General features: G+C 49.7%; 2 protein-coding genes and 2 non-coding genes across 5 annotated transcripts in view; 2 read left to right on the forward strand and 2 right to left on the reverse strand.

The window, feature by feature from the left end:
- Window positions 1-20,764: 20,764 nt before the first annotated feature.
- Window positions 20,765-20,837, reverse strand: TRNAR-ACG (transfer RNA arginine (anticodon ACG)). Its single transcript has one exon. It is a non-coding gene; the product is annotated as a tRNA-Arg (tRNA).
- A 9-nt stretch (window positions 20,838-20,846) lies between these two features.
- LOC137454913 (U6 spliceosomal RNA) lies at window positions 20,847-20,948 on the reverse strand. The gene has a single exon (XR_010990715.1). It is a non-coding gene; the product is annotated as a U6 spliceosomal RNA (small nuclear RNA).
- A 19,661-nt stretch (window positions 20,949-40,609) lies between these two features.
- Window positions 40,610-81,859, forward strand: RUBCNL (rubicon like autophagy enhancer). Its single transcript, XM_068165267.1, has 16 exons — window positions 40,610-40,726; window positions 41,302-41,410; window positions 44,595-44,703; window positions 51,609-52,274; window positions 62,940-63,025; window positions 64,496-64,703; window positions 66,659-66,763; window positions 69,078-69,120; window positions 69,488-69,620; window positions 70,355-70,500; window positions 71,763-71,827; window positions 73,626-73,864; window positions 77,086-77,147; window positions 78,134-78,287; window positions 78,384-78,474; window positions 81,412-81,859. Exons 2-16 carry the CDS (start codon window positions 41,339-41,341, stop codon window positions 81,546-81,548), a joined length of 2,316 nt encoding a protein of 771 aa, XP_068021368.1. The 5' UTR covers window positions 40,610-40,726; window positions 41,302-41,338; the 3' UTR covers window positions 81,549-81,859.
- A 39,197-nt stretch (window positions 81,860-121,056) lies between these two features.
- LCP1 (lymphocyte cytosolic protein 1) overlaps window positions 121,057-141,657 on the forward strand; it is a 49,422-nt gene continuing 28,821 nt past the window's right edge. Inside the window, exons 1-4 of one of the 2 annotated variants that reach the window (XM_068165213.1) lie at window positions 121,057-121,343; window positions 134,827-134,917; window positions 138,510-138,661; window positions 140,807-140,936. In XM_068165213.1, coding sequence (XP_068021314.1) covers window positions 134,851-134,917; window positions 138,510-138,661; window positions 140,807-140,936 — 349 coding nt within the window. In that variant the 5' untranslated portion in view covers window positions 121,057-121,343; window positions 134,827-134,850. The remainder of the gene's footprint in view (window positions 121,344-134,826; window positions 134,918-138,509; window positions 138,662-140,806; window positions 140,937-141,657) is intronic. The other variant, XM_068165212.1, reaches the window with a different exon arrangement.

Here is a 141,657-nt window from a genome sequence, read left to right on the forward strand (position 1 = left end):
CCAGCAGGGCAAGGGAGGTGATTCTCCCCCTCTGCTCAGCCCTGGGGAGACCCCACCTAGAGTCCTGCCTCCAGTTCTGGATCCTCTATTCCAAGAGGGATGTGGAGGTGCTGGAAGGTGTCCAGAGAAGGGGCACGAGGATGTGCAGAGGGCTGGAGCACTTCTGCTGTGAGGACAGACTGAAGGAGTTGGGGCTGTTGAGTCTGGAGAAGAGAAGACTCCCAGGTGACCTCATTGTGGCCTTCCAGTATCCGAAGGAGGCTACAGGAAGGCTGGGGAGGGACTGCTCAGGATCTCAGGGAGTGATAGGACTAGGGAGAATGGACTGAAGCTGGAGATGGGGAGATTGAGGCTGGAGGTGAGGAGGAAGTTCTTCCCCATGAGAGTGGTGAAGCCCTGGAATGGGTTGTCCAGGGAGGTGGTTGAGGCCCTGTCCCTGGAGGTGTTTAAGCCCAGGCTGGATGAGGCTCTGGCCAGGCTGATGTAGTGTGGGGTGTCCCTGCCCATGGCAGGGGGGTTGGAATTAGATGCTCTTTGTGGTCCTTTCCAACCCTGCCTGATTCTATGATACTATGAGAAGTCTGGCAATAATCCAGTAACTGCAAACATGGTTTGCCAAGGGTGGGAGCCACTGACCTAGTTTTATGTATGTCCAGGAAATTGCCCACAGGACAAATTCACTCTGAGAACAAGCACTTTCTTTTTCTTTTTTTTTTTTTTGTCTTTAAACTTGAGTTACTCTGCAAGACAATTTAAAAAAGGGGAAAAGAAGGTGGGGGTGGAGTGGAGCAGGAGTTCTTTTCCTGACACCCTCAACAACAATCATTGTTTTCCCTCTTCCTGCGCTGCTCCGTCCCGTTGCGAGTCTTATCACACTTTGGCTTGGCTGGACAGGTCACATGCCAGCATCAAGACAAAGTCATTCTGAAAACAGCACAGTACAGCCCAGCCCTTGCCTGTAGCAGGGCCTGGCCCTGTGGCAGTGCCAACAACCCGCAGCCTCTGCTCAGATGTTCGCTGCTTCCTGCCGCCACGAAGCGAAGCGCGTGCCCTAAGCCAGGAGAGCAGGTAAATAAGTCCTCTGTGAATCACAAAACGGCCTTTCAAGTGGTAAAAGAGAGGTAAGTGAGCCTGCAAACCTCCCTTCTTGTCTTCAAACTGAAGAAAAACCAAAACAAACCCAAAAACAAATGAAAAAGGAAAGGATGTTTTGGTTGTTCCTCCGGAGCCGCTAAGCGTGATTCAAGGGTCATTAGCTTCGGATCCAGTCTTGTGGAAAAGAGATTAAGTGAGGCACTGTACCTTGCCCTGAATCCCCTGCCAAGCTTTGTTTAGAAATAGCATTTGGCTGAGATCTTTTTTGTTTGGTTTTGTTTCCCTTCCCCCCCCCCCCCCCATATTAGAAACATTTGCTCACACAGGGCATAAGCTTAGATCATAGTATCAGGCAGGGTTGGAAGGGACCACAAGGATCACCTAGTTCCAACCCCCCTGATGTGGGCAGGCACACCCCACACTACATCAGCCTGGCCACAGCCTCATCCAGCCTGCTCTTAAACACCTCCAGGGACAGGGCCCCAACCACCTCCCTGGACAACCCATTCCAGGGTTTCACCACTCTCATGGGGAAGAACTTCCTCCTCACATCCAGCCTCAATCTTCCCACCTCCAGCTTCATTCCATTCCCCCTAGTCCTAGCACTACCTGACACCCTAAAAAGTCCCTCCCCAGCCTTCTTGGAGGCCCCCTTCAGATACTGGAAGGCCACAATGAGGTCACCTGGGAGCCTTCTCTTCTCCAGACTGAACAGCCCCAACTCCTTCAGTCTGTCCTCACAGGAGAGCTGCTCCAGCCCTCTGATCATCCTCCTGGCCCTTCTCTGGACACATTCCAGCACCCATTGGAGATCCCTCTTGGAATAGGGGCTCCAGAACTGGAGGCAGTACTCCAGGTGGGGTCCAACACCCATTGGAGAGCTCAGCTGCATATCAAGTGCCACCCTTCACTGCCCAAGGACACTAGAAGAGGCTCACTTCTCTCTTTATTTTAGGATCTGGTCTGGAAGCAGCAAGCAGCTGAATCACTGCAGCTCAGCACACAGAGCAGCATAGGAAGTGAGCCTGTGCTCCTGGCAGCCACTTCGAGGTCCCACATCAGTGTCTGGTGGCTTTGGGCCACACACATCCTGTCAGAGAGGTTCACGCAACCCTTGCTGCAACCTTTCTCCTCCTTTAACCCCTTCTGATGAGAAATGACTGTGCAAGTGAGCAGAGAGCAGGGATTAGGGTTTTGCAAGAGACAGGCAAGGGAATGGGGCCATGGTGGGGCAAGACATCTGGGGCAGAGCTCACTGTAAGAGTGGATGAGTGCAGGTTTTTCATGGGGGTCACTTCTTGTTAGCATGAGGGTGACATCACGGGATCACAGGATGTTAGGGTTGGAAGGGACCTCCAGAGAACTTTGAGTCCAAACCCCCTGCTAGAGCAGGACCATAGAATCTAGCCCAGGTGGCACAGGAATGCATCCAGATGGGTCTTGAAAGTCCCCAGAGAAGGAGACTCCACAACCTCTCTGGGCAGCCTGCTCCAGGGCTCTGTGACCCTCACAGTGAAGAAGTTCCTCCTTATGCCAAGGTGGAACCTCCTGTGCTGTAGTTTATATCCATTGCCCCTTGTCCCATCACAGGGCACAAGTGAGCAGAGCCTGTCCCCTCCTTCTTGGCCCCCAGCCCTCAGATATTTATAAACACTTATTAAGTCCCCTCTCAGTCTTCTCTTCTCCAGACTAAAAAGCCCCAGGGCTCTCAGCCTCTCCTCACAGGCCACATGCTCCAGTCCCTTAATCATCCTCTCCAGCAGATCCCTGTCCCTCTTGAATTGGGGAGCCCAAAACTGGATGCAATATTCCAGGTGAGGTCTCACCAGGGCAGAGTAAAGGGGGAGGAGGACCTCCCTTGGTCTGCTGGACACATTCCTCTTAATGCACTCCAGGATCCCATTGGCATTCTTGGCCACAAGGGCACATTGCTGACCCATGGAGAACTTGCTGTCCACCAGGACCCCCAGGACATGTTCATAGTATCATAGTATCATAGTATCATAGTATCATAGTATCATAGTATCATTCAGGGTTGGAAGGGACCACAAGGATCATCTAGTTCCAACCCCCCTGCCATGGGCAGGGACACCCCACACTACATCAGCCTGGCCACAGCCTCATCCAGCCTGGCCTTAAACACCTCCAGGGACGGGGCCTTGACCACCTCCCTGGACAACCCATTCCAGGGCTTCACCAGTCTCATGGGGAAGAACTTCCTCCCCACCTCCAGCTTCATTCCATTCCCCCTAGTCCTAGCACTACCTGAGATCCTGAAAAGTCCTTCCCCAGCCTTCTTGTAGCCCCCTTCAGATACTGGAAGGCCACAATGAGGTCACCTGGGAGCCTTCTCTTCTCCAGACTGAACAGCCCCAACTCCTTCAGTCTGTCCTCATAGGAGAGGTGCTCCAGCCCTCTGCTCATCCTCCTGGCCCTTCTCTGGACACCTTCCAGCACCTCCACATCCCTCTTTTAATAGAGGCCCCAGAACCGGACACAGTACTCCAGGTGGGGTCTCACCAGGGCTGAGTAGAGGGGGAGGATCACCTCCCTCGACCTGCTAGCTGTTGTGCTATGACTTACTTAAGGGAGATGATCTTTTCTACTTAAGGGAGATGATCTTTCCCCTTTAACCATAGCTGTTCCTCAGCATTCATTTCAAATACCCTCCAATACCCAACTAAATGATCACGAGCTTCATTATTATCCAAACAACCTCTTTTGAGACTTTCCAACTTATCCTCTGGGTCCTAAAATCAGTTAAGGCAATTGCTCACAGAAAACCAGACATTATTTGAGTTTGAAGCCTTATGTTTATAAAGCTTTTAACAGCTTCCCTTGTGAAAAATACTCAGCATACCTCTGCATCCGAAGTAGGATGGCGTCAGGAGTCCTGAGAGGTTTAAGCTCATGAAAGGAGCAGGATTTGACTGTTTCCTAAGACAAGCTTCCTGAATCATATTCAAATATGCCATATCATAGAATAGAATCAATAAGGTTGGAAGAGACCTCAGAGATCATCAAGTCCAACCTGTCACCCAACACCTCAGGACTAACTAAACCATGGCACCAAGTGCCACATCCAATCCCCTCTTGAACACCTCCAGGGATGGTGACTCCACCACCTCCCTGAGCAGCACATTCCAATGGCTAACAACTCTCTCAGTCAAGAATTTTCTCCTCACCTCCAGCCTAAACTTCTTCTGGTGCAGCTTGAGACTGTGTCCTCTTGTTCTGGTGCTGGTTGCCTGGGAGAAGAGACCAACCCCCACCTGGCTACAACCTCCCTTCACGGAGTTGTACACAGCAAGAAGGTCACCCCTGAATCTCCTCTTCTCCAGGCTAAGCAACCCCAGCTCCCTCAGCCTCTCCTCACAGGGCTGTGTTCCAAACCTCTCCCCAGCCTCATTGCCCTTCTCTGGACATCTTCCAGCAAGTCCACATCTTTCCTCACAGATCCCTGGGTAACTGCACACTAACACACAAAACCACAAAACACAAAAGACTTCTTGTTTGAAGCCATTTTAAGCTTCATGCCTGAAATACCAGCAAGTGTTTTATGTAACACAAGCCACAAACAATTCATATTTTAGACTTTGCTTCAAGGCCCCAGCAAAGAGGCATCAATCCCTTGCCTTCATGTCTCATTGCAGCAGTGACATGTGCAAGTAAAACATTTTGGCCTCATTTTTAAACTTTATTTATTGGTTTAAATGAGTTGATTGCCAGCAATTTGCTTCTGTTAAGCCTTGTCTTCCTAAAGAGATCTGTGTTTTCTCTCAGTCAAAGAAGCACAGAATCACCAAGGTTGGAAGAGACCTCAAAGATCAAGTCCAACCTGTCACCACAGACCTCATGACTAAACCATGGAACCAAGTGCCACATCCAATCCCCTCTTGAACACCTCCAGGGACAGGGACTCCACCACCTCCATGGGCAGCACATTCCAAGGGGTAACATCTCTCTCAGTCAAGAACTTTCTCTTCACCTTGAGCCTAAACTTCCCCTGGTGCAGCCTGAGACTGTGTCCTCTTATTCTGCTGCTGTTTGCCTCGGAGAAAAGACCAACCCCCACCTGGCTACAACCTCCTTTCAGGTAGTTGTAGAGAGCAAGAAGGTCTCCCCTGAGCCTCCTCTTCTCCAGGCTAAGCAATCCCAGCTCCCTCAGCCTCTCCTCACAGGGCTGTGCTCCAAACCCCTCCCCAGCTTTGTTGCCCTTCTCTGGACACCTTCCAGCATCTCAACATCTTTCCTAACCTGAGGGGCCCAGAACTGGACACAGTACTCAAGGTGTGGCCTAACCAGTGCTGAGTACAGCTTGCACAGTGCTTTCACCTCACCTCTTATTTTTGAGATACTAAACAAAAACAAAAAAGGAAGGTCTCTGTTTGCCTTTTTTTCATGTATTTTTTTCCCCAGTTCTTTCATTTTTTTCCAGCTCTTCTCTGCAGTTTTTAACAATTAACCAGGTTGGAAAAGACCTTCGAGATCACCAAGTCCAACCTATCACCCAACATTATTTAATCAACTACACCATGGCACCAAGTGCCTCATCCAGTCTCTTCCTAAACACCTCCAGTGATGGTGACTCCACCACCTCCCTGGGCAGCACATTTCAATGGCAAATCTCTCTTTCTATGAAGAACTCCTTCCTAAAAGACCCATGCAAATCAGATACCAGACTGGTTTACTGGAGCCCTCAGCTCTAGATCCCAGATGACCCTAACTAGCTGACTCGGTCCTTGGCCTTAGCCTATACTCTTTGTTCTTACTTGGATGTCCTTTCATGTGGCTGGGTCAAAGCAGGTGCAGACAGGTGAGGGTTGGTCTCTTCTCCCAGGCAACCAGCACCAGAACAAGAGGACACAGTCTCAAGCTGTGCCAGGGGAGGTTTAGGCTGGAGGTGAGGAGAAAGTTCTTGCCAGCAAGAGAGATTGGCCATTGGAATGTGCTGCCCAGGGAGGTGGTGGAGTCACCATCACTGGAGGTGTTCAAGAGGGGATTGGATGTGGCACTTGGTGCCATGGTTTAGTTAGTCCTGAGGTGTTGGGTGCTAGGTTGGACTTGATGATCTCTGAAGTCTTTTCCAACCTCATTGATTCTATGATTAACCCTTCCTAAGCTGTGCTCAGCTGCAGCTAAGGTTGGAACACCTGAATTTCCATATTTCCAGTGGCTTTGTGCTTTGTGGCTTTAGTTTTTCAATCTGCAAAAGATGAAGATCTTTTTGAACTGTACTTCAAGTGGAAATTAGCTGGATTCTTTAGCAAATGAAGTGGGCTCCTGCATCACTGTGTGTTTTGGGGATCAATTCAGCAAAGACAGAAGATAAGGATGCCAACCCCCCTGGAGCAAGAATCACAATAGCCCTTGGGTACCCTGACCTTCAGTGCTTCAATTCTGTGTGTATAGGACCCTTAGCCTTGGAGAAGAAAGAACAGATCTGAACCTGGAGCCTAATTTCAGAGAGTAGAGTAGAGTAGGGTAGGGTAGGGTAGGGTAGGATGGGATGGGATGGGATGGGATGGGATGGGATGGGATGGGATGGGATGGGATGGGATGGGATGGGATGGGATGGGATGGGATGGAATAGAATAGAATAGAATAGAATAGAATAGAATAGAATAGAATAGAATAGAATAGAATAGAATAGAATAGAATAGAATAGAATAGAATAGACCAGGTTGGAAGAGACCTTCAAGATCATCGAGTCCAACCTATCAACCAATCCAACCCACCTAATCAATTAAACCATGGCACTAAGCGCCCCAGCAAGTCTCCTCCTGAACACCTCCAGTGATGGTGACTCCACCACCTCCCCAGGCAGCACAGTCCAATGGGCAATCACTCTCTCTGTGTAGAACTTCTTCCTAACATCCAGCCTAAACCTCCCCTGGTGCAGCCTGAGACTGTGTCCTCTTGTTCTGGTGCTGGCTGCCTTTCTTTCCAACAAGAGCAGAGCCAGAGGGTTCAGATTCACATCTCCCCACCCACCTAGTGGGAACACCTTGCTTTGCCCTGTGAAGCTGTCCTGCTTTGCTATAAAGACTAAAGCTTGAAGGAGATGGCAGCAGAGAATGCACAAGAACTACCATAACTGTAGTGCAAGGATTAAGGAACTCACCCAGAAGGAAGGAAAGCTGGTTTCTTTCCTACTTCAATAATTGTTTATGCAAATGAATGCAAAACAGGTCAGCTGCCTGTGGAAAAAAAACCCAGACAGACATGAGTTAACATCTTTATTGATGATCTGGATGAGGGCATTGAGTCCATCATCAGTAAATTTGCTGACGACACCAAGCTGGGGGCAGGAGTTGATCTGCTGGAGGGTTGGAGAGGCTCTGCAGAGGGACCTGGACAGGCTGGACAGATGGGCAGAGTCCAAGGGCAGGAGATTGAACACATCCAAGTGCCAGGTTCTGCACATTGGCCACAGCAACCCCATGCAGTGCTACAGGCTGGGGTCAGAGTGGCTGGAGAGCAGCCAGGCAGAGAGGGACCTGGGGGTGCTGGTTGATGGTAGGCTGAACATGAGCCTGCAGTGTGCCCAGGCAGCCAAGAGGGCCAATGGCATCCTGGCCTGCATCAGGAAGAGTGTGGCCAGCAGGAGCAGGGAGGTCATTGTGCCCCTGTACACTGCACTGGTTAGGCCACACCTTGAGTCCTGTGTCCAGTTCTGGGGCCCCTCAGTTTAGGAAGGAGGTTGACTTGCTGGAACAAGTCCAGAGAAGGGCAACAAAGTTGGTGAGGGGTTTGGAACACAGCCCTGTGAGGAGAGGCTGAGGGAGCTGGGGGCTGCTTAGCCTGGAGAAGAGGAGACTCAGGGGTGACCTTATTGCTCTCTACAACTACCTGAAGGGAGGTTGTAGACAGGCTGATGATGGTCTCTTCTCCTAGGCACCCAGTACCAGAACAAGAGGACACAGTCTCAGGCTGCGCCAGGGGAGGTTCAGGTTGGATGTTAGGAAGAAGTTCTATACAGAGAGAGTGATTGCCCATTGGAATGGGTTGCCTGGGGACGTGGTGGAGTCGCCGTCATTGAAGGTGTTCAGAAGGAGACTTGATGGGGTGCTTGGTGCCATGGGTTAGCTGTTTGGGTGGGTTGGATTGGTTGATGGGTTGGACACGATGATCTTGAAGGTCTCTTCCAACCTGGTTTGGTTTATTCTAAAGGTTTATTCTAATAAAGAGTGTACCACTTTTCACTGAGACATGAGCTCTGATGGGGCTAGGGAAGTGAAGATCCCTGAGGGGAGGGCTCTTTGGTGATGCAGGGCAGCATTAGGACTCTTTGCAAGGCTTGAAGGACAGGCAGTTATAATTTCAGCACTGTTTGCAATAGCAACAAACCTGACTCTGGGGATTTTGAAGTGTTTCAGGATGAAAGCTACCATGCACAGTCAAACTAATGTGCAATAAGGCATCACTTTAATCCATTAACTCTCCATTATGGGCTGAGTATGTTTCTTAATTACTGAGGGTGACTTTGAAGAGTGGCTTAACCACATGACTCTCACTAACATGAATGAGAAGCCATTGTTGCCTCCCAGACTTGGCCTAACATCTTAATTTCACCCTCAGAGCTGCAGGCAGCAAAGTCAGATGAGCTCCATTTAAGGACAAATGTGGTTAGTGTCAGCATTCAGGATTTAGTGCACAGAGCTCAGTCCTCTCTTTATTTGCAATTCCCTGTTCAGTCATCTCCTTTCTGTGCTGTGAGAGCTTCTGGTAGTGCTCTGGAAAGGCCAAGCTAAGGGATAACAACATGTGGTGTAATTGCAGCAGAGATGGAATGGAATGGAATGGAATGGAATGGAATGGAATGGAATGGAATGGAATGGAATGGAATAGAATAGAATAGAATAGAATAGAATAGAATAGAATAGAATAGAATAGAATAGAATAGAATAGAATAGAATAGAATGGAATAGACCAGGTTGGAAGAGACCTTCAAGATCATCGCATCCAACCTATCATCCAACACCACCTAATCAACTAACCCATGGCACCAAGCACCCCATCAAGTCTCCTCCTGAACACCTCCAGTGATGGCGACTCCACCACCACCCCAGGCAGCCCATTCCAGGGCCACACTGTTCCTAATGCAGGCCAGGATGCCATTGGCCTTCCTGGCTGCCTAGGCACACTGCAGGCTCATGTTCAACCTACCATCAACCAGCACCCCCAGGTCCCTCTCCACCTGGCTGCTCTCAGCCACTCTGGCCCCAGCCTGTAGCACTGCATGGGGTTGTTGTGGCCAATGTGTAGAACCTGGCACTTGGATGTGTTCAATCTCCTGCCCTTGGACTCTGCCCATCTGTCCAGCCTGTCGAGGTCCCTCTGCAGAGCCCCTCTACCCTCCAGCAGATCAACTCCTGCCCCCAGCTTGGTGTCATCTGCAAATTTACTGATGATGGACTCAATGCCCTCATCCAGATCATCAATAAAGATGTTAAAGAGGATGGGGCCCAGCACTGATCCCTGGGGCACACCACTGGTGCCTGGCTGCCAGCTGGCTGTGGCACCATTCACCACCACTCTCTGGGCTCAGCCTCCAGCCAGTTCCTAACCCAGCTCAGAGTGCTGCTGTCCAAGCCATGGGCTGACAGCTTGGCCAGAAGAAAAGCCATCAAGCCATCCTTCCAGTACCAGTAGCCTGTTGTTCTTTCTTGTCCTGAAACCTTCCATAGATGTTTTCTGCTTTGCTACAGCAAAGAGCAGACAGAACTTTAAGAGTGTCATCAGTGCACAAGCTGCTATCCCAGCTCTCCAACAACTCCTGCTCAGCTGCAGGGAGCCAGCACATCCCCATTTCCCTGCAGGCCAAGGGCACTGCAACAGCTGAGAATAACAGGAATGCAGTGGCTCAGGTCACTTTTCCCCACCACCCATCCCCCTTCAAAACACTGCTCTTCAGAAAGGAAAGCAGCAGCTCCTTCTGGTCGCTCTTCAACATTCAGCAAGCCTCCAGAGACTCACAGCCATCAGAATTGTGGGGGGAGAGTTTAAAGGTGTCAGTGGAGAGCAGACAATTGATCTCTTAGAATCTGAGTGCCTTGACCTGGGAAGCTGCCTTGGTGGAAGCTGGTTGATAATTTGCTCCTCTCTCCATTCCCACATGCTGCAGCAGGCACTCTCCTCAGCTGAGCCAAGGAATCTGCTTTGGGGACTGTGTTGCATACAGGATCAGTTACATGATTTTGGTTTAAAAATAAGCCATTATTTTATTATTAGTAGTATTATTAGTAGTACTAGTAGTAGCAGTATTAGTATTAGTATTATTTACTACTGCTACTACTACTGCTTAGCTTATTATGCTGGGCCCCTCAATTTAAGAAGGACATTGAGACTCTTGAATGTGTCCAGAGAAGGGCAATGAGGCTGGGGAGAGGTCTCAAGCACAAGCCCTATGAGGAGAGGCTGAGGGAGCTGGGGTTGCTTAGCCTGGAGAAGAGGAGGCTCAGGGGAGACCTTCTTGCTCTCTCCAACTCCCTGAAGGGAGGTTGTAGCCAGGTGGGGGTTGGTCTCTTCTCCCAGGCAACCAGCACCAGAACAAAGGGACACAGTCTCAAGCTGTGCCAGGGGAAGAAGTTTAGGCTCAAGGTGAGGAGAAAGTTCTTCACAGAGAGAGTCATTAGCTGTTGGAATGTGCTGCCCAGGGAGACGGTGGAGCCCTGGAGGTGTTCAAGAGGGGATTGGATGTGGCACTTGAAGCCAGGGTTTAGTTAGTCCTGAGGTGTTGGGTGCTAGGTTGGACTTGATGATCTCTGAGGTCTTTTCCAACCTTGTTGATTCTATGATTCTATGATTAGCTTAAATCCTGTCAATAATCAGTCCTCAGTCCAGCCACACAAGCCATTGCATTGCTCAGTGGAGAGATGAGGGTGTTAGGAAGAGAAGTTGTGACTGAGGAATTGTTTTATTGTAATTCTGCCTGGGAGGGAAAGAGAGAGGGAGAGGGAGAGGGAGAGGGAGAGGGAGAGGGAGAGGGAGAGGGAGAGGGAGAGGGAGAGGGAGAGGGAGAGGGAGAGGGAGAGGGAGAGGGAGAGGGAGAGGGAGAGGGAGAGGGAGAGGGAGCTCTCAGCCAGAGCTCCTCTATGTAATACCACATTCAGAAGTACTAAAACAAGACTGATCTCAGATGTTTGGGACACAGGCAGGAAGAGCAGGGAGAGGCAGGACCTGCTTGACTACTGAAAGAATAGAAGAGTTCACTCAGGTCACAACTGGAAGGAAATGGTCAAGGACCTGGTGGACACACTGGTTAAACAGTGTATGGTGCAGAAGTCATTGGTGGAGATGAAAGCTTGCCTATGAAAACAAGCTTGAACTACATAAGTGCATATTTAGCTGTTAGTCTTAACACTAGAAGTCCTCATCTGTTGTGCACCCTGGGGTGATTTATCTGGTTCAAGGATTAAATGCACCTGACTGCACTGACAGCTCAGGTACAGTCACTTCTACTGGTTCAGATGCACAATAACACTTGCAAGTGGAAGACATACAGCTGCTTTAGGGTAAAGCTGAGCTGATCAACCATGCTGGACTAAGGCTAGCTCTGTGAGAAAGGAGCTTGGCCATCTTAGTATGACACTGTGGAGAGCATGTTCAGTCCAGTTCATAAACCCCTGCACTGCAAGGACTAACTAGTCCTGCTGCTTCCCAGTTCCTGCCCAATCATTCTCACTCCTCAGCTTCAGCTGTGAAAACCAAATAAATGTACCTCAACTGGGACTCCTCACACAGCTGGGCCTTCCACAGACATCAGCACACCCATCCAAAGGGTAGTCAAGAGATGGACACCTGAACATGGAATGGTGCCACATCCAGCTGGCAGCCAGTCACTAGTGGTGTCCCCCAGAGATCAGTGTTGGGCCCCATCCTGCTCAATATCTTTATTGATGGTCTGTATGAGGGGATTGAGTCCATCATCAGTAAACAGATGACACCAAGCTGGGGGCAGGAGTTGATGTGTTAGAGGGCTGAAGAGCTCTGCAATGGGACCTTGCCAGGCTGGACAGATGGGCAGAATCCAAGGGCATGAGATTGAATACATCCAAGTGCCAGGTTCTACACATTGGCCACAACAACCCCATGCAGTGCTACAGGCTGGGGACAGGGTGGCTGGAGAGCAACCAGGCAAAAAAGGGACCTGGAGGTAGTGGTTGATAGTAGGATGAACATGAGCCAGCAGTGTGCCCAGGTGGCCAAGAAGGCCAATGGCATCCTGGCATGGATCAGGAATAGTGTGGCCAGAGGAGCAGGGAAGTCATTGTGCCCCTGGACTCAGCACTGGTTAGGCCACACCTTGAGTCCTGTATCCAGTTCTGGGCCCCTCAGTTTAGGAAAGATGTTGAGTTGCTGGAAGGTGTCCAGAGAAGGGCAACAAAGCTGGGGAGGGGTTTGGAGCACAGCCCTGTGAGGAGAGGCTGAGGGAGCTGGGGTTGCTTAGCCTGGAGAAGAGGAGGCTCGGGGAGACCTTCTTGCTCTCCACAGCAACCTGAAGGGAGGTTGTAGCCAGGTGGCTACATTGCAGAAAGGTGATGTGATGAGTGTTTCCCACCAGCCATTCTTTCAATTTGGGTCCTCCTTGCACACCAACATCATAGATACTGCTTCAGAGGTATTTAGGATAGGATAGGATAGGATAGGATAGGATAGGATAGGATAGGATAGGATAGGATAGGATAGGATGGGATGGGATGGGATGGGATGGGATGGGATGGGATAGAATAGAATAGAATAGAATAGAATAGAATAGAATAGAATAGAATAGAATAGAATAGAATAGAATAGAATAGAATAGAATAGAATAGAATAGAATAGAATCAACAGAATAGAATAGAATGAACCAGGTTGGAAGAGACCTTCAAGATCATCATGTCCAACCTATCATCCAACACCACCTAATCAACTAACCCATGGCACCAAGCACCCTATCAAGTCTCCTCCTGTAAAGGGGAACCCAGAAGTCTAAATTCTGTTGCCTCTGCTGGGGCCAGATGCATTGTTTCTCAGCCTTGAGCTGAATGCTGGCAACAGACTTGGAAGATCTGAATGCTGCTTCTTAAGTTTGTCCTTATAACTCCATAGAATCATAGAATCACTAAGGTTGGAAAAGACCTCAGAGACCATCAAGTCCAACCTAGCACCCAACACCTCAGGACTAAACCATGGCTCAAGTGCCACGTCCAATCCCCTCTTGAACACCTCCAGGTGTCTCTGCTCCCTGTGTCTCTGTTCTGGGGAAGATTGTTTTATCCCTGCCTCTGTTGCCTATGTCTCTGTTTACCTCCCCACAACACAGGGAAATAATCTCCTCAGTTGACAAGGCTTTTTTATTACACCATTGGCAGCTCAGAAGAAAAACATTTGCCTGATATTTACATATTTATCTGATATTTGGCTGTGGATATTCTGCTTTATTCCATCTAAGTTCTGCTTGAGCTTTCTATTTCCCCTCCTGAAATTCACTATTGGCAGGGCTGACATCATGAGGTAGTTTAGCACTCTTGCACCCCAAACAATATTTCCCACACATTTTGCTAAGACAATGAGTCCACATTTCGAGGCAGTGGCATTTTCTGCAAGCACCCCACTTTTATGTGTGAACAGCAGCTTGAACTGAGGACAGGCAATGATGGCAGCAAGCTGTGCCAGGGCAGGTGAGGTAAGAGAAACGTGTGACCTAATTGCTTCCTTGCCTGCCAGTAATATCAACACAATGGTTCATTATTCCTCTGTTTACTCATGGGGTTCTGTTTATTCACTCTTGCAGCAGCAGACCATACTAGTACTGAATCTCCATCCTCAGAGAATAGAATGGAATGGAATGGAATGGAATGGAATGGAATGGAATGGAATGGAATGGAATGGAATGGAATGGAATGGAATGGAATGGAATGGAATAGAATGGAATAGAATAGACCAGTTTGGAAGACTACTTCAAGATCATCGTGTCCAACCTATCAACCAACACCACCTAAACAACTAACCCATGGCACCAAGCACCCCATCAAGTCTCCTCCTGAACACCTCCAGTGATGGTGACTCCACCACCTCCCCAGGCAGCCCATTCCGATAGGCAATCAATCTCTCTGTGTAGAACTTTCTCCTGACCTCCAGCCTGAACCTCCCCTGGCGCTGCCTGAGACTGTGTCCTCTTGTTCTGGTGCTGGCTGCCTGGGAGAAGAGACCAACCTCTGCCTGCCTACAGCCTCCCTTCAGGTAGTTGTAGAGAGCAATAAGGTCTCCCCTGAGTCTCCTTTTCTCCAGGCTAAGCAACCCCAGCTCCCTCAGCCTCTCCTCACAGGGCTGTGCTCCAAACCCCTCACCAACTTCGTTGCCCTTCTCTGGACACCTTCCAGCAAGTCAACCTCCTTCCTAAACTGAGGGGCCCAGAACTGGACGCAGGACTCAAGGTGCAGCCTAACCAGTGCAGTGTACAGGGGCAGAATGACCTCCCTGCTCCTGCTGGCCACACTGTTCTTGATGCAGGCCACAATGCCGTTGGCCCTCCTGGCTGCCTGGGCACACTGCTGGCTCATGTTCAGCCTACCATCAACCAGCATCCCCAGGTCCCTCTCTGCCTGGCTGCTCTCCAGCCACTCTGACCCCAGCCTGTAGCACTGCATAGCTCCTCCTCCTCTCTAAAGTGGGAAAAGGCTATTAGCTGGCCTTAAAAGAGAGCAGGTATTACAAGTTTCCCTTAATTTGATGGCAGTACTCAGATTCAAAACTTCTGAAGACTGTTCTTCATGCACAGAGTGGCTGGAGAGCAGCCAGGCAGAAAGAGACCTGGGGGCATTGGTTGACAGCTGGCTGAACATGGGCCAGCAGTGTGCTCAGGTGGTCTACAAGGCCAATGGCATCCTGGCCTGCTTCAGGAATAGTGTGGCCAGCAGGAGCAGGGAAGTCACTGGGCCCCTGGACTCAGCACTGGTCACTTTGAGTCCTGTGTCCAGTTGTGGGATCCTCAATTTAAGAAGGATATTGAGACACTTGAACATGTCCAAAGTAGGGCAAGGAGGCTGGCAATCAACACCTGAACAAGAGGACACAGTCTCAAACTGTGCCAGGGGAAGTTTAGGCTGGAGGTGAGGAAAAAGTTCTTCATAGAGTGATTGGCCATTGGAATGTGCTGCCCAGGGAGGTGGTGGAGTCACCATCACTGGAGGTATTCAAGAAGGCATTGGATGTGGTACTTGGTTTAGTAGCCATGAGGTGTTGGGTGACAGGTTGAACTTGATGATCTTTGAGGTCTTTTCCAACTTTATTGATTCTATGGTTTCCTGGGAGAAGAGACCAACCCCCACCTGGCTACAACCTCCCTTCAGGTAGTCACAGGGAGCAAGGAGGTCTCCTCTGAGCCTCCTGTTCTCCAGGCTAAACAACCCCAGCTCCCTCAGCCTCTCCTCATAGGTCTTGTGCTCCAGACCTCTCCTCAGCCTCACTGCCCTTCACTGGAAATGTTCAAGAGTCTCAATCAACAGAACAAGAGGACACAGTCTCAAGCTGCACCAGGGGAAGTTTAGGTTCAAGGTAAGCAAAATATTATTCAGAGAGAGAGTCATTCGTCATTGGAATGTGCTGCCCAGGGAGGTGGTGAAGTCCCTGTCCCTGGAGGTGTTCAAGAGGGGCCTGGATGCAGCACTTGAAGCCATGGTTTAGTTAGCCGTGAGGTGCTGGGTGACAGGTTGGACTTGGTGATCTCTGAGGTCTTTTTCAACCTTATTGATTCTATGATTCTGTGATCTTTGTATGTAATGAAATGAGGTAAACTGGCGAGAGACAACATGGTCTGAGTACGATGGGCAAAACGGGGCTGTGTTAAACACGTCCTTCTTCCTCACAACCAGGTCCCCACAACAGTTTCAATAGACTCAAGAGTCTTGGCTCGCAGCGGAAGGAGGCTGATTCGAAGCCCTGACTTTTGAGGACCGGCTGGCTTGCAAGCCGCAATGCAAGATCACCAACCCAAGACACTTCCACGCACTTCTTTCACCTAGATTCATAGTATCATAGTATCATAGTATCAGTCAGGGTTGGAAGGGACCACAAGGATCATCTAGTTCCAACGCCCCTGCCATGGGCAGGGACACCCCACACTAGATCTGCCTGGCCAGAGCCTCATCCAGCCTGGGCTTAAACACCTCCAGGGACAGGGCCTCAACCACCTCCCTGGACAACCCATTCCAGGGCTTCACCACTCTCATGGGGAAGAACTTCCTCCTCACCTCCAGCCTCAGTCTCCCCACCTCCAGCTTCATTCCATTCCCCCTAGTCCTAGCACTCCCTGTGAGCCTGAGAAGTCCTTCCCCAGCCTTCCTATAGCCCCCTTCAGATACTGGAAGGCCACAATGAGGTCACCTGGGAGCCTTCTCTTCTGCAGATTGAACAGCCCCAACTCCTTCAGTCTGTCCTCATAGGAGAGGTGCTCCAGCCCTCTGATCATCCTCATGGCCCTGCTCTGGATATGTTCCAGCACCTCCAGATCCCTCTTGGAATAGGGGCTCCAGAGCTGGAGGCAGTACTCCAGGTGGGGTCTCCCCAGGGCTGAGTAGAGGGGGAGAATCACCTCCCTTGCCCTGCTGGCCACACTTCTCCTGATGCAGCCCAGGATCTGATTGGCTTTGTGGGCTGCAAGTGCACACTGAGAGCTCCTGTTGAGCTTTTTGTCCCCCAGCACCCCCAAGTCTCTCTCCTCAGGGCTGCTTTCCAGCCAGTCACTGCCCAGCCTGTATTTGTGCCTGGGATTGCCTCCACCCAGATGCAGGACCCTGCCCTTGGTCTTGTTGAACCTCCTGAGGTTGGCTTGTGCCCACCTCTCCAGCCTGTCCAGGTCCCTCTGGATTATCCGTGGGAGGGAAGGATCTGCCTTAAAATGCTGGAGTCGACGGAGACAGAGTTACTGGGAGAGCTCTGAGAGACCGAAACTCCCCACCGGAGGGCGCTGAAGCGCACCCGTGGCCGGCCAGGGAGGGCAGCGGCAGCGATGGGGGCGCGCAGGGGCGGCCTCTGCCTCCCTCTGCTGGGCGCTCTCCCCACCGCCAGCCCGGCGCTGGCCAAGCCCAGCCCAAACCGGCTTCCATCGCCCCCGCCTGTCGACTTGCGGGTTAGTAACTACCCCACGGCTTTCAGTGCCCGGTGGCAGGGACTTGCTAAAGCTTTTATGCTGCCACCCAGCGCGGGGTAGGCGGTAGTTAAGCTCTGTTGTGTGTGTTCCTGGGTGTTTCACAGGATGTGGTGGAAACACGATGCAAATCTCCTCACGTCTAACACAGGCAGTGATGCCTTAAGCACTTGAGAAAGAAAAGACTTCTTCCAATGGCACTGCACTGACTCTGGTTCTTCTCTGTAGCATAGACCTAATGCTCAGCTGCAGCATCCAGCATCCTACCCAGCACAGGTTCCTTTGTGTGCTTGCCTCTCACGAGTGGCTACACAATAACAGCTCAAGTACCACCAGGATCTGAATTCCAGTGGTCACTACAGGGAAAATGAATATCAAATGTCCATTTTTTGGTAAAGCAGAGACTGAACTGTGTCCAGTTCTGGGCCCCTCAGTTTAAGAAGGACATTGAGACACTTGAGCCTGTCCAGAGAAAGGGAATGAGGCTCGGGAGAGGTTTGGAGCACAGCCCTGTGAGGAGAGGCTGAGGGAGCTGGGGTTGCTTAGCCTGGAGAAGAGGAGGCTCAGGGGAGACCTTCTTGCTGTCTCCAACTACCTGAAGGGAGGTTGTAGCCAGGTGAGGGTTGGTCTCTTCTCCCAGGCAACCACCAACAGAACAAGAGGACACAGTCTCACCTGCACCAGGGGAGGTTTAGTCTGGAGGTGAGGAGAAAGTTCTTCCCAGAAACAGTAATTGGCCATTGGAATGTGCTGCCCAGGGAGGTGGTGGAGTCACCATCCCTGGAGGTGTTCAAGAAAAGGATTGGGCATGGCACTTGAAGCCATGGTTTAGTTAGTCCTGAGGTGCTGGGTGCTAGGTTGGACTTGATGATCTCTGAGGTCTTTTCCAACCTTATTGATTCTACGATTCTATGAAATATTTTTGATCAAAAGTGTTTCTCCTAAAAGGTAAGGTATGCAATTTAGTCCAACAAACAAACTGCTGTGAAGTGCCAGACAGCAAGACCTGCAGACTCAGAAAGCTATTTAACAACCTAGAAACACAGATGTTTGTATGAGGATCCCTCCATAGACATTTCCTCTTTCTCAGCCTTGAAAACTCCAAGTTTGGGAAGTCTGAGCACAAAGATGACATGGGGCCAGATTCCACAGCTGTGCATTCCCAGCCCTGCACCCACCATGGGGAGTGAGCACAGAGTGAGAGAAAAAGTGGCCATTCTGTGATGCCTTCATGTCTCATCTGAGACTACCATGGTCATCCCCCTGTTTTCCTTCCCTCTCCTTCCAGAAGCTGACAGCTGTCCACCAGCTGAGCCTGAGGAGTGTGTCAGTTTGGAGATGGCCTGGAAACAGCTTTGGAGCATACTGACTGTTAACCACCACTGCACCTCCTGCCTTCTGATGACAAACTGAAGTTATTTCAGCCAGCCTGTTAAACTGGGGGAACTGTAGCAAAAGCAGAGGTGTTCTGTGAGATACAGAAATGATGGCATGAATTACATGAGGTTTTGCTGATTATTATTATTTTTCAGGAGCTAGAAACTGTTGGTCTTGCTAACACTGAATGAAATCCCATGCAGTGATACAGGCTGGGGTCAGAGTGGCTGAGAGCAGACAGGCAGAAAGGGATCTGGGGGTGCTGGTTGATAGGAGGCTGAACATGAGCCTGCAGTGTGCCCAGGTGGCCAAGAAGGCCAATGGCATCCTGGCCTGCATCAGGAATAGTGGGGCCAGCAGGAGCAGGGAGGTCATTGTGCCCCTGGACTCAGCAGTGGTTAGGCCACACCTTGAGTCCTGTGTCCAGTTCTGGGTCCCTCAGTTTAGGAAAGATGTTGAGTTGCTGGAAGGTGTCCAGAGAAGGGCAACAAAGCTGGGGAGGGGTTTGGAGCACAGCCCTGTGAGGAGAGGCACTTGAACGTGTCCAGAGAAGGGCAATGAGGCTGGGGAGAGGCTGAGGGAGAGCTGGGGTTGCTTAGCCTGGGGAAGGGGAAGCTCAGGGGAGACCTCATTGCTCTCTACAACTCCCTGAAGGGAGGTTGTAGCCACGTGGGGGTTGGTCTCTTCTCCCAGGCAAGAAGCACCAGAACAAGAGGACATAGTCTCAGGCTGTGCCAGGAGAGGTTTGGGCTGGAGGTGAGGAGAAAGTTCTTCACAGAGAGAGTAATTTGCCATTGGAATGTGCTGCCCAGGGAGGTGGTGGAGTCACCATCCCTGGAGGTATCATAGTATCATAGTGTCATTCAGGGTTGGAAGGGACCACAAGGATCATCTAGTTCCAACCCCCCTGCCATGGGCAGGGACACCCCACACTACATCAGGCTGGCCAGAGCCTCATCCAGCCTGGGCTTAAACACCCCCAGGGACAAGGCCTCAACCACCTCCCTGGACAACCCATTCCAGGGCTTCACCACTCTCATAGTGAAGAACCTCCTCCTCACATCTAGCCTGAATCTCCCCACCTCCAGCTTCATTCCATTCCCCCTAGTCCTACCACTACCTGAGATCCTGAGAAGTTGTGACCGTTTGAGGCTGTCCCCTTAAGAAAGAGAATATGGTAGTAGGATGTTTGTAAATGAAAAGATGGATCTGAACTAATTTCATTGGTAGATTGGGAGGAAGCACCTTCTGAACTGGGAGTGCAGCAGAGTATCATGGGCATTCCTGCACTTTTCTGGTCAGTCTGTCTTCCCTCCTTTGGTGGCTTTGCAGCTCACAGCGTTCTGGGCTTTCGGCCAAGGCTTGACCTTGAAACTGATAAGCTGCAAGGCCTGTACTAACTGCTTTCCAATTAACACATAACTGCTTCTAATTTTTTTCTCTTTTCTCTCTTTCTAACCCTCTGTGGGGAAAGGGGGAGAGAGGGGGGAGCAGAGGTGGGGAACCCCCTCAGCAGAGGGGGGGAACTCTCATTTCTGTGCTACTTTATTGTATATCTTTGTATATATTGTAAATATTGTAAATCCTGTATATTCCCCTGCATATCCTATGTTGCTTTGTAAATATACAGCACCCACTGCTTTGCTAATTCAGCTGTGAGTTGTTTTTTTTCTTTCCCTTCAATTTTCTTCCCTCTACTCACAGTGGGGGGGGGGGAAGGCCTGGACTTTCCCCCAACCCTACAACAGAAGTCCTTCCCCAGCCTTCCTGTAGGCCCTCTTCAGATACTGGAAGGCCACAATGAGGTCACCTCAGAGCCTTCTCTTCTCCAGACTGAACAGCCCCAACTCCTTCAGTCTGTCCTCATAGGAGAAGTGCTCCAGCCCTCTGATCATCCTCCTGGCCCTTCTCTGCACACCTTCCAGCACCTCCACATCCCTCTTGGAATAGGGGCTCCAGAACTGGACACAGTACTCCAGGTGGGGTCTCCCCAGGGCTGAGTAGAGGGGGAGGATCACCTCCCTTGCCCTGCTGGCCACACTTCTCCTGATGCAGCCCAGGAGCTGATTGGCTTTGCAGGCTGCAAGTGCACACTGAGAGCTCCTGTTGAGCTTTTTGTCCCCCAGCACCCCCAAGTCTCTCTCCTCAGGGCCAAAATGTCGAGCCAGGCAGGAGTTGAACCTGCAATCTCCTGATCCGTAGTCAGGCGCGTTATCCATTGCGCCACTGGCCCCTACCCCTAAAAAGTGTGGAACACTTCATGAATTTGCGTGTCATCCCTGCGCAGGGCCATGCTAATCTTCTCTCTCTCGCTCCAGTTTTAGTATATGTGCTGCCGAAGCGAGTGTTCAATGAGGGATTGGACGTGGCACTTGAAGCCATGGTTTAGTTAGTCCTGAGGTGTTGGGCGCTAGGTCAGACTTGATGATCTCAGAGGTCTTTTCCAACCTGATTGATTCTATGATTCTGATTCTGTGAGTCTGATTCTATGATCACCTGAATCAACTGACCTGTACAAAGTGGGACTTGTCACAAAAGAGAGCAGAGAGCCTTCTGGAGAACTCATTACTCTTTTTCTAGGAAAGCAGTGACTGGAAAGCCTACTTTAAATAGCTGTCTAGTTTGTTTTAATATTCAGAGATTAATGTCTCCTTTTGCTGGTATAGATGCCTAAACCCCCTAATTATCAGCTTCTTAAATTTAGCACATTCCTTCTCAGCTATTAGCAAGTACCTCATGGCTGCTAAGCAATGCTGAAACTGATGGGAGGACTCTGCACTCTGTTGCCTCCACAGTAAGAAGCAGCTCACACTTATGCCAGTGCCTCTGTTAATTATTCATCTCAGTGGTCTCCTTCATTCGGGGCCTCAGTTGATATTGTGAACCATTTGGTATTGCAGGATGGCTTCTGCTTTCATGACAAGACTGTAAGCCTTTCACCCTTTGGTAATCAGTGACAACTGCTGGGACAGCAAAGGGCCTCAGAGATGCCAGCAGACTTTGAGGCGGCCTGAGGTACCTGTCATGGTACCACAAGAGTGGGTTCTTACTACAGGGTATGAGGTAGGAGCAAGGGGTGACATTTGCATGGACAGGGCAGCCACAGGAATGTCTTTTGTCTCGTAGAATCATAGAATAGAATCATAGAATCAATAAGGTTGGAAAAGACCTTAGAGATCAGCAAGTCCAACCTAGCACCCAACACCTCAGGACTAACTAAACCATGGCACCAAGTGCCACGTCCAATCCTTTTTTGAACACCTCCAGGTGTCTCTGTTCCTTGTGTCTCTGTTCTGGGGAAGATTGTTTTATCCATGTCTCTGTTGCCTGTGTCTCTGTTTGGGGAAAAATGTGTATCCATAGAATCAATAAGGTTGGAAAAGACCTCAGAGATCATCAAGTCCAACCTAGCACCCAACACCTCAGGACTAACTAAACCATGGCACCAAGTGCCACATCCAATCCCCTCTTGAACACCCCCAGGGACAGTGACTCCACCACCTCCCTGGGCAGCACATTCCAATGGCCAGTCTCTCTTTCTGGGAAGAACTTCTTCCTAACATCCAGCCTGAACCTCCCCTGGCACAGCCTCAGACTGTGTCCTCATGTTCTGGTGCTGGGTGCCTGGTCAATAACTCTTTCTGGGAAGAACTTTCTCCTTACCTTGGGCCTAAACCTACCCTGATGGGCTGCCCAGGGAGGTGGTGGAGTCACCATCCCTGGAGGTGTTCAAGAAAGGATGGGATGTGGCACTTGGTGCCATGGTTTAGTAGTCATGAGGTCTTGGGTGACAGGTTGGACTTGATGATCTTTGAGGTCTCTTCCAAGCTTATTGATTCTATGGATACACATTTTTCCCCAAACAGAGACACAGGCAACAGAGACATGGATAAAACAATCTCAATCTGATGCAGCTTGAGACTGTGTCCTCTTGTTCTGTTGCTGCTTGCCTGGGAGAAGAGACCAACCCCCACCTGGTTACAACTCCCTTCTGGTAGCTGTAGAGAGCAATGAGGTCTCCCCTGAGTCTTCTCTTCTCCAGGCTAAGCAGCCCCAGCTCCCTCAGCCTCTCCTCACAGGGCTGTGCTCCAGACCTCTCCCCAGCCATTCTCTGAACACATTCAAGTGTCTCAATATCCTTCTTGAATTGAGGGGCCCAGAACTGGACACAGGACTCAAGGTGTGGCTGAGTACAGCTTTAGAATAGAATAGAATAGAATAGAATAGAATAGAATAGAATAGAATAGAATAGAATAGAATAGAATAGAATGGAATAGAATGGAATAGAATGGAATAGACCAGACCAGGTTGGAAGAGACCTTCAAGATCATCGTGTCCAACCCATCAACCAATCCAACCCACCTAAACAACTAAACCATGGCACCAAGCACCCCATCAAGTCTCCTCCTGAACACCTCCAATGATGGTGACTCCACCACCTCCCCAGGCAGCCCATTCCAATGGGCAATCACTCTCTCTGTATAGAACTTCTTCCTAACATCTAGGCTAAACCTTCCCTAGTGCAGCTTGAGACTGTGTCCTCTTGTTCTGGTGCTGGCTGCCTGGGAGAAGAGACCAACCTCTGCCTGGCTACAACCTCCCTTCAGGTAGTTGTAGAGAGCAATAAGGCCACCCCTGAGTCTCCTCCTCTCCAGGCTAAGCAATCCCAGCTCCTTCAGTCTTTCCTCATAGGGCTGCTGCCCAGCCCCTGCCAGATGAGACTCTTTGCCAGCCTGACTGATGGATGACTCTGCAAAATGCAGAGCTGATTTGGTTTGGCTTTTGGCCATTCACACAGGTCTTAATCCTGGGGGTTTAGACCCATTTCAATTCTCTTTCCAGCAGTCTTCAGAGCCAGGATAAAGTCTGTACTTGTGTGCACACAGTGAAGTTCAGTGGCAAGTCTGTACTTGAAAAGAACTTCAAATCTAAACCCTTTCTGGCAGCCTGGGCACAGCTGGTATCCTGCTCTTCCAGCTTCTGCCACCCACTGCCCACTGTGCTATACCAAGTGGTGCCTAATTGGCACATAGCTAAGCAGAAATCTGGATCCTTTTGTTTCTGTGTTGTGAAAGAAGCTGCCTCTTTGTTAAAATCAGCTGCCCTGCATCTTGGAGGCACTTCAGATTTTATCTGGACCACAGGATTTTGCCAGCTGAAGTCCTGCTAGCACAGGTTGCTGCTGGTGGTTTTGAAAAGCTGCCCAGAAGGATACCTTGAAGCAGCCATGGGGAGTGGTAGGAGATATTGCAATGGTACCAAGCAAGACTCCCACTGTTTAATGCACAAAGTGAAAACATGCATATGGTGGGCTGGTCTGAAATCTTATTGATTAAATAGTATCAGAGTATCATAGTTTCACCACTCTTATGGTGAAGAACCTCCTCCTCACATCTAGCCTCAATCTCCCCACCTCCAGCTTCATTCCATTCCCCCTAGTGCTAGCACTACCTGAGATCCTGAGCAGTCCCTCCCCAGCCTTCCTTCAGCCCCCTTCAGATACTGGAAGGCCACAGTGAGGTCGCCTGGGAGCCTTCTCTTCTCCAGACTGAACAGCCCCAACTCCTTCAGTCTGTCCTCACAGGAGAGGTGCTCCAGCCCTCTGATCATCCTCCTGGCCCTTCTCTGGACACCTTCCAGCACCTCCACATCCCTCTTGGAATAGGGGCTCCAGAACTGGAGGCAGGACTCCAGGTGGGGTCTCAGCAGAGCTGAGCAGAGGGGGAGAATCACCTCCCTTGCCCTGCTGGCCACACTTCTCCTGATGCAGCCCAGGATCTGATTGGCTTTGCAGGCTGCAAGTGCACACTGAGAGCTCAATCCTTACATTCAGTTTGTTTCAGATCAGATCTGTAATTTTTAGGGTCTGGAATAGGTGGTATATGCTAGGATTGACAGGCTGGAGGCGTGGGCCCATGACAGCTTCATGAGGTTCAAACAAGACCAAGTGCAAGGTCTAGAATAGAATAGAATAGAATAGAATAGACCAGGTTGGAAGAGACCTTCAAGATCATCGTGTCCAACCTATCATCCAACACCACGCAACCAACTAAACCATGCAACCAAGCACCCTATGAAGTTGCCTCCTGAACACCTCCAGTGATGGTGACTCCACCACCTCCCCAGGCAGCCCTTTCCAATGGGCAATCACTCTCTCTGTGTAGAACTTCTTCCTAACCTCCAGCCTAAACCTCCCCTGGTGCAGCCTGAGACTGTGTCCTTGTGTTCTGGTGCTGGCTGCCTGGGAGAAGAGACCAACCTCTGCCTGCCTGCAACCCCCCTTCAGGTAGTTGTAGAGAGCAATAAGGTCACCCCTGAGTCTCCTCTTCTCCAGGCTAAGCAACCCCAGCTCCCTCAGCCTCTCCTCACAGGGCTGTGTTCCAAACCCCTCCCCAGCTTTGTTGCCCTTCTCTGAACATGCTCTGAACATCCTCCTTCCTAAACTGAGGGGCCCAGAACTGGACACAGGACTCAAGCTGTGGCCTAACCAGTGCAGTGTACAGGGGCAGAATGACCTCCCTGCTCCTCCTGGCCACACTGTTCCTGATGCAGGCCAGGATGCCATTTGCCCTCCTGGCTGCCTGGGCACACTGCAGGCTCATGTTCAGCCTACCATCAACCAGCACCCCCGGGTCCCTCTCTGCCTGGCTGCTCTCAGCCACTCTGACCCTAGCCTGTAGCTCTGCATGGGGTTGTTGTGGCCAATGTGCAGAACCTGGCACTTGGATGTGTTCAATCTCCTGCCCTTGGACTCTGCCCATCTGTCCAGCCTGTTGAGGTCTCTCTGCAGAGCCTCTCTACCCTGCAGCAGAGGGTCAGGGCAATCCCAAGCACTGATACAGGCTGGGCAGTGACTGGCTTGAGAGCAGCCCTGAAGAAAAGGACCTGGGGGTGCTGGTGGATGAGAAGCTCAACATGAGCCAGCAGTGAGCACTTGCAGCCCAGAAAGCCAATCACATCCTGGGCTGCATCAAGAGAAGCATAGCCAGCAGGGTGAGGGAGGTGATTCTCCCCCTCTACTCTGCCCTGGTGAACAGGGGATGTGAGGGATTTGAGTTCCAGCTCAGATGTCCAATGGAGTTAAACAACATAAATGCTGAGGCAAATGTTATCAACTGTGTCTTGGAAGAAGCAGTTAAAGAATGAATGCTCAGGCACTTATTTAAGCAGGTAAGTAGCTGCTGCAAAGGATACATGCAAATGATGCATGATCTGAGGAGGCTCAGGGGAGAGCTTATTGTTGTCTACAACTACCTGAAGGGAGGTTGTAGCCAGGTGGGGATTGGTCTCTTCTCCCAGGCAACCAGCACCAGAACAAGAGGACACAGTCTCAAGCTGTGCCAAGGGAGGTTTAGGCTGGAGGTTAGGAAGAAGTTCTTTATAGAAAGAGAGATTGGCCATTGGAATGTGCTGCCCAGGGAGGTGGTGGAGTCACCATCACTGGAGGTGTTTAGGAGGAGACTGGATGAGGCACTTGGTGCCATGGTTTAGTTGATTAGATGGTGTTGGGTGATAGGTTGGACTTGATGATCTCAAAGGTCTTTTCCAACCTGGTTAATTCTATCCTATCCTATCCTATCCTATCCTATCCTATCCTATCCTATCCTATCCTATCCTATCCTATCCTATCCTATCCCACTACATCCTTTTTCCAGAGCAGAAGAACTGAGTTTGCACCATGGAACCCACCAGCTGTGTGCTCCCAGGAATTACTTTATCACCTGAGCCCTGAGAAGGCAGTCACCATCTGTCAAGGACTGCAAAATCTCAGTTCCTCCTGAAAGAAGCAGGACTGAGAAGCCCAAGACCTGTCCAGGGCCAGGCCTCCCCAGGGGCCCTCCCAAATATTCAGGAGTTGAAAAATGCTGTGCAGCTCTCTGCTGGAGCTTCAGTAACAGCTATGCAGCACTAAGATATCTGCCTGGCAAGATTTTCTCATTCATCTAAGCCAATGTAGTGCCTCAGAGGACATGGTTATGCAGACATTGTTTTGAATGGCAGCAGTGCCTGATGGAGCTCCCATTCCCCTTGCAAATTCCCATGCCTCTATTTTCCCTTTAGCAAGGCAAATCAGATGTGTGCATGCAGCCACGTGGTAAACTTATCTGGGTGGAACACAGCCTCTTCTTTTTCCCCTGAATCATTCCAGGCTGTCTGCATTCTACTGCTGGGTTCACCACTTAGCTGTGCAAGCTGCTGCAGGGGTGGGTCCGGGAGGTGATGCAGATAAGTAGGGGTGAATGGGGAGGCAAGAACTGAGTTGATAAAGCAGTTTAGGCATCGTTATCACCCAATGTGAAACTAGAGTCTGATTCAGTAGGAGTTACAAGGAAATGAAGAGAGCCTCAACAACACTCAAAGGAGTGCTGGGTTACAGACCTCTGGCTCAGACTCAGCCGTGGTCAGGACACTTCAAGGACAAGCCCTAGATCCCTCACACAGCTGTTACAGAAGTCCTTGGGACACACATCAAGAAGCAGGGAGAAATCAGAACTGTAACCAAATTTAGTGAAGTTATGTCACCATATCAGTGATTCAGGGAAGGCAATTTCTCATGAACAGGGTAGATTTAGGATGGACATTAGAAGGAAGTTCTTTACAATCAGGGTGGTAAAATACTGGGGCAGGTTACCCAGGGATGTACAGTGACAGTATCACAGTATCACAGTTTCACCAAGGTGGGAAGAGACCTCAAAGATCATTGAGTCCAACCTGTCACCACAGACCTCATGACTAAACCATGGCACCAAGTGCCACATCCAATCCCCTCTTGAACACCTCCAGAGATGGTGACTCCACCACCCCCCTGGGCAGCACATTCCAATGGTGAATGACTCGCTCGGTGAAGAACTTTCTCCTCACCTCCAGCCTAAACTTCCCCTGGCACAGCTTGAGACTGTGTCCTCTTGTTCTGGTGCTGGTTGCTAGAGAGAAGAAACCAACCCCCACCTGGCTACAACCTCCCTTCAGGGAGTTGTAGAGAGCAATGAGGTCGCCCCTGAGCTTCCTCTTCTCCAAGCTAAACAGCCCCAGCTCCCTCAGCCTCTCCTCACAGGGCTGTGCTCAAGGCCTAGCCTCAGCCTTGTTGCCCTTCTCTGGACACCTTCAAGTCTCTCAATGTCCTTCTTAAACTGAGGGGCCCAGAACTGGACACAGGACTCAATGTGTGGCCTAACCAGTGGAGAGTCCAGGGGCAGAATGACCTCCCTGCTCCTGCTGGCCACACTATTCCTAATGCAGGCCGGGATGCCATTGGCCTTCTTGGCCACCTGGGCACACTGCTGGCTCATGTTTAGGCAGCTGTCAATCAGTACCCCCAGGTCCCTCTCTGTCTGGCAGCTCTCAGCCACTCTGACCCCAGCCTGTAGCTCTGCATGGGGTTGCTGTGGCCAAAGTGCAGCCCCTGGCACTTGGACTTGTTGAATGCCATCCCATTGGACTCTGCCCATCTGTCCAGTCGGTCGAGGTCCCTCTGCAGAGCCTTTCTTCCCTCTAACTGACTAACATCTGCTCCTAACTTGGTGTCATCTGCAAATTTACTGATGACTGACTCAATCCCCTCATCCAGATAATCAATGAAGATATTAAAGAGGATGGAGCTCAGCAGTTGAGGAGACATTCAAGATCAGACTTGATGGATGCAGTTGAGGAGACAGTCAAGATCAGACTCTATGTGAGCCTGTGCAGCTTGATCTAGCTGGAGGTGTCCCTGCTCACTGCCAGGGGGATTGGGCATGATGACCTTTGAGGGTCCTTTCCAAGCTGATGCAATCTGTGGATCTGTGAATCTGTGTTGTAGTAAGGGAGAGACAGCATAAAATCTGCAGCTCACATGTTCCTTGCAGTTAGCTATATCTGTGCACAACAAGCCAGGGCAGCTTCATTCCTGATTCCTCATGTAGTGAAATGTGTTAAACAAAGTATTCACCCTTTAAAGGCTGGAGCTGGGGCCATGGTTTAGATGTCTACTGTGTAGGTTCCTGCACTCTTTAGCTGTTTCCTCTTAGGAGGAGCTGAATCATGTTCTAGACAAGCACAAGTGTGCTGGCTGAAGATGACCAGCTCAGAAGTAGGGCTGGAGGTGTTGGATAAACATGTGGCTCCTCATGTGGGACACGGGATCAATGTACAGAGCCCCCACCTTGCTGCTGTAGGGTGAGTAACAGATGCTTATGTGATAGGATGTGAGTAGGAAAAGTGAGTGAACAGACTCCCCAAAACTGCCTGCAAAGTCATGTGTCCTAAAGCTTACCTTGAGTCCTGTGTCCAGTTCTGGGCCCCTCAGTTTAGGAAAGATGTTGAGTTGCTGGAATGTGTCCAGAGAAGGGCAACAAAGCTGGGGAGGGGTCTGGAGCACAGCCCTGTGAGGAGAGGCTGAGGGAGCTGGGGTTGCTTAGCCTGGAGAAGAGGAGGCTCAGGGGAGACCTTCTTGCTGTCTACAACTCCCTGAAGGGAGGTTGTAGCCAGGTGGGGGTTGGTCTCTTCTCCCAAGCAACCAGCACCAGAACAAGAGGACACAGTCTCAAGATGTGCCAGGGGAGGTTTAGGTGGAGGTGAGAAAGAAATTCTTCCCAGAAAGAGAGATTGGCCATTGGAATGTGCTGCCCAGGGAGGTGGTGGAGTCACCATCACTGGAGGAGACTGGCAGGGGTGCTTGCTGCCATGGTTTAGTTGATTAGATGGTGTTGGGTGCTAGGTTGGACTCAGTGATCTCAAAGGTCTATTCCAACCTGGTTAATTCTATTCTATTCTAAAGCAGGCCATGAGAAGGAGGAAAACAACCATACTGAAGTTTGCTGAAGAGATGGCCATCAGACAGATTAAACAGTAACCAGGAAATCACTGAGAGCCTCCTGGGAGGAAACTATTTTCAAGCAAAGTCTAAACAAAGCATACAAGTCTGCAGTGAGGGAACAGAAACCTAGTCTGACAACACAAGACACCACCCCTTTGGCCTGTAGTTCTGTGCCTGTGTGTGTTAAGATGTGGGGGATCATTCACAGAAGTGTGTTCAGGTGTTTGTGAGTGCTTGCTAATAATCTCTCAACACTACCTGTTGTAGAGATGGTACTGATCCTGCATCTGTGGCACACTGGTGACTGTGTGACATTCATAAATCAAAGGCATATTACTAATGAATCACTCTGACTTGAAACCGTGTGGGCAGAGCAGTCTTAACCTGTGACGGGAAGTAGCAAATTACACCTGTCTCCCCCTAGCAAAAATACAAACTGGGGTGGAAGGAAAGCTGAAAAATCTTAAGTGTATATTCATAGGACCATAGAATCAACCAGGTTGGAAAAGACCTCAGAGATTATCAAGTCCAACCTATCCCCCAACACCTCAGGAATAACTAAACCATGGCACCAAGTGCCACATCCAAGCCCTTTTTGAACACCTACAGTGATAGTGACTCCACCACCTCCCCAGGCAGCACATTCCAATGGCCAATCTCTCTTTCTGGGAAGAATTTCTTCCTAACATCCAGCCTAAACCTCCCCTGGCACAGCTTGAGACTGTGTCCTCTTGTTCTGCTGCTGGTTGCCTGGAAGAAGAGACCAACCCCCACCTGGCTACAACCTCCCTTCAGGGAGTTGTAGAGAGCAAGAAGGTCTCCCCTGAGCCTCCTCTTCTCCAGGCTAAACAACCCCAGCTCCCTCAGCCTCTCCTCACAGGTCTGTGCTCCAAACCCCTCCCCAGCTTTGTTGCCCTCCTCTGGACACCTTCCAGCAACTCAACATCTTTCCTAAACTGAGGGGCCCAGAACTGGACAAAGGACTCAAGGTGTGGCCTAACCTGTGTTGAGTCCCAGGGCACAATGACTTCCCTGCTCCTGCTGGCCACACTGTTCCTCATGCAGGCCAGGATGCCATTGGCCTTCTTGGCCACCTGGGCACACTGCTGGCTCATGTTCAGCCTACTATCAACCAGTAGCCCCAGGTCCCTCTCTGCCTGGCTGCTCTCCAGCCACTCTGACCCCAGCCTGTAGCACTGCATGGGGTTGCTGTGGCCAATGCGCAGAACCTGGCACTTGGATGCATTCAATCTCCTGCCCTTGGACTCTGCCCATCTGTCCAGCCTGTCGAGGTCCCTCTGCAGAGATCTATAATATCTTCTTGAACAAAATTGTCTCTGCAGAGTGTATATTGCACTGCAGCTGACACTACCAGTCTGTACCACTTTGTGACAAGTAAATGCTGCGGTTTTGATCCAGTGCTTTGTGCTTTAGGACACAGTTTCTCATCTTGTAGAACCAAGGCCTTGAATCAAGTGCAGGCTCTGTGACTGGGCCACCACACTCTGTAAGATGAAAGGTTTCTTGTCTTCATGAAAGCTAGCCTGTTCTTCATCAATGCATCCTCTGGCCTAGTAAAAGATATTACCTCTCACTGTAGGCATTGCCTCTATTTTTAAGCTCTTGACAGTTCAAAAGTCCTTCTTTGTGAAAGAGCATCTTGGCATTTCTATGTTCTCTATCACCAGAATAGTTTGTGAGCAGAATATACCCATTATATGAATAAGGCTGTTCTATCATGAAGAGCTGGTGAAAGGCTATTCACAGGTACCTAGGTCTCTTCTCCCAGGCAGCCAGCACCAGAACAAGAGGACACAGTCTCAAGCTGCACCAGGGGAGGGTGAGGCTGGATGTTAGGAAGAAATCCTTCCCAGAAAGAGTGATTGGCCATTGGAAGGTGCTGCCCAGGGAGGTGGTGGAGTCACCATAGTATCATAGAATCAATAAGGTTGGAAAAGATCACAAAAATCATCAAGTCAAACCTGTCACCCCAGACCTCATGACTACTAAACCATGGCTTCAAGTGCCACATCCAATAATTTTTGAACACCTCCAGGGACAGTGACTCCACCACCTCCCTGGGCAGCACATTCCAATGGCTAACAACTCTCTCTGTGAAGGACTTTCTCCTCACCTTGAGCCTAGACAGGTGGGGGTTGGTCTCTTTTCTCAGGCAACCAGCACCAGAACAAGAGGACACAGTCTCAAGCTGTGCCAGGGGAAGTTTAGATTTGAGGTGAGGAGAAAGTTCTTCCCAGAAAGAGAGATTGGCCATTGGAATGTGCTGCCCAGGGAAGTGCTGGAGTCACCATCCCTGGAGGTGTTCAAAAATTATTGGATGTGGCACTTGAAGCCATGGTTTAGTTAGTCCTGAGGTGTTGGGTGCTAGGTTGGACTTGATGATCTCTGAGGTCTTTCCCAACTTCATTGACTCTATGATTCTATGATCACAATGAGAAAACTTCTCTGGGAAGAAGGCTGCAACTGGATTGTTCCCTCTGGGTTTCCCTGCATGGAAAGCCCTGTCTCTGTACACTCCTCAGAGTGTCCTGTGTGCATGAACAATATGCCAAAAATGAGGCTTTTGTCTTCACCTTCAGTACAAACAGTCTGTAAGTCACCATCCCTGGAGGTGTTCAAGAGGGGATTGGATGTGGCACTTGGTGCCATGGTTTACTTAGTCCTGAGGTGTTGGGTACTAGGTTGAATTTGATGATCTCTGAGGTCTTTTCCAACCTTATTGATTCTTTGATTCTATGGTTCTAATTAAACAGATCCAAGCCTGTCTTGGAGATGGAGTTTAACTGCGTTTGCAAGGTTCAGTTAAACCATTTACTGTTGCAGGGAGCCAAAAGCAGAAGTCAGTAAAACAACCTTGGCATGGGGGTTGGTTCATGTTACAGTTGAAAGGAGAGTGGATGTCTAAATAGCAGAACTCCTGTTTAAAAAAAGAAGGCAGAAGTAAGCAAATGACTTGCCATGTATTTCAAAGATGCTGAGCTGCAGAGAGCTACAAGCACAGTGACAAAAGAGCTCCCAAAGCATGCAGAATCCCCTTACAGCATACCCAAGAGAGACCTCCCAACATGTCCCTTCTCCCCACCTGATGGTACACCCAAAACCCTCAGGGCTCTTTCTTCCCTCCCCACTTGTAGGCTGGTCTCAAGACTGGCCAGGTCTGAGACTGCCTCCCCCTTGTCCTCCTGGCATTAGGATACTCCCTCACCATTACCAGAGAGGGAAGCATCTCTCGTGGGGGTAGGGAGGGAAGAAAAGAAAGAGTGAGAGACTTTGCAGATAGATTTATAGGGAGCAGGATATTATGGGTATGAAACACACAGCTTCCTGTGTCCACCCACTAGGCTGGACACTCAGGTCACCAGAGGTGTTACTTATGTGGCAGCAGCAGGAGGCACCCAGCCTAAACTGCCCCAATCTGCATTTGCATCAACACTGATAACCACCACGGGAGGTGCTAACTACCACCTGCTGTGAAGACAAAATGCTTGGAGGAAAACAGAACTTAGTGGTGGTTGTTGTTGAGCTGTGAACATTTTGTGTGCTTTTCTGTGTGGATAATGACTTAGAAGCTTGAGGACAGAGGCAACAGCAAGTAGCTGGAAGCAACTGAAAATGGTTTAACATTGATGCCACTTTTTGTGCTTCTGCTACTCAGTCATTTAGTATTTTTTTTTCTTTTTCATGATGCTTTAATGCTTTTTATTCCCCCCATAACAAAGAGTAGATGTCACCAGTATTTGTCCCAGAAATGGATCTTTTAAGCAGCAGGCCTGCAGGCTCAGGAAATGGCACGAAAGGACACTACAGAACACTCTCCAACGTTATGACCATGTAACATATGAGACCAGGCTGGATGAGGCTGTGGCCAGGCTGATCTAGTGTGGGGTGTCCCTGCCCATGGCAGGGGGGTTGGAACTAGATGCTCCTTGTGCTCCCTTCCAACCCTGACGGATACTATGAGACTATTATGATAAAGAAACTTCGTGGGGTCTGCCTCTGACAAGTGGACCTCTCTCAGCAGTTGCTCTTTTGCAGCATAAGACATCTTGTGAAAATGCTCAATTCTTCCACCACAGGGTCTGGGAACTGAAACATCACTTCCTCACCATGCAGCTCTCCTGTGCCCCAGGCTGCGGACAGATTGGTTGTAGAGCAGCCAGGCAGAAATGGACCTGGGGGTACTGGTTGACAGCTGGCTGAACATGAGCTAGCAGTGTGCCCAGGTGGCCAAGAAGGCCAGTGGCATCCTGGCCTGGATCAGGAATAGTGTGGCTAGCAGGAGCAGGGAAGTCATTGTGGCCCTGGACTCAGCACTGGTCAGGCCACACCTTGAGTCCTGTGTCCAGTTCTGGGCCCCTCAGTTTAAGAAGGACATTGATACACTTGAATAAGTCCAGAGAAGGGCAACAAGGCTGGGGAGAGGCCTTGAGCACAGCCCTGTGAGGAGAGGCTGAGGGAGCTGGGGTTGCTTAGCCTGGAGAAGAGGAGGCTCAGGGGAGACTTTCTTGCTCTCTACAACTCCCTGAAGAGAGGCTGTGGCCAGGTGGGGGTTGATCTCTTCTCCCAGGCAGCCAGCACCAGAATAAGAGGACACAGTCTCAAGCTGTGCCAGGGGAGGTTTAGGCTGGAAGTTAGGAAGAAATTCTTCCCAGAAAGAGAGATTGGCCATTGGGATGTGCTGCCCAGGGAGGTGGTGGAGTCACTGTCCTTGGAGGCGTTCAACAGGGGACTGGACGTGGCACTTGAAGCCATGGTTTAGTTAGTCCTGAGGTGTTGGGTGCTAGGTTGGACTTGATGATCTCTGAGGTCTTTTCCAACCTTATTGATTCTATGATTCTATGTGCATGTTTTGAAGCAGTTTAGTGTGACTTGGTATAAAGAAGTATAAAGACACAAAACACTAGAGTGTGAAGTGAATTTTAGAGTCCCAGATTTCATCCCAAATTTGGGAAGACAAGCTACAGCTGCCTCCAAACATAAGGTTGGACTTGATGACCTCTGAAGTCTTTTCCAACCTTATTGATTCTATGATTCTATGACTCTATGATAAGTAGAGAGCTCTAAAAAGTGCTATGTTAAGAAATCATTAAGAGATCATCAAGTCCAACCTATCACCCAACACCTCATGACTAACTAAACCATGGCACCAAGTGTCACGACCCATCCCCTCTTGAACACCTCCAGGGATGGTGACTCCACCACCTCCCTGGGCAGCACATTCCAACGGCCAACAACTCTCTCTGTGAAGAACTTTCTCCTCATCTCTAGCCTAAACTTCCCCTTTTATATGTGTTTCCTTGTAATGTTTAGTCTGAATTACAGTGGCACTGGCAACTGAGGAACAAAAAGCAGCAGAGTAAATGTGGGACACATAGCTGTGAGACAAGGTAGCTGTCGGCAAGGTCAAGAGCTTCTTAAGGCAGTTTTGCCATCTGGGAAAATACATGATGTATCTATGCAGATGGGATCTGGAGAAGTATGGCCTACATTATCAGTATCTGTTCTCTCTCTGTCACCCATTCATGCCAAGAAACTACGTCACCATGGCATCAGTGTGTGAGCTCAGAGCTTTACCCCACGCGAAGAGCTGCGAACGCAGCTGAGAATGAGTTCTTCAGTGTCTCAATTTCCTGTGTCTTTAACCTCCGGTGTGATTCAGCCAGCTCCCTTTTTCTGCTCAATCTACCCTGCCCCACATGCTTTGCTGCAGGAACTGCCATGCAAATGATGCTACTGGGTGGTTTTAGTTGCACTCCCAAGCAATAGCTGCACCCTGAGCTACGTAAGAGGTGAAGACCAGAAGTTACTTAAATATCTATGCACATAGGATCTTTTGCTGACTGCACTGCATAACCCTTGACTCAGAAACTGTACTGGTACAGAGTTTACAATCAAAACCATCCAAAAGTGCTGCTTTTTGGACTGTTTCTGATGTTTAGTTCATAGCTCCAAGGATTTGCCTTTTCCCAAGATGCCAATTTTGCCCATTTGCCTTGAAATGGACAATAGCAGGGAGGTCATTGTGCCCCTGGACTCACCTTGAGTCCTGTGTCCAGTTCTGGGGCCCTCAGTTTAGGAAAGATATTGAGATGCTGGAAGGTGTCCAGAGAAGGGCAACAAAGCTGGGGAGGGGTTTGGAGCACAGCCCTGTGAGGAGAGGCTGAGGAAGCTGAGATTGCTTAGCCTGGAGAGGAGGAGGCTCAGGGGAGACCTTCTTGCTGTCTACAACTCCCTGAAGAGAGGCTGTGGCCAGGTGGGAGTTGATCTCTTCTCCCAGGCAACCAGCACCAGAACAAGAGGACAGGCTCAAGCTGTGCCAGGGGAAGTTTAGACTGGAGGTGAGGAGAAAGTTCTTTCCAGAAAGAGAGATTGGCCATTGGAATGTGCTGCCCAGGGAGGTGGTGGAGTCATCACGCCTGGAGGTGTTCAAGAGGGGATTGGACATGGCACTTGGTGCCATGGTTCAGTTTTCAACAAGACCAAGTGCAGGGTCCTGCATCTGGGTGGAGGCAATCCCAGGCACAAATCCAGGCTGGGCAGGGACTGGCTGGAAAGCAGCCCTGAGGAGAGAGACTTGGGGGTGCTGGGGAAGGAGAAGCTCAACAGGAGCTCTCAGTGTGCACTTGCAGCCCACAAAGCCAATCAGATCCTGGGCTGCATCAGGAGAAGTGTGGCCAGCAGGGCAAGGGAGGTGATTCTCCCCCTCTGCTCAGCTCTGCTGAGACCCCACCTGGAGTCCTGCCTCCAGTTCTGGAGCCCCTATTCCAAGAAGGATCTGGAGGTGCTGGAAGGTGTCCAGAGAAGGGCCAGGAGGATGAGCAGAGGGCTGGAGCACCTCTCCTGTGAGGACAGACTGAAGGAGTTGGGGCTGTTCAGTCTGCAGAAGAGAAGGCTCCCAGGTGACCTCATTGTGGTCTTCCAGGATCTGAAGGGGGCTCCAAGAAGGCTGGGGAGGGACTGCTCAGGCTCTCATGTAGTGCTAGGACTAGGGGGAATGGAATGAAGCTGGAGGTGGGGAGATTGAGGCTGGATGTGAGGAGGAAGTTCTTGCCCATGAGAGTGGTGAAGCCCTGGAATGGGTTGTCCAGGGAGGTGGTTGAGGCCCTGTCCCTGGAGGTGTTTAAGCCCAGGCTGGCTGAGGCTGTGGCCAGGCTGATGTAGTGTGGGGTGTCCCTGCCCATGGCAGGGGGGTTGGAACGAGATGATCCTTGTGGTCCCTTCCAACCCTGACTGATACTGTGATACTATGATAGTAATCATGAGGTCTTGGGTGCTAGGTTGGACTTGATGATCTTTGAGGTCTTTTCCAACCTTATTGATTCTATGATTCTAAGGTCTACCACCAAATGGAAGTTATGGTAGCTCCCTCAGGTGCTGGGAAGAAAGCAGAGGACACAGTTGCAAGCTGTCACCCTCTGCCAGGGTACCAACATCCTCAGATGTGTTTTGTATTTTGACTGGAAGCCTACAAATCAGCATGTCTGGGATTCTTTAGAGGACCAGCTGACAAGCAGTTCCATTTCCTGTTTGTATGTTTGGCTTGGGATAGTTATCCTTCCCTTGTAATTATTTTGGTTTTACATGCAATTATTTCTGTACTTCCTTATTTTAGCACATTGCTGATACTTTTAACTTCAAGCCTGCTCTAGGTAGCTCTTTCCTGGAGAATCTGGAATCAAAAAGGGGTTGGACGTGGCACTTGGTGCCATGGTTTAGTAGTCATGAGGTGTTGGGTGACAGGTTGGACTTGATGATCTCTGAGGTCTCTTCCAGCCTTATTGATTCTATGATAATGATTCTTTACAAAAGACAGAATTCACTCATTCTAGGACATTAGCCTTGCAATGCTTTATCTTTTTAGTTAAATAAACAAACCAAAAAAGCCTTTCATAGTATCATAGTATCACAGTATCAGTCAGGGTTGGAAGGGACCACAAGGATCAGCTAGTTCCAACCCCCCTGCCATGGGCAGGGACACCCCACACTACATCAGCCTGGCCACAGCCTCATCCAGCCTGGGCTTAAACACCCCCAGGGACGGGGCCCCAACCACCTCCCTGGACAACCCATTCCAGGGCTTCACCACTCTCATAGGGAAGAACCTCTTCCTCACCTCCAGCCTCAATCTCCACACCTCCAGCTTCATTCCATTCCCCCTAGTCCTATCACTACCTGAGATCCTGAGAAGTCCTTCCCCAGCCTTCCTGTAGGCCCCCTTCAGATACTGGAAGGCCACAATGAGGTCACCTGGGAGCCTTCTCTTCTCCAGACTGAACAGCCCCAACTCCTTCAGTCTGTCCTCACAGGAGAGGTGCTCCAGCCCTCTGATCATCCTCCTGGCCCTTCTCTGGACACCTTCCAGCACCTCCACATCCCTCTTGCCTTAGGGGCTCCAGAACTGGAGACAGGACTCCAGGTGGGGTCTCAGCAGAGCTGAGCAGAGGGGGAGGATCACCTCCCTTGCCCTGCTGGCCACACTTCTCCCGATGCAGCCCAGGATCTGATTGGCTTTGTGGGCTGCAAGTGCACACTGAGAGCTCATGTTGAGCTTCTTGTCCACCAGCATCCCCAAGTCTCTCTCCTCAGGGCTGCTTTCCAGCCAGTCCCTGCCCAGCCTGGATTTGTGCCTGGGATTGCCTCGACCCAGATGCAGGACCCTGCACTTGCTCTTATTGAACTTTGAGGGTCTTCTGCAGAAGTCTTCTAAATAATTGCCAAATAATTTTAGTCCTGTGATTAAAAACACCCCCTTCCCTCATTTAAAAAGACAGGTTTATTTCTTTCACACAATTTGATGCAAACATTACAGAGTATTTTGGGTGCTTCTCAAAAGCAACTCCTTGAATGGGTTTAATCGGTTGTACCAGAGAGAGCAGGGATATCTGCTTTGGGTTCTCCCCAGGGCCCTCTTTTAAAGCTCTAAGACCTCACTATAGCATATATCTTGGCTACTGCTGGACATGAGGAGGAAGTTCTTCCCCATGAGAGTGGTGAAGCCCTGGAATGGGTTGTCCAGGGAGGTGGTTGGGGCACCGTCCCTGGAGGTGTTTAAGCCCAGGCTGGATGAGGCTGTGGCCAGCCTGATGTAGTGTGGGGTGTCCCTGCCCACGGCAGGGGGGTTGGAACTAGCTGATCCTTGTGGTCCCTTCCAACCCTGACTGATACTGTGATTTACTTTCATGTGGAAAGTAGGAAGATTCCTCCATTTACTTTCACATGGAAAGTAGGAAGATTCCTCTACAGAAGCCCAGTGATGAGAGCTCTTAATAACAGCGTTTCTGCTTCCAGCCTCATTCCTCTGTTATCTGATATTCTGCTGGAAGGGTTTGGGCAGGAATTTGCTCATACTTTTCTTTTTGGCATATACTCTAGATGAAATAGCTTGGGGCTTTTTTTCCCCCCCTCTTCTAAGCCAAGGCAAGTCATGCTGGCATTAGGGCAAGATGCCAGTTCGGTGCTCTCCAGTGTTGTTGAATTTCCACCTTGTAAGCTTTAAAAACAGTTGAGTATTTCCTTCCTCTTTTTGTTTTTCCTTGTGGCTTTCAGTTTTCTGGTATTTCTGTGGGTGACATGTGCTTTTAATCACATCTCAGGCAAAGGGTGTGACACAATACAAAGGTTCCTGATGATCCACCTAGCCATAAAAGAGAGCAGCGTGCTCTTCTGATGCAGCACTGCTTTCTGACCTTTTTAGTGTTTTGCCCTTGTGTGATTCTTGTCCTCCTGAGAATCTGGGGAAAATAATGGCATGAAGCACAGATTTCCCTGCCTGGATTTCTGTCAGCCTTCAGTAAGAAATGCAGCAGAACGGTGAATGGGAAGTTTCTCAACAGCAGAACTGATTTTCACCCACAGCTCTATGTGAGACAAGCAACTTCTCTCTGGAAATTTGGAACACACACACACACAATAGGATAAGATCCAGACCAAGTGCAGGGAACTGTGCAGTTTGACCAGTGGCAACCCCTAAGTTTCCACAGCCCAAACCTACCATTCAATTTACTGGCCAGGCCATCATCTGTCCTTAAAAGGGAGGCAATCACTTCAGAACATCTCTAACCCACATTTTCAGATGCAGCTCTGGTTTGTGTTCTGTTCACTGTTCCTACTTATTTCTGCATGCTACCATCTGGATTCTACTTCCTTTCTACTTCCTCATGGTGTACAGTTTCCTAAGTTCCTCTACGTATTTTTTGCATTATGAGCAATCAGCATTTTTGGGTTTTTTTAGCTGCAGGAATAGAGCTCAGCACTTTTTCACTTTATTTTTAGTCCAAACCATCTACTAGAGAACTTCGGTTTGCTAGCGTCGAGCCTTCCGAGGCGGCTGACTCTGAGACCTGCCTGGCTGATGGCTCAATCCCTTTCTGAAAGCTGAGTGAGAATGGCTCTTTGTTTCTCAAAGACCAGCTGATTGCAGATGCTCCAATACAGCTGATACGTGAAGGTGTGCCTGCAAGTGTTGCCCGCGGGCCTGAGCATTTCCCATGCTAATCAAGCAAAGACACTCCATTCGCTCCCAGTTGGCTTATCTTGGGTTTGTTCGGCAATACAATAGAATATCTCAATTTGAAAGGACCTAGACCATCATCTAGTCTAACTGACGGAACAATTAAAGGCAGATACGAAGTTAAAGCATGTTGCTAACGCCATTGTTCAAATGCTTCTTAAATACAGACCGGCTTGGGGCATCTACCATTTCTCTAGGAAGACTGTCGCAGTGTTTGTTCACCCCTTCGGTGAAGAAATGCTTCCTAACTCCCATTCTAAACCCCCTTCGGTGCAGCTTTGAACCATTCCCACGCGTCTTATCACTGGATTCTAGGAGGAAGAGACCAGCAATTCTCAATCCGCTTTTCCTCCTCAAGAATCTGTAGGAAGTCGTCCCTGGGCTTCTGTCTCTGCAAACCGGACAAACTCGGAATCCAGAGTCTCTCCTCCACAGGTGGTTCTTGTTGCCGGTTGGATTTGTTTGTGTTGCATTCGGTGAGTTTTGTTTTCTCCAAGTTACGATTTAGCTGTTTGCTTTTGCGGGGTTCATGCTTGTGCCGCGGCTGCCCTTCGTTTCCCGGGGAGGCGGGGTGCGGGACTCAGCCCGGCCCCTAGCCGCGGCTGTGGGCGGAACCTCCCGCCGCTGGGCAGCGCCTCCCTCCCGCGGGCGGAACTCCGCTCCCCAGCGCTGGGAGAGCGGGCGGGCGGCCGGCTGGCCGGCGCTGCTGCTGCTGTTGCTGCTGCTGCTTCAGCGGCGGGAGCCGCGGTGAACCCCAGCGGGCAGGCGTGCGCGGAGCTGGGTGCTGCGGGTGCCGGTAGGTCCGGGGGGTCGGGGCGCCGGGGCCGGGCGAGAGGTCGGTCTGTCGGTCGGTCAGTCGGCTGGCGTCTCTCGGGGCGCACGGTGCGCGTTCCTGGCCCGGCAGGCGTTCGGGCGGCGGAGTGTCTCTCTGCCTCGCTCCGCGTTAAAGGCTTCCCCGAGCTGTGTGTGAAAGGGAGGCGGCTGCCCAGCGCCGAGCCGGGAGGACAACGCCAGGTTTTGTCCATCGCCTGTGCCTTTCCCTGGCTGGCACCCGTGGGGAGAGCAGCCGGGCTGCGATGGAGCCGGGGCGCGGGGGCTTCATTGCTGCCGACTCCTCGGTGTCTCTTTCCTTTACAACAAACTGGAGTACAGGAGGTCAATATCTTCCTTTTCTGCCTTTCTTAAGCATTCCTCTTGAGTTGTATGTGTTTAAAATAAAAACTCTAGGCTCTGTCTAACACAGATTTCCATTCCTGCTGACCTCTGCTCTTGGTAAGCTCATCAGCCGACTCAAGACAGTCCCAGAGTATTAAGTGCAGAGTCTGCAAAACACATGATGTGCTGATGATTGTAATTCTTCGCTGCTTCCAGGTACTTAATAACAACAAAGCATGATCGTTTCCCCACCATGTCTCTCCGGGCAGTAACTCTAGCCAGCTACAGCGGGACAGAAGACTTCAAGCGCCCCTGCTCCAAAGAGGTAAGGCGAGGAGGGCATCTAAAAGGTTGTGTCAGCGTTTTCGTTTAGCTGGGCAACGAGTGGGGGAGGTGTCAGGGGTATGACTTCTTTCCAAAATATAGCTTTGAGTTATTAGTGGTTGCAGTAAATATTTTTAAGTGCTGACGGTTTCATTGCAGAGTTAACTTTTGTAGTGCAGCCCCAGCGCTGGGGGGGGGTGGGGGGGGTGGGGGTGGGGCTGACTCATTTATGCTATGAAGGATGTCAGAGTGGTTTTTATTGGCTATGACAACATGCTTTGGTACCTTCATGCATCTCTTTCCTGTCGTATTTGCTTCTAAGTGCTCTTTAATTGCATGCTATATATACATATAATTTATTTGTTTGTTTTAGTGGATGAGGGCATTGAGTCCATCAGCAGTAAATTTGCTGATGACACCAAGCTGGGGCAGGAGTTGATGTGCTGGAGGGTAGAGAGGCTCTGCAGAAGGACCTCGACAGGCTGGACAGATGGGCAGAGGCCAAGGGCAGGAGATTGAACACATCCAAGTGCCAGGTTCTGCACATTGGCCACAACAACCCCATGCAGAGCTACAGGCTGGGGTCAGAGTGGCTGAGAGCAGCCAGGTAGAGAGGGACCTGGGGGTGCTGGTTGATGGTAGGCTGAACATGAGCCTGCAGTGTGCCCAGGTGGCCAGGAGGGCCAATGGCATCCTGGCCTGCGTCAGGAGCAGTGTGGCCAGCAGGAGCAGGGAGGTCATTCTGCTCCTGTACTCAGCACTGGTTAGGCCACACCTTGAGTCCTGTGTCCAGTTCTGGGCCCCTCAGTTTAGGAAGGAGGTTGACTTGCTGGAACGAGTCCAGAGAAGGGCAACAAAATTGGTGAGGGGTTTGGAGCACAGCCCTATGAGGAGAGGCTGAGGGAGCTGGGGTTGCTCAGCCTGGAGAAGAGGAGACTCAGGGGTGACCTTCTTGCTCTCTACAACTACCTGAAGGGAGGTTGTAGACAGGCAGAGGTTGGTCTCTTCTCCTAGGCAGGCAGTACCAGAACAAGAGGACACAGTCTCAGGCTGTGCCAGGGGAGGTTTAGGCTGGAGGTTAGGAGGAAGTTTTAGACAGAGTGATTGCCCATTGGAATGGGCTGCCCAGGGAGGTGGTGGAGTCACCATCACTGGAGGTGTTCAGGGGGAGACTTGATGGGGTGCTTGGTGCCATGGGTTAGTTGTTTAGGTGGTGTTGGGTGATAGGTTGTACTTGATGATCTTGAAGGTATCTTCCGGTCTGGCCTGGCCTGGCCTGGTCTGGTCTATTCTATTCTATTCTATTCTATTCTATTCTATTCTATTCTATTCTATTCTATTCTATTCTATCTCTTTTCCCAGTCTGTGATATAGCTGAAATTGTAATATCTGGAAGGTAAATGGAACTATTTTATCCGAATTCTCAGAGCCCCAGGCTGCTTCTGCTAAGAGACAGGAGAGTTCTTTGAGAAAGAGATTAAATCTGAGCACTTAGCCCTCAGTATTTACTCCTGTGTTCCCCCCAGCATCAGGCAGCTGTGGTGCTTGCAGGCTAGGATGCAGATCTGAAATGTTACTCTTCAGTGAAAAGGGAAATTCTTTCTGGGTTTTAATTTCTTCTGCTTTCCGTAAGTCTGAAGCGTATCTGGTCTAGATCTGTTCTGAGTCACCTTGTTCTCCCATGGGACCATGTGGGGAACATAGAAGTCAGCACAGGGGGTCTGCCACACCTTTTAACTCTCTTCTCTTTGTATGGGATCACAGAGTGCAGGGGAGGGCAAGAGGCATGCAGAGGATGCTTCTGTGTGGAGACATCAAGTTGATGTCTTGTGACTGGGGGAAAAGACAAGAGAGATGCCTTGGTTAAGTGCAGTTTCATGATGCATCTGTTGGAGCTGGGCACCCCTTGGCTTTCACTGGTCTGCAGGTCCAAGACATATGTGAAGCAGTGGAGAGGGAGCAGGAGACAAATATATGTGACCCTTGCAAGTGGTTTTTGAGTGTGGGGAGGAGACCTGTTGCTTTGCCAGCCTTAGTGTATCATAGTATCAGTCAGGGTTGGAAGGGACCACGAGGATCATGTAGTTCCAATCCCCCTGCCATGGGCAGGGACACCCCACACTAGATCAGGCTGGCCAGTGCCTCGTCCAGCCTGGGCTTAAACAGCTCCAGGGATGGGGCTCCAACCACCTCCCTGGACAACCCATTCCAGGGCTTCGCCACTCTCATGGGGAAGAACTTCCTCCTCACCTCCAGCCTGAATCTCCCCACCTCCAGCTTCACTCCATATCTTACTGCCTAGCTGGAATTCACCCTTTGGTATCCCTGCTAAACTGCTTGCCCTGGTTCAGCTGACACTGGTCTGACAATATGGTAAATCCAGCTTTGGGGTTAGAAATTCCAAAGCAAAAGTTATCATGGTCCCACAAAACAAAATGCTGGTCTGGGACAAACCTGCTTGGTCAGTTCAAAATGCATTCAGAATATTGGGCAGCTTGTGTCTGACCTGTATGCCAGGTTAAGTGTTCTCTCTCTCACCTCTTGCTGATGTGAGCTGTGTGTCCCATGCTCTATCAAATTAGATGTGATTATGGGACCATATTTGCTCCCAGTTGATATGGCTGGGAGGTCAAGCAGCACGTGTGTCAGGTACCTGTGGAGTCAGGGTCTCACAGACTTAGCTCACAGACTGTATACATCTGAACAAGCTCATGCTGGAAGTCTTTCCTACTCCATTGCTGCTGTTCTGGCAGGTCTAGCTATCTGATTTAACGTTTTCTCCTCTATATGCCTTATGCACATGTTTAATTCTCCTCCTGTGGAGAGTTTCTTTTGGTCAGCTACCTTCCAGAGTGAAATGTGAGAGGCAGAATGGAGAAGCCAGAGCTCTCCAGACACTGCATGATTCTGCAGAGATTTGCAGACAACCAGAAATACAGGCAGTGCTTAGGTGACTGTCTTAGCACAGTATTCTTCCTGCTGGTGTGACTGTGAGACTGGGGCTATTATTACCAGAGTGCTGTTGTCTTATAACCAAATCAGCTGCCTGTAAGTGTTTAGGAAGAGACTGGGGCACTTGGGTGCCATGGTTTAGTTGATTAGATGGTGTTGGGTGATAGGTTGGACTGGATGATCTCAAAGGTCTTTTCCAACCTGGTTAATTCTATTCTGTGTTCTTGTTCCAGTTAAACCACAAAGGCCTGAAGGTGGCATTCATGGAATCAACCTATTCTTCAAATCCTTCAGTGAGGATTAGCTGCCTTGCTCCGACACCTCAGATCTCCATTCTGTCAGGTATGCCGATTTGTTCTCACTTGTGCCCCTCTGGGGAGCTTTGCTGATGCTAATACTGCTGGCAGAAGCTATTGATGTTTATGTGTACTAAAGAAGCATGATCAGGATGGAGAGAAAAATCTTGCTTATTGGCTTTGAAGGTGGGAATACTTCCCTCAGTTTAGGAAAGATGTTGAGTTGCTGGAATGTGTCCAGAGAAGGGCAACAAAGCTGGGGAGGGGTTTGGAGCACAGCCCTGTGAGGAGAGGCTGAGGGAGCTGGGGTTGCTTAGCCTGCAGAAGAGGAGGCTCAGGGGAGACCTTCTTGCTGTCCACAACTGCCTGAAGGGAGGTTGCATTCAGGTGGTGGTTGGTCTCTTCTCCCAGGCAACCAGCACCAGAACAAGAGGACACAGTCTCAAGCTGCGCCGGGGTGGTTTAGACTCGAGGTGAGGAGAAAGTTCTCCCCAGAAAGAGAGATTGGCCATTGGGATGTGCTGCCCAGGGAGGTGGTGGAGTCACCATCCCTGGAAGTGTTTAGGAATCATAGAATCAATAAGGTTGGAAAACACCTCAAAATCATCAAGTCCAACCTGTCACCCAAGAGACTGGATGAGTCCCTTAGTGCCATGCATGGTTTAGTTGATTAGATGGTGTTGGGTGATAGGTTGGACTCAATGATCTTGAAGGTCTTTTCCAACCTGGTTAATTCTAATTCAAAGTACATTATACAACTTCAAGTATGGGGTTTCTTCCTTTTGAAAATGGTACTTCAGGCATTTTAGTTAAACTGGCATTTTGAGTGCTCAACTGTTCAGCTGATTCTTGGCAGGTTAACTCTTATGTTCATTCAAGAAAGAGCTTCTCAGGTATTAACAGATTACCATAATTACTCACAGGATTATTGATTACAAAACTGAACTTGAGTGCTGTTCTTGCTTGGTTCTTGTTTGGGTTTTGGCTGCTGTTAGTTGTTTGCTTGTTTGTTTGTTGTTGTTTTTTCATGGTTTGTTTTTGTGGTTGGTTGGTTTGTTTTTATTGGAACTAACTTATTTCTGGAGTAGCAAGTTAATGTTTTTTTTCTAAACTAAGAACATCACTAAAACCAAGTATTTAGCTGCATGGTTATATGATTATCAAGGGCAACAAGGCTGGGGAGAGGCCTTGAACACAAGCCCTATGAGGAGAGGCTGAGGGAGCTGGGATTGTTTAGCCTGAAGAAGAGGAGGCTCAGGGGAGACCTTCTTGCTCTCTACAACTACCTGAAGGGAGGTTGTAGCCAGGTAGGGGTTGGTCTCTTCCCCCAGGCAACCAGCACCAGAACAAGAGGACACAGTCTCAAGCTGCGCCAGGGGAGGTTTAGACTCAAGGTGAGGAGAAAGCTCTTCACAGAAAGAGAGATTGGCCATTGGAATGTGCTGCCCAGGGAGGTGGTGGAGTCACCATCCCTGGAGGTGTTCAAGAGGGGATTGGATGTGGCACTTGGTGCCATGGTCTAGTCATGAGGTCTGTGGTGACAGGTTGGACTCGATGATCCTCGAGGTCTCTTCCAACCTTAGTGTGACCATTTGGGGCTGTGCCTTTAAGAAAGAGATGCTGTGACTGAATGTTTTATGAACAAAGGACAGGTCTAAACTAATTTAATTGGTGGATTGGTAGATTTCATAGTATCACAGTATCAGTCAGGGTTGGAAGGGACCACAAGGATCATCTAGTTCCAACCCCCCTGCCATGGACAGGGACACCCCACACTAGATCAGGCTGCCCAGAGCCTCATCCAGCCTGGGCTTAAATTTTGGCTTTGAACTCTGAGTCCAGCAGAGACTAGTCTCAGTCTTGCACTTCTTCCCCCTCCTTTCTCAGCTTACAGCTTCTGGGCTTTTGGCCAGACTGACCTTGGACAGATAAGGCCTCTACTAACACATTTGCTCTAATTATAACTGCTTTTAATTAACAATTATTCATTTTCTCTCTTTCTAACCTTCTCTGGGGATAAGGGGGAGAGAAGGGGGTACAGGGGGGAAAACCTTTCCTCCTGGTGGGGGAGGGGAATCTCATTCCTGTGTTACTTTGTTGTATATTTCTGTATATATATTGTAAATACTGTAAATTGTGTCTATATTCCCCTGCATATCCTAAACTGCTTTGTAAATATAGCTCATTCTCTTGCTCATCCAGCTGTGCTTAGCTGTGGTGTTTTTCCCTTTACTTACAGGGGGGGGAGAAGGCTGGGGCCTTCCCCTCAACCCTCAACACTTAGTTATACTGTGATTAGTGCTGGAGATGCTTCCTGAATAGAATAGAATAGAATTAACCAGGTTGGAAAAGAACTTCGAGGTCATCAAGTCCAACCTACCACCCAACACCATCTAATCAACTAAACCATGGCACCAAGCACCCCATCCAGTCTGTTCCTAAACACTTCCAGTGATGGAGTAGTGGAGTTGATGAATGTTGAGAGGGGATGGAAAGGCAATGGGACTTCACAATGGAAGGGCAGAGCAGAAGAGCTGAAGGTGACAAAACTGAATGTTTGTCTTGCACAGCAAAGATGCCATTTGCAGCCCAAGTTAAGCTATTGCTGTACAATGAAATATCAGTAGTTAGCAAAACTGCTTTCTTTTCCTGAAAAGATCAAGATATGTTTCTTTGGAAATCAGGTATCTTTTGTTTTGCTGTACTTTCCAAAGATGACACACCCTCTTTTTTTCCCCTTAATTCACCCAGAAGTTTGTTGCCCATCCAGGCTGGCTGTCTGCCCCGGCGGCTCATCTTCCAGCACATTGGCACAGCCTGTTCCTGTGCCTTCAAGAACTCTTTCTTGAAGTAGGCCCAGCCCTCCTGGGCTGTTTTTAAGTGCTGTTTTCCAAGCTACCTTCTGAGTTAGTTCCTTAAGTAACCTGAAGTCTGCCCTCCAGAAGTCCAGAGTGGAGGTTTTGTTGCTGCCCCTCCTAGCTTGACTGCATATGTTTAAGTCCAGGCTGGACAAGGCTCTGGCCAGCCTGATCTAGTGCAGAGTGTCCCTGCCCATGGCAGGGGGGTCAGAACTAGATGATCCTTGTGGTGCCTTCCAACCCTGACTGATACTATGATACTGAAACCATATTGAAAACTCAATTATCTCATGGTCACTGGACCCCAGACAGCCTCCAACCACCACATCTCCCACCAGCCCTTCTCTGTTTGTAAAAAGAAGGTCAAGCAGAGCCTTACCTCCAGTAGGCTCACTCAGCAGCTGGGATAAGAACCTATTCTCCATACTCTCTATAAGAACCTTCTAGACTGCCTCCTCTCTGCTGTGTTGAGTTCCCAGCAGGTATCAGGCAGGTTAAAGTCACTCATGAGAACAAGGTCTAGCAATCTTGAAACAGCCTCTAGCTGCCTATAGAATAATTCATCAACCTCTACATCCTGGTTGGGTGGCCTATAACAGACTGCAACCAGGATGACTAGCTGGAAAGTAGCCCTGAGGAGAGAGACTTGGGGGTGCTGGGGGAGGAGAAGCTCAACAGGAGCTCTCAGTGTGCACTTGCAGCCCACAAAGCCAATCAGATCCTGGGCTGCATCAGGAGAAGTGTGGCCAGCTGGGCAAGGGAGGTGATTCTCCCCCTCTGCTCAGCTCTGGGGAGACCCCACCTGGAGTCCTGCCTCCAGTTCTGGAGCCCCTATTCCAAGAGGGATCTGGAGGTGCTGGAATGTGTCCAGAGAAGGGCCAGGAGGATGATCAGAGGGCTGGAGCACCTCTCCTGTGAGGACAGACTGAAGGAGTTGGGGCTGTTCAGTCTGGAGAAGAGAAGGCTCCCAGGTGACCTCATTGTGGCCTTCCAGGATCTGAAGGGGGCTCCAAGAAGGCTGGGGAGGGACTTCTCAGGCTGTCAGGTAGTGATAGGACTAGGGGGAATGGAATGAAGCTGGAGGTGGGGAGATTGAGGCTGGAGGTGAGGAGGAAGTTCTTCCCCATGAGAGTGGTGAAGCCCTGGAATGGGTTGTCCAGGGAGGTGGTTGGAGCCCCATCCCTGGAGGTGTGTAAGCCCAGGCTGGACAAGGCACTGGCCAGCCTGACGTAGTGTGGGGTGTCCCTGCCCATGGCAGGGGGGTTGGAACTAGATGATCCTTGTGGTCCCTTCCAACCCTGAATGAAACTATGAAACTATGTCTGCCCTGCCCTTACACTGCCATGGCTGGCTACGTTGGCAAGGTGTAGTTTTGCTGCTAATTCTTCAAGAGCTTTGTCTTTGTAAGCGGCAGATGGCTAATTGTAGTTATTGATGAACTCTTCAGCTAGCTTTGGCCTGGCTTTGCTTGTGAGGGTTCCTCTTTGTTTAGACTTGCTTTCCAAAGGGTGTGTGTGTGGGGGGGTGTTGCATTTGTTTTGACCTCTTCATTAGCAAACTTTCTTATCATGCAGTTTGAATGCATGCTGGCTTCCAGGTGAGTGTCTTGTGGAGGTGTTTAGTGTGTTGCTTTGAGATATGCCCAAGGAGAATGGGATGGAATGGAATAGAATTAACCAGGTTGGAAGAGACCTTTGAGATCATTGAGTCCAACCTATCACCCAACACTCTCTCTGAAAGACTTGCTTTTTATTTTGTTTGGTTTGGTTTTTTTTACTAGCAGTGCTCATGGTTGTAACTAAGAGTTCTTTGCCCTGGAAATGAATCTTGATTGTATCAATTATTAGACTGTTACAACAGACTAATCTTCCCCAAAGGAGCCAGGTGTTAACTTAATTGTGATGTGGTCAACAGTTTCTTCTTGAGCAGGCTTTGTGTCTAATTTCTTCATTGCCTGGCTATTCCTCTGAGGCTTTTTGCTCAAGAATAAATTGAAGTCCCATACCTTGAATAGCTGCCTGTAGCAGTGCACACTTCTATATCAAGCTAATGTGAATGTGCTGCCCAGGGAGGTCGTGGAGTCACCGTCCGTGGAGGTGTTCAAAAAGGGATTGAACGTGGCCCTTGAAGCCATGGTTGAGTTAGCCATGAGGTGTTGAGTGACAGGTTGGACTTGATGATCACAGTATCACCAAGGCTGGAAGAGACCTCAAAGTTCATCAAGTCCACCCTGTCACCACAGACCTCATGACTAGACCATGGCACCGAGTGCCATGTTCAATCCCCTTAAGTCTTTTCCAACCTTATTGATTCTATGATTCTATGTTGCCATGTTTGCCACTAAAAGCAGGTTTTCCATTTTCCTGTTGAGCTACATTCCAATGGGCAATCACTCTCTGTATAGAACTTCTTCCTAACATCCAGCCTAAACCTCCCCTGGTGCAGCCTGAGACTGTGTCCTCTTGTTCTGGTGCTGGCTGCCTGGGAGAAGAGACCAACCTCTGCCTGTCTACAACCTCCCTTCAGGGAGTTGTAGACAACAAGAAGGTCACCCCTGAGTCTCCTCCTCTCCAGGCTAAACAACCCCAGCTCCCTCAGCCTCTCCTCACAGGGCTGTGCTCCAAACCCCTCACCAACTTTGTTGCCCTTCTCTGGACTCGTTTCAGCAAGTCAACCTCCTTCCTAAACTGAGTGGCCCAGAACTGGACACAGGACTCAAGGTGTGGCCTAACCAGTGCAGTGTACAGGGGCAGAATGACCTCCCTGCTCCTGCTGGCCACACTGTTCTTGATGCAGGCCAGGATGCCATTGGCCCTCTTGGATGCCTGGGCACACTGCAGGCCTCTCTACCCTCCAGCAGATCAACTCCTGCCCCCAGCTTGGTGTCATCAGCAAACTGACTGATATAGGGCCTTGTCACAAAGTACTTCGATCCCTTCAGAGGCTTGATGGTGAATTCGCCGCGACACAGCTAATTTTCTTTACGGGTTCACGTAGCTGTTGCCGCCTCTATGAGTAATAGGCTGAAGGTTATTTCAGCCAATGCCACATGGGGAGTGTCTCAGAGAAGGTCAAGTGCTTATGTGTTTCAGTTCAATTACTGTGTATTTTTTTCCCTCTTCCTGGTCTAGGGATACCTGCTGTAATGTGACCTATTTTTATGACAACAGCGCCAGCAGCTGTACTGGTAACTCTATCTCATCCAGTTTTATAGAACAGTGATGTTGCTGAGCATGCTGACAAGTTGTTGCTATTGAAGCCCTAACAAGCAGCAACAGTATTTTACTGCTGTTTTATTACCTAGCCTGATCAATGACAGAAATACTTTCTAACTATAGATAGCAAAAGCTGTTATTGCAGGAAGAGACAGCAGAGTGTGGTGTGTGAATTCAGTGCTTCGTTCTTCTCACCCATCTTAAGAAGCACATGTGTGTTATTCATGTTGGATATTACATTTTTTTTTCCTAAGGATTGTCTAGGATAGGATAGAATAGGATAGAAGAGAATAGAATAGAATTAACCAGGTTGGAAAAAACCTTTGAGATCATTGAGTCCAACCTAGCACCCAACACCATCTCATCAACTAAACCATGGCATCAAGTGCCTCATCCAGTCTCTCTTTAAACACTTCCATTGATGGTGACTCCACCACCTCCCTGGGCAGCACATTCCAATGGCCAGCCTCTCTTTCTGGGAAGAACTTCTTCCTAATCATCCAGCCTAAACCTCCTCTGGTGCAGCTTGAGACTGTGTCCTGTTGCTCTCTCATAGGTTGCCTGGGAGAAGAGACCAACCACCACCTGGCTACAACCTCCCTTCAGGTAGTTGTAGACAGCAAGAAGGTCTCCCCTGAGCCTCCTCTTCTTCAGGCTAAGCAACCCCAGCTCCCTCAGCCTCTCCTCACAGGGCTGTGCTCCAAACCCCCCCCCAGCTTTGTTGTCCTTCTGTGGACACCTTCCAGCAACTCAACATCTTTCCTAAACAGAGGGGCTCAGAACTGGACACAGGACTCGAGGTGTGACCTAACCAATGCTGAGTACAAGGGCAGAACGATTGCTTTCTAATCTCTTGATTTCCTCCCTTTTTTGAACAGAAGAGTACTCGAGGCCCGCAGTGATTGGACATGCCGGAAGCTTGGGATCATACCCAGGCAGTGCTGAAGCTATTAAAGACATTCTTGTATCAGTTTTAAATGCATCTGGTTTGAAGCCCTCTGTGGTGCCGGTGCAGACCACAATGCAGGAAACTGAGCATCTGGACAGTGACATGGAAGGGTGGGAAGAGAGCAGCGATGGGGATAGCCCTGATGACAGCGATTCCGCACGGCACAGCGTCGCCTGTACGCAGACAGACATTCGGTTCACAAGGCACCGGGCGTGTTGGGACAACACCGACTTGGATTCCTCTAAACCTTCGCTGGACACTTACTTTTGTCCCCCTTACTCAGATGGAGATCCTGCTACTTCCTCCTGCCATGGTTTCGCTGTTTCAGACATGTCCCCTCTGAAGCAGGACTGCTTTACCCAGGTGACGCTAACGGGAGGCACTGTCACAGCAGCTGTCGTGCATTCTGGAGAACAACATTGCACCCCCGCCCAGCAGGGCTCGACTGTCACAACATTTCTGTCCAGTTCCAATGAATTGCACAGAGCAGAAGATGTACTGAAATACCCTGATGCTTTGGAGCCTGCACCCATCAGCAACAGGGAGAGTAATTCTCCCAATGGACTTTCCCAGGCAGAGGCAGTCAATCGAACAGGTAATTTTACAGGTCTGTTTTGGTGCACTAGGTGTTGTGGTTTGAGCCTTATAATGCTGGGCTCTGTGCTCTTTAACATCTTTATTGATCTGGATGAGAGCATTGAGTCCATCATCAGTAAATTTGCAGATGACACCAAGCTGGGGGCAGGAGTTGATCTGCTGGAGGGTAGAGAGGCTCTGCAGAGGGACCTCGACAGGCTGGACAGATGGGCAGAGGCCAAGGGCAGGAGACTGAACACATCCAAGTGCCAGGTTCTGCACATTGGCCACAACAACCCCATGCAGTGCTACAGGCTGGGGTCAGAGTGGCTGGAGAGCAGCCAGGCAGAGAGGGACCTGGGGGTGCTGGTCGATGGTAGGCTGAACGTGAGCCTGCAGTGTGCCCAGGCAGCCAGGAGGGCCAATGGCATCCTGGCCTGCATCAGGAACAGTGTGGCCAGGAGGAGCAGGGAGGTCAATGTGCCCCTGTACACTGCACTGGTTAGGCCACACCTTGAGTCCTGTGTCCAGTTCTGGGCCCCTCAGTTTAGGAAGGAGGTTGACTTGCTGGAACGAGTCCAGAGAAGGCCAACAAAGTTGGTGAGAGGTCTCAAGAACCCTATAAGGAGAGGCTGAGGGAGCTGGGGTTGCTTAGCCTGGAGAGGAGGAGACTCAGGGGTGACCTTCTTGCTCTCTACAACTCCCTGAAGGGAGGTTGTAGACAGGCAGAGGTTGGTCTCTTCTCCCAGGCAGCCAGCACCAGAACAAGAGGACACAGTCTCAGGCTGTGCCAGGGGAGGTATAGGCTGGATGCTAGGAAGAAGTTCTACACAGAGAGAGTGATTGCCCATTGGAATGGGCTGCCTGGGGAGGTGGTGGAGTCACCATCATTGGAGGTGTTCAGGAGGAGACTTGATGGGGTGCTTAGTGCCGTGGTTTAGTTGTTTAGGTGGGTTGGATTGGTTGATGGGTTAGATGTGATGATCTTGAAGATCTCTTCCAACCTGGTTTATTATTCTATTCCATTATTATTTCCTGGTGTTTAAGAGCTTAGATGGTGGCAAGACTGAGAACTCCTCCCCTGCTCCCCCTTCCTCTTTCTTGATACAGGGAAGGGGAAAGAATAGGGGAAAATAGGGGAAGGTAAAAGGGAAAGAGGGGGGGGGGTAAGGAAAAAAGGGAGGAGGCAAATCTACTGAGAGATAATTTGGAGTGGGTTTGGAAGTAGAGAAGTAAATTTTTTTTCCTTTAAACAATATCTATCTATCTATCTCTGTGTTTGTGCATATATAACAATGGCAGGAAGGGTTCACAAGGGTAAGGAACAAGGATGGATAGGGAGATACACAAAACCAGCAGTCCTTTGGGGAAACGTGGATGCGGCAGGGAGAAAGACCAGGCCTGACCACGAGAACCAGGAAGCCAGCAGCGGCTCTTGGTCCTCTTGCCCAGGCAAGGCAGGAGCAAAAGAGAGGGGAAAATGGTTGCTGTACCCTCCCCTTTATAGTTTTGCTAGGCAGGGAGGGGGAGTAGAACAAACTAACTCAGTTTCCTGGGGTGGGGAACCCCCTCCAGGAGGGGAGAAGGGAGGAACTAAGTCCACCCGGATCAGGTTGCATTAATCCCAGGGGGAGAGCAGGGCTCTTGCAACCCTCCCCCTCCCAGGACAGGTGTCAACCCCAGCACACTAGGAAAGCCAACAGAAACAGAAATGGGCCTTGGTTATGGTGATTGTGAATTACAGACATACATAGAACTGCTGAGACCATCTAATCCAACCACCCGCCTAGAGTTCACAATCCCACCACTGCTAAGCTACTGCCACTAAACCACTTCTCTCAGCACCACATCCATGCATCCTTTAAATGCCTCCAGGGGTAGTGACTCCACCACCACCCTAGGTAGCTCATTTCAATGTCAGATAACCCTATCTGTGAGGAAACTTTTCCTAGCATCCAACCCAAACCTCCCTTGGCACAACTCAAGCCTGTGTCCTCTTGTCCCATTGCTTGTTGCATGTGAGAAGAGACCACCCCTCACCTTGCTCCAGCCTTTTCTGAGGTACTTGTGGAGAGCAATAAGGTCTCCCCTCAGCTTCCTCTTACAAAGGCTAAACAACTCCAGCACCAGAACAAGAGGACACAGTCTCAAGCTGCGCCAGGGGAGGTTTAGGCTGGATGTTAGGGAGAAATTCTTCATAGAGAGAGAGAGATTGGCCATTGGAATGTGCTGCCCAGGGAGGTGGTGGAGGCACCATCACTGGAGGTGTTTAGGAAGAGACTGGATGGGGTGCTTGGTGCCATAGTTTAGTTGATTAGATGGTGTTGGGTGATAGGTTGGATAATCTCAAAGGTCTTTTCCAAACTGGTCTGTTCTATTCTGTTCTATTCTGTTCCTGTTCCCTCAGCCATTCCTCATAATACTTGAGTCCTTCACCACCTTAGTTGCTCTTTGACACTCTCTGGCACCTGAATGCCCTTCTTGTTCTTGCCCTTGAACACAGTATTGATGGTGTGGCCTCACCAGTGCCACGTAGAGGGGAGCAGTCACCTCCCTACACTTTTGGCCACGCTCTTCCTGATGGATGCCATTGGCTGTTTTGCCCCCCTGAGTGTGCTGCTGGCTCCTATTAAGGTGGCCATCATTCAGCACCCCCAGGTCCTCCTCTGCTGAGATGCTCTCCAGCCACTCTTCCCCAAGCCTGTCTCTACAACTACCTGAAGGGAGGTTGTAGACAGGCAGATGTTGGTCTCTTCTCCCAGGCAGCCAGTACCAGAACAAGAGGACACAGTCTCAGGCTGCGCCAGGGGAGGTTTAGGCTGGATGTTAGGAAGAAGTTCTACACAGAGAGAGTGATTGCCCATTGGAATGGGCTGCCTGGGGAGGTGGTGGAGTCACCATCACTGGAGGTGTTCAGGAGGAGACTTGATGGGGTGCTTGGTGCCATGGGTTAGCTGTTTGGGTGGGTTGGATTGGTTGATGGATTGGACACTATGATCTTGAAGGTCTCTTCCAACCTGGTTTGGTTTATTCTAAATAAATTCTAAACATTTCATGGGGTTGTTGTGGCCCAAGTGTAGCACCCAGCACGTGACCTTGTTGAATCTCATGCTGTTGGCTTCAGCCCATCTAGCCAGTCTGTACAGATCTCTTGGCAGAGCTTTCCTGCCTCCTGCCCTCTGCAGATTGACATGGCCACCCAACTTGGTGTCATCTGCACTGAATTGGATCAATGCTGTCATTCAAAATAGCAAAGAGGGTAGAAAGAGAAAGATTACCAGCAGAGGAGGACCACAGTGTTGGACTGAGTAAAACAGCAGGCACTCCTGCTTGCACTAGTTGTCTGTCTTGTGATGCAGAAGTGCTTCCATACCTCTGAGCTGTGAGCAGTGTAGGACATCTGCTTGATGTGGCTTCCACCAGCTTCATTTTGTCTTTGCTGTTACTCTTCTCCTGAAGTGTTTGGTAGTGATTCATTGGTGTGTGTGTGTGTGTGGGCTCCCTGGGACATCCTGTGCTTGACCTGAGTAGGAGGTGAGAGAGTCCTTTGATTCTGGAATTTTGAAGGCAGGGTATTAATATCTGTTCCCATCATGTCTGAACGAGCTTGTGCCAGAGCAGTGTGTTTATTTTTCTTCTTCCTGTTCACAAGTGCATCCACTGTCTCTGAGAGCCCTCTGATGGGGATCAGGATCTTTATACCCTTCCCCAGTTTCTGACTATATGGATATCTTGCCTATTGTCTGTGAAGAGACATAGATTTGAGGACTGCCAGCAAAGGCTGCCTTCTGTTGCTGCAGTGGCAGGGGGCTCAGGGCAGGGCAGGCCCTTAGGCAAGGACCTCTTCAGTGGGGACACTTAGTGCAGTCCCCCCAGGATTGCTGATGGAGCAGCTGGGTTGGTCTCAGGGCTGTGCCTCCATGAGGCAAACTGGCCTGCCTGGGCTGCTGTCCCTGCTGTGCCCTCTCAGCAGGGACAGCAGAGCAATCCCCTTGTGTTTAATACCTAATAGTGATATGAGCAGCCTTGGCTACTGCAAGGTGAAGCATCTTTATTGATAAAGAATGAGATCAGTAGCTAAGGGGGTATTCTTAGTAGAGACTCAGCTTTGAAAGATGGAGTTGCTGAGGTCTAATTCACTACTGGAATGGAGCAAAAAGCAGGGAACAGTCACTCTGCCATTTTGTATTTTGGGTTTGGGTTGTTTGGTTCCTTCTGCACATGAGCCAGCAGTGTGCCCAGGTGGCCAAAAAGGCCAATGGCATCCTGGCCTGCGTCAGGAGTAGTGTGGCCAGCAGGAGCAGGGAGGTCATTGTGCCCCTGGACTCAGCACTGGTTAGGCCACACCTTGAGTCCTGTGTCCAGTTCTGGGCCCCTCAGTTTAAGGATATTGAGTTACTGGAAGGTGTCCAGAGAAGGGCAACAAAGCTGGGGAGGGGTTTGGAGCACAGCCCTATGAGGAGAGGCTGAGGGAGCTGGGGTTGCTTACCCTGGAGAAGAGGAGGCTCAGGGGAGACCTCATTGCTATCTACAACTCCCTGAAGGGAAGTTGTATCCAGGTGGGGGTTGGTCTCTTCCCCCAGGCAACCAGCACCAGAATAAGAGGACACAGTCTCAAGCTGTGCCAGGGGAGGTTTAGGCTGGATGTTAGGAAGAAGTTCTTCAGAGATAGAGTGATTGGCCATTGGAATGTGCTGCCCAGGGAGGTGGTGGAGTCACCATCACTGGAAGTGTTTAAGAAGAGACTGGATGTGGCACTTGGTGCCATGGTTTAGTTGATTAGATGGTGTTGAGTGAGAGGTTGGACTGGATGATCTTTGAGGTCTGTCCTATCCTATCCTATCCTATCCTATCCTATCCTATCCTATCCTATCCTATCCTATCCTATCCTATCCTATCCTATCCTATCCTATCCTATCCTATCCTATCCTATCCTATCCTATCCTATCCTATCCTATCCTATCCTATCCTATCCTATCCTATCCTATCCTATCCTATCCTATCCTATCCTATCCTATCCTATCCTATCCTATCCTATCCTATCCTATCCTATCCTACTTATGGTCAGTTTTAGTCACAGTGATGATGCTCTGTTTAGCTCCGCTTCCAAGCTCTGGTCCTTTCTAACTATTCACTCAGAGCTCTTCCAAGACCTGAAGCTGGCAGCAAGGCATGTGTCATTGCAGGACTGGGATCTCTTAATAACACCTTTGTCATCCTGGATAGGCTGTCGTCAACAGCTAATACGGTGACGATTATGCTTGCTTCCTTCTGCTGGGTGTTGGCTCCATGCATGTGAGGAGGAAACCACACCCCATGGTAGGAGCTGGCTGAGACCAGTTGTGCAGGTCGGGGTAGCCAGGTCTGGAAAATGCAGTCCAGGTTCTCTGTGTCACTGGGGACTGAGAGGCACACGTGGAACAACAAATGAGTCCTGCATGACTTGGTCTTTTGGCATGAGCTGAGGAATACAGCAGCCAGGTGACTGAAGAAGTAGTGTTCTGGATTTGACAATCAATTACTCATCATGGGACTCATGATCCTGTTAAACACTGCACAGTGTGGTGGGCTCTGTCTCTCTTCTCCCAGGCAACAAGCACCAGAACAAGAGGACACAGTCTCAAGCTGTTCCAGGGGAGGTTTAGGCTGGATGTTAGGAAGAAGTTCTTCCCAGAAAGAGAGATTGGCCTTTGGAATGTGCTGCCCAGGGAGGTGGTGGAGTCACCATCACTGGAGGTGTTCAAGAAGAGACTGGATGGGGTGCTTGGTGCCATGGTTTAGTTGATTAGATGGTGTTGGGTGATAGGTTGGACTCAATGATCTCAAAGGTCTCTTCCAACCTGGTCTATCCTATCCTATCCTATCCTATCCTATCCTATCCTATCCTATCCTATCCTATCCTATCCTATCCTATCCTATCCTATCCTATCCTATCCTATCCTATCCTATCCTATCCTATCCTATCCTATCCTATCCTATCCTATCCTATCCTATCCTATCCTATCCTATCCTATCCTATCCTATCCTATCCTATCCTATCCTATCCTATCCTATCCCTTGGCTCTGTTCTATAGAAACTGCAAACTTCTGTGTTTCACTGTTCCTTGTTGCCTCCAGCCATTTAACTCACAGATGGGTAGCCCAGGTCTGGAGGAGTGAATTCTCATGCTTCCCAGAGTTGTGCAGGGTTATAAGAATGAGGAATAGCAAATGGCCAAAAGAAGAAATAAAATGAGTACTCAGGAATTACACAAGAGCATCTCCTGACTTGTCATCCTTCCCTTCCCATTTCTGTCCCCAAGGTGGTGGTTTCTCACTTTTGTTTCTTTCAGGAGAATTGGTGATTCACAAGATGCATGAAAATGACAGGCTCCAATCAGAATCAATAACATTCTGTCTTTTTTCATCAGAATTTTCTGCTGGTCCTGTGAGACTGTCCTGTAGGCTTTTTGCTCATACTTTTAAGGACCATTCTCCTGTGGCCTCATGTAACCTTCTGAGCAGGCTCTGGCATTTTTTACTTGAAGAGAATAGAATAGAATAGACCAGGTTGGAAGAGACCTGTAAGATCATCATTGAATCCAACCTATCCCCAACACCATCTAATCAACTAAACCATGGCACCAAGTGCCTCATCCAGTCTCTTTTTAAACACTTCCAGGGATGGTGACTCCACCACCTCCCTGGGCAGCCCATTCCAATGGCTAATCTCTCTTTCTGGGAAGAACTTCTTCCTAACATCCAACCTAAACCTCCCCTGGCACAGCTTGAGACTGCGTCCTCCTGCTCTGGTGCTGCTTGCCTGGGAGAAGAGACCAACCCCCACCTGGCTACAACCTCCCTTCAGGGAGTTGGAGACAGCAAGAAGGTCTCCCCTGAGCCTCCTCTTCTCCAGGCTAAGCAACCCCAGCTCCCTCAGCCTCTCCTCACAGGGCTGTGCTCCAAACCCCTCCCCAGCTTTGTTAGAATAGAATAGAATTAACCAGGTTGGAAAAGACCTTTAAGATCACCGAGTCCAACCTATCACCCAACACCATCTCATCAACTAAACCACGGCACCAAGTGCCTCATCCAGCCCTTCTCTGGACACCTTCCAGCAGGTGAACATCCTTCCTAAACTAAGGGGCCCAGAACTAGACACAGGACTCAAGGTGTGGCCTAACCAGTGCTGAGTCCAGGGGCACAATGACTTCCCTGCTCCTGCTGGCCACACTATTCCTGATCCAGGCCAGGTTGCCATTGGCCCTCTTGGCCGCCTGGGAGCATGGTGTTTTCTGGTGGCTTTGTTGTGGCTGCTGTGTCACTGGCAGTTCACAGCTCCTGTTTGTGCCTTTAACCTCTGTGGGCACGAAGGTCACTTTTTTTTCTTTTCTTTTTGTGATTTCTGGGGCTGTGTCCTCAGCCCCAGCTGCCTGCAGGCAACAGTGCTCAGGAGCAGAAGGGCAGCCTGGAGGTGTTGAAGAGGGGATTGGATGCGGCACTTGGTGCCATGGTTTAGTAGTCCTGAGGTGTTGGGTGATAGGTTGGACTTGATGATCTCTGAGGTCTCTTCCAACCTTATTGATTCTGTGATTCTGATTATTTTTTGTGGCAGATCCAGAGCTGCCTCCCACTGCTGGATGCTCTGGTCTGCTTCCCCATGTTCCTTCCCTGCCATCCTGGCTTGGATCAGAAATAGTGTAGCCTGCAGGAGCAGGGAAGTCATTCTGTCCCTGTACTCAGCAGTGGTTAGGCCACACCTTGAGTCCTTGTATCACAGTATAACTTAGGTTGGGAAGGACCTCAAGGATCATCGAGTCTTGGTCCAGAGAGGGAGAGAGACTCAGTTCTTTTGAATGTTCCTGGGTGCTGCAGCTTTGGCTGTAGAGCAGAGGTCATTGCTGTCCTCTGAGCAGCCTCTTCACCTCCCTGAGTTGTATCAGGCAGAACTTGGGACACAGAGAGAGGGTTCCTCTTGGTCTGCTTCTTGCAGGCTCCATGGTGATTGTCATTTTTTCCTCTCCTGGTATTCTCTCTGTTTTTCTTCAGAGCAGCATTGCCTTGGGCTTTTCCTTCTCTCCTGTTCTCAGCAGTATTGTCCAGGGCTTTCCCTTCTTTTGTATTTTCCTCCTTCTGAGCCAGTAGTTGCTCAGGTTTTTATACAGTGTTTAGGTATGTATATGCCAGAGAGTATCCATTGGCCTCTGCCCATTTCCAAGACAGCTGCAGTCTCCTGAGCAATCCTTATCTGTGCACCTTCCAGGGAGTCCTCTGCCCAATACACATCAGCTACTGTCTGGGCAAGCAACAAAGGTGATCTTTATCTTTTTTGAGTCACATCAAGAGAGACAAGATTTAGCCTCTCACAGTCCTGTGTCCAGTTCTGGACCCCACAATTGAAGAAGGAAACTGAGACTCTTGAACATGTCCAGAGAAGGGCAACGAGGCTGGGGAGAGGTCTCAAGCACAAGCTCTATGAGGAGAGGCTGAGGGAGCTGGGGTTGCTTAGCTTGGAGAAGAGGAGGCTCAGGGGAGACCTTCTTGCTGTCTCCAACTCCCTGAAGGGAGGTTGTAGCCAGGTGGGGGTTGGTCTCTTCTCCCAGACAACCAGCACCAGAACAAGAGGACACAGTCTCAAGCTGTGACAGGGGAAGTTTAGGCTGGAGGTGAGGAGAAAGTTCTTCCCAGCAAGAGAGATTGGCCACTGGAATGTGCTGCCCAGGGAGGTGGTGGAGTTACTGCCCCTGCAGGTGTTCAAGAGGGGATTTGATGTGGCACTTGAAGCCATGGTTTAGTTGATGATGATGAGATGTTGGGTTCTAGGTTGGACTTGATGTTCTCTGAGGTCTTTTCCACCCTTATTGATTCTATGATTCTATGATTCATGTTAGTGTGTATATATATATATAAATATATATATATATGTATATAAAACCCCATGGTATATCTAAAGAAAACCAGATGTGTGCTCTGATGCACAGTGAAAAGTTCTTAGCAGGGGAACAAGAGGTGAATTATCTTTCATGTGGTTCACATACTCAGTCGCAACTGCCAGGAAAATAAAACTGCTGTTCTGGGAAGCAGTGAGGGCTGTGGCTCATGCATCCACCCCAGCTGAGCACATTACCATGCAGTCTGGGTTGCATTTGGAAGTAAGAGGCAGATTTCCTTGAGGTATGGAAACCTACCAGCAAATTTTTTTCCAGACTTGCTGTAGGCACAAGATACAGGTTGATGGATCTCTCTGCATGGCCAGACAGCAGGGGCATTGCTGTTTTCTTCCAGCTGTTGTGTACACTGCACTGGTTAGGCCACACCTTGAGTCCTGTGTCCAGTTCTGGGCCCCTCAGTTTAGGAAAGATGTTGAGTTGCTGGAAGGTGTCCAGAGAAGGGCAACAAAGCTGGGGAGGGGTTTGGAGCACAGCCCTGTGAGGAGATGCTGAGGGAGCTGGGGTTGCTTAGCCTGGAGAAGAGGAGGCTCAGGGGAGACCTTCTTGCTGTCTCCAACTCCCTGAAGGGAGGTTGTAGGCAGGTGGGGGTTGGTCTCTTCTCCCAGGCAAGCAGCACCAGAATAAGAGGACACAGTCTCAAGCTGCACCAGGGGAAGTTTGGGCTGGAGGTTAAAGTTCTTCCCAGCAAGAGAGATTGGCCCCTGGAATGTGCTGCCCAGGGAGGTGGTGGAGTCACCATCCCTGGAGGTGTTCAAGAGGGGACTGGTCATGGCACTTGGTGCCAAGCTTTAGTAGTCATGAGGTCTTGGGGGGTGACAGGTTGGACTATTGCATCCAGTCTTGAGCTCCCCAGTTTTAGAGGGACAGGGATCTACTTGAGAGACTCCAGTGGAGGGCTACAAGAATGATTAAGAGACTGGAGCACAGTCTCAAGCTGTGCCAGGGGAGGTTTAGACTTGATGTTAGGAAGAAATTCTTCATAGAGAGAGTGATTTGCCATTGGAATGTGCTGCCCAGGGAGGTGGTGGAGTCTCCATCACTGGGGGTGTTTAGGAGGAGACTTGATAGGGTGCTTGGTGCCATGGTTTAGTTGATTAGATGGTGTTGGATGCTGGGTTGGACACAAGGATCTCAAAAGTCTCTTCTGGTTTATTCTATTCTACTCTAAGCAGAGAGCAGTGTTACCTGGCTGTGTTGCAAACTGCAGAGCATGACTGTAATCCCAGCCAGAGGTTCTGGCTGTGGTTGTCCCAGCATCTCAAGGTGTAGCTGGGCGAGAGGGATCATGTTTGGTCTGCAAAGCTGCTGTCACCACCCACTTTTAAACTGTTTCCCTGGTAGTTGGTACTCATGCTTCAGGTTGCCAGCGTAGTGCAAATGCCAGCTTGTTCTTCACATTTCTCTCTCCTCTTTCTTAACTTCACCACAACATCCAGATCCAACAGAGTCTGGTTTTCTCATAGTGTCATAGTATCATTCAGGGTTGGAAGGGAGCACAAGGATCATCTAGTTCCAACCCCCCTGCCATGGGCAGGGACACCCCACACTAGATCAGGCTGGCCAGAACCTCATCCAGCCTGGTCTTAAAACACCTCCAGGGACAGGGCCTCGACCACCTCCCTGAACAACCCATTCCAGGGTTTCACCAAGTTTTGGGAAAGAATGTTTGCTTTGCTTTCTGGATATCACCCTGCACACACCCTGGGAGCTGCAGAGGAAGAAACAACTAATAAGAGCTCTTGTTGCATCCTCAGGTTCTACCTATTCTTTGAACATCAGTGCTCTCCCCTTGAATCGCTCGTCGCAGGACATCTGCGTGCTTCCGGAAGATGTAGAGAAGGTGAGGTCAAGAAAGACTCCTGCAGCAATGTGGTTTTATGTTTCTATTTTAATAGTGGCAAACCCAAATGGCAGAAATGTTTAAACAATAGCAGAGCTTTCTGATAGACAGCAGTGTGCCCAGGTGGCCAAGAAGGCCAATGGCTTCCTGGCTTGCATCAAGAATAGTGTGGCCAGCATGGGCAGGGAAGTCATTGTGCCCCTGGACTCAGCACTGGTTAGGCCACACCTTGAGTCCTGTGTCCAGTTCTGGGCCCCTCAGGTTAGGAAAGATGTTGAGATGCTGGAAGGTGTCCAGAGAAGGGCAAGAAAGCTGGGGAGGGGTTTGGAGCACAGCCCTGTGAGGAGAGGCTGAGGGAGCTGGGGTTGCTTAGCCTGGAGAAGAGGAGGCTCAGGGGAGACCTTCTTGCTCTCTCCAACTCCCTGAAGGGAGGTTGTAGCCAACAAACTTCTGAACTGGCTTTTAATGTTGCTTTTTGTGAAGACATTTCAGAAAGGAGATGATGTTTCTCTGTCTATAATGTGGGAACCAAAACAAAAGTAATTTGCTCTCAGCCACAAAAAAACCCCTGAGTACATACGTGGATTAGAAACCACAGGCTGAGCTCTGTGAAGGTACTTCTCCTATGCAGATGATTGAGGGCTGATGTGATGACTGGTTAAAAGGTAGCAGCAGCACAGTCCCTTGTGAGTGAGGAAGAAAAACAGAAGAAACCAAAAACTCAAGCAAAAAACCCCAGACAAACCCAAGCAACAAAAAAAAACCAAACCAACCAAACAACCCCCCCAAAAAAGCTAACCAAAATAAACCAGAACCCAACAGCCAAACCACTTTTTAGGCTGTGAAATGATCTCTTTGAAGTTCAGGAGACCTGAACCCTAAGGAACATGCTGCTTAGCCTGGAGAAGAGGAGGTTCAGAGGAGACTTTCTTGCTGTCTCCAACTACCTGAAGGGAGGCTGTAGCCAGGTGGGGGTTGGTCTCTTCTCCCAGGCAACCAGCAGCAGAACAAGAGGACACAGTCTCAAGCTGTGCCAGGGGAGGTTCAGACTGCATGTTAGGAAGAAATTCTACACAGAGAGAGAGATTGGCCGTTGGAATGTGCTGCCTAGGGAGGTGGTGGAGTCACCATCACTGGAGGTGTTTAAAAAGAGACTGAATGAATGGTTTAGTTGATTAGATGGTGTTGGGTGATAGGTTTGACTCAGTGATCTTGAAAGTTTTTAGCAACCTGGTTAATTCTATTCTATTCTACAACTTGAAGCCATGGTTTAGTTAGTCCTGAGGTGTTGGGTGCTAGGTTGGACTTGCTGATCTCTGAGGTCTTTTCCAACCTTATTGATTCTGTGATTTCTTGACTTGAGCAAGTCCTGGGAGTGGGAGGGGAAAGAACATTTTGGTTTTTTTCACTTCATCTCAAGCAACTCTCAACTGCACTCTGTGCTAATGAGTGTTCCCGTCTTGTGGGCAGGAAAATGCCCACTTTTTTGTGGCAGACATGATTATAGCATCACTAGAGAAAATGAAATGCAACATCCTAAGCCAGCAAGCAGAGTCGTGGGGGATGGAGGAGACAAGCGGATCGGACGGCAGCTACCACACCGATTCGGAGTTATCTTCTTACCCTGGAGTGAAGAAGTCTGATTCTTCTGTTGCCTCTTCAGACAGTGGTTATGAAGGCAAGTTACTCAGCCCACAATGCAACCTCGCCTGACAGCATTTGCTGATCATCTCTGAGCAAGGAAACACTAAGTTAATGTAGGCACTGCCTAGAAGGAAACCCCCTGCTACCTTCTTTGAACCTCTTGGGAGCTGTGTTCCTTGAGGATCCTGATGCCACTGGTGTTTTCTTTGTGGATCAATTTATTCTTTGTGAATGCTCACATCTGACAAAGGAAATAGCACAGGTGTGGCAGTTTAAGCTTGTGCATCAAAAAATTTCCCCACCTCTTGAACAGAAAGTGGTAGCATGTCAATAAATCACCATGGGGTGTACAAAGGAGAATGATGGTAGGTTCTAAACAATCCCACTGGATAGAATACTAACAAAGTTGGTCTGTGTAGTCTAACTTCCTCTCTTTTCAGCTTCCTCACTCTGGCTGGTGCTTGTGCTGGCTCTCTGCTGACCTTGGCTGTGTTCTTTGTTTTGGCTAAGTACTAACAAACAACTCCCTGTGCTTTTCCCTCTGTCCTGTACAGGAGGGTGGGGAGCAGGGAGGGAGAAGCTCCCCTGTTGGCTCCCCTGGTTTGTTCTTGTGCTGTTTGTAAATGGTAAATACCTGTAAATGTTGTACATCTTGGGCATATTCATTGCATTTCATTGTAGACTGTAGTTTTGCTTGCAAATACAGCTTCATTTGCTTCCAGCTGAGCTGGGCTGGCAATTTAATGCTGGGGGGAATTTTCAACCCACCACCACAGGCCAAGTACAGCTCTCTATAGAGGGTGCCCGTAGCTCTCTGTTTTCCTCCCTGCTTAAATCCTTTCCTGCACAAAATGAAGCCTGGCTTCTTTCCTCTGCTTGCTTGCTTGCTTCTTTCCTCTGCTTGCTTGCTTGCTTGCTTCTTTCCTCTGCTTGCTTGCTTGCTTGCTTCTTTCCTCTGCTTGCTTGCTTGCTTGCTTGCTTCTTTCCTCTGCTTGCTTGCTTGCTTGCTTGCTTCTTTCCTCTGCTTGCTTGCTTGCTTGCTTGCTTCTTTCCTCTGCTTGCTTGCTTGCTTGCTTGCTTCTTTCCTCTGCTTGCTTGCTTGCTTGCTTGCTTCTTTCCTCTGCTTGCTTGCTTGCTTCTTTCCTCTGCTTGCTTCTTTCCTCTGCTTGCTTCTTTCCTCTGCTTGCTTCTTTCCTCTGCTTGCTTCTTTCCTCTGCTTGCTTCTTTCCTCTGCTTGCTTCTTTCCTCTGCTTGCTTCTTTCCTCTGCTTGCTTCTTTCCTCTGCTTGCTTCTTTCCTCTGCTTGCTTCTTTCCTCTGCTTGCTTCTTTCCTCTGCTTGCTTCTTTCCTCTGCTTGCTTCTTTCCTCTGCTTGCTTGCTTGCTTGCTTCTTTCCTCTGGCCAGCCTGATCTAGTGTGAGGTGTCCCTGCCCATGGCAGGGGGTTTGGAACTAGCTGATCCTTGTGGTCCCTTCCAACCCTGACTGATACTAGGATACTATTATGCAGCAGGCAGATCAGACCATGCAATTGGTTTGAGTGAAGCTGCCCAAAGTATTCATCACATACAGTTAGAGGCAAGATGATGATAAACACTCTTGGCACTGTAGTGCTTGAGTCAGCACATGCATTTTAAAGTAGGTTTTATCCTCTTGAGTAATAGGGATCTTAGTGATGGACTTTGGTCTGTAGTCTAAATGACATAACTCCTGGGGAAAAAAGAATATTATGTTTGTGTGTGAGGAGAGGAGAGACAGCTGATGAAAGCCTTTGGTTTGGTCTCTGGGAGCTTCTTCCTAAGCAACAGGTATGTGCTGTATGACAGACTCCCAAGGACTGGCTTTCTGCATGCAGGTATAAAAAAATCAATAGCTCTGTAAATACAGGCTGTGAGCTTTGGTGCATTGATGATAGAAATGGAAAGTGGTGTTTATATTTATGAGCTGGTGTTTAATACAGGTATTAATTGGAGTTGTCTCTGTTCTAAACAGGCTCTGCTCTGCTGCCTGTCAGCTCACCAGTGCGTCTACCATCACGTCACGAGGCCGGCAGATTTCGTTGCCACAGTGACTCAGAGGATGAATATGTAATTATTGGTAAGGCTTCAACATCATCATTGCAGGAAAAAACTCAGCTGTGCAGTTGAATCTGTTGCATCATTTGGAAAATCTCTTGACTTAGTAGCTGCTGTTTCAGGAGAAGTCACATGAGAAAATGGAAGGAACAATGCAGGCATGACTCCTTGTGAGAGCACAGGCAGAAATACCTGCCTGTTGCAGGATTCCCTTTCTAGATTGATGATCTCAAAGGTCTTTTCCAACCTGGTTAGTTCTGTTCTGTTCTGTTCTGTTCTATTATCTCAGCAGAATATCAGATAACAGAGGAATGAGGCTGTAAGCAGAAACGCTATTATTAAGAGCTCGCATCACTGGGATTCTGTAGAGGAATCTTCCTACTTTCCACATGAAAGTAAATCACAGTATCAGTCAGGGTTGGAAGGGACCACAAGGATCATCTAGTTCCAACCCCCCTGCCATGGGCAGGGACACCCCACACTACATCAGGCTGGCCAGAGCCTCATCCAGCCTGGGCTTAAACACCTCCAGGGATGGGGCCTCAACCACCTCCCTGGACAACCCATTCCAGGGCTTCCACTCTCATGGGGAAGAACTTCCTCCTCACCTCCAGCCTGAATCTACTAACAAGGGGGATCACTCCCTGATTACCATCATGGGCTAAACTGACTTGACTTGAGGAAATCAATTAATTACCAATCAGATCAGAACATGGTAATGATAAACAAACCCCTATTTGAAAACCAGCCTTCCCCTATCCCTGCCTTCTTCCTGGGCTCAGCCTCACTCCTGATTTCTACTTTCTTCCTGATCAGCAGCACAGAGGAACTGGGGTTGTGGTCAGTTCATTACAGCTGTCTCTGCAGCTCCTCTTCCTGAGAAGGGGCAGGCTTCTTCACACTCTTCCTCTGTTTCAGTGTGGGGTTCCTCCCACAGGAAACAGTTCTCCATGAACTTCTACATTGTGAGTTTTCTCCACTGGCTGCACTGCTCCAGTGTGGGTTCCTCCACAGGCTCACAAGTTCTGCCAGTGAGCCTGCTTCTGCTTGGCCTCCTTTCTTCACAAGTCCACAGGTTCAGCCAGAGGCCTGCTCCAGCGTGGGCTTTTTGTAAGGCTACAACTTCCTTTGAGCATCCACCTGCTGCCAGTGGATATTTGCTCCACCATTAACCTCATTAGGCTGTAGGGAGTCAGCCTGCCTCACCATGATCTTCACAGGCTGCAGGGGAATCTGCTTTCATGCCTGGAGCACCTCCTCCTCCTCTTCCACCAATCTTGGTGCCTGCAGAGTATTTCTTCTCAGTCACATAATCTTACTCCTCTCTCTCTGGCTGCTGCTGTGCAGGTTGGGGTTTTTCCCCTCCTTCTTAAATATGCTATTATAGAGGCACTACCACCATTGCTGATGGGCTCAGACTTGGCCAGCAGGAGGTCTGTCATTGGCTCTGTCAGAGACAGGGGAAGCTTCTAGCAGCTTCTGACAGAAGCCATCCATGCTGCAAACAAAACCTTTCCACACAAACACAATACAGGGACTGAAACTGTGGATTAAACCCAATGAATGTGTGGGTGAGCAAAGTGTGAAACCAGCAGAACCTTATCCAACTCTATCAGTGTTGTTTGAGAGATATTAGGACATCCCAATTTCCTAATTAAAGAGGTTGATTAAGGTTTTAAGCAGCCCTCTCTGTGCTTTGGGACTAGAGCAGAATGGCTGTCCCTTGATAGTCATCAGTGTTCTACTCCTCCCCAGGGCATCCCAAGTTTCTTTGGGATGTTCTGAAGAGAAGCTACTGATTTTTACAGAAGCAGAAAACATTAAATTAGCCTAAGCAAAAATTTCCTCTCCATCTTATATTTTCCTGCTAACAAACACTTTATTGTTCCCTTTGGCTTTAGAGATTCACTTACAACTACCTGAAGTTGTAGCCAGGTGGGGGTTGGTCTCTTCTGCCAGGCAACCAGCACCAGAATAGGAAGACACAGTCTCAAGCTGCACCAGGGGAGGTTTAGGCTGGATGTTAGGAAGAAATTCTTCCCAGAAAGAGAGATTGGCCATTGGAATGTGCTGCCCAGGGAGGTGGTGGAGTCACCATCACTGGAAGTGTTTAGGAAGAGACTGGATGGGGCTCTTGGTACCATGGTTTCATTGATTAGATGGTGTTGGGTGATAGGTTGGACTCAGTGATCTCGAAGGTCTTTAGCAACCTGGTTAATTCTATTCTCTATTTGAAACTCACAGTGTGGTAGCCCAGAAGTTAGATGTAAAACAGTGCTGAGTAACAGAAGCTTTGTTTCTTAGATGGCCTGATAAAACTTTCTCCTTTGCTGCAGAACTTGAAGACCTTGAAAATCTGTCTGTTGCTCCAGATGAAAGGTAAGGCTGTGTGTGGTTACTATAATAGCTGCTGGCACTCACTACCTTTTCTGTTGGACCAGCTTTGTGGTGACTCTTCTGGCTGGGGCTGGGAAAGTGTGGGAGTGGTGACTTGGGTCCTCCTAGGGCCTGGGAAGGAATGTTGCTTGACAGCAATGTCTGTCGCTCTTGGTGTAGCAGAGCGTTTCTCCGCTCCTAGAGTCTTGCTGGAGGGTGGTGGCTGTGGCTCTGCAAGGGCCTGGGTGTATCAAAGCAAAGGGATGAGGTAGAAGGAACAGGACAAACCTTCTCAGGGCTGTAGAAGAGGCAGGTGGAGGTGCTGATGGCAGGCTGCTCTTTTTCACTGTCTGTGTTTTTTGACTTTCAGATCTGCTGTTGAAGCAGGCAGCCGCTCTGCTGAAGCCACAGCCCAGGAGCTGTGCAGAGCTTTCAGAAAACACTGGTTGCAGACAGAGCCTGCAGTTCAGCTGCCTGCTTGCCTGAGCTCATCGAAGCAGAGAGTGAGTCTGAGCCAAACAACAGTGGACTCTTTATTCAGTTCGCCAAACAATCATTGTCTCACTGCAGCTGCTTCACTGCTAGGGAAAGGGGGAAGCTGCATGGGAAAAAAACCAAGAGTTAAAATAATACAGATGAGTATTTAGAGTTTATGAGTTCACTTTAGATACACTGTTGGATAATCTCTCTTCAATCTGCAGCACATTTAGTACTGTGTTCAGTTCTTGGCCCCTCAGTTTAAGAAGGACATTGAGACACTTGAATGTGTCCAGAGAAGGGCAACAAAGCTGGGGAGAGGCCTTGAGCACAGCCCTGTGAGGAGAGGCTGAGGGAGCTGGGGTTGCTTAGCCTGGAGAAGAGGAGGCTCAGGGGTGACCTCATTGCCCTCTACAACTACCTGAAAGGTGGTTGTAGCCAGGAAGGGGTTGGTCTCTTTTCCCAGGCAACCAGCACCAGAACAAGAGGACACAGTCTCAAGCTGTGACAGGGGAGGTTTAGGCTGGAGGTGAGGAGAAAGCTCTTCACTGAGAGAGTCATTTGTCATTGGAATGTGCTGCCCAGGGAGGTGGTGGAGTCACCATCCCTAGAGGTGTTCAAGAAGGGATTGGATGTGGCACTTGGTGCCCTGGTTTAGTTAGTCCTGAGGGATTGTGTGGTAGTTTGGACTTGATGATCTTTGAGGTCTTTTCCAACCTTATTGATTGTATGATCTTCATGAATTTGTCTTTCCCAATAGTCTGTGCCAAAGGAAGATATTCCAAGGGAGCTTGAGTCCAGTTTGAGTCTGGCTGAAGAAATAAAGGTCATGTCCAAGCTAAGAGGATCTTCTGGCTGGGCTCCACCAAGATCACAAATTATATTTAATATTCACCCTTCAGAGAAGTAAGTCCAAGGGATCTGAGCACTGTTGTTTAGTACAGCATGGGGGTTTGTCTCAATCTGTGTCCAGTTCTGGGCCCCTCTGTTTAGGAAAGATGTTGAGTTGCTGGAAGGTGTCCAGAGAAGGGCAACAAAGCTGGGGAGGGGTTTGGAGCACAGCCTTGTGAGGAGAGGCTGAGGGAGCTGGGGTTGCTTAGCCTGGAGAAGAGGAGGCTCAGGGCAGACCTTCTTGCTCTCTACAACTCCCTGAAGGGAGGTTGTAGCCAGGTGGGGGTTGGTCTCTTCTCCCAGGCAATCAGAACCAGAACAAGAGGACACAGTCTCAAGCTGTGCCAGGGGAGGTTTAGGCTGGATGTTAGGAAGAAATTCTTCCCAGAGAGATTATCCATTGGAATGTGCTGCCCAGGGAGGTGGTAGAGTCACCATCACATGGAGGTGTTTAAGAAGAGCCTGGATGTGGCACTTGGTGCCATGGTTTAGTTGATTAGATGGTGTTGGGTGATAGGTTGGACTTGATGATCTCAAAAGATCTTTTCCAACCTGGTTAATTCTGTTCTACTCTACTGAAGTTGATCAAAGGAGCCTGGGAGGTTTAACAGAACCTGAGGTTAGAGCTAGTTCATGTCACAGCTTTCTGCAGTGTCTGTCACCAGCTTCACTTTCCCAGTTAGCATGATATGTGCACTTGACAGGTGATAACACACATAGCCTTTGGTGTTATGGTGGCAGTGAGCATAGCTGGACTCCTAAAAGCTTTGGTTTTGCAAGAATACCTGGGGAGTATTCTTGAGAGTTTCCCCACTTCCCTGATGATATTTTATGGGTTGTAGGTTTTCAGCAAGCAGGAAGAAATCAGGTCATGTTTGGGGAAACTCCTGTCTTGCTCTGTATAAAGTGCTGCTAAATGCATGCAGTAGGCAAACTCACTAATTCCCTGAGTGGATGGAGGTCCAGTTGCTTTTTCAATTGCAGATGTATCTTCTACCCTTCTCTTTCCCTCTTGGTATTGCTGGTACCTTAAGAAATGGAATAAAATTTCATTGTCTTGGGAAGCCATATTTAGAAGCAGTAACTTCTGCAGAATAGCTTGGAGGCTCCCACTGAAATAATAGTTTCCATCTCCTTCCAGATCCCCTTTCTTTATGGGGAGGGATAGGAGCTGGCTCTAATTTGGACATTGTCAATGTAGCTCTCTTGCACTTTGGGAGAATGCTATCTGAACTCTTCTGTTTGCTGAAGGGTCTAACTATATGCTCTGTATGCAGGAGAGATGCAGTGGTGGCTGCCCAAAACTTCACATGTGTTGGCTGTGGAACCCCAATAGAAAGCAGTAAGTATTAATAAAAGGGAAAAACCAGTAATAAATCAATTATTGTCTCAATCTGTGTCCAGTTCTGGGCCCCTCAGTTTAAGAAGGATATTGAAACACTTGAATGTGTCCAGAGAAGGGCAACAAGGCTGGGGAGAGGTGTGGAGCACAGCCCTGTGAGGAGAGGCTGAGGGAGCTGGGGTTGTTTAGCCTGGAGAAGAGGAGGCTCAGGGGAGACTTGCTCCCCGAAGGGAGGTTGTAGCCAGGTGGGGGTTGGTCTCTTCTCCCAGGCAACCAGCACCAGAACAAGAGGACACAGTCTCAAGCTGCACCAGGGGAGTTTAAGCTGGAGGTGAAGAGAAAGTTCTTCACAGAGAGAGTTGTTAGCCATTGGAATGTGCTGCCCAGGGAGGTGGTGGAGTCACCATGCCTGGAGGTGTTCAAGACGGGATCGGACGTGGCACTTGGTGCCGTGGTTTAGGTAGTCCTGAGGTGTTGGGTGCTAGGTTGGACTTGATGATCTCCAAGGTCTGTTCCAACCTGGTTAATTCTTTTCTATTCTAAAACCCACCCCAAAGATCTGAAACAAAACCCAACCAACCAACCCCAACCCAAAAGGCCCTAAGCAAAACAGCAGCAAAACCAAAATCAACCCCAAAGATCTGAAACAAAACCCAACAAACCAAACCTTAAAGACCCTAAGCAAAACAGCAAATCCAAAACCAACCCCAAAGACCCTAAAGAAAACCCAAAAAACCAAACCGCAGCCCAGGGGACCTCGAAGCGAAAGCGCAGCCCCGGGGGACCCCCGGAGCGAAAGCACAGCCCAGGGGACCCTGAAGCGAAAGCACAGCCTGGGAGACCCCCGTGCAAAACAGCAGCCCAGGGGACCCTGAAGTGAAAGAGCCGCCCGGGAGCCCCCCAGGCAAAATCACAGCCCAGGAGACCCTGAAGCGAAAGAGTAGCCCAGGAGACCCCCTGGCAAAACTGCAGCCCAGGGGACCCCGAAGCGAAAGAGCAGCCCAGGAGACTCCCAGGCAAAACTGCAGCCCAGGGCACCCTGAAGCGAAAGAGCAGCCCAGGAGACCCCCAGGCAAAATCACAGCCCAGGGGACCCCGAAGCGAAAGAGCAGCCCGGGAGACCCCCAGGCAAAACCACAGCCCAGGGGACCCCGAAGCGAAAGCGCAGCCCTGGGGGACCCCCGGAGTGAAAACACAGCCCAGGGGACCCCGAAGCGAAAGAGCAGCCCGGGAGAACCCCAGGCAAAACCACAGCCCAGGGGACCCCGAAGCGAAAGAGCAGCCCGGGAGAACCCCAGGCAAAACCACAGCCCAGGGGACCCCGAAGCGAAAGCGCAGCCCTGGGGGACCCCCGGAGTGAAAACACAGCCCAGGGGACCCCGAAGCGAAAGAGCAGCCCGGGAGAACCCCAGGCAAAACCACAGCCCAGGGGACCCCGAAGCGAAAGCGCAGCCCCGGGAGACCCTGAAGTAAAACCTTAGTGAGACTGTGAAACTGCGGCCTGGGGGACCCCGAAGCAAAACTGCAGCCCGGGAGACACCGAAGCGAAACCTTAGTGATACTGTGAAACCGCAGCCCAGGGGACCCCGAAGCAAAACTGCAGCCTGGGAGACACCGAAGCGAAACCTTAGTGATACTGTGAAACCACAGCCCGGGGGACCCCCAAGCAGAAAACGCAGCGCAGGAGACCCCAAGCAAAACCCCATACCCCTCACTCTTCAGACAGAACAGGCATAGAGATGGGAGCTCTGTCCTATGACTGTTGGAACTCCTCAGTTTCTTTTCCTTCTACCTGCAGAATACGTTAAGAGACTCCGCTACTGTGACTACCTGGGCAAATACTTCTGTGCCTGCTGCCATAGCTACGCCCAGTCATTCATTCCTGCCCGAGTCCTTTTGAAGTGGGACTTCAAGAAGTACTACGTATGCAACTTCTCCAAGCACCTGCTGGACAGCATATGGCAGCACCCAATTTTCAACGTGGAGTCTGTTAACAAAGGCCTCTACACAAAAAGCAAGGAAATGGACAGGGTGAGGGTAAGTATGTGTGACCTTTTTTTCCACTGTGGTGACTTGTGGGGCTGAGATTTTTGAGAAGAACTCCTTAAAGTAGGTTGTCCTTTGTGGTGTGTGGATGTGAGGAGGTGGTAAAGGGTCTGGGGGTACTGGTTGATAGTAGGCTGAACAGGAGCCAGGAGTATGCCCAGGTGGCCAAGAAGGCCAATGGCGTCCTGGTCTGCATCAGGGACAGTGTGGCCAGCAGGAGCAGGGAAGTCATTGTGGCCCTGGACTCAGCACTGGTTAGGCCACACCTTGAGTCCTGTGTCCAGTTCTGGGCCCCTCAGTTTAGGAAAGATGTTGAGTTGCTGGAAGGTGTCCAGAGAAGGGCAACAAAGCTGGGGAGGGGTTTGGAGCACAGCCCTGTGAGGAGAGGCTGAGGGAGCTGGGGTTGCTTAGCCTGGAGAGGAGGAGGCTCAGGGGAGACCTTCTTGCTCTCTACAGCTCCCTGAAGGGAGGTTGCAGCCAGGTGGGGGTTGGTCTCTTCTCCCAGGCAAGCAGCACCAGAACAAGAGGACACAGTCTCAAGCTGCACCAGGGGAGGTTTAGGCTGGATGTTAGGAAGAAATTCTTCCCAGCAAGAGAGATTGGCCATTGGAATGTGCTGCCTGGGGAGGTGGTGCAGTCACCATCCCTGGAAGGTGTTTAAAAAGAGACTGGATGAGGCACTTTTCCAACCTGGTTAATTCTGTATCTGGTTTCTCAAGACTTATACGTGTCCCATCACCACTTCTGGGAATTCCCCTATCTCCCCTCAGGTGAGGGAGGGGGGAGGAAGAACCTGCCAACCTATGCCAAAGCTCTCATTTTCCCCTTGTATTTAGGAGATATTTCCTTACTGCTTTCCAGTTTTAGTTCATGGAGGGGATATAGACTTCTGCAGCAAATAGAATTAACCAGGTTGGAAAAAGACCTTTGAGATTGAGTCCAACCTAGCACCCAACACCCTCTAATCAACTAAACCATGGCACCAAGTGCCACATCCAGTCTCTTCTTAAACACCTCCAGTGATGGTGACTCCACCACCTCCCTGGGCAGCACATTCCAATGGCCAATCACTCTCTGAAGAATTTCTTCCTGACATCCAGCCTCAAGGAGGTGTAGCCTGTGTGGAAGAGACAGGAAGCACCCAGCCTAAACTGCCACAAACACTTAGCTGTTCCTGCATGCATTTGGGTCTAGCATCTTGGTGTGCTGACATGGAACCATTTGTATCATTAGGAATTGCTTCTCTTGTGGCCTCTGCTTTCCTTGGCCTTTCAAGCATTAGAAAACACTTCATCTTTCTTTTAATTCTTTGCTGAGTGTGAAGTTCGTGCTCTAGGTGCTGCCGCCCTCATGCTCTAGGTAGTTCTTGGTGTAGCAGAGCGTTTCTCCGGTCCTTGAGTCTTGCTGGAGGGTGGTGGCTGTGGCTCTGCAAGGGCCTGGGTGTATCAAAGCAAAGGGATGAGGTAGAAGAAACAGGACAAACCTCCCCTCTTCTAGGTGCTGCTCCCCCCCCCTCTTCTAGGTGCTGCTCCCCCCCCCTCTTCTAGGTGCTGCTCCCCCCCCCTCTTCTAGGTGCTGCTCCCCCCCCCTCTTCTAGGTGCTGCTCCCCCCCCCCTCTTCTAGGTGCTGCTCCCCCCCCCTCTTCTAGGTGCTGCTCCCCCCCCCCTCTTCTAGGTGCTGCTCCCCCCCCCCTCTTCTAGGTGCTGCTCCCCCCCCCTCTTCTAGGTGCTGCTCCCCCCCCCCTCTTCTAGGTGCTGCTCCCCCCCCCTCTTCTAGGTGCTGCTCCCCCCCCCTCTTCTAGGTGCTGCTCCCCCCCCCTCTTCTAGGTGCTGCTCCCCCCCCTCTTCTAGGTGCTGCTCCCCCCCCTCTTCTAGGTGCTGCTCCCCCCCTCTTCTAGGTGCTGCTCCCCCCCCCTCTTCTAGGTGCTGCTCCCCCCCCCTCTTCTAGGTGCTGCTCCCCCCCCTCTTCTAGGTGCTGCTCCCCCCCCTCTTCTAGGTGCTGCTCCCCCCCCTCTTCTAGGTGCTGCTCCCCCCCCTCTTCTAGGTGCTGCTCCCCCCCCCTCTTCTAGGTGCTGCTCCCCCCCCCTCTTCTAGGTGCTGCTCCCCCCCCCTCTTCTAGGTGCTGCTCCCCCCCCCTCTTCTAGGTGCTGCTCCCCCCCTCTTCTAGGTGCTGCTCCCCCCCCTCTTCTAGGTGCTGCTCCCCCCCCTCTTCTAGGTGCTGCTCCCCCCCCCTCTTCTAGGTGCTGCTCCCCCCCCCTCTTCTAGGTGCTGCTCCCCCCCCCTCTTCTAGGTGCTGCTCCCCCCCCCTCTTCTAGGTGCTGCTCCCCCCCCCTCTTCTAGGTGCTGCTCCCCCCCCCCTCTTCTAGGTGCTGCTCCCCCCCCCCTCTTCTAGGTGCTGCTCCCCCCCCCCTCTTCTAGGTGCTGCTCCCCCCCCTCTTCTAGGTGCTGCTCCCCCCCCTCTTCTAGGTGCTGCTCCCCCCCCTCTTCTAGGTGCTGCTCCCCCCCCCTCTTCTAGGTGCTGCTCCCCCCCCCTCTTCTAGGTGCTGCTCCCCCCCCCTCTTCTAGGTGCTGCTCCCCCCCCTCTTCTAGGTGCTGCTCCCCCCCCTCTTCTAGGTGCTGCTCCCCCCCCTCTTCTAGGTGCTGCTCCCCCCCCTCTTCTAGGTGCTGCTCCCCCCCCTCTTCTAGGTGCTGCTCCCCCCCCTCTTCTAGGTGCTGCTCCCCCCCCCTCTTCTAGGTGCTGCTCCCCCCCCCCTCTTCTAGGTGCTGCTCCCCCCCCCTCTTCTAGGTGCTGCTCCCCCCCCCTCTTCTAGGTGCTGCTCCCCCCCCCTCTTCTAGGTGCTGCTCCCCCCCCCTCTTCTAGGTGCTGCTCCCCCCCCCTCTTCTAGGTGCTGCTCCCCCCCCTCTTCTAGGTGCTGCTCCCCCCCTCTTCTAGGTGCTGCTCCCCCCCTTCTAGGTAGTTCTTGGTGTAGCAGAGCGTTTCTCTGGTCCTAGAGTCTTGCTGGAGGGTGGTGGCTGTGGCTCTGCAAGGGCCTGGGTGTATCAAAGCAAAGTGATGAGGTCGAAGAAACAGGACAAACCTCTCGTGTTCTAGGTGCTGCCGCCCCCGCGTTCTAGGTGCTAACAAGTTATTCTAACTCAGTAGTGGCTGCTTCAGTTCTAAATGCAATTGCTTTCCAGTTAAAAATGGTTTTGTTTTTCCCCTTCATCTTTTAGGAGGTACAAGAACAGCTCTTTCATTTAAAGAAGCTTTTGAAAACCTGCAGATTTGGTGAAAGGTAAGGGCTATGATCATGCTTGGAAAAATAGCTACTTAAAACATATCTCAATTTAGGAAGGATATTGAGACACTTGAAGTGTCCAGAGAAGGGCAATGAGGCTGGGGAGAGGCCTGGAGCACAGCCCTGTGAGGAGAGGCTGAGGGAGCTGGGGTTGCTTAGCCTGGAGAAGAGGAGGCTCAGGGGAGACCTTCTTGCTCTCTGCAGCTGCCTGAAGGGAGGTTGTAGCCAGGTGGGGGTTGGTCTCTTCTCCCAGGCAACCAGCACCAGAACAAGAGGATGCAGTCTCAAGCTGTGCCAGTGGAGGTTTAAGCTGGATGTTAGGAAGTTCTTCCCAGCAAGAGAGATTGGCTATTGGAATGTGCAGCTCATGGAGGTGGTGGAGTCACCATCCCTGGAGGTGTTCAAAGGAGGATTGGATGTGGCACTTGAAGCCATGGTTTAGTTAGTCCTGAGGTGTTGGGTGCTAGGTTGGACTTGATAATCTCTGAGGTCTTTTCCAACCATATTGATTCTATGATTCTAAGGTGCTTTTAGACCCTTCTTCTAATGACACTTGAGTGCAGTTTTAAGTGAGTTCATGTGATCATTAGACAAAATTCTGATAACAAATCTTGCTTACTAGTAAGTCACCCTAGCTTATCACATTCATAGTTAATCACAATTATTAATTAATACTGCCTGGGATTTCACCTTCCTGTTCCTGAGGTAGGAAAGAACCCTCTGCACCTTCAGAACTGCTGGGATAACTGTGCATGGCAAAGGCCAAAGCCTGAAGAATGCACATTTAAAGCAGACACTTAAATCCTTCATTTCATGTTGATGTGATCTCAGACTGGGGGAGAAGGTAGGACTTAGCCTGAGCCTGCCTTTTGTGATCCCTTGGTGACTACAGAAGTGAGAGAGGCTTAGCTTCCAAACATGCTTGAGAACCTGCTTTTTTGTAACTTGCTGTGGGGCTTTTTTTCCTCTCTTTCTCTTTGCAGTGTGCTGAGACAGTTTGAGCAGGTCCCCAGCCACCTGACAGAGGAGCTGCACCTCTTCTCACTGGATGATCTGGTGAAGATCAAACGAGGGCAGCTGCTGCCCCTTCTTAAGGATATCCTGAAGAGCTCCACCTCGCACATAGATGGTTGTGAGGTAAGGAAAAGGGATGTTTGTCACTGCTGATGTTCCTCAGTAATGAGGTTTTCTGTAGATTAAATCAACTCTTTTGCTGCCTTTGTTTCCTCGTAGCTCTGTCAAGCAAAGGGCTTTATCTGTGAATTCTGTCAGAGTGCAGATCTGCTCTTCCCACACCAGACTGCCAAATGCAGAAGGTGCACAGGTATGTTCCAGACTAAACATTTGTCTTTCTTCCTTGTGGGGGATGTTGGTGTGTTTAGAACAGTGACAAACCCAAACCACAAACCCCCCAAAAAATCCCAACCATAAACCAGAAAAAAGCCTACACAAAAAACCCCAAATAACCTTCCAAAACCTACACACAATGGGAAAAATAAAAGGCAAACAAAAGCAACCAACCACTCTCAGCCCACTCAGCCCACCCAACCCCACTCCAGCCAGCCAGCAACCACCCCACTCCGCCCACCCACCCCCACTCCAGCACCCACTCCCACCCACCCCCACTCCAACCAACCAACCAACCCTCCCACCCACCCCCACTCCCACGCCAACCAACCAACCCCCCCCACTCCACCCCCCCCACTCCACCCCCCCCACTCCACCCCCCCCCACTCCACCCCCCCCACTCCACCCCCCCACTCCACCCCCCCACTCCACCCCCCCACTCCACCCCCCCACTCCACCCCCCCACTCCACTCCCCCCACTCCACTCCCCCCACTCCACTCCCCCCACTCCACTCCCCCCACTCCACCCCCCCACTCCACCCCCCCACTCCACCCCCCCCACTCCACCCCTCCCACTCCAACCACACTCCAACCAACCACCCCCACTCCAGCCAAACATCCCACCCACTCCCCCAACCAAGCCCACTCCAGCCAAACATCCCACCCACTCCCCCAACCAACCCCACTCCAGCCAAACATCCCACCCACTCCCCCAACCAACCCCACTCCAGCCAAACATCCCACCCACTCCCCCACTCCAACCCCACTCCAGCCAACCATCCCACCCACCCACCCAACCCCACTCCAACCAACCAACCCCACTCCAACCAACCAACCCCACTCCAACCAACCAACCCCACTCCAGCCAACCATCCCACCCAACCCCACTCCAGCCAACCATCCCACCCAACCCCACTCCAGCCAACCATCCCACCCAACCCCACTCCAGCCAACCATCCCACCCAACCCCACTCCAGCCAACCATCCCACCCAACCCCACTCCAGCCAGCCATCCCACCCACCCACCCAACCCCACTCCAGCCAGCCAACCCACCCACCCACCCAACCCCACTCCAGCCAGCCAACCCACCCACCCACCCAACCCCACTCCAGCCAGCCAACCATCCTACCCCACTCCTCCCTACCCCACTCCTCCCTACCCCACTCCTCCCTACCCCACTCCTCCCTACCCCACTCCTCCCTACCCCACTCCTCCCTACCCCACTCCTCCCTACCCCACTCCTCCCTACCCCACTCCAACCAACCAACCCACCAACCAAACCCTCAACACAACAACAAAAAATAACCCACAGGAATAAATGAAACCCAAAGAAAAGACCAAAACTAAACAACCCCAACAAAACGAGCAGACCAAAACCACCAAACCAAACCCCAACCAAACAAAAAAAGCCTCTTCAGACTTATATTAAGTAAACATTGAGAGCTTGCCTCCCTGGAAGCACATCTGTTTGCAAACCAAAGATACAATCACAGAATATATTTGGTTGGAAGAGCTCTCCAAGATCATCTAGTCCAACTTTTGACCCAGCATGGCAAGGTCTACACTAAACCGTGTCCACATGCTGGTTTTAAACACTCCCAGGGCTGGTGTCTCCACCATTGCTCTGGGCAGATCATTCCAATGTTTGATAACCCTTTCACTGAAGAACTATTTGCTAATATGCAGCCTAAACCTCCCCTGGCACAGCTTGTAGCATGCACCTTTGAAAACTAGCCTGTTGCCAGCTGTCTTGCATCAGTGAATTCAGGGAGCAAAACCAAGGAATAGAATAGAATAGGTTGGAAAAGACCTTTGAGATCATTTAGTCCAACCTATCACCCAACACCGTCTAATCAACTAAACCATGGCACCAAGTGCCCCATCCAGTCTCCTCCTAAACACCTCCAGTGATGGTGACTCCACCACCTCTCTGGGCAGCACACTCCAATGGCAACTCACTCCCTCTGTGAAGAACTTCCTCCTAACATCCAGCCCAAACCTCCCTTGGCACAGCTTGAGACTGCCTGGGAGAAGAGACCAACCCCCACCTGGCGACAGCCTCCCTTCAGGGAGTTGTAGAGAGCAAGAAGGTGACTTGCCTGAACTTAATTATGGCTAAAAGGGGAGGCTATTTTTCAGACCTAGACATGAGAGAGCGATGCACTGCTGTTAGATCTTGCTGTCACTCACTGTGCATCCTGGGAATCTTACCAAAATGTTTAGTTATTTCATCCATGGTCATTGTCCTGGCTTCTGCTTACTTTTCTAGGCCACACCTTGAGTCCTGTGTCCAGTTCTGGGCCCCTCAGTTTAGGAAAGATGTTGAGTTGCTGGAAGGTGTCCAGAGAAGGACAACAAAGCTGGGGAGGGGTCTGGAGCACAGCCCTGTGAGGAGAGGCTGAGGGAGCTGGGGTTGCTTAGCCTGGAGAAGAGGAGGTTCAGGGGAGACCTTCTTGCTGTCTGCAACTCCCTGAAGGGAGGTTGTAGGCAGGTGGGGGTTGGTCTCTTCTCCCAGGGAAACTGTAGCAGAACAAGAGGACACAGTCTCAAGCTGCTCCAGGGGAGGTTCAGGCTGGATGTTAGGAAGAAGTTCTTCCCAGAAAGAGAGATTGGCCATTGGAATGTGCTGCCCAGGGAAGTGGTGGAGTCACCATCACTGGAGGTGTTTAGGAAGAGACTGGATGAGGCACTTGGTGCCATGGTTTAGTTGATTAGATGGTGTTGGGTGCTAGGATGGACTTGATGCTCTCTGAGGTCTTTTCCAATCTGGTTGATTCTTGCTTGGCTGACCAAGAGAGAACATCCTTCTAGGAATGCAGCTATTAAAAATGTGTTCAAGTTGTGGTTTATTTTGGTGTTTGTTTCTTTCCTTCCCCCCCTCTCAATGTTAATCTGCTTGTGTGTCTCAACCAGAGTGCAAGACATGCTTTCACAAAGCGTGCTTCAAGGCGGGAGGGTGCCCCAAGTGTCTGCGGCTCGCTGCTCGGCGGACGCTTTCCCCAGCGCCGTCCCTGGGGGCCTCTGTGAAACTGCCTTGCTCTGAATGCTGACTTCAGGAGGTGCTCCAAGGAAAATCTCCAGGACTAAGGATTAAATGATGTTGTTTTAGACATTACTGGGTTTTATGCTTCTCTCCTTTATGGGGAGCTGAAGACTCGCCGTCATCGAGTTTCATCTCAACTGGTGCCAGGAGGAGTGGATGTTAATTCTGTGAGCAGCCTTTGGTTGCTGCCTTTTGACTCTGTATGTAAGAGTAGTTTTATTTTAATGTTATATTTCCCCCCCCCCCCCCCATGTAAAAAGGATTCTTCTCTGTAATTCTGCAAATAATGTACAGGGAGTAAATGACTGCTGGAAATCCTTACCTGTCTTGGATTCTGTAAATAGGGAAAAACAGGGGGAAGCATAAAAAGTCTTCCTGAAAAGCTCTACAATAGGGGAAAAAAAAGAACCCAAAACCAAACAACTTTTCTGCAGGCTTGAAGAAGATGCTAAGCTGAAATTCTGTTCTGGCAAATGCTTCCTGTATCACAGTATCACCAAGGTTGGAATAGACCTCAAAGATCGAGTCCAACCTGTCACCACAGACCTCATGACTAGACCATGGCACCAAGTGCCACATCCAGTCCCCTCCTGAACACCTCCAGGGATGGGGACTCCACCACCTCCCTGGGCAGCACATTCCAATGGCTAACAACTCTCTCTGAAGAACTTTCTCCTCACCTCAAGCCTAAACTTCCCCTGGCGCAGCTTGAGACTGTGTCCTCTTGTTCTGGTGCGGGTTGATGGAGAGAAGAGACCAACTCCCACCTGGCTACAACCACCTTTAAGGTAGTTGTAGAGAGCAAGAAGGTCTCCCCTGAGCCTCCTCTTCTCCAGGCTAAGCAACCCCAGCTCCCTCAGCCTTTCCTCACAGGGCTGTGCTCAAGGCCTCTCCCCAGCCTTCTTGCCCTTCTCTGGACACCTTCAAGTGTCTCAATGTCCTTCCTAAACTGAGGGGCCCAGAACTGGACTCAGGACCACCTGCCAGAAACAGGGTCCTGTTTTACAAGTGGGAGCCAGATAGAAGCTGTTGCTCAGTTAAGCAGCAATTGACACCAGGGTCTGAAACTTGTGATGGGGCTCACAACAGTTATACTGCATTTGGAAGGAGGGTTGGGGGCTTTTGGTTCAGTCCCATCTCTGGAGGAAGCAGAAGCAGCACCTTGAGTACTGTGGCTACCTGGGCTCACTGCTGGCTCATGTTTAGGCGGCTGTCAATCAGCATCCCCAGGTCCCTCTCTGTTTGGCAGCTCTCAGCCACTCTGACCCCAGCCTGTAGCTCTGCATGGGATTGCCGTAGCCAAAGTGCAGCCCCTGGCACTTGGACTTGTTGAATGCCATCCCGTTGGACTCTGCCCATCTGTCCAGTCGGTCGAGGTCCCTCTGCAGAGCCCTTCAGCCCTCTAACTGACCAACATCTGCTCCTAACTTGGTGTCATCTGCAAATTTGCTGATGACTGACTGAATCCCCTCATCCAGATCATCAATGAAGATATACAAGAGCATTGGCCCCAGCACTGATCCCTGGGGCACACCACTAGTGCCTGGCTGCCAACTGGATGTGGCACCATTCACCACCACTCTCTGGGCTCAGCCTCCAGCCAGTTCCTAACCCAGCACAGAGTGTAGTGGTCCAAGACATGAGCTGACAGCTTAGCCAGCAGTTTGCTGTGGGGGACGGTGACAAAGGCACTGTGAACCAGTGGATTTTAAGTTTCTTTTAAACAGATGTGTGGAACATCTTGTGGTGGGTTGACCCTTGCCTCCTGATGCTAGGTGCCCACACAGCTGCTCCCTTGCCCCTCCTCATCAGCAAAAGGGGAGAATGTAGGGTGGAAGAGCTTCTAGGTAAAGGCTGGGACATCATTTACCAATTAACACATCCAAGTGTTGGGTTCTACACATTGGACACAACAACCCAAGGCAGTGCTGCAGGCTGGGGTCAATGTGGCTGGAGAGCAGCCAGGCAGAGAGAGACCTGTGGGTACTGGTTGATGGTAGGCTGAACATGAGTCTGCAGTGTGCCCAGGTGGCCAAGAAGGCCAACGGCATCCTGGCCTGCATCAGGAATAGTGTGGCCAGCAGGATCAGGGAGGTCATTCTGCCCCTGGACTCAGCACTGGTTAGGCCACACCTTGAGTCCTGTGTCCAGTTCTGGGACCCTAAATTTAAGAAGGACATTGAGACACTTGAATGTGTCCAGAGAAGGACAGTGAGGCTGGGGAGAGGCCTTGAGCACAGCCCTGTGAGGAGAGGCTGAGGGAGCTGGGGTTGTTTAGGCTGGAGAAGAGGAGGCTCCGGGGAGACCTTCTTGCTGTCTTGCTCCCTGAAGGGAAGTTGTAGCCAGGTGGGGGTTGGTCTCTTCTCCCAGGCAAGCAGCACCAGAACAAGAGAACACAGTCTCAAGATGCTGAAAGTTCTTCCCAGAGAGATTGGCCATTGGAATGTGCTGCCCGGGGAGGTGGTGGAGTCACCATCCCTGGAGGTGTTCAAGAGGGGACTGCATGTGGCGCTTGATCCCATGTTTTAATTAGTCCTGAGGTGTTGGGTTCTAGGTTAGATTTGATGATCTCTGAGGTCTTTTCCAACCTTATTGATTCTATGAATTTATTGTCCTTGGTTTGTGCTTTGTCCCCTTGTTTCCTGTTACTTCCAGCTTTTCCAGCCTGTGTCCAGGGGGTCTCTCTTTGTTCACCTCCACACTAAAGCTCGCAATATTAGTTGAGTTCATAGCTCTTCCACTTCTTCTGTGGTTGAAAACAGCTTAACTGCTTACTGCTCAGGAGAAAGATTATCATCTTTTACTCTAGCTCGCCGAAGGGACACTGATGTAAGGTACAAGGGGGTGAGAGAGGCTGCTTATGCAGCTGACTCTGTTGTTATGCAAGAGGAAATCCTCACTGCAGCTGGGGGCACAACTAGCTGCAATCACATGGGTGGCCTTGCTGCAGGGATTTTCTGCTTACGAAGGAGCTCACTTGAACAACCTTCCTGTGGCATAACCTGCAAGGCAGCTGAATAGATCTGCTTCATTATTCATGAATTTAGCAGAGCTGACCTGGTTTCTGGCTGTGCTTTCCTCGACTGTTCAAGTCTTACATAACAGCAGCAGTATACAGGAGAGGGTGAACCCCTCTACTCATCGTGATATCATAGTATCAGTCAGGGTTGGAAGAGACCACAAGGATCATCTAGTTCCAACCCCCCTGCCATGGGCAGGGACACCCCACACTAGATCAGCCTGGCCACAGCCTCATCCAGCCTGGGCTTAAACACCTCCAGGGACGTGGCCTCAACCACCTCCCTGGACAACCCATTCCAGAGCTTCACCACTCTCATGGGGAAGAATTTCCTCCTCACATCCACCCTGAATTTCCCCACCTCCAGCTTCATTCCATTACTCCTAGTCCTGTCACTACCTGGTATCCTATGAAGTCCCTCCCCAGCCTTCCCATTGAATAAACCTTTATTTAGAATAAACCAAACCAGGTTGGAAGAGACCTTCAAGATCATCGTGTCCAACCCATCAACCAATCCAACCCACCCAAACAGCTAACCCATGGCACCAAGCACCCCATCAAGTCTCCTCCTGAACACCTCCAATGACAGCCTGCTTCAGGAACAGTGTGGCCAGCAGGAGCAGGGAAGTCATTCTGTCCCTGTACTCAGCACTGGTTAGGCCACACTTGAGTCCTGTGTCCAGTTCTGGGCTCCTCATATTAGGAAAGATGTTGAGATGCTGGAAGGTGTCCAGAGAAGGGCAACAAAGCTGGGGAGAGGTCTCAGGCACAAACCCTATGAGGAGAGGCTGAGGTATCTGGGGTTGTCTTGCCTGGAGAAGAGGAGGCTCAGAGGAGACCGCCTTGCTCTCTACAACTCCCTGAAGGGAGGTTGTAGCCAGGTGGAGTTGGTCTCTTCTCCCAGACAATCAGCACCAGAACAAGAGGACACAGTCTCAAGCTGTGCAGGGGGTAGTTTAGGCTTGAGGTTAGAAAGTTCTTCACAGAGAGAGTGATTGCCCATTGGGATGGGCTGCCCAGGGAGGTGGTGGAGTCCCCATCCCTGGAGGTGTTTAAGAAGAAGCTGGATGAGGCACTTAGTGCCATGGTCTAATTGATTAGTTAGGGTTGGGTGATTGGTTGGACTTGATGATCTTGGAGGTCTCTTCCAACCTGGTTGATTCTGTGACTGCAACATCAGAGATCAAGTTTCATGCATCAGATCATCAACTTGCTTCAGTCCAGGTCTCCATAGAGCCTGTACAGCTTCTTCTGCCTAATTGTTGCCGTGCACCGCAATGTATATTGCAGCAGGGAAAGTTCCACGATGAGTTGCTGGTAGAGAGCAAAAGACCCAACAGGATCAGCATGCCAGGTCAGAACGAGCTGTCTGCTAGCTGGAAAGCTGACTATCTTTCACAGAGGACAGTCACATGTGACAATGACTCTTCAGCCATGAAAGAGAGATGTCACACCTCTCTGTTTGCCTGAGCAATGAGGACCAATGCTCACAGTGGGTTTCCAAGATGTCGTGTGAGCATGACAGGAGCACCTCTGAGGACTTTATTAGAGTAGCTGATGTCAGGGACATCAGGCAGAGAAACCTATTTCTAGTGAACAACCTGCCTTGTTCTATAGCCAGAATTGTGGTCAAGACAGTAGAGTAGAGTAGAGTAGAGTAGACCAGGTTGGAAAAGACCTTCAAGATCATCGAGTCCAACCTATCACCCAACACCATCTAATCAACTAAACCATGGGACCAAGTCCCTCATCCAGTCTCTCCTTAAACATTTTCAGTGATGGTGACTCCACCACCTCCCTGGGCAGCACATTCCAATGGCCAGTCTCTCTTTCTGGGAAGAAATTCTTCCTAACCTCCAGCCTAAACCTCCCCTGGTGCAGCTTGAGACTGTGTCCTCTTGTTCTGCTGCTGGTTGCCTGGGAGAAGAGACCAACTCCCATCTGGCTACAACCTCCCTTCAGGGAGTTGGAGACAGCAAGAAGGTCTCCCCTGAGCCTCCTCTTCTCCAGGCTAAGCAACCCCAGCTCCCTCAGCCTCTCCTCACAGGGCTGTGCTCCAAACCGCTCCCCACCTTTGTTGTCCTTCTCTGGACACAATCCAACAACTCAATATCTTTCCTAACCTGAGGCGCCCAGAACTGGACACAGGACTCAAGGTGTGGCCTAACCAGTGCAGTGTACAGGGGCAGAATGACCTCCCTGCTCCTGCTGGCCACACTGTTCCTCATGCAGGCCAGGATGCCATTCTGCCCGAGAAGTGGAAGTGAGGATTTGTGCCTGAATGATGGACAGATGCTTGCTGTAAGAGAGCACCCAGGGAAGAGGATGTGATGCTTGTGGAGAACCTTCCAATGTCAGCTCTTTGCTAGAAACACAACTTTATTCAAGTTCCAGTCTGGTGCTTCAGCACTGCGCTGCTGATGCTGCAAAAGGTGCAGGATCTGGACACACCCAGAGCTGCTTGGACCATGGACAATTCTAGGAGCTGAACTGGGCTGATTTTTGACAGCTGCTCCCTCTGTCCCTGGGTCACTTATCTGAAACAATCCGACTTGCCTTACTTCCCCAAGCAGCAGCAGCAGCAGTTCCTCTTTAATTCCTTTCTCTGCTGATTTAATCAAGGCATTTGCAGTTGTCTGTGGAGCCAAAATGAAACTGAGCATTAAACCTCCAATGTTACCAGCCTTCTGGGCCCCTCTTACTCATTTTCCCAACGTTTTTTACCTCTTTGCAGCCCATTTGGCCAGCAAGAGCAGGGAGGTCATTCTGCCCCTGGACTCAGCACTGGTTAGGCCACACCTTGAGTCCTGTGTCCAGTTCTGGTCCCTTCAGTTTAAGAAGGACATTGAGACACTTGAACGTGTCCAGAGAAGGGCAATGAGGCTGGGGAGGGGTTTGGAGCACAGCCCTGTGAGGAGAGGCTGAGGGAGCTGGGGTTGCTTAGCCTGGAGAAGAGGAGGCTCAGGGGAGACCTTCTTGCTAAGACTCCCTGTGAAGGGAGGCTGTAGCCAGGTGGGGGTTAGTCTCTTCTCCCATGCAAGCAGCACCAGAAGAAGAGGACACAGTCTCAAGCTGCACCAGGGGAGGTTTAGGCTGGAGGTGAGGAGAAAGTTCTTCCCAGAAAGAGAGATTGGCCATTGGAATGTGCTGCTCTGGGAGGTGGTGGAGTCACCATCACTGGAGGTGTTCAGAAAAGGATTGGACATGGCACTTGAAGCCATGGTTTAGTTAGTCCTGAGGTGTTGGGTGATAGATTGGACTTGCTGATCTCTGAGGTCTTTTCCAACCTTATTTCAGTATTCAGTATTCCTAAGGTTGGAAGAGACCTCAAAGATCATCGAGTCCAACCTGTCACCACCGACCTCATGACTAGAGTAGGGAGGACACTACTGCCCCCTGCAGGCTTGAACGGCTCAGGGGGTTGATTCTATGATTCTGTGCTTCTAATGAAGCTAGAAAAATGCTTGTGGGTCTGTGAAGCAGAGTCCCAGGGCTACTTAGAAATGTACCCAAACAAAAGCAAGCTGAGGCTGAAACAGTCCTGAGGAAGTTGATGGTACAGATGGAAGTGCATCAGAGAAGAGAGGAGAATCTCTATTTTCTACCCTTAAGAGACACCACAGTCATGAGAACAGATTTTCTCAGGAAGGATTAAAGGCACAGAAAGGTGAAGAGGCCATGTCCTTAACAGGGAAGCAAAATTTGGTTCTCTCACATCTCATCAATTTATTAGACAATATGCTAACAGCACCACTCATCAACCTTCCCTCTTTGAGGCTGCTTACCATGGAGGATCTGGTTGTTCCAGATACCTCCAGGGACGGTGACTCCACCACCTCCCTGGGCAGCACATTCCAATGGCCAATCTCTCTTGCTGAGAAGAACTTTCTCCTCACCTCCAGCCTAAACTTCCCCTGGCACAGCTTGAGACTGTGTCCTCTTGTTCTGGTGCTGGTTGCTTGGGAGAAGAGACCAACCCCCACCTGGCTACAACCTCCCTTCAGGGAGTTGTAGAGAGCAACTCTGAGAGGAAAGGAAAGAGTAAGAGGACCTGAAGAGTCTCCCCATAGAAAAGTGATCTGGAAAGGAAAGAGTAAGAGGACCTGAAGAGTCTCCCCATAGAAAAGTGATCTGGAAAGGAAAGAAAATGTTAGGAAAACTGCTGGGAAAATACCAGCATAAGGTCATCACATTCCTCTGGTGAGCACTCAGCACAGTGCTGGGACAAGACTGTCATGGAGACAGGTCCTGGACCAGGCATCAGAGGCCAGATCCAGAACCAGGATAAAGGCTGTTTGTTGGATTTCCTCATCTCCTGGCTGGAGTAACTGGCAAGTTGACCTGGGGAAGTGTTTCTCCAGGCAGTAGCTAGAGCAGTAGCTGCATACATTTGCTCAGCAAAAAAAAAGGAAGTGTCTGCATTAAACTAGACAGAAAGCAGTTTTGAAATAGGAAGTGTGCAGTGTACACTAGTAGCTATTTCTGCTTTCCCATCGCTCTGCCAAAGACAGAAATCCTGGGGACAGGGGTTGGGAGGTCTAAGTCTTGTACGGGCCTTGTGCCTGACCACTGGGATCTACTGGAAGGGCGAGCACAGTGCTGTTCAACAAGGAGAAAGAGCAAGGGCTCTTTGAAGGCATTTAGAGGGGAGTCTGGAGCAACCAGCTCCTCCATGTGTGGTGGGTTAATGCCCTTTTCTGAAAACAAAAGAAGAAAGCAGGGTGGAGGGCTTGCGGGTACTTTACACTCCCTGCAGGGCATTTCCCCTGGGAAAGCTGAGTCTGTTCCACTCCCCCCTCCCTGCCCAGCTAGGGTATAAAAAGCAGGACATCATAGCTGTTGGATCTCCTGTTTGGCTCCTGCCTCTGCTGGATGAGAGCTACTGCAGCTGCCCTCCTGCTCCTCAGCCATGTGGCTGGACCTGATCCTTTTCCCTGCTGCCTCTGCACCTCCTCAGAGAAAGACTGGTTTTGTATTATTCTTTTCGGTTCCCCTCCCATCCATTCTTGTTCCTTGCCCTTGTGAACCTTTTCTTTCCCTGTTATTGTCATATATATATAATTTGAAGAAAAAATTCTTTGCCTCTCTACTTCCAAGCTGACTCCAGATTGTTGCTTAGTGGATTTGCTCATTACCCTTTTTTGTTTTCCTCTCCCTGTTTGGAGGGAGGAGGGGGGGGGGGGAGTGGGGAAGGGATTCTCAGCCTTTTCCCCATTTGAGCTTTTAACTCTCAGTTAAGGCTCAAACCACTACACCATGGTAAGCAGAGTCTAAGAGGGGAGGTTGATGAGTGGTGCAGCAGCAGCTTTGTTTATCTTTGCATAGTCTAACCTCAATTTTCAGGTCACTGTCACAGAAACTTCAGCAGGTGACTTGCTCCTGATGCCTTGCTCTGCAGGTTAAAAATGGAAGTGACTCAAGCAGTTTAAACCTCTTGTCAACACCATGCTATGTGTATAAAATGCATACATAATCACATTGGCTGTTAGGAAGAAATAATTCACTGTGAGTGTGGTGAGGCACTGGAACAGGTTGCCCAGGGAGGTGGTGGAAGCCTCATCCCTGGAGGTTTTTAAGGCCAGGCTGGATGTGGCTCTGAGCAACATGCTCTAGTGTGAGGTGTCCCTGCCCATGGCAGAGGGGTTGGAACTGGATGATCCTTGAGGTCCCTTCCAGCCCTGACAATTCTATGATTCTAACCCAGCCTGGTTTCATAGAATTGTTCAGCTGGAAGAGATCTCTAAGCTCATTGAGTCTGACTGTTCACCTAAAGCCACCATGGCCACTAAACCGTGTCCTGGAATGAAAATGGAATGGAATGGAATGGAATGGAATGGAATGGAATGGAATGGAATGGAATAGAATAGAATAGAATAGAATAGAATAGAATAGAATAGAATAGAATAGAATAGAATAGAATAGAATAGAATAGAATAGAATAGAAGTAGAATAGAATAGAATTAACCAGGTTGCAAAAGACCTTTCAGATCATCAAGTCCAACCTATCACCCAACACCATCTGATCAACTAAACCATGGCACCAAGCAACCCATCCAGTCTCTTCCTAAACACCTCCAGTGATGGTGACTCCACCACCTCCCTGGGCAGCACATTCCAGTGGTCAGTCACTCTTTCTGTGAAGAACTGTTCTCGCTTTTCTCTGTTCCAAAGGTGCATTTGCAGAGCCCACACCAAGTTGGAGATGAGCAAATGTTCATCCCAAGGAAGCAATTCCCAAACACTTCCTCCTAACACCCAGCCTAAACCTCCCCTGGTGCAGCTTGAGACTGTGTCCTCTTGTTCTGGTGCTGGTTGCCTGGGAGAAGAGACCAACCTGCACCTGGCTACAACCTCCCTTCAGGGAGTTGTAGAGAGCAAGAAGGTCTCCCCTGAGCCTCCTCTTCTCTAGGCTCTCTTCTCCAGGCTAAGCAACCAATGGCATGGCCTATACAGTTTTTGAACACCTCCATCACTTCCCTGGGCAGCCTGTGCCAGCGCCTGACCGCTCTTCCATTAAAGAAATGTCTCTTAGTACCCAACCTTAACCTCCCCAGGTGCAATTTGAGGCAGCAAAGCTTGAATCTCTCCTATGAGGACAGACTGAAAGAGTTGGGGCTGTTCAGTCTGGAGAAGAGAAGGCTCCCAGCTGACCTCATTGTGGCCTTCCAGTATCTGAAGGGGGCTACAGGAAGGCTGGGGAGGGACTGCTCAGGATCTCAGGTAGTGATAGGACTAGGGGGAATGGAATGAAGCTGGAGGTGGGGAGATTGAGGCTGGAGGTGAGGAGGAAGTTCTTCCCCATGAGAGTGGTGAAGCCCTGGAATGGGTTGTCCAGGGAGGTGGTTGAGGCCCTGTCCCTGGAGGTGTTTAAGCCCAGGCTGGATGAGGCTGTGGCCAGGCTGATGTAGTGTGGGGTGTCCCTGCCCATGGCAGGGGGGTTGGAACTAGCTGATCCTTGTGGCCCCTTCCAACCCTGACTGATACTAGGATACTAAGAACACTTCCCGGGGAAAGCGCCACTAGAGGGGGCTGGTTGTACGTAATTGATGCTGCATTGCCGGGTAAGGCACCGTGCTCGCTGCCCGGGCGTCCAACACCGCCGCACGGACGCGGCCGATGCGGCCCAGAGGACACCACTGGGCTGCGCAAAATCGCTGCAGGGTAGCTGTAGGCTCAGAAGTGGAAAACCCTGCCCAGAAGTAGAGGCAGAACCAAGAGTGCTAACCTCAACTGCCTTGGATTTCTGGGAGAGGAGAGGTTCGGAGAGGTTCGGAGAGGTTCGGAGAGGAGAGGAGAGGTTCGGAGAGGAGAGGAGAGGTTCGGAGAGGAGAGGTTCGGAGAGGAGAGGAGAGGAGAGGTTCGGAGAGGTTCGGAGAGGAGAGGTTCGGAGAGGAGAGGTTCGGAGAGGTTCAGAGAGGAGAGGTTCAGAGAGGAGAGGTTCAGAGAGGTTCGGAGAGGAGAGGAGAGGTTCGGAGAGGAGAGGAGAGGTTCGGAGAGGAGAGGTTCGGAGAGGAGAGGTTCGGAGAGGAGAGGAGAGGTTCGGAGAGGAGAGGTTCGGAGAGGAGAGGTTCGGAGAGGAGAGGAGAGGAGAGGTTCGGAGAGGAGAGGAGAGGTTCGGAGAGGAGAGGTTCGGAGAGGAGAGGAGAGGAGAGGAGAGGAGAGGAGGGGAGGAGGGGTGGGGAGGGGAGACCAGGTTGGAAAAGACCTTTAAGATCATCAGTCCAACCTATCACCCAACACCATCTAATCAACTAAAGCATGGCATCAAGTGCCCCATCCAGTCTCTTCTTAGACCCTTGAGGTCTGAAGCACAGCCCTATGAGGAGAGGCTGAGGGAGCTGGGGTTGCTTTGCCTGGAGAATAGCAGGCTCAGGGGAGACCTTCTTGCTGTCTACAGCTACCTGAAGGGAGATTGTAGCCAGGTGGGAGTTCATCTCTTCTCCCAGGCAACCAGCACCAGAACAAGAGGACACAGTCTCAGGCTGTGCCAGGGGAGGTTTAGGCTGGAGGTGAGGAGAAAGTTCTTCCCAGAAAGAGAGATTGGCCATTGGAATGTGCTGCCCAGGGAGGTGGTGGAGTCACCATCACTGGAAGAGACTGGACGGGGTGCTTGTTGCCATGGTTTAGTTGATTAGATGGTGTTGAATGGTACGTTGGGCTCGAAGAGCTCAAAGGTCTTTTCCAACCTGGTTAATTCTATTCTATTCTATTCTATTCTATTCTATTCTATTCTATTCTATTCTATTCTATTCTATTCTATTCTATTCTATTCTATTCTACTCTACTCTACTCTACTCTACTCTACCCTATCCTACCCTATCCTATCCTACCCTATCCTACCCTATCCTATCCTACACCTCCAGCGATGGTGACTCCACCACCTCCCTGGGCAGCACATTCCAATGGCCAATCTCTCATGCTGGGAAGCACTGTTCTTGCTGCTCTCTGTTCCGAAGGTGCATCTGCAGAGCCCACACCAAGTTGGCGATGAGCAAATGTTCATCCCAAAGAAGCAACTCCCATACACCAGCAGTTCCAGTGGCTGCAGAACTCAGCTGCACCAAGTGCTCATTTCAGGCTCTGACCCCTCATTCTCACATCTCCAAGCTTGCCCACTTCTGTTCCTGCATTCCTCCAACTCCTTTTACTATTCACATTTGGTGCAAGACACACCAAGTGCCAACTCTTTCTGCTGTTGCCAAGTTAGCAATGCAGAGAACACAGCCATGGAGCCTGGCCAGGAGGCTGTGAGTGGTCCAGGAATCCTGAATGCATTTGGAGCTCTTTCAGTTTGGAGACACTTTCTATTAATTAGTCATTCAAAGCTCTACAACCATTAGTATAATAATGGGAAAAAATTGCTTAGAGATATCCCTTAGAGCAGCTCCATGTTAATGAACTTCATTTCCTTTGGAAGACACAGGACTATGGTCCCTTAAAGGCCTATGATTCAGGCAGGAACTGATAAATGCCACCTCTTCCATGCCAGCCTGGCACAGTTAAAGTCTCAGTTGGAAACCAGAAAGAGAGGCAGTGCTGCACTTGTGATACTACTACTATTACTACAACTACTCCTACTGTGATTACTACTACTACTACTACCAATTTGCATGGAAGACAATGTAACTGCAGCTCACAGCTCCTCCTCTGCCCACCAACTCCATCCAAGCCCAGAGCAGAATCATAGAATCAATAAGGTTGGAAAAGACCTCAGATATCATCAAGTCCAACCTGTCACCCAACACCTCAGGACTAACTAAACCATGGCACCAAGTGCCATGTCCAATCCCCTCTTGAACACCTCCAGGGATGGTGACTCCACCACCTCCCTGGGCAGCACATTCCAATGGCCAAACTCTCTTTCTGGGAAGAGATTTCTCCTCACCTCCAGCCTAAACCTCTCCTGGCAGAGCTTGAGGCTGTATCCTCTTGTTCAGGTGGTGGTTGCCTGGGAGAAGAGACCAACCTCTGCCTGTCAACAACCTCCCTTCAGGGAGTTGTAGACAGCAAGAAGGTATCCCTTGAGCCTCCTCCTCTCCAGGCTAAGCAATCCCAGCTCCCTCAGCCTCTCCTCACAGGGCTGTGCTCCAAACCCCTCCCCAGCTTTGTTGCTTCTCTGCTGCAATTCAGATCAATTTCCACAAAAGTGCTGCAGCCAAGCCTCAGCCTAAGGCATGAAGATTCCATGGCATGACGATGAGCAGGCATGGAAGTAAACTGGATGCCTTTCAAGTGTAAATGTGTTGCTGTGACATCAGATGAGCCAAAGTCCTTTGCCATACACAGGTCCACTGCAGCAATCACAGAGAGTAAAACTACAATGGGGAAGAAACCTTGAGTCCTGTGTCCAGTTCTGGACCCCTCAGTTTAAAAAGGACATTGGGAGACTTAAACATGTCCATAGCAGGGCAATGAGGCTGGGGAGAGGCCTTGAGCACAGCCCTGTGAGGAGAGGCTGAGGGAGCTGGGGTTGCTTAGCCTGGAGAAGAGGAGGCTCAGGGGTGTCCTTCTTCCTCTCTCCAACTCCCTGAAGGGAGGTTGTAGCCAGGAGGGAGTTGGTCTCTTCACTCAAGCAACCAGCACCAGAACAAGAGGACACAGTCTCAAGCTGCGCCAGGGGAAGTTTAGACTCGAGGTGAGGAGAAAGTTCTTCACCGAGACAGTCATTCACCATTGGAATGTGCTGCCCAGGGAGGTGGTGGAGTCACCATCCCTGGAGGGGCAAGAGGGGACTGGATGTGGCACTTGGTGCCATGGTCTAGTTATGAGGTCTGTGGTGACAGGTTGGACTTGATGATCTTTGAGGTCTCTTCCAACCTTGGTGATTCTGTGATACTGTGAAAAACGTTGCATCATCCATCCTAGACCATATACTCCCCCACAGCAGCTGAACTTCCTTAGTCACACATGCAAATTAAAGACATTATCTGGCCTCAAAATGACTATGAGACATCACTGCAGAAGGTGCTTAAACTTCCCTCAGGTCCATTTTAGCAGAGGCCCAGACTTGCAAAGAAGTAACCACTTTAGTCTTAATGCACAGTCTGCATGGCTCCTGTGGGGAAGAAGGCAGGCATCTTAAAAATAGAAAGACAGAATGTGCAGTGCAGAGAGAGAGAGAGAGAGAAGAAAATGATTCTGCAATTCCCAGGAATTGAGCTGGTTATAATTTTTTGTCTCACCTGTAAGCTACAAGTCCATCTCCCTTCTGAACAGACTGGTTTGACACACAGCCCCTCAATTTATGATGGATATTGAGACACTTGAATGTGTCCAGAGAAGGGCAACGAGGCTGGGGAGAGGTCTGGAGCACAGCCCTGTGAGGAGAGGCTGAGGGAGCTGGGGTTGTTTAGCCTGGAGAAGAGGAGGCTCAGGGGAGACCTTCTTGCTGTCTCCAACTACCTGAAGGGAGGTTGTAGGCAGATAGGGGTTGGTCTCTTCTCCCAGGCAACCAGCACCAGAACAAGAGGACACAGTCTCAAGCTGTGCCAGGGGAGGAAGTTTAGGCTGGAGGTGAGGAAAAATTCTTCCCAGAGTGACTGTACATTGGAATGTGCTGCCCAGGGAGGTGGTGGAGTCACCATCCCTGGAGGTGTTTAAGAAGAGACTGGATGGGGTGCTTGGTGCCATGGTTTAGTTGATTAGATGGTATTGGGTGCTAGGTTGGACTCAATGATCTCAAAGGTCTTTTCCAACCTGGTTAATGCTGTATTCTGTGGTCATGAAGAACAGATAAGAGTTCTCAAGCATCAGTTCCTCATTAGGAACAAAGTTCATTAATTTAGTGAAGAGCTGCAAAAAATCCTCCTGATTTTAAATAACTTTGAGGATGTAGAAGCAAAAGCAGAAGCACTTTGTCTACTAAGCAGGAGGTGGAGGTGTTCAAAAAGGGATTGGATGTGGCACTTGGTGCCATGGTTTAGTAGTCCTGAGGTGTTGGGTGACAGGTTGGACTTGATGATCATTGAGGTCTTTTCCAACCTTATTGATTCTGTGATTCTATGATGGCCCTGAGTACAAATATCTTGACAAGCCATTTAGGGAGCTGTGTGAACTGTGGTGGCTCTGTTTCATGTGCAAGCCCTTCCCTTTTTCAGTTCACCCTGTTTCTAAGGGTGTGAATGCTCAGAGCATCCCAAACAGCAGCTGAACCCCAAAAACCTGTCCTGTTTTGGCTTAGAGCATATGATGGTGTTGGGATTCTTTGGTGGGACTAAGCAGGAGGGCTAGCAGTCAGTTTCTTCTTATCTAATATGTTTCTGAGATGATGTGGTGGTTTGAGCCTTAACTGGGTCTTAAGAACTCAGATGGGGGCAGGGCTGGGGTCAGAGTGGCTGGAGAGCTCCCAAACAGAGAGGGACCTGGAGGTGCTGATTGACAGCCACGTAAACATGAGCCAGCAGTGTGCCCAGGTAGCCAAGAAGGCCAATGGCATCCTGACCTGCATCCGGAATAGTGTGGCCAGCAGGAGCAGGGAGGTGAGTCTCTCCCTGTACACTGCAGTAGTTACACCACACCTTGAGTCCTGTGTCCAGTTCTGGGCCACTCAGGTTAGGAAGGACTTCAAGACACTTGAACGTTTCCAGAGAAGGGCAACAAGGCTGGGGAGAGGCCTCGAACACAAGCCCTATGAGGAGAGGCTGAGGGAGCTGGGGTTGCTTAGCCTGGAGAAGAGGAGGCTCAGGGGAGACCTTCTTGCTGTCTACAACTCCCTGAAGGGAGGTTGTAGCCAGGTGGGGGTTGGTCTCTCTCTTAGGAAAATATGATTATTATTATCTTCAACCTTGATCTGGTTGGGGATGTCCCTGCTTACTGCAGGGCACTTGGACTAGATGACCTCTGGAGGACTCTTCCAACTTTGCCTTCTATGATTTAATCTTTATGAATCCACACTGCTTTAATTCTGCTTTTATAAATAAGCTGACATTTCAAAGGCAGCTGACACAGGTGGAGGTTTACTCTGCTGCTCTTCATACGATTGTGCCTCATGCCAGCATCAAAATGGAATGGAATGGAATGGAATGGAATGGAATGGAATGGAATGGAATGGAATGGAATGGAATGGAATGGAATAGAATAGAATAGAATAGAATAGAATAGAATAGAATAGAATAGAATAGAATAGAATAGAATAGAATAGAATTAACCAGGTTGGAAAAGACCTCAGAGATCATCAAGTCCAACCTATCACCCAACACCATCTAATCAACTAAACCATGGCACCAAGCACCCTATCCAGTCTCTTCCTAAACACCTCCAGTGGTGGTGACTCCTCCACCTCCCTGGGCAGCACATTCTAATGGCTAATTACTCCCTCTGGGAAGAACTTTCTCCTCACCTGGGGCCTAAACTTTCCCTGGTGCAGCTTGAGACTGTGTCCTCTTGTTCTGTCACTGGCTTCCTGGGAGAAGAGACCAACCCCCACCTGGCTACAACCTCCCTTCAGGGAGTTGTAGAGAGAAACAAGGTCCCCCCTGAGCCTCCTCTTCTCAAGGCTAAGCAAGCCCAGCTCCCTCAGCCTCTCCTCATAGGGCTGTGCTCCAGACCCCTCCCCAGCTTTGTTGGCCTTCTCTGGACACCTTCCAGCAAGTCAACCTCCTTCCTAAACTGAGGGGCCCAGAACTGGACACAGGACTCAAGGTGTGGCCTAACCAGTGCTGAGTACAGGGCAGAATGACCTCCCTGCTCCTGCTGGCCACACTCTTCCTGATGCAGGCCAGGATGCCATTGGCATAGTGGTGTTAGAAGATAATTATCTTAATAAGCAGTAGGCAAAGTGTACAGAAGTTGACTAAAGTAAGGAGAAGGGGTCATTTGAGGCTCTCAGCTGGTAAAGTGGGGATTAGCTCCATTGATTTGGGTGCTCTGGAGATGATTTATTCAGCTGAGGAATTTATAGACTGTACACTTTCCAGCAAAGAAGAAAAAAGATCTATAAATATTTTTCTCTAGACCCACATAAGGGTATTGCTGGCAAGAATGTGAAACATCAATAATTGGCTTTTATAGTACCAAGAAAGAGAACTCTCATCACAGTTTGCTTTTGATGATGGCTCTGGTATTTCCATCTCTGTCACTGCCAGGTTCCATTTTGGTCACACTTGCAAAGCCAGATAATAAAGTGACATGATCTGTTTGATTTGATACTTAAAACTTCTCAGACATATGGTAGCAAAGAACCTCGAAACCCAGGGATATCAGACAAAATTTTGTACCTTACTGCTACAGCAACATGGAATAATTCTTATCACAGCTTCCAAACACACAGCATCACAGTGTCACAGTATCACTAAGGTTGGAAGAGACCTCAAAAATCATCGAGTCCAACCTGTCACCACAGGTTGGAGCTGGGGTTGCTTAGCCTGGAGAAAAGGAGGCTCAGGGGGAGACCTTCTTGCTGTCTCCAACTCCCTGAAGGGAGGTTGTAGCCAGGAGGGGGTTGGTCTCTTCTCCCAGGCAACCACCAAAAGAACAAGAGGACACAGTCTCAGGCTGCACCAGGGGAGGTTTAGGCTGGTGGTTAGGAATAATTTCTACACAGATAGAGTGATTGCCCATTGGAATGTGCTGCCCAGGGAGGTGGTGGAGTCACCATCACTGGAGGTGTTCAGGAGGAGACTTGATGGGGTGCTTGGTTGAATGGTTTAGTTGATTAGGTGGTGTTGGATGAGAGATTGGACACGATGATCTTGAAGGTCTCTTCCAATCTGGTCTGGTCTATTCTATTCTATTCTATTCTATTCTATTCTATTCTATTCTATTCTATTCTATTCTATTCTATTCTATTCCATTCCATTCCATTCCATTCCATTCCATTCCATTCCATTCCATTCCATTCCATTCCCTGCCTTTTCAGCTGACTGCATTATTTCATCTTCACTTTCTCTCCTTCCCTGCAGGGAAGAGGACACTTCTGCCATGCTATGCTATCTTCCTTTTTTCCCTGGCCCAGGGCTCCAGCTCTCAGGTCTCAGTCTTGCACTTGATGGGGCACAAAACAATTCCATCCATCAAAAGGCCTGAATTACCACTGCTGAAAAGTTGTTGCTGATCAATGGACATGCTGCTCTATAAATATCCTTAGGTGTAATGGTTGCATTTGGAGAAGCAATCCTTGAAGGAGCTTTACTGCACAGCTCTTAGATTCCTGTCAGGTTTGCCATAAAAATAGATAATCTATAGATAGCATCCATCATTAATATGTACTACCACAAGGAGAGCCAGCACAACAGGACTTTGGTTCAGGAGAAAAGGTTTATCTATCACTTTTAAAATGGTTTAAATCACTGATGCACAGCTCTCTGGGAGAGAGCCACAAATACTCAGCATCTGTTTGGACAGCACCAGGCTGGGAATGTGCTGTAGAGAAATAGAATTTAGTCGCCTTTCAACATGATATTCAGAAGGGATTGATATTATCAAGGGGCCCAGAGTTATGTCATCTGATTTCCAACCTTACTGCTGTAAATGAATTTTCCTTGCTATTTTTAATACTGTTAGAAAGGTATCACACAGTGTCACAGCATCACCAAGGTTGGAAGAGACCTCAAAGATCATCAAGTCCAACCTGTCACCACAGACCTCATGACTAGACCATGGCAACAAGTGCCACATCCAATCCCCTCTTGAACACCTCCAGGGATGGGGACTCCACCACCTCCCTGGGCAGCACATTCCAATGGCTAACAACTCTTTCTGTGAGGAACTTTCTCCTCACCTCCAGCCTAAACTTCCCCTGGCACAGCTTGAGACTGTGTCCTCTTGTTCTGGTGCTGGTTGCCTGGGAGAAGAGACCAACCCCTGCCTGGCTACAACCTCCCTTCAGGTAGTTGTAGATCACAATAAGGTCTCCCCTGAGCCTCCTCTTCTCCAGGCTAAGCAACCCCAGCTCCCTCAGCCTCTCCTCCCAGGGCTGTGCTCCAAACCCCTCCCCAGCTTTGTTGCCCTTCTCTGGACACATTCAAGTGTCTCAATGTCCTTTTTAAACTGAGGGGCCCAGAACTAGACACAGGACTCAAGGTGTGGCCTAACCAGTGCTGAGCACAGGGCACAATGACTTCCCTGCTCCTGCTGGCCACACTATTCCTAATGCAGGCCAGGATGCCATTGGCTTTCTTGGCTGCCTGGGCACACTGCTGGCTCATATTCAGGTGGCTGTCAACCAGCACCCCCAGGTCCCTCTCTGTTTGGGAGCTCTCAGCCACTCTGACCCCCAGCCTGTAGCTCTGCATGGGGTTGCTGTGGCCAAAGTGCAGCACCCAGCACTTGGATTTGTTGAATGCCATCCTGTTGGACTCTGCCCATCTGTCCAGTCAGTCGAGGTCCCTCTGCAGAGCCTTTCCACCCTCTAACTGACCAACATCTGCTCCTAACTTGGTGTCATCTGCAAAGTTGCTGATGACTGACTCGACCCCCTCATCCAGATCATCAATGAAGATGTTAAAGAGGATGGGACCCAACACTGATCCCTGGGGCACACACTGGTGCCTGGCTGCCAGCTGGATGTGGCACCTTTCATCACCACTCTCTGGGCTCGGCCCTCCAGCCAGTTCCTAACCAAGCACAGAGTGTAGTGGTCCAAGCCATGGTCTGACAGCTTAGACAGCAGTTTGCTGTGGGGAATGGTGTCAAAGGCCTTGCTGAAGTCCAGGTAGACCACATCCACAGGCCTCCTGTTACTGTTGCTCCTTTTGCATTGAAATGACACCACTATAACAAAAATAGTATGACCCTATTCTAATCCAACCAAAAGTGAAATAACTTACTGTTTTATTTCAAATACCATCAATTATTTATTGTCCTTGTTTGTTTTATTGACTGTGTGATGACTGAGGAATTTTAGGTATTTAGATATTCCTACAGAAGATGGGGGGAAAAAAAAGGCAAAAAGCCCAAAAAGCTTCCTTTCATCTTTTTAAACCAGTCTATAAGGACAGCATTGGTTTTTTGTGCCACCACTTTATTCTACTGTGCTGCAGGATGGCCAAGGGATCAGGTCCAGCATGGATTTAGCAAGTGCAGGTCCTGCCTGACCAACCTGATCTCCTTCTATGCCCACGTGACTGCCTGGTGGATGTGGGGCAGGCTGTAGATGTGGTTTACCTGGACTTCAGCAAGGCCTTTGACACTGTCCCCCACAACAAACTCCTGACCAAGCTGTCAGCCCATGGCTTGGATGGGAGCACACTGCATTGGGTTAGGAGCTGGCTGGAGGCTGAGCCCAGAGAGTGGTGGTGAATGGTGCCACAGCCAGCTGGCAGCCAGGCACTAGTGGTGTGCCCCAGGGATCAGTGCTGGGCCCCATCCTGTTCAGTATCTTTATTGATGATCTGGATGAGGGGTTTGAGTCCATCATCAGTAAATTTGCAGATGACACCAAGCTGGGGCAGGAGTTGATCTGCTGGAGGGTAGAGAGGCTCTGCAGAGGGACCTCAACAGGCTGGACAGATGGGCAGAGCCCAAGGGCAGGAGATTGAACACATCCAAGTGCCAGGTGCTGCACTTTGGTCACAAGAACCCCATGCAGTGCTACAGGCTGGGGTCAGAATGGCTGGAGAGCAGCCAGGCAGAGAGGGACCTGGGGGTACTGGTTGATACTAGGCTGAAGATGAGCCTGCAGTGTGCCCAGGTGGCCAAGATCCTGGTCTGCATCAGGAAGAGTGTGGCCAGCAGGAGCAGGGAGGTCATTGTGCCCCTGGACTCAGCACTGGTTAGGCCACCCCCTTGAGTCCTGTGTCCAGTTCTGGGCTCCTCAGTTTAGGAAAGATGTTTAGTTGCTGGAAGGTATCCATAGAAGAGCAACTAGGATGGTGAGAAGTCTTGAGCACAGCCCTGTGAGGAGAGGCTGAGGGTGCTGGGGATGCTTAGCCTGGAGGAAGCTCAGGGGAGACCTTCTTACTGTCTACAACTCCCTGAAGAGAGGTTGTAGCCAGCTGGGGGTTGGTCTCTTCTCCCAGGCAACCAGCACCAGAACCAGTGCCTCATCCAGTCTCTTCCTAAACATTTCCAGTGATGGTGACTCCTCCACCTCCCTGGACAGCACATTCCAATGGCCAATCTCTCTCTCTGGGAAGAATTTCTTCCTAACATCCAGCCTAAACCTCCCCTGGCACAGCTTGAGGCTGTGTCCTCTGTTCAGTCTCAAGCTGCTGAAAGTTCTTTCCAGCAAGAGAGATTGGCCATTGGAATGTGCTGCCCAGGGAGGTGGTGGAGTCACCATCACTGGAGGTGTTCAAGAGGGGATTTGATGCGGCACTTGAAGCCATGGTTTAGTTAGTCCTGAGGTGTTGGGTGCTAGGTTGGACTTGATGATCCCTGAGTTCTTTTCCCACCTTATTGATTCTATGATTCTATGAGATTGGATGACATCTAAGGAAGCAGAGCTCTCTGAAGCAGTTTTGGTTGCTGATTTTCTGCTTCTCTTCTGTTCCTGCTGGGTAACTGAAGATGTTTCAAACAAAATCAGAAAAACAATGACAAGGCAAAAGAGAAGAAATGGTCATCTGTACTTGAAGGTGCTGAACTGCCTGCTCAGTTAAACCAGGTGTTAAAATATTCCTAATAGAGGAGAAGTAGCCAAAAAGGCTTTTTGGTTTTCCCCTTAGCAACTGATTCAACAGTTGTTCTACTTATCATTAGTGTTACAGGAAATACAGCAGTTGCATTCAAAAAAACCTCACAACAGTAAAAGAAAAGCTATGCTATTAACTTTGGAATGCTTTCATTCAAGGATGGTTTTCAGCACTTGTGTCACAAAAGGTGAGGCAATTGGGGGTTTTAATCTCCGAGCCAAATGAGGAGCAGTGAAATGGAGACATGCCTCCTCTCAGGCATTCTGAAATCTCCCACAACTCCCTGAAGGGAGGTTGTAGGCAGGTGGGGGTTGGTCTCTTCTCCCAGGTGACCAGCACCAGAACAAGAGGACACAGTCTCAAGCTGTGCCAGGGGAAGTTTAGGCTGGAGGTGAGGAGAAAGTTCTTCCCAGAAAGAGAGATTGGCCATTGGAATGTGCTGCCCAGGGAGGTGGTGGAGTCACCATCCCTGGAGGAGTTCAAAAGGGGATTGGACGTGGCACTTGAAGCCATGGCTTAGTTAGTCCTGAGGTCTTGGGTGATAGGTTGGACTTGATGATCTCTGAGGTCTTTTCCAACCTGGTTAATTCTCCTCTCCCTCTCCCTCTCCCTCTCCCTCTCCCTCTCCCTCTCCCTCTCCCTCTCCCTCTCCCTCCCCCTCCCCTCCCCTCCCCTCCCCTCCCCTCCCCTCTCCTCTCCTCTCCTCTCCTCTCCTCTCCTCTCCTCTCCTCTCCTCTCCTCTCCTCTCCTCTCCTCTCCTCTCCTCTCCTCTCCTCTCCTCGAGTCTCCTCTCCTTGAGTCTCCTCTTCTTTTCCCTTCCCTTCCCTTCCCTTCCCTTCCCTTCCCTTCCCTTCCCTTCCCTTCCCTTCCCTTCCCTTCCCTTCCCTTCCCTTCCCTTCCCTTCCCTTCCCTTCCCTTCCCTTCCCTTCCCTTCCCTTCCCTTCCCTTCCCTTCCCTTCCCTTCCCTTCCCTTCCCTTCCCTTCCCTTCCCTTCCCTTCCCTTCCCTTCCCTTCCTTTCCCTTCCCTTCCCTTCCCTTCCCTTCCCTTCCCTTCCCTTCCCTTCCCTTCCCTTCCCTTCCCTTCCCTTCCCTTCCCTTCCCTTCCCTTCCCTTCCCTTCCCTTCCCTTCCCTTCCCTTCCCTTCCCTTCCCTTCCCTTCCCTTCCCTTCCCTTCCCTTCCCTTCCCTTCCCTTCCCTTCCCTTCCCTTCCCTTCTTTCCCAAGTCTCCTTGAGTCTCCTCTCCTTGAGTCTCCTCTCCTCTCCTTGAGTCTCCTCTCTTCCCTTCTCTTCCCTTCTCCAAACCTCTCCTCTCCAAACCTCTCCAAACCTCTCCTCACCTCTCCTCTTGGCAGCAGTTTTCTGCTGGATGAACAGATTCAATAAGAGCAACAGTTAACCCTGGTAAAAGGCCAAGTCTGCAAGTACCAATTTTAGGTCTATTTTCTAGTTTCCTAGTAGTTTATGAATTCATACAATGATACTGATTTCCATCAAAGAACTCCTGATTTGGCTTCAGAAATCCTGTTATTAGTAGCCAAGATTAGCACATCTCTGGCTTGCAGTAATTAACAGGATAAAAAATGCAGAGCTTGGGGTTTGCTTTTTTTAAATGATGGGGCTAAAAGCATGTAAGACATCATGCAGTATCCTCTGTCCTAAAGAACTGCAAATCAGAAGGAAAACACAGAAGGGAAAGCATTGATGAAGGTGACTTTGAAGAGAAACTGAAAGCACCATCAGAAAACTATTGGCTCACAGGAAGATTTAAGAAGATAAAGAAAATTCCCACATGAAGCTGCAAGCAAGGGCATCGCTTCTGAATGGTGCCACATCCACCTGGCAGCCAGTCACTAGTGGTGACCCCCAGGGATCAGGGCTGGGCCCCATGATCTGATAGAATGGAATGGAATGGAATGGAATGGAATGGAATGGAATGGAATGGAATGGAATGGAATGGAACAGAACAGAACAGAATAGACTAGACTAGACTAGACTAGAATAGAATAGAATAGAATAGAATAGAAAATAGAACAGAACAGGATAGAATAGAATAGAATAGAATAGAATAGAATAGAATAGAATAGAATAGAATAGAATAGAATAGAATAGAATAGAATAGAATAGAATTAACCACGTTGGAAAAGACCTTTCAGATCATCGAGTCCAACCTATCACCCAACACCATCTAATCAACTAAACCATGTCACCAAGTGCCTCATCCAGTCTCTTCCTAAACACCTGCAGTGATGGTGACTCCACCACCTCCCTGGGCAGCACATTCCAATGGCCAATTACTCTTTCTGTAAAGAACTTCTTCCTAACATCCAGCCTAAACCTCTCCTGGCACAGCTTGAGGCTGTGTCCTCTTGTTCTGGTTGCCTGGGAGAAGAGACCAACCCCAACCTGGCTACAACCTCCCTTCAGGTAGTTGTAGACAGCAAGAAGTTCTCTCCCCTGAGCCTCCTCTTCTCCTCACTGCTGCCCGTATCTGACTTGCTGCTCCAGGCACTCTGCCACTGGTCACAGTATCACGGTATCACAGTATAACTTAGGTTGGAAAGGACCTCGAGGATCATCGAATCCTCGGGCTGGGAGCTGAGGTTCTCCCTGGGCATTCTCCCAGGAGATTCACCTTCCTCTCTCCACAGGGGCAGTGCGGGTTCCCCTCAGCCGCAGCCCTCCGGGAGCCAGGGCTTGCCGCGGGCGGCCAGACACCCCCACCCCCCCCCCCACACACACACTCCCGGTGTAAGCCCACCACAGCCCCGAGGAGGGCAGCCGGGGGTGCCGCTCGCCTCCCGCTCCCTGCCAAAGCAGGCTCTGGCGACGACGCCTGGGAGCCGGCCGCGGGGCCAGGCGAAAGGGGCGTGATCATACGGGAGAGTGGGCGAGGCAGAGGCCATGGCGCCCGGCGCCGCGCCGCTCAGTGCAGCGGAAGAGGGCTGCGGCAGCCCCGCCGCTTGCCCCGGCCGCCCAGCATCGCCCGCCGCAGCGCCGCTCCTCGCCGGTAACTACTCTCTAATGATACCGTTAGTAGGCTTTCTCCTTAAAAACTGTTACGGTTGTTATTATTATCATCATCAATATTGTTATCATAACTATTAATAATATCTAGTAATATTTAGTAATAGTAATTAATGTTTATTAATATTTATTAATATTATTTATTATTACTACTATGATTACGAATTAGTATTATTAATTAATACATCAGTTATTACTATTACCCTTCGTGATCAGGAGAGAAAATTACAACTAGAAGGAAGTTGAGCCCTCGCTGCTGGCCCCAGGGCAGTGACCCTCTCCCCTGTGGGGTCAGCGGGGAGTGGTGTGGGAGCCCTGGCTGGTGGGCTTCAGCAGGGGCTCGCACCAGGCGCTGGGTCCGGTGGGGCGCGGGTGCGCAGGTGTGGAGCCCTGCAGGGATAACGTCCATCATCGGAAGGGCTGGAAATGGGGCTCAGCTACTTTTGGTTTCACGCTCTGCCCTGCCACAGCAGCACTCTCCGGCTGTGGGTACCCTGCCTGGGTGGGATGGCCGGTCTAACTCTGGTGCTGGTTTGAGCTAAGCCAAACCTGATCAAATTAAGTCCTGCAAATAGAATTGATTTCAGAAGCAGACCCAGTGCCTCAGTCCTGGTCCAAGCAAACCCCACTGGATCAGGTGTGATGGAAATCTTGCCTGAGCATAAAGTCGATTGTGAGTGACTTGGGAGTGTGGAAAAGGGGAGAGAGGGGGACTAGACAGGGCAGGGAGGGCTGTGACACTAAAGTGAAGGTAGTTTTAGCGTCTCTGTTGGCTGAAAACGATCACATTATGTTGCATTTAGGGATTGATGAGTAGTCTGCTTCTGCATTACGTGAACGCTGAGCACCCAGCGTCGTTTTCCGTGTCAGAAACTGCTTAGCTGATACATACAATCCTAGTATTTATTTGGTTTTCCTAATTCCTTATTGTCCACAGGGTCCTGCTACAGACAACTTCTTGTATAGTGCTAATAGTTTTGAGCAGCTCTGAAGGGCATTTCCCTTCACTCGCGGTAGAAATGAAGAAGGCGGTTTGCATGTTGCCGATGACTCTGCTGTTTGTTCCCTGCCTGCAAGGTTAATGTTTCCCCCACCAGGCTGGCAGCAATCAATTTCCCTCTCTTTCCCTCTGCTTCTGCTCCTCCTTTGCACTTATTTCACTGCATAAAGCGAGTGGAATAGGGCTGAGGCAAAAATGTGGACGTCTTTCCTCAGAAGAAACTCTGCTAATGAAATTAAAGGTATGGCTGCAGTGTGAATCATAGCTGCCAGAGGACACATTATTCATGTGACACACCAAAGGATTTGCATTTTCCCCATGCATTCCTCGTTCAAGAACCAGTCCTTCTGCCCAAGTGATTTGTTTTATCATTGGCTTTTAGGCATAGCAGTGTGAGATTCAGAGCAAAATGTCACGACGAAGAAGTCCACATTGTGTGCACAATGTATGAAATCAGGAGCTCTCTCTCTAAGGGTTCAAACTTGTTTGGGCAGGTCCTCTGGTTTTACAGCCTTTGTGCAGTTGCAGGGGTTGTAGTGGTTGCAACTCCATTGTGATGTGACCACCTGGTGCATTGTGCACACCTCACTTGCTGCCCTGGCACCCCTTTCAAGTGGCAGGGAGAACATGGGTCTTCATGGTCAAGTTATGACCAAGATATGCATCCAGAGCTGGGAGCCCAGACACACTCCTGAGTCCCCTCTTCAGCTGTAGGTATGTGCACTGTAGATGACACGCTGAGGAGAGCTAGAATAGAATAGAATAGAATAGAATAGAATAGAATAGAATAGTCCAGGTTGGAAGAGACCTTCAAGATCATCTTGTCCAACCCATCAACCAATCCAACCCACCTAAACAACTAACCCATGGCACCAAGCATCCCATCAAGTCTCCTCTTGAACACCTTCAGTGATGGTGACTCCACCACCTTCCCAGGCAGCCCATTCCAATGGGCAATCACTCTCTCTGTGTAGAACTTCTTCCTAACATCCAACCTAAACCTCCCCTGGCGCAGCCTGAGACTGTGTCCTCTTGTTCTGGTACTGGCTGCCTGGGAGAAGAGACCAACCTCTGCCTGTCTACAACCTCCCTTCAGGTAGTTTTAGAGAGCAATAAGGTCACCCCTGAGTCTTCTCCTCTCCAGGCTAAGCAGCCCCAGCTCCCGCAGCCTCTCCTCACAGGGCTGTGTTCCAAACCCCTCCCCAACTTTGTTGCCCTTCTCTGGACACCTTCCAGCAAGTCAACCTCCTTCCTAAACTGAGGGGCCCAGAGCTGGACACAGGACTCAAGGTGTAGCCTAACCAGTGCAGTGTACAGGAGCAGAATGACCTCCCTGCTCCTGCTGGCCACACTGTTCCTGATGCAGGCCAGGATGCCATTGGCCCTCCTGGCTTCCTGGGCACACTGCAGAAGGATGCATTCATGCCATTGGCAGCAAAATACTGGGTTGCAATCTTCTGTTGGAGGTAAATGTGGAATTTTGTGACTGGCAGTAGGGATAATCCAGCAACACCTTAACAAAATTTTCATAGAATCATATAATCAACAAGGTTGGAGAAGACCTCAGAGATCATCAAGTCAAACCTATGACCCAACACCTCAGGACTAACTAAACCATGGCTCCAAGTGCCATGTCCAATCCTTTTTTGAACACCTCCAGTGATGGTGACTCCACCACCTCCCTGGGCAGCACATTCCAATGGCCAATCTCTCTTGCTGGGAAGAACTTTCTCCTCACTTCGAGCCTAAACCTCCCCTGGCACAGCTTGAGACTGTGTCCTCTTGTTCTGGTGCTGGTTGCCTGGGAGAAGAGACCAACCCCCACCTGACTACAACCTCCCTTCAGGTAGTTGTAGACAGCAATGTGGTCTCCCCTTAGCCTCCTCTTCCCCAGGCTAAACAACCCCAGCTCCCTCAGCCTCTCCTCACAGGGCTGTGCTCCAGACCCCTCCCCAGCCTCGCTGCCCTTCTCTGGACACCTTCAAGTGTCTCAATCTATTTTTCTTTACTGAAGCACTGACTTCAGCCGGGTTAGTAGTGTCACTGACCTGCCTGAAGACAAGGATTTGGATGTTGGGTTGGCCCAGGTAAAAGAGATGATGAGCTCTTGGGCTTGGTCAGGTCCCATTTGCCAGGTACCTGCTGGTGGGGGTGATAGAGGAAGCTTCTCCTGCAGTGATGTCTCCTACCTCTGCAGTGGTGTCTTTATGTCTGTACAGGCCAATGAGTGGCAGCATATGGACCCTGGACTGAAAACCTAACATGTTGAGTACCAGAGTGTCATAAGGGGACTGGAGCTGTTTAGTCTTGAGAAGGTTGAGAGGGAATCTTATTCATGTCTATAAATATCTGAGGGGTGGGTGTCAAGAGGAAGGGGCTAGTCTCTTTTTGGTGGTGCCCAATGACAGGACAAGGAACAACAGGTACAACCTGGAACACAGGAGGTTCCACCTCAGCACAAGGAGACACATCTTTATGGTGAGGGTGTCAGAGCACTAGAATAGGCTGCCCAGGGAAGTTGTGGAGTCTCCTTTGCTGCAGGCTTTCAACTTCTACCTGGATGTGTTCCTGTGTGTCCTGCCCTAGGTGATCCTGCTCTGGCAAGGGTGTTAGGCTTGATGATCTCTGGAGGTCTCTTCCAACCCCTCACATTCTGTGATTCACAGAATCATAGAATCACAGAGTCAGCCAGGTTGGAAAAAACCTCAAAGATCATCAAGTCCAACCTGTACCTAATACCTAACACCTCCTGACAACTAAACCATGGCTCCAAGTGCCACATCCAGTCCTTTTTTTGAACACCTCCAGGGATGGTGGTTCCACCACCTCCCTGGGCAGCACATTCCAATGGCCAATTACTCTTACTGTGAAGAACTTTCTTCTCACCTCCAGCCTAAACCTCCCCTGGCACAGCTTGAGACTGTGTCCTCTTGTTCAGGTGCTGGTTGCCTGGGAGAAGAGACCAACCCCCACCTGACTACAACCTCCCTTCAGGTAGTTCACAGTATCACCAAGGTTGCAAGAGACCTCAAAGATCATCAAGTCCAACCTGTCACCACAGACCTCATGACTAGACCATGGCACCAAGTGCCACATCCAATCCCCTCTTGAACACCTCCAGGGATGGTGACTCCACCACCTCTCTGGGCAGCACATTCCAATGGCAAACATCTCCCCTGAGCCTCCTCTTCTCCAGGCTAAGCAACCCCAGCTCCCTCAGCCTCTCCTCATAGGGCTTGTGCTCCAGACCTCTCCCCAGCCTCCTTGCCCTTCTCTAGGCTTCCTCTCCCAAGTTTCACATCCTGTATTCTACGAGCAGGGTGAAGTTTTGCTCTTACAGAGTCTCCTAGCAAAACTTCTCCAGGCTTCAAAGGGATTGGGATGTTCCTTTTTGCAGAGTAAGCTGCCCCTTGTGTTTGCAGATCAAGGCCTACCTTTCCTTGTTTCCTCATAAAAGACAGGTACAAAAGCTGTGCTTACAGCACCATCTCACTCAGAGGCTTTTCTGTTTCTGATGGGGACAAAAGCCTGTTTCCACTTTCTGTTCCAGACCCTTTCCACAGCAGTTGCAGGGACTGTGATAGCAGCTGGGTGGTGGCAGTCATTTGAATGACTAGTTGGTGTGACAAGACCCACTGGCATTCACAGCAGTGTCTGGCAGTGATCATAGTATCATAGTATCAGTCAGGGTTGGAAGGGACCACAAGGATCACCTAGTTCCAACCCCCCTGCCATGGGCAGGGACACCCCACACTACATCAGCCTGGCCACAGCCTCATCCAGCCTGGGCTTAAACACCTCCAGGGATGGGGCCTCAACCACCTCCCTGGACAACCCATTCCAGGGCTTCACCACTCTCATGGGGGGAGAACTTCCTCCTCACCTCCAGCCTCAATCGCCCCACCTCCTGCTTCATTCCATTTCTCTTACCTCCCTCTCTCTCTCATGTGGTAGAGTGGAAGCCCTTTGGGAAAGGTTGCTGTCTTACCCTCTTTCTTCATTCCTGGAACCATAGTGACCAGAGGCTCTGGGAGCTCTTACAGAAACCAGCCCTTGGAGCAAACTTGAGGTGCAAGAGATGATGGATTCTGGCCAGCACTTCATAGTGTCCCCAGGAGCAGGGGAGGTTCAGACTGGAGGTCAGGAGGAAGTTTTACACAGAGAGAGTGATTGCCCATTGGGATGGGCTGCCTGGGGAGGTGGTGGAGTCACCATCATTGGAGATGTTCAGGAGGAAAGTTGACGGGGTGCTTGGTTGCATGGTTTAGTTGATTAGGTGGTGTTGGATGATAGGTTGGACTCAATGATCTTGAAGGTCTCTTCCAACCTGGTCTATTCTATTCTATTCTATTCTATTCTATTCTATTCTATTCTATTCTATTCTATTCTATTCAGTAATGTGATTTCTTGTACCTGGTCCTGAGTTTTGAAGTGGACTGCATGACCAGACTGTGTGTATTGCCCATGAAAGCACTTCCCAAGCGTGTCTTTGCCATCACCTTTGGTGGGAATGTACCTTGCAGAATGAGACTGGCAGCCACAGGGTGGATGTGTAGATATTCCTGCCTGTGGAGGTCTATAGAAAATATACATTGCAGACTCTGTGGCTTCATCCATGTGCCCGTTAGAGCATGCAAAATGCTGTCAGCAGTATGAGATGTTGGAGCTGCAGAAGGAAATCCAGGCATCCTGGCCTGCATCAGGAGCAGTGTGGCCAGCAGGAGCAGGGAGGTCATTTTGCCCCTGTACTCAGCACTGATTATAGGACACACCTTGACTCCTGTGTCCAGTTCTGGGCCCCTCAGTTTAAGAAGGACATTGAGACACTTGAAGGTGTCCAGAGAAGGGCAACAAGGCAGGGGAGAGGTTTGGAGCACAGCCCTGTGAGGAGAGGCTGAGGGAGCTGGGATTGCTTAGCCTGGAGAAGAGGAGGCTCAGGGGAGACCTTATTGCTGTCTACAACTCCCTGAAGGGAGGTTGTAGGCAGGTGGGGGTTGGTCTCTTCTCCCAGGCAACCAGCACCAGAACAAGAGGACACAGTCTCAAGCTGCACCAGGGTAAGTTTAGGCTGGAGGTGAGGAGAAAGTTCTTCCCAGAGAGTGTTGACATCTGTTGGAATGTGCTGCTCAGGGAGGTGATGGAGTCACTGTCCCTGGAGGTGTTCAAGAGGGGATTGGATGTGGCACTTGGTGCCGTGGTTTAGCAGTCATGAAGTGTTGGGTGACAGGTTGGACTTGATGATCTCTGAGGTCTTTTCCAACCTTATTGATTCTATGATTAGCACAAACCATCAAATAGCTCCAGGGAAAGAGGGTTCAATGTCAAGGAGCTGTCTGGCTGCTGGTTAAGCCTGCTGTGGTTGGTTTAGTGCTTCTTCAAGCATTGCTTTGCCTTTTCCCACCTGGTGAGTTATGAGGTTCAGATGACCAGCAGTGAATTTCCCACCTGATAGCAACTCTAAATCCCTTTCTAAGCAGTAGAGTGGAAAGTACTTAAGTTTTATGTATAACAAAATATGTTCTTCAGCTCTTCACAGTGTTACATGTTACATTACTGAGTAGTGTGTCATGAAATAATCTGTTTTAACTGTGAGAAATAGAGGACACAGAACAAGAGGACACAGTCTCAAGCTTCACCAGGGGAGGTTCAGGCTGGATGTTAGGAAGAAGTTCTTCCCAGAAAGAGAGATTGGCCATTGGAATGTGCTGCCCAGGGAGGTGGTGGAGTCACCATCCCTGGAGGTGTTTAGGAAGTGACTGGCTGGGGTGCTTGGTGCCATGGTTTAGTTGATTAGATGGTGTTGGATGATAGGTTGGACTCAATGATCTCGAAGGTCCTTTCCAACCTGGTTAATTCTATTCTATTCTATTCTATTCTATTCTATTCTATTCTATTCTATTCTATTCTATTCTATTCTATTCTATTCTCTAAAGCTGGGATTGCTGCTCACTGGCTCAGCTGTACAATGAGGCTGCTCAGGGGCGTTATGGAGTCTCCTTCTCTGGAGGTACTCAGAACCTGCCTGGATGCATTCCCATGTCACCTACTCTAGATGATCCTGCCTAGGCATAGGGGTTGGACTGGATGATCTTTCAAGGTGTCTTCCAATCCTTAACATCCTGTGATTCTGTGAAACTGTGTAGCACAGCTGTGTGGCATCAGTACTGGTATCACTGTCCCTTTGAGGGGGGGTGTGGACACAGTCTCAAGCTGTGCCAGGGGAAGTTTAGGCTCCAGGTGAGGAGAAAGTTCGTCACCGAGCGAGTCATTCGTCATTGGAATGTGCTGCCCAGGGAGGTGGTGGAGTCCCCATCCCTGGAGGTGTTCAAGAGGGGATTGGATGTGGCACTTGGTGCCATGGTCTAGTCATGAGGTCTGTGGTGACAGGTTGGACTTGATGATCTTTGAGGTCTTTTCCAGCCTTGGTGATTCTGTGATACTGGTTTAGGGCTGGGGTTTGGGTTTGGCTTGGGTTGTATGCTCTTGCTCTCTGTAGGTCAGTGAGTGCCTGGGAAAATGAGCCTCACTGTTGACTTGAGGGTGACTTGTGAGGGTGCCATGGTCTGTTCATCTGTGTAGTGGGATCCTAAGCTGAATGTGGCCAAATACTCTTGCTCCTGGGGCAGTTGATGCAGGTGATTTCTGGGCAGCTGTCTGGAAGGGTTTGTTCTTTTTCCGTGATGGGTGAGAACAAACAGGGCACTTACTGGGATAACTGGTGTGTGTCACTTGCCTAGCACAGGGCTTATCTCCTACAGAAGGCTTTGCTTTCTGAATTCCTGACAACACAGGCAAACACACACAAAGGAAAGATCAATAGGGCTGGAGTTTGCGTTTGCTGCTGAACTGTTTAACATTTCTGTTTCCCCTGTGCCTCTTGAATGCCCTCTCAAAAGAGCAATTAATGTTTGCTTCAAGTTTATCTGTCTTTTAGATAACACTCAAAAGCTAATGTTCCTTGCTCCTTTTCAAGAGGTTGTTTAGAGGCTGTTTGAGTGTTCTGACATTTGACCTGGTGACTTTGCCTTTTTAGCTCTCAGAGCACTTTAGTGCACTGAAATATGTAAAGAGGTGATAGGGAACAGTCAGCATGGCTTGGCCAAGGGCAAATCCTGCCTGACCAACCTGGTGGCCTTCTATGAACAGGTGACAACATTAATAGCTGAGGGGCGAGCAACTGATGTTGTTTGCCTGGCCCTGAGCAAAGCCTTCAACACTGTCCAGCACCACATCCTGGTCTCCAGGCTGGTGATACATGGGTGTGATGGGTGACCACCAGATGGATAAGGAACTGGCTTGATGGCTGCACCCAAAGAGTGGCTGTCAATGGCTCCATGTCCCAGTGGAGGCCAGGGACAAGCAGAGTCCCTCAGGGATCAGTCCTGGGACCAGGCTTGTTCAACATCTTTGTGGGTGCCATGGACAGTGGCATTGAGTGCACCCTCAGCAAGAGTCATTGGTCATTGGAATGTGCTGCCCAGGGAGGTGGTGGAGTCACCATCCCTGGAGGTGGTCAAGAGGGGATTGGATGTGGCACTTGGTGCCATGGTTTAGTCATGAGGTCTGTGGTGACAGGTTGGACTCAATGATCCTCGAGGTCTCTTCCAACCTTGGTGATACTGTGACACTGTGATACTGAGTCTCCCTGGTGCAGTCAGAAGCAAGGCTGACTCTGCAAACACAGCTGTGCCAAGGCTGGAAATGAAACCCCCTTGGTCTGGCATTTGATTTCCACATTGTGTACTAAGTTGTTTGGCTTTTTTTTTTTCACACAGGAACTTCCTCCTGCGGTAACCAAACTTCCCCTCCTGACAGGGAACTAATAACTAGTTGTAGGGGTTTCTGAGTGGCAGCACCAGTGCAGAATTTTGGGCCATTGGCTCTCTGGCTTGGAAAATGCAGGCAAGAGGCTGCAAAAAGAAGTAGGGCTTCTGAGGTGGAAAGAATGTTGGCAGAGAACCATATAAGAGCAAGAGAGCAGGAACTGCTAGAGTGGGAATCAGTGAGTCAAGAAATAGAATGGAATGGAATGGAATGGAATGGAATGGAATGGAATGGAATGGAATAGAATAGAATAGAATAGAATAGAATAGAATAGAATAGAATAGAATAGAATAGAATAGAATAGAATAGAATAGAATAGAATAGAGCAGCTTGGAAGAGGCCTTCAAGATCATCAAGTCCAACCTATCATCCAACACCACCTAATCAACTAACCCATGGCACCAAGCACCCTATCAAGTCTCCTCCTAAACACCTCCAGTGATGGTGACTCCACCACCTCCTTGGGCAACACATTCCAATGCAACCACTCTTTCTATGAAGAACTTCTTCCTAACAGCCAGCCTGGCACAGCTTGAGGCTGTGTCCTCTTGTTCTGGTATTGGTTGCCTGGGAGAAGACGAGTGTTTAAGACGAGACTGGATGAGGTACTTGATGCCATGCTTTAGTTGATTAGATGGTGTTGGGTGATAGGTTAGACTTGATGATCTTGAAGGTATTCTCCAACCTGGCTAATTGTGTTGTATTGCATTCTATTCTATTCTATTCTATTCTATTCTATTCTATTCTATTCTATTCTATTCTATTCTATTCTATTCTATTCCATTCCATTCCATTCCATTCCATTCCATTCCATTCCATTCCATTCCATATCAGCTCACAAGAACCACTATTCACAGTGTCACAGTATCACCAAGATTGGAAGAGACCTCAAAGATCATCAAGTCCAAGCTGTCACCACAGACCTCATGGTACCATGGCACCAAGTGCCACATCCAATCCCCTCTTGACCACCTCCAGGGATGGTGACTCCACCACCTCCCTGGGCAGCCCATTCCAAAGGCTAACAACTCTCTCAGTGAAGAACTTTCTTCTCACCTCCAGCCTAAACTTCCCCTGGTGCAGCTTGAGACTCTGTCTTCTTGTTCTGGTGCTGGTTGCCTGGGAGAAGAGACCAACCTCCACCTGCCTACAACCTCCCTTCAGGGAGTTGTAGACAGCAAAAAGGTCTCCCCTGAGCCACTTCTTCTTCAGGCTAAACAATCCCAGCTCCCTCAGCCTCTCCTCATAGGGCTTGCACCCTTTGTTGCACCAGCCTCCACAAATGACAGTCCTAGACCCATATCCTTCTGGAATTGGGTTTATCAGCTGAGGGAGTCACTGCCAGTCTCTGAGATGAGGGATTCAAGCACTTCCCTTGGTAAGTCAGGGGGACATGCCCTTCTCCCACTGCAGTCAGGCCTGGGGGCTTGCTGTTGGCTCTTCCCAACATCTTTTTCTCTCTCCTCTCCCAAGTAAAAGCTAAGATTAGCTCATACACAGTTATTAATATTTCACTAGTAGGCCCCATTGCAGCAAATGGAGGGTTCTGCTCAATAATTCATGGCTGGGTGTAGCCTATTAAACTCATAGCAGGGTGTACACTTTCCTCTTATTTATTTATCATTGCTTGCATTTTACAGGTGTGGTTTTTTTTCCCCCCCCTGCTATTTCATTTTTCACTTGCTTAAATGCCTCTCCTCCATAGTTCAGACTGCTTACAGGAAATTAATCTTGTTCCTTCAGTCTGTTAAGTAAGGCTGAGCTCTTACCACAAGGGCCTGGGACTGGGCCATGAGGAAAACTTCTGGATGCATGCAGCCACTGCAGTGCAGGAGATCTCTTTGAAACAAATGGCCTTGGGAATTTGGTACCAAGTCTGACAGCCTAAAGGTCATCTCTGACCTCAGAGCTGTGGTTTTTGTTGTTTGTTTGTTGGTATTGTTGTTGTTTGCTTGTTTGGCTACTTCTGCTGAGGGAAAACCTGCTCCAAGAGCAGCAATTGATTGATTGTCTCCTCCTCTGTCACCAGGCACTGCTCTCTCCTAGGCCCATATACAAATGTTTTAGGTACTATAAATCGTTCTGTGCTGGTTGTAGCTTGTACCCCCTGCATAGAATCAAAGAACTATAGAATCCTGCAATCACAGAATGGTTTTAGTTGGAAGAGATAATCTGGAATGGAATGGAATGGAATGGAATGGAATGGAATGGAATAGAATAGAATAGAATAGAATAGAATAGAATAGAATAGAATAGAATAGAATAGAATAGAATAGAATAGAATAGAATAGAATAGAATAGAATTAACCAGGTTGGAAAAGAACTTTGAGATCATCAAGTCCAACCTATCACCCAACACCATCTAATCAAATAAACTATGGCACCAAGCACCCCCTTAAACACCTCCAGTGATAGTGACTCCATCACCTCCCTGGGCAGCACATTCCAATGGCCAATCTCTCTTTCTGGGAAGAATTTTTTCCTCACATCCAGCCTAAACCTCCCCTGGTGCAGCTTGAAACTGTGTCCTCTTGTTCTGGTGCTGGTTGCCTGGGAGAAGAGACCAACCCCCACCTGTCCACAACCTCCCTTCAGGGAGTTGTAGGCAGGAAGAAGGTCTCCCCAAGCCTCTTCTTCTCCAGGCTAAGCAACCCCAGCTCCCTCAGCCCATCCTCACAGGGCTGTGCTCCAAACCCCTCCCCAGCTTTGTTGCCCTTCTCTGGACACCTTCCAGCAACTCAACATCTTTCCTAAACTGAGAGGCCCAGAACTGGACACAGGACTCAAGGTGTGGCCTAACCAGTGCTGAGTCCAGGGGCACAATGACCTCCCTGCTCCTGCTGGCCACACTGTTCCTCATGCAGGCCAGGATGCCCTTGGCCTTCTTGGCCACCTGGGCACACTGCAGGCTCATGTTCAGCCTCCTATCAACCAGCACCCCCAGGTCCCTTTCTGCCTGGCTGCTCTTAGCCACTCTGACCCAGCCTGTAGCACTGCACAGGGCTGTTGTGGCCAATGTGTAGATCTCTGCGCTTAAGATGTGTTAAACCTCATGCCCTTAGGCTCTGCCCATCTGTCCAGCCTGTCAAGGTCCCTCTGCAGAGCTCTCCTACCCTCTAGCAGATCAACTCCTGCCCCTGTCTCACTCCTCCCTGCATAGACAGATTGAGACAAGGAGTGAGATGCTTTTGTTGCACCAACAGATATTTCATGGTGTTGTGGTTCCACCCCCAGAAGACCCCAGCATCCCTGTTGTGACAGGGTCAGTGGCATCACCCACCACTGCTCTGCATTCTCAAGGCTTTTCCAGGCAGATGTAATGCAAGGAGAGTACTTCATGAAAGGTATTATTTTCACATGCATTCTGCAGAGCCCTCAGGCTTTAGCCCTCTCTCTCCTGCAGAGATCACACATGGTATTTCAGGATCCAGTGCTAACATAGGCAGCCCCAGCATGGGTCAAATTACTTCCCCCTGCCTGAGCACATGCCATCAGAGTAATGACTCCCACTTCCCAGGGACTCATTTACCTTTCAACAGCATTTAAGTTCTCAGGGTCCATTTTCAGCCATGAGGCAGGCATTTCAATACCTCAGTCACCAGTGGCTGCAGGAAGTGTTCCTGGCTTTACAGGGAACAAGGGCAGGGTCACAGAGAATATTGGTGTGATTCAGATTGTGTAAAACTGGAGTGGGAATCAGATCAGGGCCTTTGCACCTACAGGACAGCAAGGTATATTTTGGCTTAAATTAGATCACTATTAAATAACTTCCATTAATTCTGACTTGCCCTTGGCAGGTGTTAAGGCTGCACCAGCCACTAGGTGAATGACAGATGCTCTCTATTATCCCCTCTCCTTTCCCAGAGGGGGAAGGGAAAGGGAATAAAGGAGAGAGACTTCAGGGTTGGAAAAAACCCAAGATCAGATTTTATGAAACAGTAACAACAGAAAAGAAAATGCAATAATAGTAATATGATTGAGTCCATCATCAGTAAATTTGCAGATGACACCAAGTTGGGAGCAGGTGCTGAGCTGTTAGAGGGCAGAAGAGCTCTGCAGAGGGACCTTGACAGGCTGGACAGATGGGCAGAGTCCAACAAGATGGCATTTAAAAAGTCCAAGTGCCAGGTGCTGCACTTTGGTCACAACAACCCCATGCTGTGCTACAGGCTGGGGTCAGAGTGGCTGGAGAGCAGCCAGGCAGAAAGGGACCTGGGGGTAGTGGTTGATATCAGGCTGAACATGAGCCAGCAGTGTGCCCAGGTGGCCAAGAAGGCCAGTGGCATCGTGGTCTGGATCAGGAATAGTGTGGCCAGCAGGAGCAGGGAAGTCATTGTGCCCCTGGACTCAGCACTGGTTAGGCCACACCTTGAGTCCTGTGTCCAGTTCTGGGCCCTTCAGTTTAGGAAAGATTTTGAGTTGCTGGAAGGTGTCCAGAGAAGGGCAACAAAGCTGGGGAGGGGTTTGGAGCACAGCCCTGTGAGGAGAGGCTGAAGGAGCTGGGGTTGCTTAGCCTGAAGAAAAGGAAGCTCAGGGGAGACCTTCTTGCTGTCTATGACTCCCTGAAGAAAGGTTGTAGGCAGGTGGGGGTTGGTCTCTTCTCCCAGGCAAGCAGCACCAGAACAAGAGGACACAGTCTCAAGCTGCGCCAGGGGAAGTTTAGGCTGGAGGTGAGGAGAAACTTCTTCCCAGAAAGAGAGATTTGCCATTGGAATGTGCTGCCCAGGGAGGTGGTGGAGTCACTGTCCCTGGAGATGTTCAACAAACGACTGAATGAGGCACTTGGAGCCATGGTTTACACACAAACTGTAGAGAGCCACAAGACTCACTGCCCTCTACAACTACCTGAAAGGTGGTTGTAGCCAGGAAGGGGTTGGCCTCTTCTCCCAGGCAACCAGCACCAGAACAAGGGGACACAGTCTCAAGCTGCGCCAGGGGAGGTTTAGACTCGAGGTGAGGAGGAAGTTCTTCACCGAGCGAGTCATTCGGCATTGGAACGGGTTGCCCAGGGAGGTGGTTGAGTCATCGACCCTGGAGGTGTTCAAGGGGAGATTGGACGTGGCACTTGGTGCCATGGTCTAGTCATGGGGTCTGTGTTGATAGGTTGGACTCGATGATCCTCGAGGTCCTTTCCAACCTAAGCGATACTGTGATACTGTGATACTGTGATACTGTGATACTTTGACTGGGCTGGAGCACACAGGATTTGAGAAAAGTTGGTGACAGGTGGACTTGTTCAGTCTGGAGAACAGTAGGCTGAGAGGTATCTTAGAATCATAGAATCACTAAGGTTGGAAAAGACCTCAGAGATCATCAAGTCCAACCTGTCACTCAAGACATCATGACTGCTAAACCATGGCTCCAAGTGCCACATCCAATCCCTTTTTGAACACCTCCAGGGATGGTGGCTCCACCATCTTCTTGGTGTCTACACCTATCTAACTCAAGCTTACAGAGAAGATGAAGCTAGACTTTCGTCAGGAGCATGCACTGAGAACAGAAAGGCCACAAAGTCACCTCAAGGTCCTAATTCCAACCACACACATGGAAAAAAAGGTTTTCACAGTGAGGAGAGATAAATGTTGTCAGAGATTGCTCAGAGAATACATAGAATACATAGAATAAACCAGGTTGGAAGAGACCTTCAAGATCATCGTGTCCAACCCATCAACCAATCCAACCCACCTAAACAGCTAACCCATGGCACCAAGCACCCCAGCAAGTCTCCTCCTGAACACCTCCAATGATGGTGACTCCACCACCTCCCCGGGCAGCACATTCCAATGGCCAATCACTCTTTCTGTGTAGAACTTCTTCCTAACATCCAACCTAAACCTCCCCTGGCGCAGCCTGAGACCGTGTCCTCTTGTTCTGGTGCTGGCTGCCTGGGAGAAGAGACCAATATCTACCTGGCTACAACCTCCCTTCAGGGAGATGTAGAGAGCAATAACATCACCCCTGAGCCTCCTCCTCTCCAGGCTAAGCAACCCCAGCTCCCTCAGCCTCTCCTCACAGGGCTGTGTTCCAAACCCCTCACCAACTTCGTTGCCCTTCTCTGGACTCGTTCCAGCAAGTCAACCTCCTTCCTAAACTGAGGGGCCCAGAACTGGACACAAGACTCAAGGTGTGGCCTAACCAGTGCAGTATACAGGGGCAGAATGACCTCCCTGCTCCTGCTGGCCACAACATTCCTAATGCAGGCCAGGATGCCATTGGCCCTCCTGGCTGCCTGGGCACACTGCAGGCTCATGTTCAGCCTACCATCGACCAGCGCCCCCAGGTCCCTCTCTACCTGGCTGCTCTCAGCCACTCTGACCACTGAGGAGCCGCTGAGGAGTCTCCATCCCTGGAGACGCCAGCTCAAGTGCCTCAGCCTGGCTTAGCAGCCAGCCCTACACTGAGCACAGGATAAGACTGCAAGTTGAAAACATGGCTGCATTAGTCACCAGGGAGAAGGGGGTTTGTGTGCACACATATGTGTACCGAGTGAGAGAGAACGGAACCGGCGAGGGCTAAGACGGAGAGGAAGTGGTACAAGCCAGCGGACCTATTGTAGGAGTAACGAGGTGAAGAGCGAGACCAGAGGCTGCTAAATTTCCTTATAAAGACAAAATCTATGATGTTCTGTCACCAGACACTTCCCTTTCTGGGCTCAGTCTTGGGGCTTACAGCCTTGGGTTTGACTGGCTGCTCTGCAGAGAAGGAAGATTTTCCGAGTCACGCAGCAGCGCGTTTCGACACACCGCTTCACAGTTCCCCAACCCTCCCCAAAAGCTGGGAGTTTTCTTTCAAGAAGTTGCCTCCTTTCTGTTGGATTTGCAGCTGTTGAGCTGGTGCTTCAGCAGTTGGGACCCGCTGCTTGAGGTAAGATGACGGCACCTGCTGGGTTTTCCAGCGCGCTGCCCTCGCCGAGCGTACGAGCAGCTTAACTGCACAGGAAATTGTGGTGGCCGTGAAAAAAACAGCCAGTTCTGTATCAGGGTGAAGTTTATTCCTGTGTTCTTGTGTGTGGCATTTCTGCTGACCTTCAGGAAAGTGATTTTGACAGATTTAATTGGGTAGAGTGCTTCTGGGCCCCTCAGTTTAAGAAGGGCATTGAGACGCTTGAATGTGTCCAGAAAGGGCAACGAGGCTGGGGAGAGGCCTCGAGCACAGCCCTGTGAGGAGAGGCTGAGGGAGCTGGGGTTGTTTAGCCTGGAGAAGAGGAGGCTCAGGGGAGACCTTCTTGCTCTCTACAACTCCCTGAAAGGAGGTTGTAGTCAAGAGGGGGTTGGTCTCTCCTCCCAGGCAACCAGCACCAGAACAAGAGGACACAGTCTCAAGCTGCACCGGGGGAGGTTTAGGCTGGAGGTGAGGAGAAAGTTCTTCAGAGAGAGAGTTGTTAGACATTGGGATGTGCTGCCCAGGGAGGTGGTGGAGTCCCCATCCCTGGAGGTGTTTAAGAAAGGATTGAACGTGGCACTTGGTGCCATGGTTTAGTCATGAGGTCTGTGGTGACAGGTTGGACTTGGTGATCTTTGAGGTCTCTTCCAGCCTTGGTGATTCTGTGATTCAGTCATTCTGTGGCCTTGGACTGGATAGAGTAGTAGTCTGAATTTGCCTTGCTTTGGCAGGGTGTGATGATGTAAGAAGCCATTATTTAGGTTAGAGAGGGGATCCCTGTAAGGAGGTAATTATAACCCCAGGGATGAAAACTACTGATTGATAAAGTTCATGTATTTTGGCATGCAATGCTTACAATATACTCTGCTGACTGTTAGGACATTTATATTAGGCTTTTAAAAGTCTAAATTTACTCTCCAGAGAATAAACAAAATTGAGGAAAGAGTTTTACACAGAGAGAGCTGTTAGCTGTTGGAATGTGCAGCCCAGGGAGGTGGTGGAGTCACCATCCCTGGAGGTGCTCAAGGGGGGATTGGATGTGGCACTTGGTGCCATGGTTTAGTAGTCCTGAGGTGTTGGGTGACAGGTTGGACTTGATGATCTTGGAGGTCTTTTCCAACCTCATTGATTCTGTGGTTCATGATGGAGCCTGATTGTATCAAGGACTTCTGCCTTAGAAACAGTGTCATGGGGTGGTCTTAACACTGTATTTGCTTTTTAGGATTCTGGCTGTTGAAGCTAGTCAGGCTTGTCACAGGATCACAGGATGTTAGGGGTTGGAAGGGACCTCAGGAATCATCGAGTCCAACCACAGAGTCACACAGAATCACAGAATCACCGAGGTTGGAAGAGACCTCAAAGATCATCAAACCCAACCTGTCACCACAGACCTCATGACTAAACCATGGCACCAAGTGCCACATCCAATCCCCTCTTGAACACCTCCAGGGATGGTGACTCCACCACCTCCCTGGGCAGCACATTCATGAGGGTGTCTCAAGATCGGCCAAGGGATGGTTTGGAGCTGGGGGAGAGCAGGGTTAGACTGGAGCTGAGCAAGAAATGCTTCAGTACAGGGATGGTGAGACTCTGGCACAGGCTGCCCAGGGAGGCTGTGGCTGCCTCCTTCCTGGAGGTTGGATGAAGCCTTGAGCAGCCAAGTCCAGTTGAGAGGTGTCCCTGCCCGTGGCAGGGAGGTTGAAACAGATGATCTCTGAGGTCCCTTCCAACCTGAGCCATTCTGTGATCAACTCCAACCATTAACTCTGCCAGGGCCACCGCTGCACCGTGAGCACCAACACACCAGGGGATCTGACAGAGCAGCTGACATCTCAGCCCCCCTGCCAGAGCAGGAACATAGACTCTAGCACAGATGCGGTGGGTTGAAGTTCCCCCCCAACATTCATTTTGCCAGACCAACACAGGAATGCATCCAAATGGGTCTTGAAAGTCTCCAGAGAAGAAGACTTTGTCCCTCATCATCTTTTTGGAACTTCAGGCTGCAGATAAACTGTGACTGTGATGGAATGAAGCTGGAGGTGGGGAGATTCAGGCTGGAGGTGAGGAGGAAGTTCTTCCCCAGGAGAGTGGTGAAGCCCTGGAATGGGTTGTCCAGGGAGGTGGTTGGGGCCCCATCCCTGGAGGTGTTTAAGAGCAGGGTGGATGAGGCTCTGTCCAGCCTGATGTAGTGTGGGGTGTCCCTGCCCATGGCAGGGGGTTGGAACTAGCTGATCCTTGTGGTCCCTTCCAACCCTGACTGATATTATGATACTATGACTTGCAAATGTCTGTAGACATTTGAGGTGGTAGCACTGTGAACAGGAGCTCTTGGCCTTAACTGTATTCTCTATCAGAGCAGTAGGCTTGCTGGCTTTGTTTGACAGTGGTTTCCTCAGCATGTGAATTTGATTTGAACACTGTCTGTACAGCTGGCCCTTAAGCCAGTGAGCAACTGGAATTTTCAAGCACCTCAAGTCTTTGTTAACATAGCTAAATTACAGGCAATGTTGGCCAGTAGAGAGGATCTCTAGTAAATGGCAGGTGAGACTGTGCCATCAGAAGTGCAGGTGGGTGCTCAGCAGATGGCTGTTTGATTGTCTTGATAAAAGCAGATCATGTCCTTAAACTTCTCATGTAGAGGAGCTCCAGCACACATCACCTTCCTCTCCTCTTGATTATCTCCCAGGAGCAAGTTTGCTCTGATGAGATGGGGCCAGAGGTGGGGTGGGGTTAGGGACGGGGCTGGGGAAGCTCTCCTGACTGGACAGGAGATGTGTAAAACCCTGTGGTGGGAATCTCCATTGAAGAGGGGTGCTGGAGCCAGGAGGGACTGGGAAGTACCTGCAGGGATTTCTATTTCACTCTTGACTGTGAGGTGCAGATTTACTTCACTCAGAAGCTGAGGACAGAAAAATACATTATGTTACTGCTTCTGAGCTTGATTTCTCAGCTGAGAAATCCCCCCCATGGCGGGGGGGTTGGAACTAGATGATCCTTGTGGTCCCTTCCAACCCTGAATGATACTATGATACTATGAAATCCAGTGAGGTTTTGGTCTGAATACTGTTATGGTTATAAAACATTTGAGAGTCTATATGAAACTCATTGTACTTAAACCAGTCCAGTGGTGTTGTTTCTCTCTCCCTGGTCATGGGACATGCCCTAACTCCACCATGCTGGATTATGCCACCATTCTCTTTTTTGATCCTGCTTCCTTCTGATTTCCATAATGAGCAACTCAAAACACAGCCATGCAGCATGGAGCAGAGCTGTTTTGATAGCCAAAGAATCATAGAATCATGGAATCAATAAGGTTGGAAAAGACCTCAGAGATCATTGAGTCCAACTTATCACCCAACACCATCTAATCAACTAAACCATGGAACCAAGTGCCTCATCCAGTCTCCTCTTAAACACCTCCAGTGCTGGTGACTCCACCACCTCCCTGGGCAGCACATTCCAATGGCCAATCTCTCTTGCTGGGAAGAATTTCTTCCTCATATCCAGTCTGAACCTCCCCTGGCACAGCTTCAGACTGTGTCCTCTTGTTCTGGTGCTGGGAGCAACAGACACACATTTGTAAATCCAGGTGGAATCAGTCAAAGGCAAATGTATGTTTGTACCTAAAACTAAGATATTCATGGCCTTTTCACACCTGGAACAGGCTTTTCATATTTTCCATGCACAGAGGAACTGTTTTCCTGCAAATGAGCTGGAAACACAGGACCTGTTCTCCTTTTCTTGCATCAGACACCAGGCTTTCACAGGACATTATGGATTGAGTCAGTACTTCATGACCCAGCCTTCTGCCACTGGGCAGCAGTATGATGATTACCTCATAGGAACAGGAAGAGAGGCTTTTATCTGTCTGTCCAATGTTTTGTGTGACCACATCAGTCATGATGGAGCAGTAGTGGGGTGATTCCTCATACTTGTATCCAAAGCAGCCCCTGTAGATACTGTCCTCATCCCAAACTTTGGTTAGTGAAGAGTGAACTGGGTGGGGTGGGGCAGGGCTTTCCTTGCCGTGGAGGATGTGTGCAGAATGACTGAAGGATTTGTCAGTCTGACTTGGTTTGAAAAGTGGTTTTGATGAAAGGAAGAGAGAAAAGAAAGAAAAGAAAGAAAAAGAAAATGGAAGAGAGAAAAGGAAGAAAAGAAAGAAAAAAGAAAATGAAAGAGAAAGAAAGGAAAAAAAAAAAGAAGAAAGAGAAAGAACAAGAAAGAAGGAAAGAACAGAAAGAAAGAAGAAAGGAAAAAAGAAAGAAAAAAAGAGAAAGAAAAGAGAAAGAAAAGATAAAAGAAAGAAGAAAAGAAAGAAAGGAAGAAAAGAAAAAGAAAGGAAGAAAAGAGAAAATAAGAAAGAAGGAAAGAAAAGAAAGGAAGAAGGAAAAAATAAGAAAGAATAAAGGAAGAAAGAAGAAAAAGAAAAGAAAGAAGAAGAAAAGGAAAAGAAAGAGGAAGAAAGAAAGGAAAAAGAAAAAGAAAGAGAAAGAGAGAAAGAGAGAGAAAGAAAGAAAGAAGAATAAAATAACAAGAAAGAAGGAAAGAAAGAAAGAAAGAAGGAAAGAAGGAAAGAAAAGAAAGGAAGAAAGAAAATATAAGAAAGAAAGAAAAAGAAAAGAGAGAAGAAAGGAAGAAAAGGAAAACAAAGACAGGAAGAAAAGAAGAAAGAAAGGAAGAAAGGAAGAAAGAATGAAAGAAAGAACGAAAGGAAGGAAGGAAGGAAGGAAGGAAGGAAGGAAGGAAGGAAGGAAGGAAGGAAGAAAGGAAGGAAGGAAGGAAGGAAGGAAGGAAGGAAGGAAGGGAGGGAAAGAAAGAAAGGAAGGAAGGAAGAAAGGAAGAAAGGAAGAAAAGAAAGAAAGAAAAGAAAGAAAGAAAGAAAGAAAGAAAGAAAGAAAGAAAGAAAGAAAGAAAGAAAGAAAGAAAGAAAGAAAGAAAGAAAGAAAGAAAGAAAGAAAGAAAGAAAAAGAAAGAAAGAAAGAAAAAGAAAGAAAGAAAGAGAAAGAAAGAAAGAAAAAGAGAAAGGAAGGAAGGAAGGAAGGGAGAAAGGAAGAAAGAAAGAAAAAGGAAGGAAGAAAGGAAGAAAAGAGAAAAAGGAAGAAAAGAAAAAATAAAGAAAGGAAGAATGAAAAGAAAGAGATAAGAAGAAAGAAAGAAAGAAAGAAAGAAAGAAAGAAAGAAAGAAAGAAAGAAAGAGAAAGAAAGAAAGAAAGAAAGAAAGAAAGAAAGAAAGAGAAAGAAAGAAAAGAAAGAAAGAAAGAAAGAAAGAAAGAAAGAAAGAAAGAAAGAAAGAAAGAAAGAAAGAAAGAAAGAAAGAAAGAAAAAGAAAGAAAGAAAGAAAGAAAGAAAGAAAGAAAGAAAAGAAAGGAAGGAAGGAAGGAAGAAGAAAGAGAAAAAGAAGAAAAAAGCAAAGAAAAAGAGAAAGAAAATGAGAACAAAAAAGAGAGTGACTGGAAAACATTTGAGAATCAAAATGTTCCTTTTCAGTGCCCAAACGTTTTAGCTTTAATCTAGCTAGCTTGTGCTGGTAAAGAGATAGAGAAGATAAATGAGCCAACAAAACATGTAGTGTACTGAATCAATTTAGTTTTCTTTTTAAGGAAAAGTTACACAGGTAGAGATTTAAAAACAATCTGCTGCTGCAGGCTGGCTCTCTAGTGGGAGGTAGCTGACAGATAAAAGACACATAAGGAGAGTAGTTATGGGTTCACAGCTCTGCTTCTTCACTGTCTTAATATCTTTGAAGGATTGCAGTGTGCCCAGGCAGCCAAGAGGGCCAATGGCATCCTGGCCTGCATCAGGAACAGTGTGGCCAGCAGGAGCAGGGAGGTCATTCTGCCCCTGTACACTGCACTGGTTAGGCTGCACCTCGACTCCTGTGACCAGTTCTGGGCCCCTCAACTCAACATCTTTCCTAAACTGAGGGGTCAATGTGCAGAACCCAGCACTTGGATGTGTTGATTCTCATACTGTTGGAGGTTTAGGTTGGATGTTAGGAAGAAGTTCTATACAGAGAGAGTGATTGCCCATTGGAATGGGCTGCCTGGGGAGGTGGTGGAGTCACCATCACTGGAGGTGTTCAGGAGGAGACTTGATGGGGTGCTTGGTTTAGTTGTTTAGGTGGGTTGGATTGGTTGAAGGGTTGGACACGATGATGTTGAAGGTCTCTTCCAACCTGGTTTATTCTATTATTCTATTATTCTATTGTTCTGCCCATCTGTCCAGCCTGTCGAGGTCCCTCTGCAAAGCCTCTCTACCCTCCAGCAGATCGACTCCTGCCCCCAGCTTGGTGTTGTCAGCAAATTTACTGATGATGGACTCAATTCACTCATCCAGATCATCAATAAAGATATTGAACAGGATGGGGCCCAGCACTGATCCTTGGGGCACACCACTGGTGCCTGGCTGCCAGCTGGCTGTGGCACCATTCACCACCACTCTCTGGGCTCAGCCCTCCAGCCAGTTCCTAACCCAGCTCAGAGTGCTGTGGTCCAAGCCATGGGTTGACAGCTTGGCCAGGAGTTTGCTGTGGGGGACGGTGTCAAAGGCCTTGCTGAAGTCCAGCATTATAATAACATCCACAGCATAATAACAGAAATAATGAGAATATGAAACTCATATGAGATAAGATGTTCTTGGATTATGCAAAAGACCACGTGCTTGACTGCCAACAAGATGTCTTAGCTTGGTTGCACTGAAGTCTTTTTGCCAAAAAGCACAAGATACTGCTTTAAAATTGAGGAACTTCCAGGCCACACTGTTTGGCTTATAGCTTTGATTCCTCTTTTGACTTGAGATCCATGGAATGGTTTCTCTTTTTCTTACCCCTTAGTGAAAATGAAATGTACAAAACCTTGTCTCTGGAAGGGAAATACTTACCAGATCCTAACTCAAAAACCTCCTCTTCTTTTCACACTGTGTCCAGTTCTGGGCCCCTCAGTTTAGGAAAGATGTTGAGCTGCTGGAAGGTGTCCAGAGAAGGGCAACAAAGCTGGGGAGGGGTTTGGAGCACAGCCCTGTGAGGAGAGGCTGAGGGAGCTGGGGTTGCTTAGCCTGGAGAAGAGGAAGCTCAGGGGAGACCTTCTTGCTCTCTACAACTCCCTGAAGGGAGGTTGCAGCCAGGTGGGGGTTGGTCTCTTCTCCCAGGCAAGCACCAACAGAAAAAGAGGGCACAGTCTCAAGCTGTGCCAAGGGAGGTTTAGGCTGGATGTTAGGAAGAGGTTCTTCATAGAAAGAGAGATTGACCATTGGATCGTCCTGCCCAGGGAGGTGGTGGAATCACCATCCCTGGAGGTGTTTAGGAAGAGACTGGGTGAGGCACAGATTGTAATAGGCCAACAACCACCAACAGAACAGGAGGACACAGTCTCAAGCTGTGCCAGGGGAGGTTTAGGCTGGATGTTAGAAAGAAATTCCTCACAGCAAGAGAGATTGGCCATTGGAATGTGCTGCCCAGGGAGGTGGTGGAGTCACCATCCCTGGATGTGTTCAAGAAGAGACTGGATGGGGCGCTTGGTGCCAGGGTTTAGTTGATTAGATGGTGTTGGATCATAGGTTGGACTTGATGATCTCAAAGGTCTTTTCCAACCTGGTTAATTCTTTCTATTCTATTCTATTCTATTCTATTCTATTCTATTCTATTCTATTCTATTCTGTTCTGTTCTGTTCTGTTCTGTCTATTCTATTCTATTTCTTATGAATTAAACATGTGTTTGTGAAAATTAAAGTCACCCCATGGAATCTGCTGCTTTTGCTTAGGGGAAAGCTACAGCTTTATGTCTAGCTGTAAAATACCATTTGCCTCCTCAAGGTTTTCATTGCCTGGCTTGCAATGAAGCTTAAACACCAGAGAAGCAGAGGGAAATATGAAACAAGGTAACCATTTAATACAAGGCTTGGAAATCTTTAGGTTTTTAATAGCTTTGCCATTTATTATTTATATTGCATGGTGGCTGCACACTTTGCCAAGCCATACATAGCCAGGCAGCTCCTCAGGCTAGGACTTCAAACCCCAAAGAGCTGAAAGGACATCAATATTACTGTGCTTCAATTTAGCAGCAGTGTTCAGGTTTGAGATTATTTTAGTTCTTCCTTTATATTCCAGACTGCAAAGAGCTTGTTATTAGGTGTCTTAAAACAGCAGTGTGATAGTAGGTTCTTCTGAGGATAAGGTCAAATAAAAGAAGGCTTTCAGGAGAGACTAACAGGTTGGTTTGGAAATGATGGCAGGGAAGGAAAGATGTATCATAGTAGTATCATAGTATCAGTCAGGGTTGGATGGGACCACAAGGATCATCCAGTTCCAACCCCGCTGCCATGGGCAGGGACACCCCACACTAGATCAGCCTGGCCACAGCCTCATCCAGCCTGGGCTTAAACACCTCCAGGGATGGGGCCTCAACCACCTCCCTGGACAACCCATTCCAGGGCTTCACCACTCCCATGGGGAAGAACTTCCTCCTCACCTCCGGCCTCAATCTCCCCACCTCCAGCTTCATTCCATTCCCCCCAGTCCTATCACTACCTGAGATCCTGAGCAGTCCCTCCCCAGCCTTCTTGGAGGCCCCCTTCAGATCCTGGAAGGCCACCATGAGGTCACCTGGGAGCCTTCTCTTCTCCAGACTGAACAGCCCCAACTCCTTCAGTCTGTCCTCACAGGAGAGGTGCTCCAGCCCTCTGCTCATCCTTGTGGCCCTTCTCTGGACACCTTCCAGCACCTCCACATCCCTCTTGGAATAGGGGCTCCAGAACTGGAGGCAGGACTCCAGGTGGGGTCTCAGCAGAGCTGAGCAGAGGGGGAGAATCACCTCCCTTGCCCTGCTGGCCACACTTCTCCTGATGCAGCCCAGGATCTGATTGGCTTTGTGGGCTGCAAGTGCACACTGAGAGCTCCTGGTGAGCTTCTCCTCCCCCAGCACCCCCAAGTCTCTCTCCTCAGGGCTGCTTTCCAGCCAGTCCCTGCCCAGCCTGGATTTGTGCCTGGGATTGCCTCCACCCAGCTGCAGGACCCTGCCCTTGGTCTTGTTGAACCTCCTGAGGTTGGCTTGTGCCCACCTCTCCAGCCTGTCCAGGTCCCTCTGGATGGCCTCCCTTCCCTCCAGCCTGTCTGCTGCACCACACAGCTTGGTGTCATCAGCAAACTTGCTGAGGGTGCACTCAGTGCCACTGTCCATGTAGTATGAAGATAGTAGTAGGAAAGATGTTGACTTGCTGGAAGGTGTCCAGAGAAGGGCAACAAAGCTGGGGAGAGGTCTGGAGCACAGCCCTATGAGGAGAGGCTGAGGGAGCTGGGGTTGCTTAGCCTGGAGAAGAGGAGGCTCAGGGCAGACCTTCTTGCTCTCTACAGCTCCCTGAAGGGAGGTTGTAGCCAGGTGGGGGTTGGTCTCTTGTCCCAGGCAACCAGCACCAGAACAAGAGGACACAGTCTCAAGCTGTGCCAGTGGTGGTTTAGGCTGGATGTTAGGAAGAAATTCTTCCCAGAAAGAGAGGTTGGCCATTGGAATGTGCTGCCCAGGGAGGTGGTGGAGTCACCATCACTGGAGGTGTTTTAGAGGAGACTGGATGAGGCACTTGGTGCCATGGGTTAGTTGATCAGATGGTGTTGGGTGATAGGTTGGACTCGATGATCTCAAAGGTCTTTTCCAACCTGGTTAATTCTGTTCTGTTCTAAAGGGAGTGCTTCACAGAAGCTCTTTTGATAATGTTTTTTTGTGATCCTCAGCAACCTAGGTGAAACCCTTTTCCCTTTTTCTACATTAACCTGTCCTCCCCACAGTCTTCTGCGGAGGAAGGAGTGTAGTTGCACAACTTTATTTTGGTTTTGCAAGAGGGGATTTATGCTGTTTAGCAAACAGGAATGAAGTGTCACTTCCAGGCAGCATGTAATCCAGATGCTCTGAGGCCATCTGAAGCTCAGTGTTTCTCAAGGAGTGTTCTATTTTCCTTCTGAAGTTTTATTACCTTCTATTTCTTTCTTGTTGGCAGTTCCACTGCTTTTCTTGCTCTGATCTGTGGAGCTGTCATCCCCTCCTCAGTATCCTGCCTCTATATCCAAGAACACGTTGACTTTATCATAGTATCAGTCAGAGTTGGAAGGGACCACAAGGATCATCTAGTTCCAACCCCCCTGCCATGGGCAGGGACACCCCACACTACATCAGCCTGGCCACAGCCTCATGCAGCCTGGGCTTAAACACCTCCAGGGATGGGGCCCCAACCACCTCCCTGGACAACCCATTCCAGGGCTTCACCACTCTCATGGTGAAGAACCTCCTCCAACCTTTCATCTTGTTCACTCTAAGGAGCTTCATTTTTTTTCACTGATCTTTGAACATACCTTCAAGATCCTTCCTCCTAGCTGCTGCTACTCTTCAAAACCTCATTTGTGCTGATAGCTATGTTGTTTGTACTCCTTCTCCCTCAGACTCCCCTCCCTCTTGCTATGTCTTCCTCCCTGCACAGCTTTTCTCTTCGCTTCTTGCTGTCCATCCCTGCTCAAAGCCATCACCTGGTTCACATCAGTTGATTTTCCCTTTGCAATTCACAGTATCACAGTATCACTAAGGTTGGAAGAGACCTCAAAGATCATCGAGTCCAACCTGTCACCACAGACCTCATGACTAGACCATGGCACCAAGTGCCACGTCCAATCCCCTCTTGAACACCTCCAGGGACGGAGACTCCACCACCTCCCTGGGCAGCACATTCCAATGGCTAACAACTCTCTCAGTGAAGAACTTTCTCCTCACCTCCAGCCTAAATTTCCCCTGGCACAGCTTGAGACTGTGTCCTCTTGTTCTGGTGCTGGTTGCCTGGGAGAAGAGACCAACCCCCATCTGGCTACAACCTCCCTTCAGGTAGTTGTAGAGAACAATGAGGTCACCCCTGAGCCTCCTCTTCTCCAGGCTAAACAACCCCAGCTCCTGAACAGCTATTCCCTTCAAAGAAGCTGTTTCAGTTTGTTCATGTTGCCCATCATCTCTGCATATGCTCCTTTGCTGTTATGCCATCCTCTGCATTTTCTTCTCTGTCTTGTCATCCTGATTTTACAAACAGCTCAGAGCGGAGCAGTGCCCCATATGCTTGCAAGGCTTTGTGGATTAGCAGTGAGTGGCCTATTCCCCTAGGGCTGTTGGATGCCCTCTTTGTGGGATGCCCAAGGTATTTTGAGTGGTTGGAGAGCAGCCAGGCAGAAAAGGACCTGGGGGTGCTGGTTGATAGTAGGGTGAACATGAGCCAGTAACATGCCCAAGTGGCCAAAAGGCCAATGGCATCCTGGCTTGCATCAGGAACAGTGTGGCCATCAGGAGCAGGGAGAAGTCATTGTGCCCCTGGACTCAGCACTGGTTAGGTCACACCCTGAGTCCTGATTCCAGTTCTGGGACCCTCAGTTTAGGAAAGATGTTGAGTTGCTGGAAGGTGTCCAGAGAAGGGCAACAAAGGTGGGGAGGGGTTTGGAGCACAGCCCTGTGAGGAGAGGCTGAGGGAGCTGGGGTTGGTTAGCCTGGAGAGGAGGAGGCTCAGGGGAGACCTTCTTGCTGTCTACAACTCCCTGAAGGGAGGTTGTAGCCAGGTGGGGGTTGGTCTCTTGTCCCAGGCACCCAGCACCAGAACACTGAAGGTGTGGCCTAAGCAGTACTTAGTCCAGGGGCAGAATGACCTCCCTGCTCCTGCTGGCCACACTATTCCTAATCCAGGCCAGGATGTCATTGGCCTTCTTGGCCACCTGGGCACACTGCAGGCTCATGTTCAGCCTAGTATCAACCATTACCCCCAGGTCCCTTTCTGCCTGGCTGCTCTCAGCCGCTCTGACCCCAGCCTGCAGCACTGCCTGGGGCTGTTGTGGCCAATGTGCAGAACCTGTCTTTCTATAAAGGTTGGACTCCAAGCCTCCAGGATGCAGTGGTGGATTTAGCCTGGGAATGGGGGATTTCTGATTTATGTTCTCTCATTTGAGCACTGTAGCTGCAGCAGCCACTTCCCATGATCAGCTCAGGTTTCCTTTCTAGTCTATTTAAGAAGTTGCTTGGTTAATTAATACTTAAAGAGACATAGGACACTGGAGTCATTCTTACAAATATAGAATAATAGCCTGCCTCCTGAACAGCTTCCTCATGAAAAGATGCAAGGGAGAGTGGGCACAGGAAAAGGCAGAGGGGTACAATTTGCATCTTCTGGTAGGGAATTAATGATGACAAATGAAAGTAAACTTCCCCACTTTGATTATTAAGAAAAGTGCCTAGAAAGGGGAGGTCTAATCCTTCCTCCTGCTATCTGCCTTTGATGATGGGAAAGGTAGGAAAAATCCTTCCAGCCATCCATTCCTAAAGGTCCAAGCAGCATCAGACACTAACTTAGCTACCTTTAAGGGGCAAGTCTCTATACTCTCCTCGTAGCCAGAAGAGAAGTAGCCCTCTGGGAAGCCTGAGCTGGTGCTCTGAACACCTTGTGATGGAATGGAATGGAATGGAATGGAATGGAATGGAATGGAGTGGAATGGAATGGAATGGAATGGAGTGGAATGGAATGGAATGGAATGGAATGGAATGGAATGGAAAGGAATGGAATGCAATGCAATGCAATGCAATGCAATGCAATGGAATGCAATGGAATAGAATAGAATAGAATAGAATAGAATAGAATAGAATAGAATAGACCAGACCAGGTTGGAAGAGACCTTAAAGATCATCATCCAGCCTATCAACTAATCCAACCCACCTAATCAACTAAACCATGGCACCAAGCACCCTATCAAGTCCTGAACACCTCCAATCTCCATCCATCTACCCTGTAAGGGTGATCAGCCTCCTCATTAGGTACCCAAAGATAGGTGGTGTCAGTATCCCCCGGGTCTGCAGCTCCGCTCCAGGGCCCCAGGAGCAGACAAGGCTCCAGAGAAGGGCAACAAAAGCTGGGGAGGGGTTTGGAGCACAGCCCTGTGAGGAGAGGCTGAGGGAGCTGGGGTTGCTTAGCCTGCAGAAGAGGAGGCTCAGGGGAGACCTTCTTGCTCTCTACACCTCCCTGAAGGGAGGTTGCAGACAGGAGGGTGTTGGTCACCCAGGCACCCAGCACCAGAACAAGAGGACACAGCCTCAAGCTGTGCCAGGGGAAGTTTAGGCTGGAGGTGAAGAGAAAGTTCTTCACAGAGAGAGCTGTTAGCTGTTGGAATGTGCTGCCCAGGGAGGTGGTGGAGTCACCAGCCCTGGAGATGTTTGAGAGGGGATTGGATGTGGCACTTGGAGCCATGGTTTAGTTAGTGCTGAGGTGTTGGGTGACAGGTTGGATTCGATGATCTCTGAGGTCTTTTCCAACCTTCTTGATTCTCTCTATATAAATATATGTGTGTATGTGTATATATTAAAAAAATACATAAATGTGTGTGTAATTTGAGCATTTGCCTCTTTTCCATCATGATCATAACCCCCAAAGGCATCCTATAAGCCCAAGTGCTTTCTTCTTGCAGATCTGCCACTCCAAGGAGCGAGACATGGCGGCGGCAACACACTTCTCGGAGGAGGAGATGGCAGAGCTACAAGAGGCTTTTGGCAAAGTTGGTGAGTACAGCAAACAGGAAGGGCACTGCAGAAGTGTGAAGCTGCAGCAAGCTCTTTTCTCAGGGGCTGGCCAGCCAGGAGGAAATGGAACTTAGTCCAGCACCCATCTGCTTTGTCACAGAAACCACAGAAAGTCCTTTTCCTGCCCCTGCAGGCCTCCAGGAGGAAACCACTTCAGCAGTGGCCTTTTTACTGGAAGGGGGTGGCAGAGCAATAAGGAGCAGCAAGGTTTATGAAATAACCTCCAAAACCAAGCAGAAAACCATGCCAGATATGCTCTCAAGTGTTTTCTTAAGGATATTGTTTGTTCATGACAGACTTTGGGAGGGAAAAAACAGCCCTGTGTTAATATGAGTTAAATACTCCTTCTGGGGAGGACAAATGTGCCAATGGCTACAAAATTTGTAGTCCCTTTACTGTGACCTTTCAAGCCTCATGTATTTTTGAAGTGTGTTTCCTTTCCAAGCCTTTAAAGGTCTTACCTGATTTGTCTCCCCTAAAGTCAGGCAGACCCATCACTCTCAACCCAAATTCTAAGCCAAGGTCCTTGTGCTTCTCACAGCTCACTTAACTCTGATTAGCAGCTCTGGCAGCCTCGCTGGGTTTTGTGTGGCTCAGTTGTCCTTGCAGTTCCAGGTGATGTCTTTCTGATTCCTGAGCACACAGCAGTCCAAGCTGTTGCTTTTGAACATCTGGGCACTGTGTGTGCCCCATACACTTGATACACTGAGAAGGCAAATTCTCCAAGGAAGCTTTTCTCCTTTCCCCAGACATTTCCCTCTCCACATCCAGATCCTTTTCACAGCATCACAGGATCACTAAGGTTGGAAGGGACCTCGAGGATCATCGAGTCCAACCTGTCACCACAGACCTCATGACTAGACCATGGCACCAAGTGCCACATCCAGTCCCCTCTTGAACACCTCCAGGGATGGGGACTCCACCACCTCCCTGGGCAGCACATTCCAATGACGAACAACTCGGTGAAGAACTTTCTCCTCACCTTGAGTCTAAACTTCCCCTGGCACAGCTTGAGACTGTGTCCTCTTGTTCTGGTGCTGGTTGCCTGGCAGAAGAGACCAGCCCCTTCCTGGCTACAACCACCTTTCAGGTAGTTGTAGAGGGCAATGAGGTCTCCCCTGAGCCTCCTCTTCTCCAGGCTAAACAACCCCAGCTCCCTCAGCCTCTCTTCACAGGGCTGTGCTCAAGGCCTCTCCCCAGCCTTGTTGCCCTTCTCTGGACACATTCAAGTGTCTCAATGTCCTTCTTAAACTGAGGGGCCCAGAATTGGACACAGGACTCAAGGTGCAGCCTAACCAATGCAGAGTCCAGGGGCACAATGACTTCCCTGCTCCTGCTGGCCACACTATTCCTAATGCAGGCCAGGATGCCATTGGCCTTCTTGGCTAGCTGGGCACACTGCTGCCTCATGTTTAGGAGGCTGTCAATCAGCACCCCCAGGTCCCTCTCTGTTTGGCAGCTCTTCAGCCACTCTGACCCCAGCCCTGTAGTGCTGCATGACATTGTTGTGACCAAAGTGCAGCACCCAGCACATGGACTTGTTAAATGCCATCCCATGGCATTACTTCAGATAGGGATAGGATGGTCTTTGCCCTCTGTATGATGCTGATGCAAAGAGCTGATTGCCTGTTTGCAGCATGCAACAAGTGACTCACATTGCAACTTAACCACGCAGGAAATCAGCCCATGCTGCTTTGAAACTGCCATGGCCTCTGGGCTGGGGAGAAAGAGCCTGCAGAACAAGAACCAGAAACACACAGAAAGATAAACAGTGTACAAACCCAAAGTGTTTTAACAGAAACTTTCCACATGCTAGATTCAGTTTGCTTTATGATCTGTGGAGATTTTAACAAGCTGTTGAAGAAGAAAGGAATATTTAACCTGTGTAGGTGATCTTCTCATCAAATCTTACCCCAGATCATAGAATCATAGAATCAACAAGGTTGGAAAAGACCTCAGAGATCATCAAGTCCAACCTGTCACCCAACACCTCGTGACTAACTAAACCATGGCACCAAGTGCCACGTCCAGTTCTTTATTGAACACCTCCAGGGATGGTGACTCCACCACCTCCCTGGGCAGCACACTCCAATGGCCAATAACTATCTCTTAACAACCCTAAACCTCCCCTGGTGCAGCTTGAGACTGTGTCCTCTTGTTCTGGTGCTTGTTGCTTGGGAGAAGAGACCAACCCCCACCTGGCTACAACCTCCCTTCAGGGAGTTGTACACAGCAAGAAGGTCTCCCCTGAGCCTCCTCTTCTCCAGGCTAAGCAACCCCAGCTCCCTCAGCCCCTCCTCACAGGGCTGTGCTCCAAACCCCTCCACAGCTTTGTTGCCTTCAGAGCTCATCAAGTCCAACCTAGCCCCCAACACCTCAGGACTAACTAAACCATGGCTTCAAGTGCCGCATCCAATCCCCTCTTGAACATCTCCAGTGATGGTGACTCCACCACCTCCCTGGGCAGCACATTCCAGTGGCAAATAACTCTTTCTGTGACACAGAACCAGGCAAAGATGTTTGTGGCAAAGGTAGAAGCTCAGGTCTGAGTTGCACTTCTCTGTTTCTCTGTACATGTATGAGCAATCTGACTAAACAAACTTTGTTTGTGTTTGCACTTAACCCAGTGTCTACCAGTCCCAGCTTTAGATACCTTTGTGATAGATGCCACACAGATATAAGAACAACTAGATAGTGCAGTGACCAGTTCCAGTTGCAGTGGCTCTCAGAAGGCTGAACCTCACATCCAAGGTCATGTAAGCATGGCCATGGACCTGAATTCACAACTGCTGTGTTGCAGCCTGATATCCTCATTGAAATATTAACTGTAGCATTGCATGGGGTTGTTGTGACCAATGAGTCCTGTGTCCAGATCTAGGCCCCTCAATTTAAGAAGGATATTGAGGCACTTAAAGGTGTCCAGAGAAGGGCAACAAAGCTGGGGAGAGGTCTGGAGCACAGCCCTGTGAGGAGAGGCTGAGGGAGCTGGGGTTGCTTAGCCTGGAGAAGAGGAGACTCAGGGGAGACCTTCTTGCTCTCTACAACTCCCTGAAGCGAGGTTGTAGCCAGGTGGGGGTTGGTTTCTTCTCCTAGGCAATGAGCATCAGAATAAGAGGACACAGTCTCAAGCTGTGCCAGGGGAAGCTTAGGCTGGAGGTGAGAAGAAAGTTCTTCACAGAGAGAGTTGTTAGGCATTGGAATGTGCTGCTCAGGGAGGTGGTGGAGTCACCATCCCTGGAGGTGTTGAAGAGGGGACTGGATGTGGCACTTGAAGCCATGGTTTAGTTAGTCCTGAGGTGTTGGGTGCTAGGTTGGACTTGATGATCTCTGAGGTCTTTTCCAACCTTACTGATTCTATGACTCTCTCTATATAAATATATGTGTGTGTCTATATATATACTCTTGGGTGTGAATGACAGCACAGTGGTTGAAAACACTAGATAAGAGAATAGCAAGTCTTTCTGTATAATGTACTCTTCCCCAGGTGAAATAGAAACAACAACAGCCTTTGTGTGCCTAGCATTTCATTGGGCTGATGTAGCACCTAAACCTTTGTCTTTAATCCTTGCAGACATCAGCGGGAGCGGGTTCATTCATGCCAATGACCTGACAGATGTGTTGAAGGCAGCCAACCTCCCTCTGCCAGGATATAAAGCCAGAGAACTCATTCAGAACTTGACAACCACGGGGAATGGCAGGATCAGTTTTGATGAATTTATATCAGTAAGTAAGAAGTTGTTGATTTCAGTCAGTAGGATGCCTACAAGAAGCAGGATGCCTACAAGTAGGGCCTACAAGAAGGCTGGGGAGGGAGTTCTCAGGATCTCAGGGAGTAATAGGACTAGGGGGAATGAAGCTGGAGGTGGGGAGATTGAGGCTGGAGGTGAGGAGGAAGTTCTTCCCCATGAGAGTGGTGAAGCCCTGGAATGGGTTGTCCAGGGAGGTGGTTGAGGCCCCATCCCTGGAGGTGTTTAAGCCCAGGCTGGACGAGGCTGTGGCCAGCCTGATGTAGTGTGGGGTGTCCCTGCCCATGGCAGGGGGTTTGGAAGTAGATGATCCTTGTGGTCCCTTCCAACCCTGACTGATACCATGCTACTATGACTCTATGCCAGGCACAACACTCAAGGTAGTCCCTAGGGCACAACAGAGGCACCAAGCCAAGTGTCTCAGGAGCTTCTGCCTATTTAATCCAAGAGGTCCCTTTGCTGGAAAAGGTGTCAGTAGAGGATATCTTGCTACTAACTGGGACAAGTTACATGAATGCAGCAGCACATAGAATAAACTTCACATCTTTCAGCTTGATTGATGCAGCAGGATAAAGTTTTTCAGTTATAAGTGGCAAGAAGATTCTGCTTTGGTTAGATGGTTATGAAAAATGGAAGCAGATGGACACTGAAGACTTTATGGGGCATTGTTTTTCCTGTTTAAAAAGCTGCTTTTTCTGGTCTGAACTGGGACAAAAGCAAGGGCTGAGGGAGTGGAATTCCACTTGGGATGGAAAACCAGATTTTTACTGGTTCCTTCTTCAAAGCAAATCTATCAAAGAGCCTCTTCCTGAACACTTTGGCTCTGTGGTTTCATACCATATACATTTCTGCTACTGTAGCTGACATTTGTTAACTGCTTTGAAAAAGGAAAAGCTGTGGCAGAATAGAATAGAATAGAATAGAATAGAATAGAATAGAATAGAATAGAATAGAATAGAATAGAATAGAATAGAATAGAATTAACCAGGTTGGAAAAGAACTTTGAGATCACCAAGTCCAACCTATCATCCAACACCATCTAATCAACTAAACCATGCAACCAAGCACCCCATCCAGTCTCTTCCTAAACACCTCCAGTGATGGTCACTCCACCACCTCCCTGGGCAGCACATTCCAGTGGCCAATTACTCTTTCTCTGATGGAGTTCTTCCTAACATCCAGCCTAAACATTCCCTGGCACAGCCTGAGACTGTGTCCTCTTGTTCTGGTGCTGGTTGCCTGGGAGAAGAGACCAACCCCCACCTGGCTACAACCTCCCTTCAGGTAGTTGTAGAAAACAAGAAGGTCTCCCCTGAGCCTCCTCTTCTCCAGGCTAAGCAACCCCAGCTCCCTCAGCCTCTCCTCACAGGGCTGTGCTCCAAACCCCTCCCCACCTTCGTTGCCCTTCTCTGGACACCTTCCAGCACCTCAACATCTTTCCTAAACTGAGGGGCCCAGAACTGGACACAGGACTCAAGGTGTGGCCTAACCAGTGCTGAGTCCAGGGGCAGAATGACCTCCCTGCTCCTGCTGGCCACACTGTTCCTGATGCAGGCCAGGATGCCATTGGCCTACTTGGTCACCTGGGCACACTGCAGGCTCATGTTCAGCCTACTATCAACCAGTACCCCCAGGTCCCTCTCTGCCTGGCTGCTCTCCAGCCACTCTGACCCCAGCCTGCAGCACTGCCTGGGCTTGCTGTGGCCAATCTGTAAAACCTGGCACTTGGATGTGTTCAATCTCATGCTCCTGGACTCTGCCCATCTGTCCAGCCTGTCGAGGTCCCACTGCAGAGCTCTTCTACCCTCTAACAGATCAAGTCCTGCCCCCAGCTTGCTGTCATCTGCAAATTAACTGATGATGGACTCAATCTCCTCATCCAGATCATCAATAAAGATATTGAACAGGATGGGGCCCAGCACTGATCCCTGGGGGAACAAGGCTGCTCCTGCTCTACCACAGCAGATGCTCAGGTTTGACACAGAAACCCAAGGGATAATACGCAAGCTGTGCTTCCCTATCTATGACGCAGAGACGACAGGATTTCTGGCCCAGGAGCTCACTTGGTTTCACCTTGCTTTAATTGTCCAAAATGTTTGAAACTGTTTCTCCTGCTTCAAAGATTTTCCAAAACCTGAAGAGTGATGATGTGGCTAAGTCGTTCCGGAAGCAAATCAACAAAAAGGAGGGGATCTGTGCTATCGGCGGGACCTCCGAGCAGTCCAGTGCTGGCACACAACACTCTTACTCAGGTAGGTACAGCTGTCCTACACTGACAGCAACAAGAAAGAATGGAATGGAATGGAATGGAATGGAATGGAATGGAATGGAATGGAATGGAATGGAATGGAATGGAATAGAATAGAATAGAATAGAATAGAATAGAATAGAATAGAATAGAATAGAATAGAGTGGAGTGGAGTGGAATGGAATGGAATGGAATGGAATGGAATGGAATGGAATGGAATGGAATGGAATGGAATGGAATGGAATGGAATGGAATTGAATGGAATAGAATAGAATAGAATAGAATAGAATAGAATAGAATAGAATAGAATAGAATAGAATAGAATAGAGTGGAGTGGAGTGGAGTGGAGTGGAGTGGAGTGGAGTGGAGTGGAGTGGAATGGAATGGAATGGAATGGAATGGAATGGAATGGAATGGAATGGAATGGAATGGAATGGAATGGAATGGAATGGAATGGAATAGAGTAGAATAGGTTGGAAAAGACCTTCAAGATCATCGAGTCCAGCCTATCACCCAACACCATCTAATCAACTAAACCATGGCACCAAGCGCCCCATCCAGTCTCTTCCTAAACACCTCCAGTGATGGAGACTCCACCACCTCCCTGGGCAGCACATTCCAGTGGCCAATCTCTCTTTCTCTGAAGGAATTCTTCCTAAGATCCAGCCTAAACATTCCCTGGCACAGCTTGAGACTGTGTCCTCTTGTTCTGGTGCTTGGTTGCC

This window comes from Melanerpes formicivorus, unplaced genomic scaffold, assembly GCF_026170545.1.
Source record: "Melanerpes formicivorus ecotype bairdi unplaced genomic scaffold, bMelFor1.0.p_v2 SCAF_87, whole genome shotgun sequence".
Lineage (NCBI taxonomy): Eukaryota > Metazoa > Chordata > Aves > Piciformes > Picidae > Melanerpes > Melanerpes formicivorus.

Coding starts and splice junctions, on each gene's coding strand:
- RUBCNL (XM_068165267.1), top strand. CDS start 41,339: ATGTCTCTCCGGGCAGTAACTCTAGCCAGCTACAGCGGGACAGAAGAC. Junction 64,704..66,658: donor TTCAGACAGTGGTTATGAAG/GCAAGTTACTCA, acceptor TGTTCTAAACAG/GCTCTGCTCTGCTGCCTGTC. Junction 69,621..70,354: donor TGAGCTCATCGAAGCAGAGA/GTGAGTCTGAGC, acceptor CTTTCCCAATAG/TCTGTGCCAAAGGAAGATAT.